Raw genomic sequence first — 140,160 nt, forward strand, 5'->3', positions numbered from 1 at the left:
CTCCTGCCTCAGCCTCCCAAGTAGCTGGGACAACAGGCGTGCACCACCATGCCCAGCTAATTTTTGTATTTTTAGTAGAGACGGGGTTTCACCATGTTGATCCGGATGGTCTCCATCTCTTGACCTTGTGATAAACCTGCCTCGGCCTCCCAAAGTGCTGGAATTACAGGCATGAGCCACTGCGCCCGGCCTTTTCTATTTTTTTTTTTTTTTTGAGATGGAGTTTCAATCAATTATATTTTAATATATTAGCATTTTTCTTTTTCTTTTTCTTTTTTGAGATGGAGTTTTGCTCTTGTTACCCAGGCTGGAGTGCGATGGTGCAATCTCAGCTCACTGCAAACTCTGCCTCTCGGGTTCAAGCGATTCTCCTGCCTCAGCCTCCCAAGTAGTTGGGATTACAGGCATGTGCCACCATGCCCAACTAATTTTTGTATTTTTAGTAGAGACGGGGTTTTGCCATGTTGACCAGGCCTGTATCCAACTCCTGACCTCAGGTGATCCGCCTGCCTCAGCCTCCCAAAGTGCTAGGATTACAGGCATAAGCACCAGATCAGCCAGCATTTTTCTTGAAAAATGAACAAAGTGAGCCTGTCACTTCAAGGAAAATAACTGACAGTATTTGTTGCCAAGAAGAAAATTTAAGCTTTCAGCCAGAGGCAGCGGCTCACTCTCAGAGGCATGTGAACCAGAGCAACTCTACCTTAAATAGGAGCTGGGTAAAATGAGGCTGAAACATATTGGGCTGCATCCCCAGACAGTTAAGGCATTCTAAGTCACAGGATGAGATAGGTACGAACAAAATAAAGCTCATAAAGACCTTGCTGATACAACAGGTTGCAGTAAAGGAGCCCGCCAAAACCCACAAAAACCAAAACAGTGACAAGAGCACCCTCTCATTATCCTCACAGCTATACTACCACCAGCACCATGACAGTTTACAAATGCCATGGCAATGTTAGGAAGTTACCCTATGTGGTCTAAAAAGGGGAGGCACAAATAACCCACCCCTTGTTTAGTATATCATCAATAAATAACCATAAAATTGGCAACGAGCAGCCCTTGGGGCTGGTCTATCTATGGAATATCCATTCTTTTATTCTTTTACTTTATTTATTTTCTTTCTCTTTCTCTCTCTCTTTCCTTCCTTCCTTCCTTCATTCCTTCCTTCCTTTTCTTTCTTTCTCTTTCTCTCTTTCTCTCTCTCTCTTTTTTTTTTTTTTTTTTTTTTTTTTGAGATGGAGTCTCACTCTGTTGCCCAGGCTGGAGTGCAGTGGCCTGGGCTATTGTTTTACTTTCTTAATAAACTTGCTTTCACTTTGCACTGGGACTCGCCCTAAATTCTTTCTTGGACGAGATCCTTCTTGGATCTCTCTGCCTTCTGATCTCCCTGCCTCACTCCTACACACTCTGATAATCGATTGTTTAATGATCATTTAAAAAAACAGTTTCTGGGCTGGGCGCAGTGGCTCACACTAGTAATCCCAGCACTTTGGGAGGCCGAGGTGGGCGGATCACGAGATCAGGAGTTCAAGACCAGTCTGACCAATATGATGAAACCCTCTACTAAAAATACAAAAATTAGCTGAGCGAGGTGGTGCATGCTTGTAGTCTCAGCTACTTGGGAGGCTGAGGCAAGAGAATCGCTTGAACCCGCGAGGTGGAGGTTGCAGTAAGCAGAGATCGCGCCACTGTACTACGGCCTGGGCGACAGAGGGAGTCTCTGTTTCAAAGAAGAAACAACAACAACAACAACAAAAATCAGTTTCTGATCATGTCCCTCCTCTCCACTGGATCCCTACTGGTGATGTCAAGTGTTGTGGGTCTTCCACAATTTGAGAGGGTATATTTAAGAAAAATAATACAAAACTTCAGCAGGGTGCGGCTCATGCCTGTAATCCCAGCACTTTGGGAGGCTGAGGTGGGTGATCACTTGAGGTCAGGAGTTCGAGACCAACATGGCCAACATGGTGAAACCCCCGTCTCTACTGAAAATACAAAAATTAGTGGGTGTTGTGGTGCGCACCTGTAATCCCAGCTCCTTGGGAGGCTAAAGCAGGAGAATCGCTTGAACCCAGGAGGCGAAGGTTGCAGTGAGCTGTGATCGTGTCACTGCACCCCAGCCTGGGCAACAGAGCAAGACTCCGTTTCAAGGATCAAAAAAAAAAAAAAAAAGTAGGTACAGGTCCTTGAAAGGGGGCATGCAAATGATAGGTCCTGAAACTTAAGCTTCTTTCGTTTCACTGCAAATCTGCTTCTGCCTTCCAGTCTGGTCTCATTTTCCTCTACCTAAGAATCTTTCTCCATACAATTTCGGCCTAAGAGGCCCTTCCCGTCCCTTTTCGCCTAGCTAACTCTTTCGGTACTCAATCATCTGCTCCTAATCCTCCCTGATCCCCTAAGTAGGCTAGGGGCTTCTTCGGAGTCCCTCGCACTGCTCTAAGCATCCAGGCAGAATTATCATTGCGGGTGCCAGGTTGCTCTTTTTCCAGCAGCCTTCAGTGGATCCCTGGAGGGGCGGAGTCTGTAGGAGCGCGCGGAGTCCTGGGAGAGCGTCGGGTGGCATTCCCTCCTCTTTTCTCGCTTCAGTCCCGCCGGGTGGCGCTCACCACCTCCCCGGAACACGCGAGGTTTCTGCTGTGGTTCCGGTCGGAATTACACAGCGGCGCACGCCGACATGGCTGCGCTGACACTCAGGAGCGTCCGGGAGCTGCTGAAGCGTGTGGGCTTCGCGACGGCCCCGCGGAGACATCGACATAAGAAGAAATGGGTAAGGTCCAGCTGGGGGCGCAGGAGGGAACAGTGAGGCGGAGACTTCTCCAGTCCTTTCATTTCCCGGCCCTCTAGAACGCCTAGGCCTCTTTCCCAACTGCTTTACGGAACGTCCCCGGCACCTCCCTCTCACGTCTGTTCCGTCACAGCCTCTGTCCGCACCCCTTTTTTGTCCAGAACGTTCGTCTCTTCCACTTGTTACGTCCGCAGCCTCCTGTCTCTGCCCCTCTAAGTGGCGTCATCACCTCCGCCTTCATTATTTTAGTGATGTCACCGCCTCTTGTTCCCCAGCTGTGTCCACCTATCTTTCTGTCCCCCAGCACCCCCTTTTACTTCCCTCCCTCCCTCTCCCATTTCCCTCTCCCCCCTTTCCCTTTCCCATTCATTCTTCCCCTACATGACTTCTCCTCCTTTCCTCATTGATCTTCCAGCTGGGTCGCCCTCACCCCTCGGAAAATACCATAGCGACCTCCCCTTCCCTCCTGGGTCTCCGCCGCCCTGCAGGAAAGGATTCAGCCCCTTCCTCAACCTCCAGCTGCCTCTGGCGACCGGGAAAGGTTACAGCGACCACCCTGTCCATACTGCCGGCCTTTCCCCAAACGCAGACAAAAGGTGCAACGAATCCTCTCATCCTCTGGAATCTCCCTGCTTCTCCAGAGACCCTTTTTCTTGCCTCACTGGCAGCCCTGGAATTTCTTCTACGACCAACACGCCCCCCTGCCCACCCCAGCTGATTCCCTCTCCGCCTCCACGGTCTCGTCTTCCACAGCCACAACCTCCCTCGCACTCAGGGAGATGTTATTTTGAGTCCTCTTCCCCACTCCTGGAAAAGACCTACTGCCGCGAGCCCTGCCACTCAGGTTCCCCACCTTCCAGCCCCTATTTTGAGCAGTTCAGCATAACGGGGTCACCCCCTGTCTGTCAGCGGACCCCTTATTGCACCTGGATCCGTCCCTCGAGAATGCGGCGTCCCTGTCTTCAAGGCACGTACTTTGACCAGAACACTAACCTCTGTTACTACAGCGGATGCCCTTCGGCTTTTGGAACCAGCCCTGCAATCTCCTCTCCCCTTGCCCAGCGGTCCCCGGGAAGGAGCCCGTTGACCTCCCCTCAGCTCACTCATATACCCTTGGAAACTGGACTCATGATTTCGCCTCCTCCTACTCATAGGACCCCGGGAACTTGCCTCAAGATTTCACCTCCCCTTGCTGGCCGACCAGTGGAAACTAGTCCTGTGGCCTCCCCAACCCTTTCTCACAGAGTTCTGGAAACTGGGCTGGTGATCTCTCTGCCCTCTCACTGGTCCTCAGGGAGACGTTATAATGACCCCCTTCCTTCCCCAGCATCTTCACCACCTACTGGCAGCTTTTACTGTGGCAGCCCTAAGCCTCCAGACTCTTGTGAACCCAAACCACAGCTTGACCTACCCCTTGAGAAAAATTGTTGTGGCTCCCCACTCTCTTCTCAGGCAGGCATGCCTGGCTCTCCCAGCTCACCTCGGGAGGGCTCTTATCATTATTCCCATCTTTCCTCAGAGGCCTACGTGCCTACCCCTGGGAGTCCTTGCTGTGCCACCCACCTGTGCTCTGGGAGTACTGATTCTCCTTGCTCACCCCAGTTCCAGGCTCCCAGGAAGGCTTGCTTTGAGTCCCTTCTCTCCTGGGAGGCAGGTGGGAACTCTTACCTCATCCTCACCCCGGACGCCACAATTTCTGGTCCTCCCTGTTCCCAGGAACCATCTCTTCCCCACTGTCCTCATTCTGGCCTTTCCTCCTTCCCTTCACCCCCGGGCAATCAGTTTATATCTCCACCCCAGCCACTCCCCCACAGAAGCTACAATGAACCCCCTCTTCCCACCCCAGCTTCCCCCCAAGTGAAGTCCCCTAAATCCTTAGAGTTAAGACAGTCACATACTCCCCACAGGTGTCACTCCCTAGTCAGCACTCCCCAGCACACCCCTTCTGGCCAGCCCAAGCCTGCTAAGGCCAGCACCTCTCCCCCACCTCCCTCCCACCTCTCTGGTCCTTCTTGTATGGAGCCATCCATCACAACTCCTTCAAATTCCAGCCCCAAAGAACTTCCCCCAGGGACTGCCTTACCAACTGCGGTCCCTAGAACCCTCAAAACTATTAGCCCCAGTTCTCTTCCCTTCTGCCTTCCTTGTGATCCTGTCTCGCCCAATAGTTATGCTCAGAGCAGCCCCCATGGGCCCCCCTGCAAAACCCATATATACTCTGTGGTTCCCTCCCCTGCCCATCCCTGCCCACTGTCTGGCTCCCTCAATCACTCGACAGGCCCGCCTCCCATTGTGCCTCTGTGTGACACCTATAGCACTCCCAGGGGCCCACCCCAACCTCGTTGCCAGCCTGTGGTGCCTCCTTGTTCTACTCACATCTATTCTTTTATCCCTTTGAGAACATCCTTTGATCCTCAAAGTTTACCCATTGTCCCCCGAGTCCGGGCCTACCCTGACACTGTCCCTTGTGGCCTCCATATCTACCCTGTGGCCTCTCAAGGCCCTTGCAAAGAGCCCCTGCAGATCCCCTACAGCTGCCCTTTGCCTTCATCCAAGGATTCCAGCTGTAGCACTAATCCCAGCTGTAGTTCAACTGTTATTAGCGAATGCCAGAGTAGTGACAGCCAGAGCAGGAGTTCCTACCAAAGCCAAATTCAGAGCCAAAGCAAGAGTCCGCATCATGGCACAAGTCAGAGCCGGAGCAAGAGCCATCATTTGAGCAGAAGTCCGAGCCAGAAAAGGAGTCCCTATCCTAGCAGAAGCCGGAGCGGGAGCCGTAGTCCTCAACAAAACACAAGTCAGGGCCAGAGTGAGAGTCCCCACCTTAGCATAAATGAGCGCCAGGGTGAGAGTCCCCAAATTAGCAGAGGTCAGGGCAAGAGCAAGAGTCTCCACCATCGGAAAAGTCGGAACCGGAGCAAGAGTACCCAACGTGGCAAAGGTCAAGGCCAGAGCAAGAGTCCCCAACATAGCAGGAGCCAGAGCAAGAGTCCCAGCAGGGGCAAAAGTCATAGTCAGAGCAAGAGTCCTCACCATAACAAGAAATGAGGGCCAGAGCAAAAGTTCTGACCAGACCAGAAATCTAGGCCAGAGCAAGGCATAGATAGTAACAAGATTGCCAGCAATAGCAAGCATCCCAGCTGCAGCAACCAGGACCAACTTGTGGACTCCCCATCTGAAGTCTTCATTTCTCTTTTACTCTACCTCCTTGCTCTTATCCTTTTGTCCTTCTCTGCTACCCTCATAGCAGTCATCCTACAAGTCCCTGTTTTAGTTCACACCTCAAGATTCTGTGGGCCCTCCTTATGCTACCTTTCTGGGGTCTGGAAACTCTCCCAACATGACCCTCAACTGTCTGATTCTGAGCATTGTGCTATAGTCACTGCATAACGGTAGGTAAGTTACCCACATCTTTCCATCAAACTGAAATGTTGTTAATTTTTTTTGTATGCTACTGAGCTGTCAGTTAGTAGTGCTCACATAATCTAGTAGACGTCAAAGTGCTTTGGAACATAGAAGGACTGTTCAGAGGAAAAGGGCCTTTTGCTTTTAAGCTCAAAGCTTCCCAGAGCCTCCATAGTTTCTCCTAACCTTCTGCAGGCTCTCCTCAAGAGTCCTCTCCTGAGCTGCCATTCTCCTAAGTTCCTCTTACTCCAAGGTTCCCCTTCTTGATGACCCCTGCACAGTACTGTGAGAGTTATGTCTTTATCTGACAACCCTGGGATGGGAAGACCTACTCTCCATTACTTTTCTCTCTCATACTTCTCTGGCAGGTAGGCAGGATGCAAAAGCAGGAGTAGGCACTAGCTGGATCCAAGTTTGCCCTCTGGCTCTTAGGTGGGGTCAGGTAGTAGGGAGTAGAGGCAAGACTGGGAAAACCAATAAGCCTGTCCTTTGTCTTTTAGGCTGCCACAGAGCCCAAATTCCCTGCTGTTCGACTGGCTCTGCAGAATTTTGACATGACTTACAGTGTGCAGTTTGGAAATCTTTGGCCGTCAATCCGTGTCAGTCTCCTCTCAGAGCAGAAGTATGGTGCACTGGTCAATAACTTTGCTGCCTGGGATCATGTGAGTGCTAAGCTGGAGCAGCTGAATGCCAAGGACTTTGTGAAGGAAGCCATCTCCCACTGGGAACTGCAGTCTGAGGGTAGCCAATCTACAGCCCCATCCCCTCCTTCTTGGGCCTGCAGTCCAAATCTTCGATGCTTCACTTTTGCCAAAGGAGATGTCAGTCGCTTCCCTCCTGCCAGGTAGGATCTGGAGCCATGACTGGAGCAGACTGAGTGCAGGCTGGACGTGGATATGACGAGACCCAGCATGTACCCTCTGTAATAAAGACCATAGTATTGCTAATACTTAACGGCATGTTTATACAGGCTAGGCATTTTTTTGAGGTGCTGTATATATGTTATCTCTTTTTGTTCTGTCAACAGCCTTATGAAGTAGGTAATATTATTGTTCCTCTTTTACACTTGGGGAAATTGAGGTACAGAGAAGTTAAGATTCTTCCTTGCTTTAGGTCCCTCAGATGGTAAGAGGTGTGGATAGTATTTAGACCCGGAACCCACTCTGCTCTATGTCTCTGGTAGAAAACAGCCACCTTTCACATGAGCACTCACAAGGCGCTCTCAAGTTGAAATGTGTGTCATTCACAGTAACTTCTCATTTCGCCCTCACAGCCACCCATCAAAGTGAATAGGAAAAGTAACTTCGCCGGGCGCAGTGGCTCACGCCTCTAATCCCAGCACTTTGGGAGGCTGAGGCGGGTGGATCACGAGGTCAAGAGATCGAGACCATCCTGGTCAACATGGTGAAACCCCGTCTCTACTAAAAAAAATACAAAAAATTAGCTGGGCATGGTGGCGTGTGCCTGTAATCCCAGCTACTCAGGACGCTGAGGCAGGAGAATCGCCTGAACCCAGGAGGCAGCGGTTGCGGTGAGCCGAGATCGCACCGTTGCACTCTAGCCTGGGTAACAAGAGCGAAACTCTGTCTCGGAAAAAAAAAAGAAAAAAAAAAGAAAAGTAACTTCATGGTAGCAAAGAGGTAGTGGGACTTTCCTAGGAAATAGGGCTGGCCTAGGGGCACAAAGCTGGTACTAGACTGGGAAAAAGAAAGGAGAACTTCCAGTTTCTTAATCCAATGCTAATTTATATGAACTTGAGTGAGAAAGGACTCCAGAATCAAATGCTGAATTGCGGTTTAACAATTGGCCGGGCGCGGTGGCTCAAGCCTGTAATCCCAGCACTTTGGGAGGCCGAGGTGGGCGGATCACGAGGTCAAGAGATCGAGACCATCCTGGTCAACATGGTGAAACCCCGTCTCTACTAAAAAATACAAAAAATTAGCTGGGCATGGTGGCGCGTGCCTGTAATCCCAGCTACTCAGGAGGCTGAGGCAGGAGCATTGCCTGAACCCAGGAGGCGGAGGTTGCGGTGAGCCGAGATCGCGCCATTGCACTCCAGCCTGGGTAACAAGAGCGAAACTCCGTCTCAAAAAAAAAAAAAAAAAAAAAAAAAAAAAACAATTAAGGAGCGCTCAATATTAGTTGTAGGGTATGGGTATTGATTTTTGAAAGACTGATTGATTTTTTTTTTTTTTTTGAGCTGGAGTCTCATCCTGTCACCCAGGCTGAAGTGCAATGGTGTGATCTCAGCTGACTGCAACCTCCGCCTCCTGAGTTCAAGCGATTCTCCTGCCTAAGCCTCCCAAGTAACTGGGATTACAGGCACACGCCACCATGCCTGGCTAATTTTTTGTATCTTTAGTAGAGATGGGGTTTTACCATGCTGGCCAGGCTGGTCTCAAACTCCTGACCTCATGGTCTGCCGGCCTCGGCCTCCTGAAGTGCTGGGATTATAGGTGTGAGCCACTGCGCCTGGCTTTTTTTTTGAGATGGAGCCTCTCGACTAGCTGGGATTACAGGCGTGTGCCACCACACCTGGCTAATTTTTGTATTTTTAGTAGAAATGGGGTTTCACCATGTTGGTCAGGCTGATCTCAAACTCCTGAACTTGTATCCACCCACCTTGGCCTCCCAAAGTGCTGGAATTACAGGTGTGAGCCACCGTGCCAGGCCTGACTGATTGATTTATTTAAAAATACTGTCTACCAAATGCTTGGCATTTAAGTGCCTGGAAGCACAAGCCCTCATAGAGCTTCCAGTTTAGTGAGGAAGACAGCTATTAATAAACTGTAATTGGCTCGGCACGGTGGCTCACACCTGTAATCCCAGCACTTTTCGAGGCTGAGATGGTCAGATCACCTGAGGTGAAGAGTTCAAAACCAGTCTGGGCAACATGGTCAAACCTCATCTCTACTAAATATACAAAAATTAGCCAGGCGTGGTGGCTGACACCTGTAGTCCCAGCTACTCAGGAAACTGAGGCAGGAAAATTGCTTGAACCCAGGAGACGGAAACAGATTGCGCCACTGCACTCTAGCCAGGGTGGCAGAGCAAGACTCCATCTCAAAAAAAATAAAACACTGTAATTGTCGACTGTGCATGGCAACTCATGCCTATAATCCATGCTCTGTGAAAGGCCAAGGCAGGAAGAAAGATAGTTGAGCTCAGGAGTTCAAGACCAGCCTGGGAAACATACTGAGACCCTGGCTCTACAGAAAAATACAAAAATTAGCTGAGTGTGTTGGTGGATCCCTGAAGTCCCAGCTACGGAGGAGAGTGAGGCAGGAGGATTGCTTGAACCTGGGAGGTCGAGGCCATATTGAGCCAATATTGCACCACTCCACTCCAGCCTGGGTGACACAGCGAGACCCTGTCTCCAAAAAAAAGAAAAAACAAACAGACAAAACCAAAAAAACTCCATCAAAACTATAATGGTGATAAGTGCCATAGAGGAAAAATACAAGATGCTAAGGTCTTTTTTTTTTTTTTTTTTTTTTTTGAGATGGAGTCTTGCTCTGTCACCCGAGTTGGAGTACAATGACGTGATCTCGGCTCACTGTAGCCTCTGCCTCCCGGGTTCAACTGATTCTCCTGCCTTGGCCTCCCTAGTAGCTGGGAGTACAGGTGCCCGCCTGTAATTTTTTGTATTTTTAGAAGAGATGAGGTTTTTTAGAAGAGATGGCTAATTTTTTGTATTTTTAAAAGAGACAGGTTTTCACTGTGTTGGTTAGGCTAGTCTCAAACTCCTGACCTCATGATCCACCTGCCTCAGCCTCCCAAAGTGCTGGGATTATAGGTGTGAGCCACCACACCTGGCCTAAGGTCTTCTAATTAGGAAATCTAACCCTGTCTTTTCTGAGGAAGTGAAATTTAAGCTAAGATGTGAAAAGTAGAAATTAAAGCTGATGGCATGGAGGTGGGGATCAGGGATCATGCTTGAGAGGCCAAGCATGAAGCTATAGAAGCAAGCAGGGGCCTGATTATGAAGGTCTTATAGGCCCTATGGTTTTGGATACTTTCTTTTTTTTTTTTTTGAGACGGAGTTTCGCTCTTGTTACCCAGGCTGGAGTGCAATGGCGCTATCTCGGCTCACCGCAACCTCCGCCTCCTGGGTTCAAGCAATTCTCCTGCCTCAGCCTCCTGAGTAGCTGGGATTACAGGCACGTGCCACCATGTCCAGCTAATTTTCTGTATTTTTAGTAGAGACGGGATTTCACCATGTTGACCAGGATGGTCTTGATCTCTTGACCTCGTGATCCACCCGCCTCAGCCTCCCAAAGTGCTGAGATTACAGGCGTGAGCCACCGCGCCTGGCCTTTTTTTTTTTTTTTTTTTTGAGATAGAGTTTCACTCTGTCAGCCAGGCTGGAATGCAGGGGGGTGATCTCGGCTCACTGCAAACTCTGCCTCCTGGGTTCAATTGATTCTCCTGCCTCAGCCTTCAGAGTAGCTGGGACTGCAGGCGCCCACCACCATGCCTGGCTAATTTTTTTTTTTTTTTTTTGAGATGGAGTCTCACCCTGTTGCCTAGGCTGGAGTGCAATGGCGCGATCTTGGCTCACTGCAACCTCTACCTCCTGGGTTCAAGTGATTCTCCCGCCTAAGCCTCCCGAGTAGCTGGGATTACAGGTGTCTACCACCATGCCTAACTAATTTTTTTTATTTTTAGTAGAGATAGGGTTTCACTATGTTGGCCAGGCTGGTCTTGAACTCCTGACCTCAGGTGATCCACTCACCTTGACCTCCCAAATTGCTGGGATTACAGGTGTGAACCACTGTGCCTGGCCGGATTTTTGTATTTTTAGTAGAGACAGGGTTTCACCATGTTGGCCAGGCTGGTCTCAAACTCCTGACCTCAAGTGATCTGCCCGCCTTGGCCTCCCAAAGTGCTGGGATAACAGGGTGCCACTGCACCCAGCCTAAATATGAATTTTTAAATTATGATTCTGGGCACTGCATGAAATACAGATTGGAGGGGGTCAAGGCTGGAAATGGGCATATAAATTAGGAGACTTGCAATAGTCCTAGCCTCTGGCTTGGAGGAATACTGTATGCTTATGAAGATTGAGAGATGAGGAGAGAGAGAGAGAGAGAGAGAGCGAGCGAGAGAGAGCGAGCGCGAGCGTGAGCAAGCTGGAAAAGTATATGGACGTGCCATATGTGGGAATCTTGAATGCCAGGAGCTTGCAGATTTGGGGAAGAGGATTTTTCTGGTGGCCATGAGTGGCTTGCAAATGATTGGAATTGCCAGGGCTGCATGGCTTTGGGCCTTGTGCCCTTTAGTACATATTGCTGTGAATGTCCAAGATCAGTTAGGCAGCTGAAGGGCAGTGATGTACAGTGGTTATAAGCCTGAGCTTTTGAGTCAGGCAAACCTGGATTTGGACCCTGCTTCACCACTTATTAGACATATGGCATTGGATAACTGAGCCTTGATTTCCTTATCTGGAAAGCAATAATAGCTAACTCTATAGCTCATTATGTGCCAGCCACTATTCCAAGCACTTGACATATTAATTCCTTCAATCCTCACAGTAACCCTATCTGGGAGGTACTCTTGCAGATGAAGAAATTGAGGCACAAAAAAGAAAAAAAAAAAAAAAAACAAAGAAAAAGAAAAGAAACTGAGGCACAAAGAATTTGAGAAATTTGCTGAAAGTCACACAACTAATGAGCAACTGTGCTGGGTTTGAGGTTTAGTTAGTCTGGCTCTAGAATTCAGGTTCACCTCCCTTATAGAGTTGTAGCGAGGATTAAATCAAATTACGCATATTAAACATATTAAACACCTAGCACAGTGCCTGCAATATAGCACTTATCAGTAGTACCACCAGTGTTGGTTCTCTTTGTATTTTTTGTAGAGAAGGGGTTTTGCCATGTTACCCTGGCTGGTCTCACATTCCTGGACTCAAGCTATCTGCCTGCCTCAGCCTCCCAAAGTGCTGGGATTACAGATGTTAAGCCACTCTGCCCAGCCTTCAGTATTGATTCTCATTAAAGTTATGCTCAGGAAGATAATTTTAGTCACTGTATAGTGGGTGATCGATTGGGCCAGAGTTAATGTCAATTTGGAAGCATTGACATTAAGCAGAACCATGGGGTAAGAACCATGTTGATTGAGGAACTCCTGAGATCGGTAAGGGAGCAGGCCACGGCACATTTCTGGAGGTTTTTTGTCCTTTCACCAAAACCCCTATAAGTTTGTTTTGTTTTTTTCCCCTTCTGATTCTGATGGGTTCCCTATGAAATCAAAAGGATCCCAGGAGTTCAATGATCTATTCAGGAAGTACAGAAATTGTCTGCAAAATTGTAGTTTTTTTTTTTTTTGAGACGGAGTTTCGCTCGTTACCCAGGCTGGAGTGCAATGGCGCGATCTCGGCTCACCGCAACCTCCGCCTCCTGGGTTCAGGCAATTCTCCTGCCTCAGCCTCCTGAGTACCTGGGACTACAGGCACGTGCCACCATGCCCAGCTAATTTTTTGTATTTTTAGTAGAGACGGGGTTTCACCATGTTGACCAGGATGGTCTCAATCTCTTGACCTCGTGATCCACCCGCCTCAGCCTCCCAAAGTGCTGGGATTACATGCTTGAGCCACTGCACCCGGCTTGTGCTTTTCTTAGATTTCTCAGTCTTTTGGTTATTCTCTTTTGTGAGGGCTGAGGTACACAGTTTCACCAACAACCCAAGCATGATTTGTCTTTGAAAATATCAAATATCAAGCATGAGCCTATTTGTGAATGCTGGAGGCTGGAGGTGTTAGAGTCTTAGGACTGGGGATTGTAGCTCTTGTAGCTGACCCTCAGTGGTGCTATACTTTGTCTTATGCCTTGTCTCCCAGACCTATCCTGTGAGGGTTTCTGTCTCCTTGAGTCTGTCCCCAAGCCTGTCCTTGCTGAGCTACCTCTCAGGCAGGGGAATGACTGCTCACCACCAACTTCTCTTGTGACAACTGGCCTGGGAGTAGGGAGTCCTGTGACATGAGCCTGCTGATCCATCCCTCCCGCTCTATTCATGCTGTTGCTGCCTCTGGTATCTCTGTCTCTAATTGTGTTTCTTCTAGCCTACCTAGCTTTCTAAAACTTGGGTCTATTTGATCATGTCGTTTTTCTTAAAATGTTTTGGTAACTGCTTATAGATTGTAGTTCACACTCCTTAGCATAGAGTTTAAGACCTTTCACAATCTGGCCTCAATCTATTTTCCAACCTCAATCGCATGTATTTTGTGTTTCTGTCATGTCAGATTTCTCACTATTTCTGAAAGAAGCTATGAGTTTGTATGCTTCTGTGCCTGTGCTCATTCTTTTTTCTTTTGTTTGGACTGCTTCTCTTCCATTATTACCTAATGAAGGCCTTCTATTCGTCCATCAGGCCCAGCTCAAGTAACTCAGACAAGCACAATTGATGGCACTTCTCTCTGAATCCATGAAGCCCTTTGTATCTCAATATGTAACCCAATAAAACTAACTTCCTACTATGTGCCAGGTCCTTTTCCAGGTGCTGGGGGATAGTACAATGGACAAAGCAGATGAAATCTCTGCACTTATGGAGCTAACATTCTAATGGGGGGAAATAGGGAAAAATGCATACATGCCTACACACATGCACACACACCTCTGTACATATTGTTGTAGAATATTCAGGAGACTGGAGAGACCAATGGGTAAAACAGGAGGATTTTATTAGGGTGATCATCGGATTAGTATCCCAAGGCTGAGCAAAGGAGAAAGAAAATGGGATATTTTTATTCATCCAGGATAAGGTAGCAGCTAACAAGTTTACAGAAGCCAGAACAAAGAACAATTAATTTGTAACATGTCTTGTGATGCACGTTACATTTGAAAAACAGCATTTTGAGAAGTGGCATTGAACATTCTTTGGGTGTTATCTTGCCCTGTGACCTTGCAGCTGGTCAGCAAGAAAAACAGGAGTCTTGAGATGTCTGGGAACTTTGCTGAGAATGTGGGGAGAATAGATAAAGTAGGTTTTACAGGGAGTTAGTTAATTTTAAGCAGAACTGGGGGTTAGGTTTTATATCAAACAACACACAACACAGCAAAATTTACTTATTAAATAGCAAATACAAATTATAGGTTTTTACTATTATTGCTATTATTTAATTCCCTTCTTCAATATAAAGTGAATAATAAGTGCTTTAAAGAAAAATAATGCAAGGTAGGGAGGTGGAAGGTGATGACAATTAGGGTCTGTGATTTTAGAACACTTATTTTTGAGATGGGATCTCACTATCTTGCCCAGACTGGCTTTGAACTCCTGGGCTTAAGTGAGCCTCCTTCATCAGACTCCCAGGTAGCTGGGATTACAGGTGTATATCATCATGCCCAGCTTTGGTGGCTGTTACTTTATATAGAGTAGTGAGTAGTCAAGGAATGCCAGTCTTTTTGATGTAACTTTTGAGGAGAGACCTGAAAGAAGTGAGGAAGCAAATCAGGGATACTTGAGGGAGGAGTGTTGCAGGTAGAAGGTGTAGCAACTGCAGAAGCCTTAAACAGGAGCATGTGTGGCTTAATTAAGGAACAGCAAGGTGGCTAGTCTGTCTATATTGGAGTGATTTTTTTTTTTAGATGGAGTTTTGGTCTTTTTTGCACAGCCTGGGGTGCAATGGCATGATTTGATCTGGAACTCCTGACCTCAGATGATCGCCTGCCTCAGCCTCCCAAAGTGCTGGGATTACAGGCATGTGCCTGGACTGATCTGTGTTTTTAAAGGATCATTCGAGGCTGGGTACTCCTATAATCCCAGCACCTTCGGAGGCTGAGGTGAGTGGATCACCTGAGGTCAGGCATTCCATACCAGCCTGGTCAACGTAGTGAAACCCTGTCTCTACTAAAAATACAAAAAATTAGCCGGGTGTGGTGGCAGGTGCCTGTAATTTCAGCTACTCAGGAGGCTGAGAGGATAATCACTTGAACCCGGGAGGCAGAGGTTGCAGTGAGCCGAGATCGTGCCACCGAACTCCAGCCTGGGCAACGAAAGTGAAACTCCGTCTCAAAATAAATAAATAAAGGATCATTCTGGCTCCTGTATAGATGAATGATTAAGTGTCTAAGTATGGGTCTGAGAAATGAGTTTTTACTGTTTGGAGTTCAGGCCCCAGAGGGCATGGACTTGGTAGCCTTGACTCCCAGTGGGTGTCCTGACCTGGAATTTGACAATGAAGTGGTCTCCTCTTTTCCAGACCTGGCAACCTGGGTGTCATGGACTACTACCTGATGGATGCTGCCTCCTTGCTGCCTGTCCTGGCCCTTGGCCTGCAGCCCAGGGACATCGTGCTTGACCTATGTGCAGCTCCTGGGGGAAAGACGCTAGCGTTGCTTCAGACTGGCTGTTGCCGTAAGTCAGGGTGCTGGTGTTTTTTGTTTTTTCTTTTAATTTAATTTTTTTTAGAGTGCTGGTGTTTTGGGCAGAGAGAGCTCCCCACATCACCTAGTCCCAGGTACATTGAATATGGTAGGTTTGGCTGGGTGCGGTGGCTCATGCCTGTAATCCCAGCGCTTTGGGAGGCTGAGGCAGGTGGATCACCTGAGGTCAGGAGTTCCAGACCTGCCTGGTCAACATGGTGAAATATAAAAATTAGCCAGGTGTAGTGGCACACTCCTGTAATATAAGCTACTCAGGAGGCTGAGGCAGAAGAATTGCTTGAACCTGGGAGGTGGAGGTTACAGTGAGCCGAGACTGTGCCACTGCACTCCAGCCTTGGTGACGGAGTGAAATCCTGTCTCACCAAAAAAAAAAAAAAAAAAAAAAGGGATAGGTTCTCTGGTCCCAAAGTCAGAGTGGAGAGTAATACTTACTTGCTAAGCTTGTGTATTTTTTCTTCTTGCCATTAATTCCTCTCTTTCTCTGTCAGTTGGTCAAGAAAGATTGCTGAGCAAGTTGTCTGAAGGCAGATTAAAGTAAGGCTCTGATCAGTTGATCACATGACACTCACCTCTCTTCATCTGTTTACTTTTCCTCTAAGGTTAAGCCTACCAGCTAAAATGGTAAGACCTGCCTGCAGCCACCATTTATATGTTTTATGTGCCAGGCCTGCTGGCTCCTGTCTTAATCACAGAACTTTGGGAGGCTGAGGCAGGTGGATCACCTGAGGTCAGGAGTTCAAAACCAGCCTGACCAATATGGTGAAACCCCGTCTCTACTAAAAATACAAAAAATTAGATGGCCGTGGTGGCAGTCACCTGTAATCCCAGCTACTTGTGAGGCTGAGGCAGGATAATTGCTTGAATCTGGGAGGCAGAGTTTGCAGTGAGCCAAGAACATGCCATTGCATTCCAGCCTGGCCAAAAAGAGCAAAACTCCATCTCATTAAAAAAAAAAAAAAAAAAAAATTATATATATATATATATATATATATATATACACACACACACACACACACACACACACCATATATATACACCTACATACATACATAGATATATATATATGTATATATATATATATATATATACATAGATATATATATATATATATAACATAAGCTTTATATATCACTCTTCCAGGCTTTATGTGCTTCAACCTTACTCTGCTACTCTCTGTTGCCTTTGCTTTTGTTCAGTTTTCTCTGGAATTCCCTCATCCTGGCTGTTTAATTCCTTTTGACTTTCAAGCCTCAGCTCAAGTGTGCCATACCCTGGATGTCTTTCCTTATTACCTCTGCTGGCCAGTTCAGAAATGATTGCCTGTCTCCTATGCTCCCACAGCATGGGCATCGCCCTTGCAACATTAGCCTTGCTTTAGAGCTTTACTAGTTATATATCTTCTTCCTCTTAAAGATGATGGATTCCTTGGGAATAAGCCTGTGTCTTACTTGTCTCAGTAGAGTAGCCGAGCCCAGGCCTTGTGCACTGTTAATTACTCACTTCAGCCATCTACTGGCCAATATCCTGCCTTAAAATAGATTGTATTCTTTCCTTTGGACTCCCGAGGAATACCCACAAGGGGCTGTGATTTACACACCTAACCTAGAGCTCAGTCAAGCTTCTCTTGCCCTGTGCCCAAGCCATTCTGTTGGGCCTAGACCCTTCTTTTCCAGCCCTTGTCAGCCAGCTTGCACGGTTTGAGTTAGCATCCAGCCTTATGATAGGCAATGGTTGATTCAGAGAGGAATCACATTTGGTCATAGCCTTCTGGAAGTCCAGAGGGAGAGAAGAAAAGATGGGGTCATAGGCTTAATTAATCCAATGCAAGAGAGCCCAGCCTGTGTGCTGGACAATTCTGATCTGACTGAATGCTGTGGGAATCCATTAGAAGGGAGATGAGTGAGGGTAGGGTTACTTGGAGGAGGAGGAAGGGCAAAGAAGAAATAATTGAGAGTTGTTTTTCTAAGGCGTGCTGAACTATCAGCACCTCACCTTCATCCCAGCTCCTCACTCAAGTGACTGGCTCTTGATCCCAAGAAGACAGGATAACAGAATTTGTATAGGAAGGGAAATTAGGGTTTGCTTAGTCTAGCCTTCGTGTTTTATGGAGGGAGAAACTGAGATCTGTGGAGATTAAATAAATCCTACAGGAGTTGGAGGTAGAGCCAGAACTGGAACGCATCTTCCTTTTTCTTGGTTCATATCATTCTGCAAATTCCTCTAGAGAGAAGGGAATCCAATTTTTACTTCTTTTTTTTAAAAAAAAAAAAAATAAAGACAGGGTTTCACTATGTTGGTCAGGCTGGTCTTGAACTCCTGACCTCAGGTGATCCGCTTGCCTCAGCCTCCCAGGGTGCTTGGATTACAGGCGTGAACCACCGTGCCGGCTGCTTTTTTTTTTTTTTTTTTTTGAAATGAGTTCTTTTTCTGTTGCCAGGCTGGAATGCAGTGGCACGATCTTGGCTCACTGCAACCTCTGCCTCCCGGGTTCAAGCAATTCCCCTGCCTCAGCCTCCTGAGTAGCTGGTACTACAGGTGTGTGCCACTGTTCCTGGCTAATTTTTTGTATTTTAGTAGAGACAAGTTTTACCATTTTGGCCAGGGTGATCTCAACTCCTGATCTTGTAATCTGCCTGCCTCAGCCTCCCAACGTGCTGGGCTTACAGGCATGAGCCACCATACCCAGCCAATTTTTACTTCTTTGAGTGCACTAAAAAAAATGGAAACATTGGCCAGGCACGGTGGCTCATGGCTGTAATCTTAATACTTTGGGAGGCCGAGGCAGGCAGATCACCTGAGGTTGGGAGTTTGAGACCAGCCTGACCAACATGGAAAAACCCCATCTCTACTAAAAATACAAAATTAACCAGGCGTGGTGGCACATGCCTGTAATCCCAGCTACTCGGGAGGCTGAGGCAGGAGAATTGCTTGAACCTGGGAGGTGGAGGTTGTGGTGAGCCGAGATCGAATCATTGCACCAGCCTGGGCAACAAGAGCGAAACTCCATCTCAAAAACAAAACAAACAAACAAACAAACAAACAAAAACAGAAAAACGGAGACATTGGCTGGTGGCAGCTGGCGGGCAGTAACTCACACCTGTAATCTCAGCAGAGACAGGCTAGGAGGCCGAGGCAGGTGAAATACTTGAGTCCAGTAGTAGTTCGAGACTAGCCTGGGCAACGTAGTGAGACCTTGTCTGCGTTAAAATTTAAAAAAAGAAGACATTTCTTTGTGGGAATACTAAGCTGGTTCATAGTATGACCACTCCCATTAGATAAGGTGGACACTCTGATTCTTTACCATTCCTGCCCTACTTTGTTGCTCTTTGACTCAGAGGCCAGGTACCAACTGTCATTTATCATAAAACTTGCAGTTTTTTCTCATAGTAGCACTAAGAGCAAAGTGAGATATTTCTTGAAATCATGTTTCTTGAAATCAAAATGAAACATAGATGGTAAATCAGAATTAGGCTTGGTTGCATACGAAAGAACACCCAACTAATTGGCCTAAAGAGGAAATATTAATTTATCTCTTACGTAAGAGAAGCTGAGATATAGGCAGTTCAGGTATGGAGGTGTCACAATCATCTTGAGCTCCCTTTTTCCTTCTGCAGTGTATTTTGATCTTGAACTCCCAACCTCAGGTGATCCGCCCGCCTTGGCCTCCAAAGTGCTTGGATTACAGGCATGAGCCACCACGCCCAGCCTTCTGCAGTGTATTTTGTTGCTAGTGTCAGCCTTAGCCTCCGTCCCTTTAAGAGGGAGAAGATATGGCTGGGTGGGGTGGCTCACATCTGTAATACCAACACTTTGGGAGGCCAAAGCAGGCAGATCACAAGGTCAGGAGTTCAAGACCAGCCTGGCCAATATAGTAAAACCCGTCTCTACTAAAAATACAAGAAGACCAGGCATGGGAGGGCATGCCTGTAGTCCCAGTTACTCAGGAGGGTGAGGCAGAAGAATCGCTTGAACTTGGAAAGTGGAGGTTGCAGTGAGCCGAGATCATGCCACTGCACTGGGCAATATAGGGAGACTCCGTCTCAAAAAAAAATAAAAATAAAAAAGGGAGAAGATATATAACTAGTAAAGCTGTAAGGCAAAGCCTCGTGGTCCAAGATGACTGCCGGAAGTCCAGCCATCATATTTGAATCAGGAAGAAAGGATTGGGCAGAAGAGACTTATTTCATCTCCCAATATGTCAGCTTTTAAAAAATATCTTCCGAGAATTCCCATCCAATACTTCTGCCTACAACTATGACCAAAAGTTAGTTTTATATATATATTTTGAGACAGAGTCTCGCTCTGTCACCAGGCATCAGGCTGGAGTACAGTGGTGCGATCTCGGCTCACTGCAACAGTCCGCCTCCCAGGTTCAAGCAATTCTCCTGCCTCAGCCTTCTGGGTAGCTGGGGCTACAGGTGCATGCCACTACACCCAGCTAATTTTTTTTTTTTTTTTTGTATTTTTAGTAGAGATGGGGTTTCACCATGTTGGCCAGGATGGTCTCGATCTCTTGACCTCATGATCAGGTCGCCTCAGCCTCCCAAAGTGCTGGAATTACAGGCTTCAGCCACCGCACCCGGCCCAAAAAATAGTTTTATACTCATACTTAGTTGTAAAAGAAAGGCTGAGAAATGTAGTCTTTTGGGGCACATTTTCTCCTTCCAAAAAATTGGGGTTATATTCCAAAGGAGTAAGAGAAGAATAATTTTGGGTAAATAACCTGTAGTATCTACCAAAGATGAAGAGAGACACAAGTTTCCAGAATAGTGGGAGAGCATATGTTTTTAGAAATAAATATTCTTGGCTGGGCATGATGGCTCACACCTGTCATCCCAGCACTTTGGGAGGCTAAAGTGGGAGAATTGCGTGAGGCCAGGAATTCAAGACCCACCTGGGCAACATAGTGAGACCCAGTGTCTTTTTTTTTTGAGACAGAGTCTTACTCTATTGCCTAGGTTGGAGTGCGGTGGTACAATCTTGGCTCACTGCAGCCTCCACCTCCCAGGTTCAAGCAATTCTCCTGTCTCAGCGTCCTGAGTACTAGGGCTACAGGCACTTGCCACCATGCCTGGCTAATTTTTGTATTTTTAATAGAAACGGGGTTTCACCTTATTGGTCAGGCTGGTCTCGAACTCCTGACCTCAGGTGATCCACCCACCTTGGCCTCCCAAAGTGCTGGGATTACAGCCATGAGCTACCACACCCAGTCATTTTTTTTTTTTTTTTGAGATGGAGTCTCACTCTGCTGCCCAGGCTGGAGTGCAGTGGCTTGATCTTGACTCACTGCAACCTCTGCCTCCCAGATTCAAGCAATTCTCCTGCTTCAGCCTCCTGAGTAGCTGGGATTACAGGTAGGTGCTACCACGCCTGGCTAATTTTTGTATTTTTAGTAGAGACGGGGTTTCACCATGTTGATCAGGCTGGTCTTGAACTCTTGACCTTGTTATCTGCCTGCCTCAGCCTCCTAAAGTGCTGGGATTACAGGCGTGAACCACTGCGCCTGGCCTCTTTTTAAAAAATTATTTTTATTTTTTATTTTCGTAGAAATGAGGTATTGCTATGTTGCCCAAGCTGATCTTGAACTCCTGGGCTCGAGCAATCCACTCTGGCCTCCTCCCAAAGTGCTGGGATGACAGGCGGGAGCACCTGAGGTCAGGATTTCAAGACCAGCCTGGCCAACATGGCGAAACCCTGTCTCTACTAAAAATGCAAAAATTAGCCAGGTGTAGTGGTGCACACCTGTAATCCCAGGTATTTGGGAGGCTGAGGCATGAGAATTGCTTGAACCCAGTAGGTGCAGGTTGCAGTGAGCCGAGATTGTGCCACTGCATTCTAGCTTGGGTGACAGAGCGAGATTCTGTCTCAAAAAAATAAAAAGAAGAAAGAGAAAAAAAAGGAAGGAAAGGAAAGGGAGGAGAGGGTAAGGGGAAAGGGGAGAAGAAAAGAAAGGAAAAGGCGAAAGGAGAGGGGAAAGGAAAGGAAATTGAGAAAGGGAAAAGGGGAAAGAGATGGAGAGAAAGGGAAGGGGGGAGAGGAAACAGGAAAGGAAAGGAGTCTTACCTGATCTGCTTTATTCATTTACTTAAACAACTTTCTGCCGGGCGCGGTGGCTCACGCCTGTTATCCCAGCACTTTGGGAGGCTGAGGCGGGTGGATCACGAGGTCAAGAGATCGAGATCATCCTGGTCAACATGGTGAAACCCCGTCTCTACTAAAAATACAAAAAATTAGCTGGGCATGGTGGCGCGTGCCTGTAATTCCAGCTACTCAGGAGGCTGAGGCAGGAGACTTGCCTGAAACCAGGAGGCGGAGGTTGCGGTGAGCTGAGATCGCGCCATTGCACTCCAGCCTGGGTAACAAGAGCGAAACTCCGTCTCAAAAAAAAAAAAAAAACAACTTTCTGGCCTATGTAGGTGTTTGCCTTTGTAACCCCATTCCAGAATGACTGATGCTCTGCCGTCCACATAATAAATGTTCCTGATGCTGGAGTTTGCGTTGGCTGGGACTGCCTGAGAATTGGTCTGACTCCATCAGTGCCATTGCTGGTGGAATGTTTCACTGGTATATGGACTCTGAAGTATCTTTATTTCCACAGGCAGTCTTGCAGCTAATGATCTCTCCACTTCTCGAATAGCCAGACTACAGAAGATCCTTCACAGCTATGTGCCTCAAGAGATCAGGGATGGAAATCAAGTTCGAGTTACCTCATGGGATGGCAGGAAATGGGGAGAACTAGAGGGGGACACCTTTGACCGGGTGAGTGATTCTTGACTTAGGGCATGCATCCAGCTTAATATGGCCTCCCCATCCTGGCCCTAGGGCCAGAGGGGTAGGATCTAGCCCTTGTGTTTGAGCATGTAGGACTATTTCTGGACCTGGCCAACTCTCCATTGGTGATTTGACCAAAAAAGAAAGAAAGAAAGAAAGAAAGAAAAATCAGCTTAGATAACTGATTATTATCTTTATTAAAGACAGTTGGCAGCAAAAAATAATTTTAACCTATCTGAGTGGGGAAAGAAGTTATTAGGCTTACTTTATTTCTCAAGTTACTTGGCTGCTCAGAAAGCCTCATGAAGATAAGTATGAATATTTATTTTATTAATATTTTATTTAAATAATTAGAGATGGGGTTTCACCATGTTGGTCAGGCTGGACTCGAACTTCTGACCTCAGGTGATCCACCCCCCTCGGCCTCCCAAAGTGCTGGGGTTACAGGTGTGAGCCACTGTGCCCGGCCCATTTATTTATTTTTGAATGTTAGTGCAGCACATGTACAAAATTCAGAAGGCACAAAAGAGTGTCCAGGGAAAAGTGAGTTTCTCTCTTCTGGCCTGTAGCCCTCTACTTCCCTATAGATAACCATTGTTTCTACTTTTTTTCTGTATCTTTAAAAATATGTTATTTGGCCGGGTGCGGTGGCTCGAGACCATCCTGGTCAACATGGTGAAACCCCGTCTCTACTAAAAATACAAAAAATTAGCTGGGCATGGTAGCACGTGCCTGTAATCCCAGCTACTCAGGAGGCTGAGGCAGGAGAATTGCCTGAACCCAGGAGGCGGAGGTTGCGGTGAGCCGAGATCGCGCCATTGCACTCCAGCCTGGGTAACAAGAGCGAAACTCTGTCTCAAAAAAAAAAAAAAAAAAAAAAAAATGTGTTATTTGTATATATGAATGTAAATGTGTGTGTGTGTGTGTTTTAAAATAGTGTTAGTATATTATACTCACTATTCTGAACTTTGTATTTTTTTTTTTTTTTAAAGATGGGGTTTCACCATGATGGCCAGGCTGGTCTTGAACTCTTGACCTCAGATGATCCACCCACCTTGGCCTCCCAAAGTGCTAGGATTACAGGCGTGAGCCACAGCGCCCGACCTGAACTTTGTATTTTTTTCATTTACTAATGTGTACTGGGGTTAAGATTGTTTATATTTTTGTTTTTTTATATTTTAAGTTTTTTTTTTAAGTTTATATTTTTGAAGTATAGTTGCTGTATAGCAGTTTATATGCATTTTAGATTTTGATAGAGATTGCTAAGTCTCCATATTTATTTATTTATTTATTTTTTGAGTGACAGGTTCTCACTTTGTCACCCAGGCTGGAGTACAGTGGTGTGAACACAGCTCAATGCACCTTCAGCCTCCTGGGCTCAAGGGGTCCTCCTGCCTCAGTTTCCCTAGTAGCTGAGACTAGAGGAGTGCACCACCATGCCCAGCTGCTAATTATTTTTGTAGACTCCATCTCACTGTGTTGCCCAGGCTGGCCTTGAAATCTTGGGCTTAAGCAGTCCTCCCACCTCAGCCTCCCAGAGTGCTGGGATTATAGTTGCAAGCCATTGTGCTCGGCCAGTCTCTTCATGTTTTTAAGTTATTTCTTTTAAATGGCATACTCTAAAAATATTTGTTTAGAACACATATTTTTAAAAATATATAAAATAGGCCAGGCATGGTGGCTCACGCCTATAATCGTAGTACTTTGGGAGGCTGAGGCGGGTGGATCACGAGGTCAAGAGATCAAGACCATCCTGGTCAACATGGTGAAACCCATCTCTACTAAAAGTACAAAAATTAGCTGGGCATGGTGGCACACACCTGTAGTCCCTGCTACTCGGGAGACTGAGGCAGGAGAATTGCTTGAACCCAGGAGGCGGAGGTTGTGGTTAGCCTAGATCGTGCCATTGCACTCCAGCCTGAGTAACAAGAGCGAAACTCTGTCTCAAAAAAAAAAAAAAAAAATATATATATATATATATACATATTTTATATATATATATATATATATATATATATATATGGATGTTGTCTCTGTGTTGTCATCTGATTTACCTAACCTGTCTAATTCTCACCATTCTGCCTCAACCACTCTAAGAAACTGAAAGAAAAACCAAGGCTTATGGAATCTTGGATAGACTTGAGACTTGCTTTCTGCCTGTGTAGGAATCCCCTATTCATTAAAAAAAAAATTTTTTTTGAGACAGAGTTTTGCTCTTGTTGTCCAGGCTGGAGTGCAGTGGCGCAATCTTGGCTCATTGAAACTTCCGCCTCCCAGGTTCAAGCGATTCTCCTGCCTCAGCCCCGCAAGTATGGGATTACAGGTGTGCGCCACCATGACTGGCTAATTTTTTTTTAAGTAGAGACGGAGTTTTACCGTGTTTGTCAGGCTGGTCTTGAATTCCTGACCTCAAATGATCCACTCGCCTCGGCCTCCCAAAGTGCTGGGATTATAGGTGTGAGTCACTGCGCCTGGCCTATTCGTTTTTCTTGATACGAGAGCCGCAGATCATGGTGGCGAGAGCATGACCTCTGCTGTCAGTCTAACCAGTTTCTACATTACAGGGGTGCTACCTAAGGCAAGCTGTTGATCTTGCTGAACTTCAACTTCTTCATTTGTGAAATAGGGTAAACCTACCACTTAGGATTATTGTGAGGATTCAGTGAGAGTACCTGGCGGTGAAGGTCAGGCAAGCAGGAGCCATCATCATTATTCAGCCTATGCTTACACACATCTGTTGATGGGTGCTCACTGAGATTCTGTTGTTGAACACTTAAAATGTTAGAAAGTTCTGCCTCTTACTGAATTAAAGTCTGTAGATTGCATGGTATGTGGGTGAGTGCAAGGATTCTGGAGTTAGACTGCTTGGATTAGTCCTGGTTCCATTACTTGTTAGCTAGAGAAGTTTGGGTGAATTACTTAACTTTTCACTTAAGTTTCAGCCTTTTCATCTGTAAAATGAGGTAATAGTATAGTGCCTATCCTGTAGGTCATAATTAAATAACAATGCATTTGACACAAAGTCTGGAATATAGAAAACATTCAATAGTATTATAACATCACAACCCTTACCATTATTATTATTATTTTTTTTTGAGATGGAAAAAAAAAAAATCACTGCACTCCAGTCACCCAGGCTGGAGTGTAGTGATCTCAGCTCACTGCAACCTCTGCCTCCTGGGTTCAAGCAATTCTTCTGTCTCAGCCTCCTGAGTAGCTGGAACTACATGCATGTGCTACTATGCCTGGCTAATTTTGTATTTTTAGTGGAGATGGGGGGCGGTCCTCACCATATTGGTTAGGCTGGTCTCGAACTCCTGACCTCATGATCCACCCACCTTGGCCTCCCAGAGTGCTGGGATTATAGGTGTGAGCCACCGCATCCGGCCACCATTATTATTATTATTTCTTTTCATTGATCCTAGCTACGTATTTTAGAATAATATAGAATGGGTGACCTCCTATTTCACTTGACAGCTTTGATGTTTGAAGATATCTTTGTTAATTTGCTTGTTGAAAAACTAGTTGTATACAATATACTCTGTGGTAGGCAAGTGTTAAGCACTTTATTTATTTGAGACAAGGTCTTGCTCTGTTGCCCAGGCTGGAGTGCAGTGGCACAATCATGGCTCACTGCATTCTTGGCTTTCTGGGCTTAAGTGATCCTCCTACCTCAAAATCCCAAGTAGTTGGGACTACAGGCATGTGCACTATGCCCAGCTAGTTTTTTAAGTTTCTGTAGAGATGAGGTCTCACTATGTTGTCCAGGCTGGTCTTGAATTTCTGAGCTCAGATGATCCTCCTGTCTCAGCCTCCCAAAGCACTGGGATTATGGGAGTGAGCTACCGTGCCCAGCCATGTTAGGCACTTTAGATGCAAAGAAGAATGCTATCTCAGGGCTCTACACACTCTTGGTAACTCCATCCCTCTCCCGGCTTCACTTGTCTATCAGCTGGAGAAGGGACAGGACCTCAGAGATCTGCATGTTCATGGAAGACACCCTTCCCCCAACTCACAACTTTATTTTTTTTGTGTGAGCTCAAGTTTATTTCAAATGATACAATGTTTGTTTGAACACATTTCTATCTTCCCTTATAATACAATATTATGCAAATTAATATTAATAGAAATATTTGTTAGATACTTGCCCAGGGCTGAGATTAAGCAGGAGCACGATCCTGGCAGGATTGATTATTTATGACTGACATCCATGCCAGTGCCTGATGTGAAGATGCACATGCCATGTCTGACGTGGAATGATTTGGCTACCCTCCCTAAATGTTTCCTAAGGGTAGTACAACTTCCTTTTCTTTCTGATGTGACTGAGTGAGATCAACATGTTTTTAAATTTTTGAGACAGGGTTTTACTCCCATCACCCAGGCTGGAGTCAGTGGCACAATCTTGACTCACTGCAACCTCTGCCTCCTGGGCTCAAGCAATTCTCCTGTCTCATCCTTTCAAGTACCTGGGACTGCCATACCCAGTTAATTTTTTTAAAAATTTTTTATAGAGATGGGGTTTCATCATGTTGCCCAGCCTGGTCTTGAACTCCTGGGCTCAAGTGATCCACGGGCCTTGGCCTCCCAAAATGAGCATTTTCCACAGTTGACACTAGTGAAGCAATATTTGAAATATATTAGAACCAAGATATTCAGATATATTGCCATTGATTTATAGTCCCCTTACAATTACATAGCTCTGTTCTTTCTATGCATTAGGGGCTCAGGAGTTCAGCGTTCCTAAGTATACTTTGCAGCCATCTTCCCAAGAGTTCTGGCCACTCCTCAGGACACTGAGAAGGAGTAAGGAAATAATCTATAGACATTTCCTCCTTTTGGGGTTGGGGAAACTTCCACAGCTTGCTTGCTTTTTTTTTTTCTTTGAGATGGAGTCTCACTCTGTCACCCGGGCTGGAGTGCAATGGCATGATCTCAGCTCACTACAGCCTCTACCTCCTGGGTTCAAGTGATTCTCCTACCTCAGCCTCCTGAGTAGCTGGAATTATAGGCGTCCACCACTATGCCTGGCTAATTTTTATATTTTTAGTAGAGACAGGCTTTCACCATGTTGGTCAGGCTGGTCTCAAACTCCTGACCTCAGGTGATCCACCCACTTTAGCCTCCCAAAGTGCTGGGATTACAGGCGTGAGCCACCACGCCTAACCAATTTTCTTTCTTTCTTTCTTTCTTTCTTTTTTTTTTTTTGAGGCAAAGTCTCACTTTGTCACCCAGGCTGGAGTATAGTGGCATGATCTTGGCTTACCGCAACCTCTGCCTCCCAGGTTCAAGCAGTTCTTCCACCTCAGCCTCCTGAGTAGCTGGGACTACAGGAGTGCTGCTACCACACCCAGCTAATTTTTTATTTTTTTATTTTTTTATTTTTTTAGTAGAGTTGGAGTTTCACCATGTTGGTCAGGCTGGTCTTGAACTCCTGACCTTCAAGAGCTCTGCCCACCTCGGCCTCCCAAAGTGCTGGGATTGCAGATGTGAGCCACTGCACCCAGCCTCCTGTCATAATTTTCTAATAACTTTATTTTATTTATTTATCTTTTTGAGACAAAGTTTCACTGTATCTCAAGTACAGTGGCACAATCTTGACTTACTTCAGCCTCAACCTCCTGGGCTCAAGTGTTCCTTCCATTTCAGTCACCATGCCCAGCTAATTAAAAAAAATTTTTTGTACAGATAGGGGTCTCACTTTGTTGCCCAGACTGTAATAACTTTCCTATTAGAGTGTAACACAGAAGTGACCAAATCATAAGTGCACTGTTTAAAGAATTATCTTATAGTTAGCCTGGGCAACATAGCGAGATGCTGTCCCTCAAACAATACAAAAATTAGGCAGGAGTGGTGGTTTGCACCTGTGGTTCCAGCTACACAGGAGTTGAGGTGCGAGGATTGCTTGATCCCAGGGAGTGTGAGGCTGCAGTGACCTATGATCATACCACTGTACTCCAGTCTGGGCAAATGAGCAAGATTTGTCTCTAAAAATTAAAAAAAAAAATTATAATTATTTGCATGTTGGTTTTGGCTTTTTGACCAGCCATGAATATTCCCAAATATGCTATTTCCCCACTCATTATTTCATAATTGTCTACCAAGTTAAAATGAGGAAGGTACTCTGCAAATGAATGATGGGCAGAGGGAGTATTTCACAAACCTCCTAGGCCAGGGACCTAAAACAGCTCCGGCCTAAGGAAGGGAAGCCTGTAAGGAGCTTTAATACTTTACCTTTTAACACTCTGGGTAGGTGCTGGTGGATGTGCCCTGTACCACAGACCGCCACTCCCTTCATGAGGAGGAGAACAACATCTTTAAGCGGTCAAGGAAGAAGGAACGACAGATGTTGCCTCTGCTTCAAGTGCAGCTTCTTGCGTGAGTGACAGATTTTTAAGAACTCAGGACTTTGTGCCAGGGTGCTCTGGGAGTCTGGTCACCTGGGAGACTCAGGGACTGGAAGCTTTTGCCAAGACCATCACCCACACAGGAGTCTTAGGGCTGGAGATCTGCCTAGAGGAGACAGAAATCATGGGATTATCTCTGGAACATAAAAACTCTTATCTGAATTAGCTGGGTGTGGTGATGCACACCTGTAGTCCCAGCTACTCAGGGAGCTGAGGGAGGAGAATCACCTGAACCTAGGAGGTGGCGGCTGCAGTGTGCCAAGATCGTGCCGCTGCACTCCAGCCTGGGTAACAGAGCAAGACTCTGTCTCAAAAAAAAAAAAAAAATCCTATCTGCCTATCTGGTAGGACATGCATACTAGAGTGGGCTGTACAGATTCATTATGCTTTTTCACCCTCAGTACCAGTTAGTAGCACATGTTTGAAAAATAGCTACTGGGGTAAAAACTCAATCCATAGCCAGCATAGCAATTTGGTCCATAAACAGAGTCAGACCTCAGGGAGTCATTGTAAGAAGACTTCCTAGTGAGGAACTCATGGTAAGGTTGGGTTGCTTTCTGCCTTGAGAATGACTTTTTCAGGCAGTGTCATTATGGAAGGGACTTGAGAGGCTGTCTAATCCAGCGACCTATCCCGTAGTAGCCTTCCCTTATCCATGTTTCAAGCTCCTTATGTTGCTCTTCTACTTCTGGGAAGCCCACTAGTCATGCTTCTGTCTCTTTCTGGTTTCAGGGCTGGACTCCTTGCCACCAAACCAGGAGGCCACGTTGTCTATTCCACCTGCTCACTCTCACACTTACAGAACGAGTATGTGGTGCAAGGTGCCATTGAGCTCCTGGCCAATCAATACAGCATCCAGGTGCAGGTGGAAGATCTGAGTCACTTCCGAAGGCTCTTCACGGATACATTTTGTTTCTTCTCATCCTGCCAGGTTGGGGAGCTGGTAATACCAAACCTCATGGCCAATTTTGGCCCTATGTACTTCTGCAAAATGCGTAGGCTGACATAGCATCACCCAATCCCTGAAGCGAGAAGACAAAGGTATACTCTGTTGGAGGCACCAGAAACTGAGACCAGTGGTAGAGATGCACTCTGGGTCCTGTCTCCATCTTATCTGTGTCTTTCTGCAGTTTTCGACAATAAGAAGTAGAAGATTTTCTGTCCTCCTGTCCAATTGTGCAGCATCAGCAGGTTTCTAACTCACTCATTACCCACCACCCCATTGCAGGCTTGTACTAAAGTTCACTGCCCACTTAGGGCCTTAGAAGGAGGAGCCAGTGAGCAGGCTCACGCTTTAAGTTGTAAACATGGGAAGAAGCATTTGGCCAATAAAGTTGTTGAAGCTCCATAGACCTGGGGCTGCAGTTGGGGACTTCATGTCAGTTTAAGTACCATTAGTTCCATTTTTTCTTTCTTTTTTTTGAGATGGAGTCTCACTCTTGTTGCCCAGGCTGGAGTGCAATGGCGGGATCTCAGCTCACCGAAACCTCCGCCTCCTGGGTTCAAGCAGTTCTCCTGCCTCAGCCTCCCGAGTAGCTAGGATTACAGGCATGTGCCACCTCGCCTGGCTAATTTTGTATTTTTAGGAGAGACAGGGTTTCTCTGTGTTGGTCAGGCTGGTCCTGAATTCCTGACCTCAGGTGATCCGCCCACCTCAGTCTCCCAAAGTGCTGGGATTACAGGTGTGAGTAATAGCCAGTTATTGAGCCCCTGTCACCCTTGAAGTGAGTTCCACCTGATCAGTCTTGAGCAGCCAACAGGCCCAAATAAACCTGCCTATTTTCTCCTTATGGCCCATGATCTAATTTAAGGAACAAGTAAATAATCTGCTTACTACTCATTGGAAAAGCCCTCCTGAGCTGAATAATTCTGGCCACTCCTGCTGGCAACAATACTGCTGCCCAAATGTGGCTTGGGAGGCTGCTTCTGCCACAAAACTATTATACTCTTGTGCGTGCCTTGTTCTTTATTCATTCATCTAGCAGGTATTCCCAGACCTTGTGTATGACAGGTAGCTAGAGAGCTCTCGGAGATGTAGCAGTTGGGATTGTGGGAAATTACCGGGCTCCCTCATCCTTGGGAATGGTAACTCTCCTTTTTCTTTCTGAACACCTAGGAATCTCTTGATGTTTTGTTTTATATTCCAGATTTTTTGTTGTTTCTAATCTGCAGCTGAGCTCTGGCACCTGTTCTATGGCCCACACCCAAATCCCTCACTCTTCTCTTGGCACCACAGGGCTTCACTGCACACACTATGTTCAGGGTGAGATTATATTATTTACTGACTGCATGCTTGATATGTTATTTTTGTAACTTTAGCCAAAAGAAAGTAACCTTTAAGTGGCAGGGATATAAAAAATTGCCCAGGGTCACTTGCAGATATTTTCTTCTTAAACTTTTTTTTTTTTCTGGAAAACTGTTCCTTGTGCAGAAAAGGGTATGTAACTATATTGTATGCAAAGAATAACTCCATAGAAAATAACTCCATAACTTCCATACCTGAAGGCTTCTTGGCTCTTTTCACTTTGGTTATTTCTCCTCTTCCTGCCACTCTTTTTGTCCTTTCTGCCATTCCTGCTTATCCTTATTTGGGTATTAGAGGTGTCAGCTGAGGAAGGACTTTAGCTGAGGTTAAGTCTTCTTTTGGGATTTGCATTGTAATTGAGGGCCCTGGAATCTCTCTCAGACTCAAAATCAGGTGAAGCTAGGAAGACGGAGCTTCAAGGAGGATGGCTGGTTTTCTGAGTAGGACCCTAACCAGCCTTCATGTGTGGTATATGGTCCCTGCATGCTGTTCACTCTGTATAGTACTTAGTATTTGTTGAGGCTAAGAGGCCTCAGGTGCCTGGGCTTCTGCCCTTAGACTCCTCAATATCCAGCCTGGTGCTAATTGAATGCTAAGCAGTGGTAATTCAAGATGGGAGGGTCGTCTTCCTCTATAGTCTTAATCTAATTGGGACAGAGAGATTCAGAGAACTACTTTGGAAAACAGTTTATCTGCTGTAATTGAACATTCAGCTACCCTATAACCCAGTTAATCTGATACCTGGAATGAATCCTAGAGAAACTCATACATGTACACCAGGAGACATGTACAAGAATATTCACAGCAGCCCTCTTCATAAAAGCAAAAGCCTAGAAATAACTCAGATGCCCGTAAGCAAGAGAGTGGAAAAGTAAATTAGAATATTCACATAATAGAATATTATACAATTGTCAAAATAAATGAACTATAATGATACCTAACCATATGGACGACTCTGAGCAATAAAATAATTGAGTGAAAAAAGTTTAATCCCAGAAGAGTAAATGTAGCATGATGCCCTTTCTGGATGAAAGGTTTTTTCTTTTCTATGGAGTTATTCTTTACATACAATATAGTTCATAAATTTTATTTCTCAAGTTCATAAATTTTAAATGTATTATTTAATAAATTTTGATAATTGCATATAATAGTATAGTCACCGTCACCATCAAGATGTAGAAAATAGGCTAGGCACAGTGGCTCATGCCTATAATCCCAGCACTTTGGGAAGTTGAGGTGGGAGGATCACTTGAGCCCAGGAGTTCTAGATCAACCTGGACAATATAGCAAGACCTGGTCTCTACCAAAAAAAAAAAAAAAAAAAATTAACTGGATGTGCTGGCATGTGCCTATGATCCCAGCTACTCAGGAGGCTGTGGCAGGAGGATCACTTGAGTCCAGGAGTTTGAGGCTGCAATGAGCTATGATTGTGCCACTGCACTCCAGCCTGGGCAACAGAGTGAGACTCTGTCTCAAAAAATAATAATAAATAAAGGCATTGGGATTTATTTATTTTTTTTTTTTTTTTTTTTTTTTTTTTTTTGAGACGGAGTTTCGCTCTTGTTGCCCAGGCTGGAGTGCAATGGCGCGATCTCGGCTCACGGCAACCTCCGCCTCCTGGGTTCAGGCAATTCTCCTGCCTCAGCCTCCCGAGTAGCTGGGATTACAGGCACGCACCACCATGCCCAGCTAATTTTTTTGTATTTTTAGTAGAGACGGGGTTTCACCATGTTGACCAGGATGGTCTCGATCTCTCGACCTCGTGATCCACCCGCCTCGGCCTCCCAAAGTGCTGGGATTACAAGCTTGAGCCACCGCGCCCGGCCAAGGCATTGGGATTTATAATGTGCTGTTTAAAGTCTGAAGCTCGGCCAGGTGCGGTGGCTCACGCCTGTAATCCCAACACTTTGGGATGCTGAGACAGATCGATCACCTGAGGCCAGGAGTTCAAGACCAGCCTGGCCAACATGGTGAAACCCCATCTCTAAAAAAATACAAAAACTAGCTGGGCATGATGGCAGGTGCCTATAATCTCAGCTACTTGGTAGATTGGGGTGGCAGAATTGCTTGAACATGGGAGGCAGAGGTTGCAGTGAGCCGAGATCCTGCCATTGAATTCCAGCCTGGGTGACAGACTCTATTTCAAAAAAAAGTTTTTTTTTAAATAAAGTCTGAAGCTCCATTGGTCACTCCCTTTACAGATTATTTGTAGCTGGTCTAACCAGTTACACATGTTTGGCTTGATTACATGGCCAGAGCAACATAAAAGCCCTGCTGGGAACTTCTGATTTGAGCTCTTCCAAACCAGGATGGATTCCTCACATGGATCATGATGATTCAATCCAAAGGCACTTCTGAGTGCAGTCTACATATGCATAAGGACCATGGAGAGCTTGTATTTGGGAAGCTCTGAGATTCCTAATGTTTACCTACCCTGTCTTTCTCTTGGTGCGTTGTGTCCTTTGCCTTTAAATAGAAATCTTGGGTGATTATGCCCTGTGAAGCTTGGATAATCCTTTCAAATATCTGGTCTTGGGAAATTTTTGCATACGTACATGGAATCATACAATATGTAGTCTTTTGCGTTTGACTTCTTTGACTTAGTATAATGTTTTTGAGATTCATTTTGTTGTATTAATGTTTTGTTCCTTTTTATTGCCGAATTGTATTCCATGGTGGAGACATACCACCATTTTGTTTATTCACCAGTTGATGGACATTTGAGTTGCTTCCAGTTTGTGGCTATTATTAATAATGCCGCTAAGACCATTTGGGTGTATAATTTTGTGAGTACATGTTTTCTTCTTTTCTTTCTTTTTTTCTTTTTTTTGAGACATAGTCTCATTCTCTTTCCCAGGCTGGAGTTCAACGGCTTGATCTCAGCTAACTGCAACCTCCCGGGTTCAAGTGATTCTCATGCCTCAGCCTCTTGAATAACTGGGATTACAGGTGCCTGCCACCACACCTGGCTAATTTTTGTATTTTTAGTAGAGATGGGGTTTCACCATATTGGCCAGACTGGTCTTGAACTCCTGACCTCAGATGATCCATCCACCTTGGCGTCCCAAAGTACTGGGATTACAGGTGTGAATCACTGTGCCTGGCCCATGTTTTCTTTTGAGTAAATACTTAGGAATGGAATTGCTAGGTCATATAGTAAATATATGTTTAACTTTATAAGGTTCTACCATACTGTTTTCCAAAGTGGAGCTACTGTTTTGCATTACGATCAGCAATGTATGAGATGTCCAGTTGCTCCACATCTTTGCTAACACTCAGGATGATCAACCTTAAACTTTATTCTAGTGGGCCAGGCATGGTGGCTCACATCTGTAATCCCAGTACTTTGGGAAGCTAACGCAGGCTGATCACTTAAGGTTAGGAGTTCAAGACCAGCCTGGCCAACATGGTGAAACACCATCTCTACTAAAAATGCAAAAATTAGCTGGGTGTGGTGGCACATGCCTGTGATTCCAACTGCTTGGGAGACTGAGGCACAAGAATCACTTGCACCCAGGAGGCGTAAGTTGCAGTGAGCCGAGATCACACCTTTGCACTCTGGTCTGGGCAACAGAAGGCGATTCTGTCTCAAAAATAAAAATAAATAAATAAATAAACTTTATTCTAGTGGGTATGTCTCGATACCTCTTTGTGATCCCAATTTGCATTTCTCTAATGACTAGTGGTGCTATAAAATTAAATACGGCCGGGCGCGGTGGCTCATGCCTGTAATCCCAGCACTTTGGGAGGCTGAGGCGGGTGGATCACGAGGTCAACAGATCGAAACCATCCTGGTCAACATGGTGAAACCCTGTCTCTACTAAAAATACAAAAAAATTAGCTGGGCATGGTGGCACGTGCCTGTAATCCCAGCTACTCAGGAGGCTGAGGCAGGAGAATTGCCTGAACCCAGGAGGTGGGGGTTGCGGTGAGCCGAGATCGCGCCATTGCACTCCAGCCTGGGTAACAAGAGCGAAACTCCGTCTCAAAAACAACAACAACAACAACAAAAAATTAAATACAACTAAGAATTTAAAAACATGTAAAAAGAACATGTATGCAGTAAAACCATGTAAGGAGGAAAGAATGGTTATCACTGGGGGGAAAGAACAGTTCTCACTATGGGATTCAGTATAACTGTTCTTACAGATAGGGGGATAGGATGGGGCTAGAGGGAACATAAAGTTAGGTTATTGTTTAAGGTGCTTTTTTATTTTTTATTTCTTGAGATGGAGTCTTGCTCTGTCACCCAGGCTGGAGTGCAATGGCATGATCTCAGCTCATTGCAACCTCTGCTTCCCAAATTCAAGTGATTCTCCTGCCTCAGCCTCCCAAGTAGCTGGGATTACAGGCATGTGCCACCACACCCAGCCAATTTTTGTATCTTTAGTAGAGATGGGGTTTCACCATGTTGGCCAGGCTGGTCTCGAACTCCTGACCTAATGATCCACCCACCTCAGCCTCCCAAAGTGCTGGTATTACAAGCTTGAGCCACTGCGCCTGGCTGAGATTGAGCAATTTATAAATAAATGAAATTTATTTCTTATAATTCTGGAAGCTGAGAAATCCAAGGTTGAGGGTCCCCATCTGGTGAGGGCCTTCTTGCTTGTGGAGACTTTTTGCAGAGTTCCAAGGTGGTATAGGGAATCATGTGGTGAGGTGGCTAGAGAATGAGCCAAACTAGCTTGTATAAGAGACCCATTCTTATAAGTAACGCGCTCCCATGATAACGCATTAATTTGCCAACCCGCTATTTTTCTATTTTTTTTGTACATGTTATCCTTTGGTTTATTTTGATGACAAAGACTAACCCACTATTAATGGATTAATCCATTCCTGAGGGCAGACCCCTCATGATCCAATAATCTCTTAAAGGCCCCACCCCTTTTATTTATTTTTTTGTTTTTTATTTCTTTTTATTTTTTACTTTGTTTTTTATTCTGTGGCCCCACCCCTTAATACTTTGGAGACTAAGTTTCTTTCTTTTTTTTTGTGATGGGGTTTCTCTCTTATTGCCCAAGCTGGAGTGCCATGGTGCTATCTCAGCTCACCGCAGCCTCCACTTCCCGGCCTCAAGCGATACTCCTACCTCAGCCTCCTTACTAGCTGGGATTACAGGCATGCATCACCATGCCTAGCAAATTTTTGTATTTTTAGTAGAGACGCAGTTTCTCCATGTTGGTCAGGCTGGTCTTGAACTCCCGACCTCAGGTGATCTGCCCGCCCTGGCCTCCCAAAGTGCTGGGATCACAGGCGTGAGCCATTGCACCCAGTGGAGACTAAGTTTCGGAGACAAACATTCAAACCATAACATTCCATCCTTGGCCCGTCAAAACTCATATCCTTCTCGTATACATTCTAATAACTCCAAAGTCTTAACTTGGTCCAGCATCAAAAGCCCAAAGTTTCAAGATAAATACCGGATATGCGTGAGACTCAAGGCACAGATTTACCTTGAAACAAATTCCTTCCAGCTGCCAGCTTGTGAGAATAAGTTATCTTCTTCCAAAATACAATAGTGGGACAGACCCAAGACTGACAGTCTCATTTCAAAAGGGAGAAATAAAAAGAAAGGAGTAACAGACCCCAAATAAGTAGAGAACAAAAAAGGGGAAACATTAACCCTTCAGAGTGACCTTTTACTCCATGTGCCACTTCTTAGACACACTGCAGGGTTTGGGCCCCCAAAACCTTGGGAAGCCCCACTCTTACGGTTTTGTAGGTTGCAGTCCTTGCAGCAGTTCTCTCTGGTTCTCTTGGGCCTGTACTATGCCATACTGGTGTTGCACACTGGTGGTCCCACAATTTTGGGGTCTCAGTAGCAGCCCTGCTCCTATGACTCCCCTAGGCATTTCCCTAGTGGAGACTTGGTGGCAGCCCCAGCTCCACGTTTCCATTCAGCATTACCATAATGGGGGCTCTTTGTGGTGCCTCTGCCTCTGTGGCAGGTTTCTGCCTGGGGCCCCAGACTGTCCGATACCTCATTTGAAATCTAGGTAAAGGCCACCATTGCTTCACAACTCATGCGTTCTGCACACCAGAGAGTCAGCACCATGTGAATGCAGTCAAGGCTTAAGGCTCATACCTTCTGGAGCAACAGGTTGAGCTGCACCTGGGCCCACTTCAGTCATGACTGGGGCTGCCAAGGAGCAGTGCACTGGAGTGCAGGAAGCAGAGACCCAAGGGGACCCTGGGCAGCAAGCCAGTGGTGGGGGCCCCAGGCCAGTCTCCCTGAACCATTCTTCCCTTCTAGTCCTCTGGGCCTGTGATGGGAGGGGCAGCCTGGAAGATCTCTGATATGCTTTTGAGGTATTAGGCCATTCTTGCGTTGCTATGAAGAAATACCTGAGACTGGATAAAGAAAGGAGATTTAATTGGCTTGTAGTTCTGAAGCTTTACAAGAAGCATGGTGCTGGCATGTGCTCAGCTTCTGTTTTTTTTTTTTTTTTTTTTTTTTTTTTTGAGATGGAGTCTCACTCTGTTGCTCAAGCTGGAGTGCAGTGGCATGATCTTGGTTCACTGCAACCTCTGTCTCCTGAGTTTAAGCAATTTCTGCCTCTGCCTCTCCCTCCTGAGTAGCTGGGATTACAGGCGCTCACGCCACGTCCGGCTAAAATTTTTTGTGTTTTTCGTAGAGATAGGCTGGTCTCTAAGTGCTGGGATTATCCAAACTATATCAGAGTCCTTCTTTCCTTGTCTTGATAATCCCTTCTTTCTGTCCTAATCTCTTTAGCAAACTGGTTGCTGGGCCATATCTTTGGTTTTCTCTCCCAGATATGCCTTTTTTTTTTTTTTCTTTTTTGAGATGAAGTTTAGCTCTCGTTTCCCAGGCTGGAGTGCAGTGGCACCATCTCAACCCTATAGAGCATGTGTGTCTGAGTGTACACAATCGGATATATCTAGATATATCTGCAATTTATCAAGACCTAAGAGTTTTCTTTTTTCTTTTTTTTTTTTTGTTTGAGATGCAGTCTCACTGTTACTCCAGTCACCCAGGCTGGAGTGCAGTGGTGCGATCTTGTCTCGTTCCACCTCCTGGGCTCAAGTGATTCTCGTGCCTCAGCCTCCCAAGTAGCTGGATTATAGATGTGTGCCACCACACCTGGCTAATCTTTGCATTTTTGGAAGAGATGGGGTCTCACCATGTTGGCCAGGCCGGTCTCAAACTCCTGACCTCAAGTGATCAGCCTGCCTCAGTTTCCCAAGGTGCTGGGATTATAGGAGTGAGCCACCATGCCTGATCCCCTAAGAGTTTTCTATAATGACAAAGCCAGAAGAAGGCAGTCTGAGGAGGCTCTGTTTGACCATTCTGTCTTCCCTTAGAGGAAGAAGATACTGTGTTTACTTTGGGGCACCTGCTCCTGATCTAGCAGGTTGCGGGCTGCCAGCACTTAACATAGGAGAAGGGTTTTTAGCAATTTACCAACCCTAGGGTTTGACCAGAGAGCACTAGTAGTTTATCATTAGCTGTGTTAAGGAAGGACAGCAGCTATTTTAATGAGACAGAGTCTCATTCTTGTTGCCCAGGCTAGAGTGCAATGGCCTGATCTCAGCTACTGCAACCTCTACCTCCTGGGTTCAAGTGATTCTTCTGCCTCAGCCTCCTAAGTAGCTGGATTACAGGCACCCACCACCATGCCTGGCGCATTTTTGTATTTTTAGTAGAGACAGGGTTTCACCATGTTGGCCAGGCTGGCCTCGAACTCCTGACCTCAGGTGATCCTCTTGCCTCAGCCTCCAAAAGTGCTGGGATTACAGGCATGAGCCACCGTGCCCAGCCCCAATTTAATATACTAGGCACTGGGATGTAAACAAAGATGTCAACACAACACAGTACAATACAATTGCATGCATACATTCATACAATCCATACAACAAGTGTTCACTGCGTGTGCATGGTGTGAAAAATAAGATGGTATAGGACCCAGTGCTTGCTCTGAGGAGAGTCCAGACAGACACAAGAACAGATGATTCAATGCTGTGTAATAAATCCTTGCACCAGGGAACGCAGAGAGCTTTGAGAGCATAGAGAAGTAGCCCTGATCCAGATGAGGGAATTCTGGGAAGTCTTTCCAGAGAAAAGAATACTTCTGACAGGAAGGACAAGTAAACCAAGACACAATGATGAAATAGCAGAAAGGCAAAAAACAAAAAAGAAAAAAAATCAACTATAGTGTTTTTTTTTTTTTTTAGATGGAGTTTCGTTTTTGTTGCCCAGGCTGGGGTGCAGTGGCACAATCTTGGTTCACTGCAACCTCCACTTCCCGGATTCTAGTGATTATTGTGCCTCAGCCTCCCGAGTAGCTGGGATTACAGGCACACACTACCGTCCCTGGTTTATTTTTTGTATTTTTAGTAGAGATGGAGTTTCACCATGTTGGCCAGGCTGGTCTTGAACTCCTGACCTGAAGTGGATCTACACGCCTTGGCCTCCCAAAGTGCTGGGATTACAGGTATGAGCCACTGTGCCCAACCAGAGCTCTTTAAATAATAATAGACTTACATTAGGATTTGATTTGCTCACAACCTACCAAGAATATATTCTCTGTGAAATATGACATAAATGTGTGATAATGACCCATTGGTGGTTCTCAAGAAGAGAGAGGTGCTTTTCTGCATGTTTGGTTTTCAAAACTGGTTTGCCACCCACAAGATGTTTCTCCCCTACCAACTTGGATAGAAGAGCTTATTATGGTAGACAAGCTGACTCAACACTCAGACTGATGTCACCAGATCAAAGTGAAAAATATGTAGCTCTCATGATCAAAATAAAAATGTTTCCCTAATAAAATTGCCATTGCTGTAGATCAGTTTTAGTCACACGTTGATTGTATTTAGTGATATAGTCCTTGCTAGATGATATCTAATGGCACTGTTCTAAGCACTTTCCTTACTTGAAGTTATTTAATTCCCACAGCAGCCGGGCGCGGGGGCGCACGCCTGTAGTCCCAGCTATTTGGGAGGCTGAGGTGGGAGGATTGCTTGAGTCCAGAAGTTCTGGGCTGTAGTGCTCTATGCCGACTGGGTGTCCGCACTGTTCGGCATCAGCATGGTAACCTCCTAGGAGCGGGGAACCACCAGGTTGCCTAAGGAGGGGTGAACCGGCCCAGGTCGGAAATGGAGCAAGTCAAAACTCCTGTGCTGATCAGTAGTGGGATCGTGCCTGTGAATAGCCACTGCACTCCAGCCTGGGCAATGTAGCAAGACCCCGTCTCTTGAAATAAATAAATAAATTCCCACAGCAACCAATGTGGTAGTACAACATCCCCATTTCACAGATGAGAAATTTCAGAGAATTAGAGAAATTTCAGAGAGAAACTAACCCACAGTTTCAAATAAATTATAGGAGGGAGACAGCAGGTATTTCATGTGTATCCAAAGAAGGCATGGGTGAAAACAGGTTGAGGAAAACAGATTTAAAGTGAGGTATGGCTGGTGGGTTTCTAAGCTAATGACTGGGAACCTTTAATAGTAGTTCTACAGTCTAGATGTGGGCGTCTATGTCACAGAGGCAGCAGGGCTTTTAAAAAATTTTTATTTTTTTTAAGACAGAGTTTCACTCTTGTTACCCAGGCTGGAGTGCAATGGCACAATCTCGGCTCACCGCAGCCTCCGCCTCCTGGGTTCAGGCAATTCTGCCTCAGTCTCCTGAGTAGCTGGGATCACAGGCACGCACCACCATGCCCAGCTAATTTTTTGTATTTTTAGTAGAGAGGACGGGGTTTCACCATGTTGACCGGGATGGTCTCGATCTCTTGACCTTGTGATCCATCCGCCTCGGCCTCCCAAAGTGCTGGGATTATAGGCGTGAACCACTGCGCCTGTTCAAGGGATTTTGAGTCTTGAAGATCTGGGTTTGATTCACAGTTGGGCCCTCCCCTGGCTGTGTCGAATTCAGCAAATGACTGGTTGTCTGTAAGGCCTTGGTTGCTTATCTGGGCAATGAAGATCAGGAGGTGTATCAGTTAGCTATTGTTTTATAATGAACCAACCCCCAAAGTGGTGATTTAAACAACCATTTTTTATTCTCTGAGTCTATGGTTTGGCAGGTGGCTTTGCTGAGCTAAGCTGGGCTTGGCAAATCTCATTTATGTGTCTGCAGTCAAGTGGCTCTGCTCATCTTGGCTGTCTCACCTGTGCAAGGGCCTGAGCAAGGACTACTGGGCTGAGCAGGCTTTTCTCCACATGGTTTCTAGTCCTCCAGCAGGCCAGGTTGGGCTTGTTCTCCTGGTATCATTCCAGGAGTGAGAGACAAAACAGTTTTCTCACAGCCTGGGCTAGGAAGTAGCACATTGCTTCCACTACTTTCCATTAGTTAAAGCAAGTTCCAAAGATTTACATGGGTAGGGAAATAGATTCTACTCCTGGGGAGAGGAGTTGCAAAGTCACTTTGCAGAGAGCACAGATACAAAGGTTCCTGGATTATTGGGGTCATTTATGTAATCAACTTAGCACAGGAGACAAATTCTCCCCAAACTCAGAGGAGGGTGTAGAGGTGGTAGGGGGTTCAGACAGCTGCATCTGAAGTCCTGACAGTGCTTTGTAAATTGTCAGCACCCCAGGCAGCGCTTCTGAGTGTGGAATCCTTCCTCCTATGTGGGGCTGTGAGTTCCTGTCTTAGTCCAGTCATGGGGCTATGTCAAAAATACCTGCGAATGAATAATTTATAAAGAGCAGAGGCCAGGCTCGGTTGCTCACGCCTGTAATCCCAGCACTTTGGGAGGCCAAGGCGGGCGGATCACAAGGTCAGGAGATCAAGACCATCCTGGCGAACATGGTAAAACCCTGTCTCTACTAAAATACAAAAAATTAGCCGGGTGTCATGGTGCGCACCTGTAGTCCCAGCTACTTGGGAGGCCGAGGCAGGAGAATCGCTTGAACTCAGGAGGCAGAGTTTGCAGTGAGCCGAGATCATACCACTGCACTCCAGCCGGGCAACAGAGCAAGACTCCATTAAAAAAAAAAAAAAAAAAAAAAGAGCAGAACATTTATTTCTTACAGTTCTAGAGGCTGGGAGGTCTAAGATCAAGGCACTGGCAGATTTGGTGTCTGGCGAAGGCTTGCTCTTTGCTTTATAGGTGGTGCCTTATGGCTGAGTCCTCCCATTGCAGAAGAAAAGAAGGGCAAAAGGGGCTGTCAACAGCTATCTCACACCTCTTTTATAAGATCTTTAATCCTATTCAGGAGGCCAGGGCCCTTTTGACCTAATCACCGCCCCCAAAAGCTCCACCTTCTAATACCATTACCTTGGTGATTAGGTTTCAGAATGAATTTGAAGGGACACATACACTCAAACCATAGCAGTTCCTTAGAGCAGGACTATATCCTCCCCTTTAGCAGGCCCCTGGGAAAGGCTCACAGAAGAAAAAGGAAATGGAGAAGGAGGGCACTTACTGCTCCCATTCCTGAAACAAGTACAGACTTCACACCCTCTGGAATCTGAGAAGCTCCCCTCCCTTCTTCTCTCCCTCCAGCAGCCCTGCCCCCACCTCAGAGAAGGTATTACCTGTCTTCTCACTGAACAGCTGAAAACAAAAGAATGACTTACCATCACTAGCTGACTGGGGATGCTGGCAAGGAAACTTACCAGGGCCTGCTAGAGGAGCTGTGAGCGACAGTAACCTGCATGAACAACCTGACAGCAGGTTATGATTCACAGAATGGTGTGGTGTTACCTTCCCGATAACACAGGTGGAGCCCTGGAAACCCACCTCCATTGGATCTTTGCATCTACCTGCTTTTCTAGTCCGTGACCTCAGCTTCCACCTTGCCTCTCCTAACCCTCCTCCACACTGCCTTCCCAAAATACTGGTTGGATTGCATAAATTTCTGCTTAAAGTGAGCTAACATTTATTGAACCTTACAGTGGGTAGGGTGCTGTTCCAAGCTCTTTGCTTGGATTAACTTAATGTTCACAATAATTCTGTGAGATAGTCACCAGTGTTATCCTCATTTTACAGATAAGGAAACTGAGGCACAAGAGGTTAACATGGCTTACTCCCATGTTGGAAACAGATGCTCGGTGCCACAAAGAAAAATCAGCACTGAGACAAAGGCTCTCTCGGCAAGGCAATTTTACTTTCTGCAGAAAAGGTGTGCTTGTTAGCCATCTTGCTATGAGAGTACAAGGAACAAAGAAAAAGCAGACATATTTACTCTTACACATTTGGGATTGTCCTTACTGCTGTGCCTGATGTTGGTTGGTGTCAGGTCTCCATATGAAAGCCTGGAGCCTGAAAGTTTGCAGTCCTGCTTGCCTGGGCTGATGTCTCCCACCCTGTGCCTGTGTTTGCCATTGTTCTGGACAAGCCCCTCACCCAACCCTGCCATCTTAATTGTTCTTATGATAATATAAATACCTGTCACCCAACCCTGCCATCTTAACTGTTCTTATGATAATGTAAATACCTCTCACTCAACCCTGCCATTGTAACTGAACTTGTGGTCATGTATACTCCTTGCCCCTATCCACCACTACTGTAACTGAACTAACTCTGCAACTCCTCCACCCCCCAAAAAACTACCCAAACCTATAAAACCAACTCCTATCCTACTGCCCTTTGCTAATGCCCTTTTCCGCCTTAGTCCACCTGCACCCAGGTGAATAACAGCCATGTTGCTCACACAAAGCCTGTTTGGAAGGTCTCTTCATTCAAAGCGCACGTTTTTCAACAGTTGGAGCCAGACTTCATAATCTAAAACTGAACCTGATTAGTTAATAACTTAAAACTTTCTTGAATAGGTAAAGGCAATGGAGAACACAAGGAAAAGAGGAAGTCCAAATAAGGAAAGGACAGGAATTTGCTTGTGAAAGGACTTAGAAAAGTAACAGCATAAATATCTTGGTTAAAGTACAAGGACATAGAATGTACTACGTGCCTGTGAGCATGTCTAACAGCTCTATAGGATAGGGCTTAACAAAGAGTTATTAGCAAAAAGCAAGGAGACTTTGAAGAAAGTCTTTAAAACAAACTATTATTTCTAACTCATATGATTTATTCTTGAACAAGAAAGGAAACTTTGAAGAGGAACTTTTCTACTTCCTATATCCAGGTTATACAGTAAGTGGCAGAGTTCAGATCTGAACTCAGGTAGTCTGTTTCCTGAGCTTGGGATTCTCAGGTCATAAAACCCCTCTCTGTAGGCCTCAATTTTTCTAATAATAGTTAATAACAACAATAATAATGATTAATATGCATGGATTGCTTGCTATGCATATGCTAGGTCCTGTTCTGGTTGTGTTGCATGTATTAACTCATTTGATACTGATAATAGTACTAGAGTATTTGGTGTGGGGGGGTACTATTATTACCCTTATTTGATGGGTAAGGAAATGGAGACACAGAGAGTCACACAACGAGAATGGGTTACTAGACAGTCCTACTCCAGAGCCAAGCTCTAAAACACTTGCTCTACACCGTGTGTGATCTTGCTTCCCGCAGACTGTTCAGTCCAAGGGCCCAGAATCCAAGGCCCTCTAGGTTATGCAGCATGATCTCACAGGCATTTCCACTAAAGCCTGTGTTGATCTATGCACATCTTTTTTCTTACCAATCAGACCTGAGCTCCACAGGCCAGATTTTCGGTCTAGTATTCGTTTAAGTTTCTCTGGCGCACAGCATATAGTAGCAGGCATCAGTGGATGTCTGCTGAGTTGAACCACAGGATGTCAGAAGGGTCTCTGGATCCTCTCTCACAGGAACGAAGTGGCCACTCACTGTGACTAAAACATTAGACTCAGTCCAGGACTTGCTGCACTGGCCTCCAAACCCACTCCTAATCCCTAGACCCTTTTTGCAAACTAAAGCCTATTTAATATGCCCCCAGGGAGCTTTCTGCTTAGAGAAGCCATCATTTCAGCAAACACAAGTGAATGCTTTGTAATTGGAGTCCCTAAAGTGGCAAATCTTGGCTCTACTCACAACAGGTTACAAACTTGGTGATTAAGCCTCAGGAATGGCCAGTGTTTCCCTAGGACTATAATGTTATTTTCCCTTTGAGAGGGAGAGAGGGTCTGGAAAAATGCTTCTCATTTTGCAAAAGGAAGATTGAGTTACCCAAGGTCACCCAACAAATGAAGGGTGAGTTGAAGGCTAGAATCCCATTCTCTCTTTTTTTGAGACAGAGTCTTGCTTTGTCACCCAGGCTGGAGTGCAGTGGCGTGATCTCGGCTCACTGCAACCTCCACCTCCCATGTTCAAGTGATTCTCCTGCTTCAGCCTCCCAAGTAGCTGGGATTACAGGCGCACACCACTATGCCCAGCTAATATTTGTATTTTTTGTAGAGACAGGTTTCGCTAGGTTGGACAGGCTGGTCTTGGACTCCTGACCTCAGGTGATCCACTCACTTCGGCCTTTTAAAGTGCTGGATTTACAGGTGTGAGCCACTGCGCCCAGCCAAAAATGCTTTTTTCAAAGTTGTTGGGAGAACAACTGAGATAAAGCAGGTAAAGTTCTGTGAGAGAAGCCAGGACAGCAGTAAGGAGCCTGTGTGTGTGTGTCTGTGTCCGTGAAATTCATCCCGCTCCGAAGGCGCCAGGTCCCCAGACTCCCCCTGGTCTGGCGTTCCTTCTGCTTCTTGGATGTACAATCCAGAAGCGCCCAGGACTGGGACAGGGTGACCCTGGGGAGGCCAGTCTGCAGGAAGTGGCTGTGCCAAAGGACAAATAATGGGCGGATTAGGCAGTGAAGAAGAGCCCAGGGCGAGAGACCCGGGGTCCCAGGTTGGGGAAAGAGGAGGGGCTGGGGTGGACGCCCCAGAGACTCTCCCTGTGTCTGTCCGGGGCTAGCGCCCCGGAAAGCCCCACGATGGGGGGAGGCAGGCGCCCTGCGGTGCACAATCAGTCTCCTGGTTCTCCAGGAAAGATGCTGCGACAGGGTTTCCCGAGGTTAAATAGTCCGCGTGCCCAATCCGTCGCTGCTCCAGATCTTGTTGGCTGGCGTGTGTCGCACAGGGCTCGGGCTGGGGCGCCCCTTCAGGAGTTGGGGCTCTGGTGTGCGCCGGGAAGAGGCCGGGCCGGGGGCTGTGGCTCCGAACCCGGGCTAAACTCAAGCTCGGGAGATCGCCCATGCGAAACAGGCGCCCTTCCCGACTCTCCTGCTGGGCTTGGCGGGGTGCGGGAGGTCGCTGGGCGGGCCAGGCGGGCCGCCTCTGGTGGCCGCTGAGCTTGGCGCTCTACCCCGCCCCTCCCGCGCAGGCGGGCCAGGGATCCCGGCCGATCCAGGCCGGGTTTTGCGGCGGAGCGGGCTGAGTGTGTGCGGCCGCTTCATCTGTCGCCGCTAGCAGCGGCAGGCTGCGGGGATCATGGTGCAGCACGAGCTGTGGGCCGCGCTGTCTGGCGCCTCCGGGGCCGCTCTGGCCTGCTGCTTCGTGGCGGCGGCCGTGGCCCTGCGCTGGTCCGGACGCCGGACGGCTCGGGGCGCGGTGGCCCGGGCGAGGCAGAGGCAGCGAGCGGGCCTGGAGAGCATGGACAGGGCGGCGCAGCGCTTCCGGCTCCAGGTGACTGCCCGGGTGGGGTGGGGTGGGGTGGGGTGGGGTGAGGGTGGGCGCAGGCCGAGGGTACCCGCAGCGGCACTTTCAGCCGCAGGACCCGCGGAGGGACAGGCGTGGAGGGTCGGGGCAGGCAGAGCGGATGTGTAACTTTCCAGAATCTCTCCTCGCCCTAAGACATTCTGCACTTTCTGAGCCAGGTAGAGCCAGTGGGAGGAAATGAAACGATAGTGTCAGGGCAGGTCGTGGGAGGCCTTTGCCTCATGGGGTCAAAGAGGAGTTTTGCTTCGTGCCGAAGAATCTCAGCTTACTGCCTATTGGAATGCGAAAATGCAAGCGTGACAACCAATAGGATGCTAGTGTTGAGGACTTTGGAATCGCAGAACTGGCCAAAGGAATCCGCAAAGCTTAGAGTTAAAGGTTTTTTTTTTTTTTTTTCTTTTGAGACGGTCTGGCTCTGTCGCCCAGGCTGGAGTGTAGTGTCACTGCAACCTCCACCTCACTGTCAAGCGATTCTCCTGCCTCAGCATCCCGAGTAGCTGGGATTACAGGTGCATGCCACCACGGCTGGCTAATTTTTGCATTTTTAGTAGAGAAGGGGTTTCATCATGTTGGCCAGGCTGGTCTCAAACTCCTGACCTCAGGTCATCCGCCTGCTTGGCCTCCCAAACTGCTGGGATTACAGGCGTGAGCCACCCCGCCCGGCTGAGTTCAAGCTTCTTGATTTGTGCACTTGGATCTTAAGAGGGAGCTGGAAAGAAACCTGCCAAGTGCACAGGGAGTTCTTGGCAAAGCCAGGCTAGAGGGGAAGTCTCTCCAGCTCCTGCTGCTGGCCTGTGGTGTCTAACCCCCAGCAGTATGAGCAGGTTTAGTTCCAGCCCTCCCTGGGTGATCTGTCAACAAGCTTTTCTCTCCCTGAGCTGCCTCTGGATCACCTCAGTGTGTGGGTTTGGGAGCGTGAAAGGGCCTGGCTGAAGGTTTGGAAGAGGTGGTTTGAAGAGGGGTTTTTCTTCCGAGTGTGTGAAACACTGACCGCAGTTAAAGCCAACATGCTGAACTCTGGGAAGTGTTCTTACATGCTGAGAGAGGGAGGGCTTGCTGTGTCTGTGGGACCGGACAGATGGCAAGGATTTCCAGGTGGGGAACAGCAGGATTCAGGAGGCAGAAAACTGTGTTAAATGCTCGGCAAGTGATTTTTGAGTTGGGGCAGAGCTGGAACTAGAACCTAGGTACCCATCTGCACTCTTCAGCCACACTCCCATGGAGAGGAGCAGAAGATAACTATTAGGAAGGCATGCCAGCCCAGAGTGTAGCCCTGCAAATTTTGCAGTTTTGGCTGGCTGTAATGTATGAATTTACTCCAAACCTCCCTGGGGCCAGGATATCTCATATTTACTTAGTAAATAAGAAATACATCTTGTTCCAGCCTGTACTCACCAAGCTGAAAAGTCCACCATCAGTCAATTTTTAGGGTTTCTTCCTCCCAGAGTGGGAAGGCCCTGGTGGTCAGCCCAAATTGGCCATCTCCCCTACACAAGCACAGGTTACTCACTGCCTAGTTGCCCTCTCTGGCTGGGCTCTGGAGGTCCTCCTTAGAGATCCTCCTGTTTATCCTTGGCTCTGTGCAGCCAGCTGAGTTCTGCCAGCTCCAAGAGCAGCGTGGGCAGCAGGAGCGGGGATCTGCTCACAGTTCTTGCCTGCAGAACTCCCCTCCTAGTTGCAAGGAATCCACCTGGCTGGCAGGGGTGTGGGATGGTAGCCGGATGGGTCTCCCAGCGCTTCAACTCCCAACAGCAGCATCTGTATGGTTTTCCTCTGGAGCAACTGCTCATTATTTTTAAGAACGGATTATTCCTGCACAGAAGTTTTGGCTCTGATGAAAGCTTGGCTCTTTGAGGAGGAGAAGCGGGAAATTACCTTAGGGTTTCCAGTGACTGTGGTTATGAGAAATCAGCAAAGGGATAGGGTCCTGACTGACCATAGCTTTGTAGGCTTTGGGGAGGAGTAGGAGATTTTTTTGAGACAAGCCTTGCTCTGTCACCCAGGCTGAGTGCAGTGGTGGCACAATCTTGGCTCTGCCTTCTGGACTCAAGCCATCCTCCCACCTCAGCCTTTCGAGTAGCAGGGACTACAGGTGCACGCCACCATGCCTGGCTAGTTTTTGTATTTTTAGCACAGACGGTTTTGTCACATTGGCCAGGCTGGTCTCATACTCTTTTTTTTTTTTTTTTTGAGATGAAATATCGCTCTGTCGCTCAGGCTGGAGTGCAGTGGTGAAATCTCTGCTCACTGCAACCACCACCTCCCGGGTTCAAGCAATTTCTTGCCTCATCCTCCTGAGTAGCTGGGATTATAGGCACCCGCCACCACGCTCGGCTATTTTTTGTATTTTTTAGTAGAGATGAGATTTTGCCATATTGGCCAGGCTGGTCTTGAACTCCTCACCTCAATGGATTTGTCCGCCTCAGCTCCCAAAGTGCTGGGATTACAGGCGTGAGCCACTATGCCCCACCAGGAGATGCGAGTTTTAGCTGAATTCAGCCCAGGCTTGGGAACAGCTCCTTCCCCTGCTTCCCCTCCCTTCTGCCCCAAACTCCAAAGGCACCCTTCTGTTTGGCTCTGGAGTCCTTGAATGATGGGGAGGTAGGATTTGGGACTGTCAGGCTGCCTTTCTTCTGGGGCTCTCTTAGCCTAGCCCTGAATCACAACAAGGCACGAGATAGGCAGGGCTCCAGCAGGCCCTGGGAGAACACAGCGGTTTGTAGTAAAGCTCCTGTCTGATAGATTTTGGACAAAGAAAGTCGGAAACTCAGATTTTTTTTTTTTTTTTTTTTTGAGACAGAGTCTTGCTCTGTTGCCCAGGCTGGAGTGCAGTGGTGCAATCTCGGCTCACTGCAACCTCCACCTCCCGGGTTCAAGTGATTCTCCTGCCTCAGCCTCCCACAGTAGGTGGGACTACAGATGCCCACTACCATGTCCAGCTAATTTTTGCATTTTTAGTAGATATGGGGTTTTGCCATGTTGGCCAGGCTGGTCTTGAATTCCTGACCTCAGATGATCCACCTGCCTCAGCCTCCCAGTATCCTGCGATTACGGGCATGAGCCACCACGTCAGATTCTAGGTCCAAGGAGGACACAGCTGGATGAGGGGATACCTAAACACCTTCTGAATTTTTACAAAATAGTTCACCTCTCTCTAAATACTTGAGCAACTCTAGAGAAAAGTGTGTTTCTGGTAACTGTCGACCCTTCACCCATTTTTTTTTCCTCGCCCTGACCCCTGAATGAATTTTGATATCTTTTCTAGACTGAAGAGAAGGACCACCATTTTTAGAATAGTATAGCTGGGAGATACATCACAGAACACCTGTTTATGCCTTTATTCTTTTGTTCAGGCAGTTTTGTTTTACCCTGAATGGTTTTTCCCACATCTCTTACAAGCTGCTTATCAGTCCCATTGGCATTGCGGTTCAGAAGGAGAAAACTAAACAGATGGAGGAGGGACAATGCCCCCTAAGTGACCGGTAGAGTATCTGTCTCTTGAAAAATTGTGCATGCAGGTGGCCACGGGGTTAGACTTTACCTGTATACTATACTTCCCTGCATTCTCCACAAAATCAGGTTTCCACATGGTCACTGATTGGCTTCCTGGAGGTACAGACTTACTGTGGTGTCTGGGAGAAAATGTCTCAGCTGCCTGACACTAGTTGAAGGTTTAAAAATAGCTGTTAGCAACTGTGTCGTTAACTGTCAACAGGGAAGAACATAGAAAATAATGAAAATATGTGCTGAGCAGAGGGGAGCATGTTGTTACCTTCTAGCTGCCGTGTGCAGGGACACTGTGGATGCCTCGTAGTGAGGTCCGGGAGATGGTGACTGGACTGTTGGGTGGCAATGATCCCAGTGTGGTGAATGCTCTGCTGATTTCGATGTTCTTCTCCATACTATTAGGCATTTTAAAAAATACAATGAACCTATATTCATATAATGAGCACAAAAATAAAGCAAAGGAGTGCAGTGGCATGAACTCGGCTCACTGCTATCTGCACCTCCTGGCTTCAAGCTGTTCTCCTGCTTCAGCCTCCTGAGTAGCTGGGATTATAGGCGCACGCCACCACAGCCAACTAATTTGTTTGTATTTTTTTAGTAGATATGGGATTTTACCATATTGGCCAGGCTGGTCTCTAATGTCTGACCTTGTGATCCACCGGTCTTAGCCTGCCAAAGTGCTGGGATTACAGGTCTGAGCCACAGCGCCTGGCCGCAAAGTTTTAATTTTCATCATGAGGTGGGAAAGGCAAGATGCAAAAAAAGAACTTAGATAGACAACTGTTGACATGGTGGGTTTTCATAAATACTTTTTTTTCTTCTTTTCTTTTTTTGAGACAGAGTTTCACTCTGTCACCCAGGCTGGAGTGCAATGGCACGATCTTGGCTCACTGCAACCTACACCTCCCAGGTTCAAGCGATTCTCTTGCTTCAGCCTTCCGAGTAGCTGGGATTACAGGTGCCCGCCACCAAGCCCAGCTAATTTTTGTATTTTTAGTAGAGAAAGGGTTTCATCATATTGGCCAGGCTGGTCTCGAACTCCCGACTTTGTGATCTGTCTGCCTTGGCCTCCCAAAGTGCTGTGATTACAGGCATGAGCCACTGTGCCTGACCTACATAAATATTTTCTTTTCCTGTAAGAGTACATCAGAATTTTTTTTTTTTTTTTTTTTTTTTTTGAGACGGAGTTTCACTCTTGTTACCCAGGCTGGAGTGCAATGGAGCGATCTTGGCTCACTGCAACCTCTGCCTCCTGGGTTCAGGCAATTCTCCTGCCTCAGCCTCCTGAGTAGCTAGAATTACAGGCACGTGCCACCATGCCCAGCTAATGTTTTATATTTTTTAGTAGAGACAGGGTTTCACCATGTTGACCAGGATGGTCTCGATCTTTTGACCTCGTGATCCACCCGCCGCGGCCTCCCAAAGTGCTGGGATTACTGGCTTGAGCCACCGCGCCCGGCAAAAACTGTTAAGTATAGTTTTCCTTTATAGAGGAGGGACTGTGCAAGGGTTGCCAGGGGTGGAGGATAAGGTCACTTTTCATTTTGTGTACTTTAAAAAAATATATATCAACAGATTGCTTGGAATATTCGCAGGAAAAAAATAAAAAAGTAAAAAAGTTAAAAAAGTTAAAAATATATATATATCTCAACAGGGATTATCTGCTGTGTTTGGGGAGAAATCATGAACCCATTTTTTTCTTCTTTGTAGCTCCTGTGTTAGGAAAAAACAAATCCAAAGTAAGTGTATATCAGTTCACTGAATTCAGGAAAGTGCTCCTGATGCTGAAAACATCAGGTGCAGAGGCTGTGGACTACAGGCATGAGCTACTGCACCGGCTTAGTGTTTACTCACTACCCCAATACCTTTGAGGAGGGACTGGGTGTGGTGGCTCACATCTATAATCCTAGCACTTTGGGAGGTCATGGTGGGGGCAGATCACTTGAGGTCAGTACTTTGAGACCAGCCTGGCCAACATGGCTAAACACGTCTCTACTAAAAATACAAAAAATTATCATGGCATGGCGTCCAGGTGCTATTCCGGAGGCTGAGGCAGGAGAATTGCTTGAATATGGGAGGCGGAGGTTGCAGTGAGCTGAAATCGCACCACTGCACTCCAGCCTGGGTGATGGAGCCAGACTCTGTCTCAAAAAAAAAAAAAATACATTAATTGAAAAAACAAATAAAAACAAAGCAACACCCTGGGGAAAGAGGAAGGAGGAAGCGGATGGGTATTTGCAGGCAGGGGCTGACTCCAGAGACTCTGGGAGCCCTTTTTCTTTCCCCACTCCACTCCCCTCAGTCAACAAGACAGGCCTCTGCCTGGGTCTGCCAAATGCCCCTCCTCCTGCGGAAAGCTCTTCCCTCTCCATCCTTCCCATGTGACACCCACTCACCACACTCTGTTTTATTGTCTTTATTTCTCATTGTCTAAAATCTCATCTTTTCGCCTGTAGTCTGCTCACCCTGCCCCTGCCCTGTGTAAGCTCACCTGGGCATACCTTCTTGTTCACGGCTCAACTTCAGCCTAGTGTGGTGCTGGGTACAGAGCAGGCACTTGATACACATCTGTGGAATGAATGTGTGAACCCTTCCTTTTGGGTGTGGCCTTCAGTCACAGACCAAGCCTCCCCCAAGATGGGGTCTTCTTGTTTTTGCCCCTCCCTGCCAGGGGTTGGCAACCCCCCGGCAGTGTTCAGAGTTGCTCTGTGGGCATGGGGATGGCATGGAGTCAGGTGCAGGCAGATGGCCAGCGGGCAAGAATGGCAGTAAGACTGAATCAAAACATGGATGACATCAGCGTGGTGCTTGGCACACAGAAGGCAGCTGCTGCTGGTGTTTACTTGTAGTGGTTTAATCATCAGTCTGGAGCCCAGCACAGTAGTGTGTGCCTGTAGTCCCAGCTAGTCAGGAGGCTGAAGTGCGAGGATCGCTTGAGCCCAGGAGTTCAAGTCTAGCCTGGGCAACACAGCCAGACCCTGTCTTTAAGGAAAAGAAAAAAACCTGCCTGGGCATGTCGGCCAGCTGGGCATCTCTTCAGCAGGCTTGTAGAGGAGACAGAGCTGCACTCTCTAGGGATGGCATGGGCCTGCCCAGGCTGGGCCATGTTGGAGCTGCTGGTGGCCATGTCTGGTTTGGCATATGACAGTAAGCATCTGCTTGGGTGCATGTGGAGACTGAGGAGCATGGGCTACCGGTGTCTGCAGCAGGCTCGTGAGCCTTCGGGGGAGTAGGGGACTGATCCGACTTTGTTCCCCACAGAACCCAGACCTGGACTCAGAGGCCCTGCTAGCCCTGCCCCTGCCTCAGCTGGTGCAGAAGTTACACCAGGGAGAGCTGTCCCCTGAGGCGGTGCTCTTCACCTACCTGGGAAAGGTAAGGCCAGCAAAGGCCAGCCACTTCCTTCCCCCGACACTCTGCACAGGCTGTGGGAAAAAGCTGGCCTGGAGTCAGTCCTGCTGGGGGCCATGGTGGGACCCACAGTACCAGGGACAGCCAGGGAGGGAGGGAGCCAGAGCGTGCGTGCGTGTGTGTGTGTGCGTGTGTGTGCGCGTGTGCGTGCGTGTGTGTGTGTGTATGTGTGTGACACTGAGCATGCTGTCTTAGCTAGTAACCTGGCTTTTAGCCCAGATTTCCTTCTCTTTCCCCACTCCACTCCCCTCAGTCAACAAGTCTGGTCTGTTCCCTTCTTTTTTTTAGAGATTTGCTCTTGTCGCCCAGGCTGGAGTGCAATGGCACAGTCTTGGCTCACTGCAACCTCTGCCTCCTGGGTTCAAGCGATTCTCCTGTCTCTGCCTCCCAAGTAGTTGGGATTACAGGCATGTGCTACCATGCCCAGCTAATTAAAAATATTTTTTTTTGTTTGAGATGAAGTCTCATTCTGTTGTCCAGGCTGGAGTGCAGTGGTGAGATCTCGGCTCACTGCAGCCTGAGAGTCTGAGTAGCTGGGATTACAGGCGCCTGGCACCACACCCAGCTAATTTTTGTATTTTTAGTAGAGTCACCATGTTGGCCAGGCTGTCTTGAACTCCTGACCTCAAGTGATCCACCTGCCTTGGCCTCCCAAAGTGTTGAGATTACAGCTGTGAGCCACGGTGCCTGGCCCCCAGCTAATTTTTTGTATTTAGTAGAGATGGGGTTTCACCACGTTGATCAGGCTGGTCTTGAACTCCTGACCACAGGTGATCCACTCGTCTTGGCTTCCTGAAGTGCTGGGATTACAGGCATGAGCCACCATGCCCAACCCCTTCCCTTCCCTTCCCCGCTTTTTTTTTTTTTTGAGACAGAGTCTTGCTCTGTTGCCTAGGCTGGAGTGCAGTGGCATGATCTTGGCTCACTGCAACCGCTGCCTCCCAGGTTCAAGAGATTGTTGTGTCTTTTGAGTAGCTGGGTTTACAGCTACTCAGCCTTCTGAGTAGCTGGGTTTACAGGCGCCTGCCACCACGGCCGGCTAATTTTTATCTTTTTAGTAGAGATGAGGTTTTCCCATGTTGGCCAGGCTGGTCTGGAACTCCTGACCTCAGGTGATCAACCCACCTCAGCCTTCAAAAGTGCTGGGATTATAGGTGTGAGGCTGTTCCCTTCTTTTACCCAGCCCTCCCCTGTCTCCATCACCTTTGGCCCACCACCACCATCTCCCTCCATGCACAAGCACCAGCTCCTGGTCAGGTGCCTTCTTGTGTCCCTAGCTCTTCAGACTGTCTCTGGAACTTCTCCTCTGTGTCCCGCATCACCTCTGGCCAAGGCCTTCTGGAGCTTGGGGTGTCCCATCCAAACTCTGCACTGGCTTGGATGGGGCTCCTTTACCTCAAAGGCTCTTTCCCTCTTTGTCCCTCTCCATGCCACAGACTCCCCTGACTGAGCCTTCTGGGCTCAGAGCAGGAAGCACCATCTTCCCTTCCCAGCCCGAGGCAGGATTTCCTCTTCGGGGCCTACTCTCATTCTAACAGCACATTTTTCATCGCAGTGTCAGGCTTGTCTTCTCTTTCCCATGTGTCCTTCATGAATTGAGCTTATCTTATTTGTCTTTGAAGCTTAGTGCTCAAAGACACTAAGTGTTGCATTTCACATAATAAGTGCTCAAGAAATACGTTTGAAAAGAAAGGGAGGGAGGGAGGAAAGAAGGAAGGAGAGAGAAATTGTGCTTTGTGAGTGTGGCCTGCATGATTTTTTGAAAGGGCGTGTGACAGAGAATGTGACCCCTAGACAGTTGAACTTGTCCGGGTGTGGTGTATGTGACAGTGCTGTCGAGGCTGCAGCTGGGGAGCGAGAGCATGCTGGGCTGGCGTCACCCAGAGGGCACATATGCAGTCTCAGCAGATGGTGCTGCTTCTTCCCCATAAATGTCCCTAAAAAGGCTCCTGCCCTTCCTGGTTAACCTAGTCAATCTGGTTATAGATTGGCCTTTCTCCCTTCCTGCCTCGGGTACCCCAGGGACAGATTTTACATATGCCTGAGTATGGCCACAGAGCTCACCCTGTTTCCCTCCGGTGCCCCCCAGGACAGGAGTGTTTCCAGAAAACTACATCTCACTCCGCTCTCACCTTTCCCTCTGTAGGACCCTGCATGGTGCCGCTTGAGCGCTCTAGGCAGATTTCCATTATTAGCATGTTATTCCCTTTAGTCAAGCTCTTACTCCATGTGACTTGATTATCAAATTAAAGAGTTCTTGGGTAAGGGGAGGCTTGACTGGGCTGGGTGTGGGAAAGGAGTTGGGTAGAGGAGAGAGTGCTGGGCTCCGGGAGGCAGGAGTCTGGTCTAGCCCTGCTCTGTCGCTGCCCTTCTGTGACCAGAGATGGGGGTCTGCCCTTGCCTGGTTTCTATCTGTCTCACTGGGCGGAGATGTGGGTTGGAGGAGTTGGAGGAGGTGGGGGAGTGGCCAGTGGTCATCTTCCTCCCAGCCCACCCTCTGCTGAGGCCAGTATCTTGCCCCCTTGAGTGTCCTGGTTGTGCCCTGGTCCTGGCTGAAGGCCAGAGACAGCCAGGAATGAGGCCTGGGCCAAATGTTCCCAGTGAGGCAGCTGCGGGCCCTAGGCCATCCTCTGTGTCCCAGGCTCTGGCCCATGTTGCTGGTTACCCCCTCCCTGGGCATACTTTAAAAGGCTGGTTCTACATGATGTATATTTCACCAGAGTTTTTGGAAAAGGCCAGTCTCCTTCTCCCTTATGTCTTATTTCCCCTTCCTCAGGCCTGGGAAGTGAACAAAGGGACCAACTGTGTGACCTCCTACCTGGCTGACTGTGAGACTCAGCTGTCCCAGGCTCCAAGGCAGGGCCTGCTCTATGGCGTCCCTGTGAGCCTCAAGGAGTGCTTCACCTACAAGGTATGCTCCGCCTCAGTGCCGGGCCTCCGCTGGCCGCTCCGTCCCTGCCAGCCTGCTGTGGGTCCTGGGTCATTTTGGGCCCAGGTCCAGTGGCCTTGCAAGGGGACGCTGTTGTGCCTGTCTTGGCCTGTGTGACAGTTGTTGGAGTGGACCCTGGGCTGCCCATGGGCTCTGACTCATCAGCCATACCCCTTTTTGTGCCCACCATCCCTCGTCCCAGGACCAGGACTCCACGCTGGGCTTGAGCCTGAATGAAGGGGTGCCGGCGGAGTGTGACAGCGTGGTGGTGCGCGTGCTGAAGCTGCAGGGCGCCGTGCCCTTCGTGCACACCAATGTTCCCCAGTCCATGCTCAGGTTGGGTCTCTGGGTGGGGTGGGGCAGGGGCACCGATGCCAGCGTGATACAGGCTGACACATTCTGGCCTCCTCCAGCTATGACTGCAGTAACCCCCTCTTCGGCCAGACCTTGAACCCATGGAAGTCCTCCAAAAGCCCAGGGGGCTCCTCAGGGGGTGAAGGGGCCCTCATCGCGGCTGGAGGCTCCCCCCTGGGCTTAGGCACTGATATCGGAGGCAGCATCCGCTTCCCCTCCTCCTTCTGCGGCATTTGCGGCCTCAAGCCCACAGGGAATCGCCTCAGGTAGGGTGGGTGGAGGGCGCGCCTGGGCCTCTCGCTGTGTGACCTTGGCCTAGCTTCCGACCTCTCTGGGCTCCAGGCGGGGATTTGGTCACCGGGGCTTTGCTGGGAGGAAGCATTAGTCCCACTGGCCGGGCGTGGGTCCTAGTTTCCAAAGTGGTGAGTGTTCAGAGCTGCTCTGCGGGCGGGGAAATGGCGGCGGGTGGCCATTTCCTGTTTCCAGCGTCTTGTGTTTCTCATCCAGCAAGAGTGGCCTGAAGGGCTGTGTCTATGGACAGGAGGCAGGTGAGGTCGGTGGTGCCCTCAGTGCCCCAGGGGGGTGGGGGTCGGCCTGCTTCTGCCCTCAGGTGCTTCTCAGGTGGCAGGGCAGCGTCTGGCTCCCAGGCTGCTCTGGGTCTCTGGGTTCCTCCCTCCTTGTCTGCTCACCTCCCTCCCGTCTCTGTCCCAGTGCGCCTCTCTGTGGGCCCCATGGCCCGGGACGTGGAGAGCCTGGCACTGTGCCTGCGAGCCCTGCTGTGTGAGGACATGTTCCGCCTGGACCCCACCGTGCCTCCCCTGCCCTTCCGAGAAGAGGTGAGCAGGGCTGAGTGGGCATGGGTGTGGACTGCTGAACCCACACAGTCGCCCCAGGCCCGTGGGCAGGCTTCGGAGGCCCTGTCTCCGGAGAAACGTCCCCTGGGGCTCTGAGACTAGGGTGGGCTGCTCCTCCACAGACGGCCACCAGATGGAGCCCTTGCCTGCATTTAACCCACAGGCTTTCCAAGGTGCCTGGCCTCTGCTGCTGGCACCAGGGATGCAGGAATCACTTCCCAGCCCGCTGACCTTCGGCAAACAGCAGTCTTTCTAACAGTATTCCTGTCCACATTTTGGGGAGCAGCACGCCACGCTGCCTGCAGACCCCAGCTCGCGCAGCTTGTTCTTGCCAGATGTAGGCTGCGTGAGCTGGAGTCTGCAGGCAGCGTGGCGTGCTGCTCCTTAAATTATCACTGCAACAGCGGGGCGCAGTGGCTCACGCCTGTAGTCTCAGCACTTTGGGAGGCCGAGGCGGGTGGATCACGAGGTCAGGAGTTCGAGACCAGCCTGACCAAAATGGTAAAACCCCGTCTCTATTAGAAATATGAAAATTAGCTGGGCATGATGGAGCATGCCTGTAATCCCAGCTACTCAGGAGGCTGAGGCAGAAGAATTGCTTAAACCCTGGAGGTGGAGATTTCGGTAAGCCGAGGTCTCGTCATTGCACTCCAGCCTGGGTAACAGAGTGAGACTCAGCCTTAAAAAAAAAAAAAAAATCACTGCAACAGTCTGATGTGGAGACAGGCTGGGCTTGTTGCTTTCTGTGGCAAGGGAGCACTGCCTTGCAAAGCCTTAGTAGCATCTCAGAGGGCAGGCAGAATGGGGAGATTTGCTGAGATTTTGAAGTCTGATTTAAGGTAGGTCTTTCAACATGGGGGTTGGTTAGGATTGGGTAAGGGTTATGATATGACTCCCCCACCATGTTAGTTAAGGATTGGTGGGCACAGCAGGGTGTGAATTTTAAGGTAAGAAGTTAAGAGGGTCATGGAGTGTAAACTGCCAACGGATGCTTCCTGTTGAAGAGTTGATGGGTGTTTCCAGAATGAGTGGGAAGGTTATTTGTGCTTATGTGTGTTATTTGGAGGAGGTGGGGGAGTGGCCAGTGGTCATCTCTCTCCCAACTCATGCCCTGCTGCAGGGCATCTGAGGCCAGTATCTTGCTCTCTTGAGTGTCCTGGTTGTGCCCTGGTCCTGGGGTACTCTCTCTCTCTCTCTCTCTGTGTGTTAGGGTTGAAGGCCAGAAACAGCCAGGTTGAGGCTGGAGCCAAATGTCCCCAGTGAGGCAGATGCTGGGTCCTAGGTCATCCTCTGTGCCCACTCCAACAGAGTGTTCAGGAGCTCTAAAATTAGATCTGTGCAGATGGAGAAGAGTGAAGTCACATTAATGTAGACAGTAAGCTGTGTGATGTAAGCCCCATTTCTCAGCAGTCCAGCGACTATTCTGTACACACCCCAGCCAAGGTTGCCTTGGAAAGGCTGAGGGTTTCTGGACAGGAAGGACAGTGGGCCTTGGGGTGTCTCGGGTGTTGGGCAGCAGGGCAGATCTGGGCTGAGGCAGAACCCACGGGGATAGGCAGCCGTGAAGTCCTTCCTCAGAGGAGAGGGGGAGATGAGGTCCCTATCTGGAAGTCTGGAACAGTTTCTCATGAGAGCCAGGACAGTTGGTGGAAAGCCTCAGCTTAGAAGGCAGGGTGCCTGTGTTCCAGACCTGTCTTGTTGCTCTGCATTGGTTAGCTTTGGGAAAGTCCCGATCCCACCCAATCTCCCTATCTAGACCTCAAGCCTCAGTCTCCTCCTGTGACCAGTAGGAATCCTCATCCTTGCTCTGCCCACCTCTGAGTCACTGTGAAGGTGTTTTGTGAAAGGGTCAGATGCAGAAGGGGCTGGCCTCACTGACTGCAGCTGTGTCTGGGGTTGAGTATTTCTCTCTCTCTCTCTCTCTCTCTCTCTCTCTCTCTCTCTCTCTTTTTAAATAGAGATGGGGTTTCACCATGTTGGTCAGGCTGGTTTCAAACTCCTGACTTCATGATCTGCCTGCCTTGGCCTCCCAAAGTGCTGGGATTACGAACTCCTGACCTCATGAGCTGCCTGCCTCAGTCTCCCAAAGTGCTGGGATTACAGGCATGAACCACCACACCCGGCCAGTTCCTTTGATCTCTAGGGGTCCTGCCTAGGGCTGTCTTCTCCTGACCTGCCCCTGTCCCCTGTGTTTTCCCTCCAGGTCTACACCAGCTCTCGGCCGCTGCGTGTAGGGTACTATGAGACTGACAACTATACCATGCCCACCCCGGCCATGAGGAGGGCCGTGCTGGAGACTAGGCAGAGCCTTGAGGCTGCGGGGCACACGGTATGACTGCAGGGTCCTGGAGGTGCTGGCATCTCCTCCTGTCCAGGGAAGCCTTCCTGGTACCCATGGCTACTCCATCCCTGGCATCCTGGCATTCTGATTGTGTTGTCGTGGGGGTGATCTGTGGCCCTGTGGGATGAGTATCTAGAGGGCTGATAAAGGGTACAGGGCTGCACAGCTGTCCAGAGGTTCCCAGGGCCAGTGGGTTTTGGTCTGGTTATTTATACAACTTTATGTGTGGCTCCAGACTTCTCTCATGCTGTGCATTCTACAGTGAGTTTTCTTGGCTCAGTTAGGCTGCCTTTGTGGCTCTAGTGAGAGCTACCATGTGGGCAGGTTGGTCTAATCAAGCTCAGGGCTGCCCAGACAGCGTGGGGGTCATGGAGCCAGTTGTTAGTTCAGGAGTGCTTACACTCCTCAATCTCTGCAGCTGGTGCCCTTCTTGCCAAGCAACATACCCTATGCTCTGGAGACCCTGTCAACAGGTGGGCTCTTCAGTGATGGTGGCCAAACCTACCTACAGAATTTGTGAGTGATAGTGGGCTTTGGGGTCTTGGTGGGATCAGACCTAGCGGGAGCAGCAGGTGGCGGTGATGGCTGGATGGGCCTTAGCTGAATCTGACAAAGGCCTTAGTGCTCTGGGCAGGGACCTCGCTGTCCTTCTACCTGGTGAGCCTGGAGATCCCTTGCCAGGGCACCAGCCCAGGGGGAGGCTACACTGAGTATCATGGCCTGTGTCTGATCTGAGCTTGTTGTGAGGTAGGAGGTGGGCAGGTGGTTGCCTCGCTGTCTGGGAAAGATTTAAGGCAAGGGCAGGATCCAGACAGGAAGGTGGGTGTTCGGACTTCACGCTGTGACTCCAGGCTCTCCAGACTTGAGCCAAGTCTTCCTTTTGAGTAAGACCTCAGATTTCTCTCCTGTAAAGTGGGTGGGTTGGACCAGACTCCCTTTAAGGGACTTTGCAGAACTCATTTTTAGAGAAGTTGGTTCTTCTGGGCTGTTTTTAGTCCTTAAAGGTTGTCAGGGGCAGAGAGCAGGCGCTTCCTGGTGACATGCCTCTGCTGGATGGGCTGTGGCCCTTCAGAACACAGTCCCACTTCCTCCGCTTTACCTATGGAGAACTCGGCCCTGCAGCTTTACTCAGTCAAGGCCCAGCCTGTCATGTTCCTTTCCTTCATCTAGCAGCCAAGTGTGGTCCAGGCTTCAGTGGAAGGGGCCACTCCTCACTCTGGCCCTGGGAATGAGTCTCCAGGATCAGCTCTCTAAGACCTTTCCCTGAGATCTTGAGCCAGAGATAGCCTCAGAGCCATGCTCCATGGGCAGTCCCCACCATGACTGACCTAGCTGTGCCTCCAGGCTGGCCTCCCTGTCAAAGGGGAGGTGGTCACAGGGTGGCCTCATCAGGGAGACATTGCCCTCAGTTCTTAGAGTTCTGAGCTGGGTTTGCTGGAGAGGGAGACCCTGAGTCCTGCCTTGGGGAGCTCCCGTCGGTGTGGGTTGGAGTCCAGGCTTCTTAAAGGACCAGCAGAATCAAACGGCATTTTGGAAGGAGGCAGCTGAGTCTGGTGAGGACAAGGTGGACAGGACCCCTGAGTAGAGAATGGCATTGCTGTGGGCCGGGCGAGCAGGCTGGGAAGGATGCAGGGATGGGAGTGCCTGGACTCTGCCTTTTGTTTCCCAGCAAAGGTGATTTCGTGGACCCCTGCCTGGAGGACCTGGTCTTCACTCTGAAGGTTCCCAACTGGCTTAAAGGACTGCTGGCCTTCCTGGTGAAGCCTCTGGTGAGGGCACAAGGAGTGGAGGGGCTAGGACGGCTAGTGGGGAGCATGGGGCCTCCTATCCTGTTCCTCTGGCTTCCCTCAGCCTCTCTTGGTTTGGGCATGCATGGCCTCCTCTCCAGTCCCCACCCAGACTGCCCTCCTCCCCTGTCCCCTGCGATTTTCAGCCAATGTGCATGCTAAAAGGGGTGCCGATCTGGGCCCCAGGGGCAGGCATGGAGGGAGGGTCCCCAGTGGCTTGCCACCTGCCATGGCTCAGAGTGGAGTCACCAACCCTGCGTCTGTCCCTTGCAGCTCCCAAGGCTGTCGGCCTTCCTCAGCAGCATGAAGCCTCGGTGAGGGCTCCTCCGCACCCAGCTGCTTGCCCCTGCCTGTCCTGATCCGAGTCCGGATCTGGGTAGTTTCTGACAGGAGAGGACTCTAGGGAAGTAACCTCTGAGGCTGGAAGTGGCCCAGGCAGGGGGGCAACCTTCGTGGCTTTCAAGTGGGACTTTGAAGTCGTTTGGGCCAGGTCCAGGTCTGGCTGGAGAGCAAAGGCCTGAGGGGACAAGCGGATCGGGGAGTTGGAGAGGAGGAGGTTGACCTGGCTGGGGTGTGGATGGAAAGGAGCAGGAAGTGAGGGGTTGGCCTGGGCCAGGGCGGGGGTACCCGGGGGATGCTGCTGCTAGAGACCTGAGCTGATCTGAGCTGCGCCAGGTGCACCTGCCCCTTAGTGACTTGGGCTGGAACCCCCCACCCACCGTTTCAGGACCTGACGTTCCTAGACTCACTCATTCCCTTACCACAAGGCTTCAGGACTGGCGGCAGCTATGGCCTGTCCTGTGTCCTGAGCAGTCAGGCCTGGGCTAGTCCTGGCTCTGCTGTGGAGTCACTAAGTGACCCAGCCTGTGCCCCTCTGGGGCTTGATTTTCTCATCCAGACAGTAGGGATTTGAACGTCCCTCTCAGAGCTCCCATGGGGTTGTGAAGGATCCATGGAGGAGTGAGACCTGGGAGGCTGGCAGTAGGGGTCTGATGTTGCTGATCTCTTTGGCTGTGACCATCATGGCTGGTGATCTCACTCCTTCTGCTCAGGTCGGCTGGAAAACTCTGGGAACTGCAGCATGAGATCGAGGTGAGGCCAGAGCCTTTGGACTGAAGCAGGGTGGTGGGGGGAGGATGGAGTTGGACAGGGCACTTGCTGCCAGGGTCTTGTGGCCAGTGCCCCCACGGAGCTCCTAGACTGGCCTGTCAACCCCCTTCCACTTCCTGGACCACTACCTGGGCCCTGCTGTCTGACCCTTACTTGCCCAGATGCTCATCCTTTGGGGCTGGGTCAACCCAAGGCTCTCGTCCGGGCTGCCTTTTCTCCCCTGTGGAGCTGCCTGTGTGTGGTGGCTCTGCCCCGGCAGGAAGAGACATGTCCACAATTCATTGGGAAGGTGGAACGACTGATGCCCTCTGAGAGGCAGCACTGCCTGCCTGCCCGGAGGACCTGTGTCCCCTTATGGCCCAGTTCAGATCCAGGGCTAGGTGCTGGGGCCAGAGCCACCCCAGCCACAGTCCCTGAGTTAGAGAGCCTGGGGCGGGCTGAGTCTGAGTGCTTCACCCAGTGTGCTGTGTCCCCCAGGGGTACCGCAACACCGTGATTGCCCAGTGGAAGGCGCTGGACCTGGATGTGCTGCTGACCCCCATGCTGGGCCCTGCTCTGGACTTGAATGCCGCACGCAGGGCCACAGGTGAGACCAGACACACTGCCTGTCCGTTTTTTTTTTTTTTTTTTTTTTTTTTGAGATGAAGTTTTGATCTGTCACCCAGGCTGGAGAGCAATGGTGTGATCTTGGTTCACTGCAACCTCTGCATCCGGTTCAAGTGATTCTCCTGCCTCAGCCTCCCCAGAAGCTGGGATTACAGGCGCCCACTACCACACCCAGCTAATTTTGTATTTTTATTAGAGACAGGGTTTCTCTATGTTGGTCAGGCTGGTCTCGAATCCCTGACCTCAGATGGTCCACCTACCCCGGCCTCCCAAAGTGCTGGGATTACAGGTGTGAGCCATCGCGCCCAGCCCCCTGTCTGTCCTTTCTATGAATCTGACCATATGCCCTGCAGGGCTGCTAGGTACTGGAAGAAGAGGAGCCCTCAGGGAGGACCCTGCCCCTGCGGGGCCCACAGTCGGGCTGGCTGGAGACATGAGAGTTGTGTGGGATGCCCTGGCCGGGATTGATATTCCTGTCATCAGCACTATTCAAGTTGGGAATCTTGAGTTAGAGTCTAGTCTGGGGAGGTGGTGGTTTGAATTCCAGGTGGGATTTAGATAAATTAAGAAAATAGGGTGGTGGCTTACACCTATAATCCCTGCACTTTGGGAGGCTGAGGCTGGAGGATAACTTGAGCCCAGGAACTCAAGACCAGTGTGGGCAACATAGTGAGGCCCCTGTCACTACAAAAAAATAGAAAAACTAGCCAGATGTGGTTGCATGTGCCTGTAGTCCTGACTCCTCGGGGAGCTGAGGCGGGAGGATCACTGGAGCCCAGGAGGTTGAGGCTGCAGTGAGTTATGATCACACCACTGCACTCCAGCCTGGGTGGCAGAGTGAGACTCTGTCTCAAAAAAAAAAAAAAAAGGAAAAGGAAAAGAAAACAGGAACAACATTCCCAGTGGGAAAAGTACCTGAGCAAAGGCATGGGGCAAGCATCAGTGAGATGTACAGCCTAGCCCTGAAATCTGAAGTCGTGGGCTTTGTCACTCAGACCTCAGTCCTGGGAGAGAGCCTTTCTCTGGCTGTAGACACAGAGTACCATTTCATAGGGGGTTTGCCTCAGGCCCGCAGTCGGCCCTGAAGGTTCTCAGGCCCTGCTGCAGCCAACTGTGATATGTTCCAGGGGCCGTCAGCTACACTCTGCTCTACAACTGCCTGGACTTCCCTGCGGGGGTGGTGCCTGTCACCACGGTGACTGCTGAGGACGAGGCCCAGATGGAACATTACAGGGGCTACTTTGGGGACATCTGGGACAAGACGCTGCAGAAGGTGAGGTCTGGCCTGCCCCTCACCTGAACTCACTCCCCACCCCGACTCTGGCCGCTACGGAGGAAACAGTACAAGCACTGTGGGTGTGCCAGCCTTTCTTAAGCAAGATCTGAAAGACTGTGGCCTGACCCTGCTTTTCCAGCTGGGATGCTGGAGAGAGGCCTGGGCTTGGTGGGGAGTCCTGCCTCGCTAACCCCGTCCTGATGCCTGTGTCCCCTTGTAGGCCATGAAGAAGAGCGTGGGGCTGCCTGTGGCTGTGCAGTGCGTGGCCCTGCCCTGGCAGGAAGAGTTGTGTCTGCGGTTCATGCGAGAGGTGGAGCGACTGATGACCCCCGAAAAGCAGCCATCCTGATGGCTCCAGCTCCGGAGGACCTGAGACTCACACTCTGCAGCTCAGCCCAGCCGGGGCACAGCTGCCCTGCTGCCACAGCAAGGAAGTATCCAGCATGGGGCAAAGGCTTCCGTGTCCTCTCCCCCAACCCCCTACAAGAAGCACAGATCCCCAGAGTCTGGACCTCGCTCCCTGTTCTGGTTTCCCTCTCTTCATCCTGGTCCCTCCACCCTATGACATGGGCCAAGACCCAATTAACAGTCAAGAAACAGCTCCTTGTCTGTGTGCTTTCTGGGCGTCATCGTGAGGGTGCTGGGGGCTGGAGCCTGTTGAGAGCAGGGCTGGCTTGACTGTGCAGACCCAGGCTCCAGCTATGCCAGTCTCCTGCTCCACAACTTCCCCTGGTGCCCTTCACCCACAGGAGGCGTGCAGGCTTGTGTCCCCAGCACTTCACCCCTGCCCGTCATCTCTCACCTACATGGAGCCCTGCTGTGCCGGACACTGCCCTTGGTCTCCTTCCTTCCTCTGCTCCTTTCCCTGCTTATAAAGCTCTTCCTGCTCCTCTGCCTTACATCCTTTGAGACCTGGCTCAGATCTTTCTCTCTCCAGGAGGCCTTTCCTCCTTCCTCTGGGCCCTGGAGTATATGGGCTGTTTCTTACCAGTCGGCCCCCTGTGGTGGGCATTGGTGGGTGTATCTGCCTCCCTTAGCACACTGGCTTTCCTCGACGGCAGGGACCCCACTGCTACATCTCTGTCTTCTGTGGCCAGCACAGGGTAGCAGGGGAAGAACTGAGATGGGCTGCAGAGGGTCTGAAGTGCTGGCCCTGAGCTGGTGCTGTTTGGGAGAGGAGCCCATGGGCCTGGGGAGGTGGGCATGAGACAAGGTGAACTGGTAGAGTGAGCTCTCAGGGCTGGCCGAGGCCCAGATTGCCCTGGAAAGTCTTACTGAAGGAGGTGGACCTGTGTTGATTCTAGTTTTCCAGAGTCTGAGCTAAGGGATGAGGACATCTCAGAGGAAAGGGACAGTATGCCCAAAGATCAGGGTGGGTTTGGTAAATGGCAGGCATGTTGAGTGGGCCTGACGAAGCAGAGATGTAGGTGAGACTAGATCAAGGTGGACTTGGGCAGCCACGTCAGGAACTTGAATTCTGTCTCAAGGGCAGTGGGACCCTGGAAAGATAGATCTGCCTGAAGAGTCGACTTGGGCAAAATCTGTAGAAGGGTAAGGAAGCTGCTCCATGATCCCTAATTTGGGGAGAGGGGTCTAAGGCCTGAACCTTGGCCCAGGGGTAGAGAGGGGCCCTTTGGGAATTGACAGTTGAGATGGAGGTAAGCTGTCTCAGCTCAGGGTCTTACCCTACCTTGTCTGCCATCTACTTCTTATTGGACTGCGTCACCTGGCTGGAAGAAAAGTGGCATCTGTAGCCGATCCTAGCAGTTTTTTTTTTTTTTTTTTTTTTAAACGGAGTTTTGCTCTTGTTGTCCAGGCTGGAGGGCAATGGCACAGTATTGTCTCACCGCAACCTTTGCCTCCCGGGTTCAAGTGATTCTCCTTCGTCAGCCTCCCAAGTAGCTGGGATTACAGGCGTGTGCCTCCATGCCTGGCTGATTTTATATTTTTAGTAGAGACAGTTTCTCCATGCTGGTCAGGCTAGTCTCAAACTCCCGACCTGAGGTGATCCGCCCGCCTCGGCCTCCTGAAGTGCTGGGATTACAGGCATGAGTCACTGTGCCCGGCCGATCCTAAGAGTTTCTTAACCCCATTAGCCCAGTTGCTTTGCTCTTCCCTGGCCCCAGACCTAACTCTCCAGCTGGCCAGAGATGTTTCAGAGCCTGAGCCCTCTGGGTAGCGTAGGTCCACAGCTCCTACCTGCTTATTTCAAATTCTTTCTAGATTTGCCGGGTGCGTTGGCTCATGCATGTAATCCCAGCACTTTGGGAGGCTGAGGTGGGTGGATCACGAGGTCAAGAGATCGAGACCATCCTGGTCAACATGGTGAAACCCTGTCTCTACTAAAAATACAAAAAATTAGCTGGGCATGGTGGTGCGTGCCTGTAATCCCAGCTACCCAGGAGGCTGAGGCAGGAGAATTGCCTGAACCCAGGAGGCGGAGGTTGTGGTGAGCCGAGATTGCGCCATTGCACTCCAGCCTGGATAACAAGAGTGAAACTCTGTCTCAAAAAAAAAAAACAAAAACAAATTCTAGATTTGTTTTCCCAAGACTTCCTTCACCCTATACTCCTCCAGAAGGGCTTTGCCCTCCAGGTTGCCATCACCCAGTAATGGCACCATCTCCCAGTGCCATCTCTGCCTCTGTGGGGCCATTTTCAGGGCAGATGTGAGGTCTCAGCCTACATGGGGACACCCACGTAGATGCTGCACTTTGCCCTGATTTCTTGTAACCCCTGCTGTAGTTTTGCTTCTTTCATAAAACCGCCACCATCTGCCCCAGCTTCCTCCTCCTGCCCCATTTCTCCCTTTTAGTTACTAATATCCTTGTGCTTTCAGACACAAGGCTGTGGAGTGGAGTTGCCCTCACAGGTTCATTGATTCAGTCCTTGGAGCCTTGGCATGGCCATGTCCAGGCCTCAGCTGACCTGAGTCAAGCCTGGGCTTCTGGGGGAGGTGGACATTGACACAAACACATCTGTTCTGCCTGCAATTAGGGCTGGGGGACAGGATAGACAAGGGGCCAAATGCTGCCAAGGGGAGGGGGACGTGGTCACCGAGGCTAGTACGTGACCACTGTGTTTCATCACCACCATGCTCTATTCCAAGCCACCTCCCTCATCTGGATGCTGCAGTAACTTCCCTTCTGGGCTCTTCACGTCCAACTCTGTCTTCCCCTTAGTCCATTCTCCACACAGTAGCTGGAGTGACTTTTAAAAAATATAAATTAGGCCAAGCAGGGTGGCTCACACTGGTAATCTCAGCACTTTGGGAGGCCGAAACAGGTGGATCACCTGAGGTCAGGAGTTCGAGACCAGTCTGGCCAACATGGCAAAACCCCACCTCCACTAAAAATACAAAAAAATTAGCCGGGTGTGGTGGTACATACCTGTAGTCCCAGCTACTCAGGAGGCTGGGGCAGAAGAATCTCTTGAACCTGAGAGGTGAAGGTTGCAGTGAGCTGAGATCACACCACTGCACTCCATCCTGGGTGACAGAGTGAGACTCTATCTCAATAAATAAAATAAAATAAAATAAAATAAAATAAAATAAAATAAATAAAATAGGCCAGTCGTGGCTCACACCTGTAATCCCAACACTTTGGGAGGCTAAGGTAGGCGGATCACTTGAGGTGAGTTCGAGACCAGCTTGGCCAACATGGTGAAACCTCATCTCTACTAAAAATGCAAAATTTAGCCAGGCATAGTGGCAGGTGCCTGTAATCCCAGCTACTTGGGAGGCTGAGGCAGGAAAATTGCTTGAACCCAGGAGGCGGAGGTTGCAGTGAGCCGAGATTGCGCCACTGCTCTTTTGCCTGGGCAACAGAGTGAGACTCTGTCTCAAAAATAAATAAATTTAAAAAAATTAAAATAAAATAAAAGCATAAATCAGAATGGGTCATTTCTCTGCTTTAGGCCTTCCAGTGGCTTCCTGTTCCTCCTAGAATAAAATTCAGTCTCTTGTGTCTTCCAAGGCCCTGTGTGACGTATTGTTTCCACCTCTCCAGCCTCATCTTGTTTGTCTCCTCTCTTCCTCTGCTTCACTGTGCAGCTACGTGAGCACCTTTTGGTTTCTTCTCTCTCTCTCTTTTTTTTTAGAGTCTCACTCTGTCACCCAGGCTGGAGTGCAGTAGCATGATGTCAGCTCACTGAAACCTCCGCCTCCCAGGTTCAAGCAATTCTGCCTCAGTCTCCCGAGTAGCTGGGATTACAGGCACCTGCCACCACACCTGGCTAATTGTTGTATTTTTAGTAGGGATGGGGTTTCACCACGTTGGCCAGGCTGGTCTTGAACTCCTGACCTCATGATCTGCCCGCCTTGGTCTCCCAAAGTGCTGGGATTATAGGTGTGAGCCATCGAGCCCGGCCTTGGTTTCCTGATCATCTCAAACTGGGCCCTGCTTCAGAGCTTTCATGTTAGCTGTTCCCTCTCTGGGAACATTCGGCTCCCATGTTGCCTTCCCTGATCACCCATTTATAAAATGGCTTCCCCTGTTTCATTTTTTTGAGAGGGAGTACTAGCTCTGTCCCTAGGCTGGATAGGCTGGAGGCAGTGGCTCAATCTTGGCTCATTGCAACCTCTGCCTCCTGGGTTTAAGTGATTCTCCTGCCTCAGCTTCCCGAGTAGCTAGGATTACAGGCATGTGCTGCCATGCCTAGTTAATTTTTGTATTTTTAGTAGAGACAGGATTTCACCATGTAGGCCAGGATGGTCTGTATCTCTTGATCTTGTGGTACTCCTACTTCGGCTTCCCAAAGTGCTGAGATTACAGGAGACACCGCCCTTGGCCTTTTCCTTGTTACTTTCTAACAGGCTACTGTTCTTCATAGCATTATCACTGTCTGAAATCCTTTATGTTTTTTTGTCTCCTCCACTAAACCGTAAGCTTCCTGAGAGCCGTGACTTGTCTTGTTCATCACTTGTTCTTGGCTTGGAGGATGGTGCTCTATTAATTCTGGGATGATAAAGTGTGCCTGTGTGAGGGGCCCAGCACTGTGCTGGGTGCCGGGTGTGCAGTGACAAATGAAGAAGCAGCCTTGGTACCTGTTCTCATGGAACTCATCCTCTGGACGGATTTGTTGAATGAAGGGAAGAAGGGGGCCAGAGAGTTGTTCTGATGAAGACCCCTAAATATTTAATGCATGGAGTGATAACATGACTGTTGATGAGGAAAAAAGGGGAAGGGAATTCTAGACCACATTTACTGGGTATTTACTATGAGCCATCTACCTTCTGGGCACTTTACATCATGTCACTTAATCCTCTATTAACTCTATGATAGGCATTTTTGCTCCTATTTTACAGAAAGGTTACATATCTTGCCGGGCGTGGTGGTTCACGCCTGTAATTCCAGCATTTTGGAAGTTCGAGATGGGTGGATCACCTGAGGTCAGGAGTTCAAGACCAGCCTGACCAACATGGAGAAACCCCATCTCTACTAAAAAATACAAAGCTAGCCAGGCATGGTGGCACATGCCTGTAATCCCAGCTACTTGGGAGACTGAGGCAGGAGAATTGCTTGAACCTGGGAGGCAGAGGTTGTGGTGAGCCGAGATCGCGCCATTGCATTCTAGCCCGGGCAACGAGAGTGAAACTCCATCTCAAAAAAGAAAGGGAAAAAAAAGAAAGTTTACGTATCTTGCCCAGGGTCTCATAGCTAGAAGTCAGGGGCTTGGAACCGAAACCTAGGCCAGTCTATGTCAGCACCTGCATGAGGTCTTTCTGTTGATGCTGAGGCCCAGTGAGTACAATGGTCAGAAGAGTGAGAGCACAAGTCGGCCTCCTCGCACCTCCCTGACCACCGGTGTGCTGGCTTCATGACCTGAGTCATGTGGCCACTGCCTGTTTTCACCACCTTTCCCCTTCTCACTGGGTTCACTGCTACAGCTTCTTGCCTGGCTTCCCCAGGGTCCAGACTGGTCATCCCCAGCAATCCTTCATGTGGCGGTTAGGCAACCTTCCTATTGCAAATTTCCTATTGCAAACTTCCTATTGCAAATCTGGACTTGGCACGAGTCCTTGTTATGACCTGCAAGGCCATGCTTCACCTGACCCTGAAGCTGGCCCCTGTGGCATCACCTCCTCCCCTTCCCAAATGCTCACATTCTGGCCACATGGCCTGCAGGTAATGTTCAGAACACCGAGTCATCTCCCACCTCTGCTCACAGTATTGCTGTGTCTGGAGTGTTGTTCCTGGGGCATACGCACTCACTTGGATGAGTAGGCATCCAATGTGAGAGCAATTGCCCTACTCTTCCAGCTCTGTCAGGCTGTGTTGAAAGAGCTTCTTTGTGCTTCACGTCTACACCATGTGTAGACATGGTGGGAAGCAAGGTCTGTGTCTTAATAGAATCCAACATCTATTAGGCTGTGGAACTGAATATCCATTATCTCATTTTGAAAATGGGCATTATTATTACTATTTAAAAATTTTTTTTTTAAATTTAAAAATATTTTGAGATGAAGTCTCTCTCTGTTGCCCTGGCTGGAGTGCAGTGGCACGATCTTGGCTCACTGCAACCTCCACCTCCTGGGTTCAAGCGATTCTCCTGCCTCAGCCTCCCTAGTAGATGGGATTACAGGTAGCTGCCACCATGCCTAATTTTTGTATTTTTAGCAGAGATGGGGTTGCATCATGTTGGTCAGTCTGGTCTCGAACTCCTGATCTAGGTGATCCACCTGCCTCTGCCTCCCAAAGTGCTGGGATTATTATAGGTGTGAGCCATGGCACCTGGCCTTTTTTTTTTTTTTCTTTTTTTTTTCTGTATTTTTTGAGATGGAGTCTTACTGTGTCACCCAGGCAAGAGGGCATGGTGCAATGTCACCTCACTTCAGCCGATTTCAGCTCACTTCAGCCTTTACCTCCTGGGTTCAAGCGATTCTCCTGCCTCAGCCTCCTGAGTACCTGGGCCTACAGGTGCGTGCTGTGATGCCTGGCTATGTTTTGTATTTGCAGTACAGACGGGGTTTCAGTTTGTTGGCCAGGCCAGTCTTGAACTCCTGACTTCAAGTGATCTGCCTGCCTTGGCTTCCCAAAGTGCTGATATTACAGGTGCGAACCAGTGCGCCTGGCCCTATTATTCCATTTAATACATAAAGAAACTGAAGTTCAGAAGAGGTTGCTGATTTGTTGAAGGCCGATCATTATGGGTTACGAGAAGACTTGAAACCCACATGCTCAACTCCAAACTTACTGTACCTTCCTCACTTGTACAATCATCACAAGAACGTGCATTCAGCATTCCCTGGGCACCAGCCTCTGTGCTAGGTGACCATAACACTTTGAAGACAGAAGCAACCCCGTGTACTGTGCACCTCTGCCAGTATCTGTTTACAGGAGATGTCTGTCACGTCCCTGTCCACCCTCCGTTTTCTCTCCCTGTGGTTGTGATATTGGAGTTTCAGGACACAGCCAGAGCACTTGCCATTTGTTCCTGTTAGACACCATTTTTGGGATTTATTTTTTATTTTTTTTGTTTTTCAAAGACAGGGTTTTACCATGTTGGCCAGGCTCGTCTTGAACTCCTGACCTCAGGTGATCTGCCCGCCTCGGCCTCCCAAAGTGCTGAGATTACAGGCGTGACCACCACTCCCGGCCCATTTTTAGGATTATTTAAAGGGCTCTGGCTATTTCTGTTCTTCCCAACTTATTCTTATGCATCCACAAGTCTGAGCACTGGACCTCCGCCACTTCATCCAAGTCACCCATAAACCTATTGATCAGAGGAGGACCAAGGAAAGGGTGTGACCTGCACCCCTAAGAGACAAACACATAACCAAGTCATGAGTTTCCCAGTCAGATCTATCTTTACTTCACATTTCTCTAGCTGGGCTTGGCTGGGCCTTCCCAAGTTTCCTACATATAGATTTGGGTTAGCGACCCTGGACACCTCAGGAAGGTGAAGCCATTTGGGGTCAGGGCTGTATATGCTCAGCACCCAGCACAGTACCTGGCACTCAGTGGGTACCCAGAGAAGGCTTGCTGGATGGGGCAATGCATGACTTGTTATTAGGGAACCGATTTTGGTCCACACGGATTACTTCTTCCTCTCATCTGCAAAAGGGAATTTTTGAGTCAGTCCTTTCACATTTATCTTATCTACTACCGTGATCTTGAGTAGTGCCCATGAGGACAAATAACTCCCAGTCTACATTCAACCTATAGCTTTCTCATGGTCTGCAGGTCCTTATCCAGCCATTTCTCCCGTCCTCTTAACTCCTCCAGCTCTCTCAGGCTGGGTTGAAAGAGCGTCTTTGCACTTCTGCACCTGGTAGAAAGCAAGGACTCTGTCTTAATAGAGTCCAACATCCATCAGGCTGTAAAGTTGAACCCATTATCTCATTTGGAAAATGGGCATTATTATTTCCATTTTACACATAAGGAAATTCAAATTCAGAGAGAGTTGCTCTCTGAAGAACAATGGAGGGTTGCTCCCTCCCTCCATCCTTCTATCCGTCCAATAAAAATGTTGAATTCTCCCCACAGTATGTTCAGGGTAACCAATCAGAAATAGTCCCTGCCTAAATAGAGCTTCCCTTTTTCCAGAAAACAGACATCAAATGTATAATTACCCAGAAACACTTGTTAGAAGTGCAGTAAAGCAGAAGCCTGGGTATTATGAGAATAAACCACATGGGACTTGATCTGGCCTGAGATGTGTGTGTGTGTGTATCAGGGAATGCTTCCTGGAGGAAGCAACATTGAAGCTGAAAACTGCATTAGCACCTGAGCCAAGGAATGAGTGTGTTTCGAGAAAGGTGAAGTTGGCAACTTTCAGTGGTGCTGATTTACATTCAAGGAGATCACTGGGATGAGACAGGCATGAGCCAGACTTTGTTGGGTGGAAGAGTGAGTGAAAGGTGGAGAAGTAAAGGCAGCTCGTGTAGAGAAATGGAAAAGCTCAGGAGGGGGACAAAAGACAGGGTGGTAGTTAGGGAAGGTGTAGATCTGAGGGAATTCTCCCTCATCCCCCAAGATAGGAGAGACTTAAGCATGTTAAATGCTGGTAGGAAAGGGCCAGCAGCAACACACAGAGGGGGCAAGTCAAGGTAGGAATGGAGGACTCAACTGCCATCATTTCTTCACTGAAGAGAGATCACTGAGCACACACCACGTGCCAGGCGTTTTGAAAAGGGCTGACAAGGCCTATGTTCCCCTCTGCCTCCCAGCTAATTTTTTTTCTTTTTTTTCTTTTTTTTTTTTTTTTTTGCATTTTCTGTAGAGACAGGGTCTTGCCGTGTTGTCCAGGTTAGGCTCAAACTCCTGAGCTCAAGTGATCCACCCACCTTGGCCTCCCAAAGTGCTGGGATTACAGACAAGTCACGATGCCTGGCCTGGTCTGTGCTTTTTTATGGAACTTATTTTCTAGGGAGTGAGGCAGTAGATAACTGATCAGCAAGATAATTTCAGCTAATGATAGCATATTGAAGACATAAAATGAGGTATGTGGTATCGGAAGGGTGTAACCCAGGAAAAGGTGAGATCACAAGGCCTAGAGTACCATGGGGTGTAGTGTGGATGCCGAGTGGTCTGCGGGAGCTGAGGATAGGGGAGAGAGCTGGAGTTCATGATGGTAGAGTGGAGGGTATGGAAGAAAATTGTCAGAAAAGAGGCAGAAGGGCAGAGGAGGGCTGGTCTGGAGGCCCCATGGAGATGACAGAGTGTTACAGGGTGGGCAACTTCAGGGTCATCCCTTAGTCAATTGCTGGCCTCGAATCTGTTCCTTTGGCCCCTCGGGTACTCAGACTCAACATTAGCATCCACAAACTTGGTTCCTTTCCACCCTGACCTGCTGCTGCCCTGCCTTCCTGGTCTGGAGGGAGAGGCACCATTCTCCTGGGTACAGTGACTCGAAGCCTCAGTGATGGCCATTGAGGTGGAGACTGGACGGAGGCTCCTGAGGAGAGCAGAATGGTTCCCATGTTAGGGACCCTCAGCTCTACTTTTCCAGTCTCCTCGTGACTTCTCTGTTCCTCCTCCGGGAAATCACCTCCCTCAGCCCTACAACTCCCCTCCACCAGCAGGGAGAGCCAATAGCCTGGGGAGGCTGGAACCCCAGATCAGAGTCATGGTCTTGCTTGGAGCCCAGCTGGGCTGTCCAGTCTCATGTCCCGGCATCATCTCACCGGAGGTGGATGACTGATGAGCCCTGCCCGCTCCCCTGGGTGGTCCTTTCTTCTCTGCCTGTCTCCCAGAACCTCCACTCTGGGCAAACATGGTCTGTTCAGTCCACCTCCATGTGTCTGTTTATGTGGAACAAAGGGGCTTCAGCAGAATCTTGAAGGCAATGGGAACCCCAGGAGCGACCCCATCCGTAACTCCTGAGGGTCGGAGTGGGGTGTTTGAGGGGTGGGATCTGAGAGGTAGGATGGATGGGAGTAGGATGTGACAGAGGTGAGGTCAGCTGCCCAGCTGGAGGCTTGGGCCCCTCTTTAGGCTCATCTGCCAAAGCTTCTTCCTCTGTGTGGCCTGAGAGATAGGGGTTTTGTTCCTAGGAAGTCCAGATGTGGTAAGAAATAGGAAGAAGGTTGCTCACTGCCACACCCAGGACTCCAGATGTGAGTGGGTGCCCTGGCAGCATTGCTGACAGATAAACGGGATGTGTTCCTGAGGAAAGAGCAGCTGCATCCACACAGGTCATACAATACCTAGGGTGGCTTGGCTGCCTGACTCCCTGGTGATGCTACTCCTGCTGACCCTGCTGGGGGCTGCCCTGCTGGGGGCTGCCCTGCTGGGGGCTGCCCTGCTCACCTGGCGGCATGCTCCAGCCCAGAACAAGATCCCCAGGGCCCAGAAGCGGAGGGAGGAAGCACTGCAGAAGATGGAGGCCCTGGCCCAGCGGCTCCGGCAGCAGGTGAGTTGACATGGGTCCCGGTGGTCCCCAGCTCCAGGGGGCCTTGGCCCTCAAACCCAGCAGGAGGTTTATACCTCAGGATGCCCCTCCTGTCCATGGCCCCAGCCCCTGCAGACACAGGGAGCAGGTGGGCACTTCCCTGCCTCTGGCTCTCCCCATGGCAGCGCTGCGTGTGGTTGTCACTTTTCCTCCATCTCCAGCCTTTGATACCCTGGAGGTTAGGGGCAGTGTCTTCTTTCTCTGTTCTCCCAGCTCTTGGCACATGGCTCAGTAACATGAGGTGTGCTCACTTGGGATATTTGTTGAAATAAAATGAACTGATGGAGGAAATTGGAGGAGGGAGGCCAGATCTCTCTCGGCCCCTTAGCACTCCAAAATCCCACCAAGACAGGAGCCCTAGTCTAAAGGCTCCCTCCTACCCCCCATCCCATCCAGCTCTGAAAGTGCTTGCTGAGCCCTGAGAAGTGCAAAGCACAGGGGGCTGAGGACGGGGTCTCCCAGGAAGCTGAGTGTCTTAAAAGGCAGCTTTGGCAGCTCAGAGTGGGGGTATTGCACTGGGATAGCCTCTGTGGCTGGCCAGGCTGGGACTGGCAGGTGAAGTGGCTGAGCCATAGGTGTATTAGCAAAGCCTGCCCCAGGTGGCAGAGAGAAGGGTGGGAAGGAGGGACATGGAGACAAATGTAGACCGAGCCTGGGATTTGCTGTGTGGCTTAGAGGATGTCACAACCCATCTCTGGCCTTGGGCTCCCCAGCTGCCTGAAGGGATGGGCTCATGGTCTCTTGGGGTCCCCAGCTTTGGTTGATGATAGTGGACTCCGTCTGGGAGCCTGGGGGTGGGGGCTGGGGATAGTGCCTGAGGTGCTGTTCCCATGCTCTGGAGTTCCTGAGTGCCCTCTGCCGTCCCCTGGAGCATGATTGATGGCCCCAATGGGCAGCTTCTCTGTCTGAGCTGCTGCAGTTGCTGAGTATGTGTATTAATATTAATTGGGGCTAATTAGTTGGATAAATCAATCTGCCCCCAGAGAGCAGCTGCCCCTCCCTGGCTGACGAGGAGAAGTCTGGGCTAATGGTTGCAGTGGCAAACGGGCATGATGGAGGTGTCCTGTGTGCATGCGGAGGCCCCATCTGTGCGCGGTGGTGGGTGTAGCTTCCTTTGCTACAGACGATGGCCTGCTTTTGCGTGCCTCCTGCTGGCGTTTCATTGTGTCGGGGTGGGTGTATGTCTGGTCTGGCTGTGTGGTTATGTGCCTGGCTGGGTGTGCATGTGTTGGGTTACTGGTTCAAGTGTGTATCTCTAACTACATGTGGCTGGTGTGGGTCTGAATGTCTGGTAGAGTGTTCACGTGTGGTTGTGTGTCTGATGTGCAGGGGCAGCTGGTTCAGCATGTGTCTGGGCATCTAGTTGGTGAATGTGTGGATGCCTGGGCTGTTGGGCTGGGGACCTGGAGCGGGTAGATGTCTGTTTGGCGGGAGGAGAGGAAGAGGTTTGGGGTGAGGTCATTCATGGTGTCTCTAGCTTCCCATCGTGGCTTCAGGCTTCTTGGCTCTCAGCACCTTGCTCTCTCCCCAACAGGCTATGCTGGTCTGTCTGAGGCATTCCCCCAATTGTGTCACCCTCTCTCTGCCAGCAATATCCTCAAGACCTCAGGTGTCCACCTTTATGTCCCAGGGGAGGTGCAAGGCTGGGACACAGGTCAAGCCCTCACAGGCAAACAAGTCCAATTCAGCTGAGTTTAGTGCAATTTCCCAAGGGATTTCTCCAGGTCTTGCCCTGTGCTGAACTATGAATCTGATGCTTGACTCACACTTGTGCTAAAAACGTTCCCAACCTGGGTGGGACGTGGTGGAGGCAGAGCTGTGCAGGCTATGCCAGGTGACAGCTCAGTAGAATGTGGTGAGGCCGGATGCCCATAGAGCTGGGGACTTGGGAGGGGGGTGGCTGGTCTGTCTGGAGAGGGTCATGTGGGAAGGGCTCCCCAGAGAGGTGGTGTGTGAGCTGAACCTCACCGCACCTGCAGGAGTTTTCTGAAGGGAGAAAGGAGAAAGGAAGTACCAGGGTGGGAGAAGCCCCAGATGAGGCAGTGTTTCTGTAGAATGTATAGAAAATAATATTCCTGGCCGGGCATGGTGGCTCACGCCTTTAATCCCAGCACTTTGGGAGGCCAAGGCAGGTGGATCACCTGAGATCAGGAGTTCGAGACCAGCCTGGTCAACATAGTAAAACCCCATCTCTACTAAAAATACAAAAATTAGCCGGGTATGGTGGTGGGCACCTGTAGTCCCTACTACTCAGGAGGTTGAAACAGGAGCATTGGTTGAACCCGGGAGGCCGGGAGGCGGAGGTTGCAGTGAGCAGAGATTGCGCCATTGCATTCCAGCCTGGGTCACAGGGTGAGACTCTATTTCAAAAAGCAAGTCACTGTTTCAAGAAACAACAACAACAAAAAAAGAAAATAATATTCCTGGACACATTGGGTAAACGGACCAGCTGCTCTTGGCCAGGAAGCTCTGCTCATCTCAGGCAGAGCCTAACCACCTTGAGAGTTGAGGGTTTTATGATACTAAATATTTAACCACCACATTGGAAACATCAATAATACATCAATTCACTAAAAACTTTAAATTACATCAGGGCACAGTGGCTCACACCTGTAATCCCAGCACTTTGAGGGACCGAGGCAGGCGGATCATGAGGTCAGGAGTTTGAGATCAGCCTAACCAAAATGGTGAAACCCCATCCCTACTAAAAATACAAAAATTAGCTGGACGTGGTGGCAGATGCCTGTAATCCCAGTTACTCAGGAGGCTGAGGCAGGAGAGTTGCTTGAACCCAGGAGGCGGAGGTTGCAGTGAGCTGAGATAGTGCCATTGCACTCCAGCCTGGGCAACAGAACGAGACTCCATCTCAAAAAAAAGAAAAAACAACTTGAAGTTACATATTTTTTGTTTTTCAAACTAGGCTGGAGACAGTAACCTACGTACAGAGAAGGCCGAATGTCCACGGGGCTGTGGGATGGAGCAGGAGGGGATGGTTAGATCCACACTAAATTATACATTAAAATGACCAAAAAGTGATACAACTTGAGGCTTAATTTTTCATCCAATTATTCTAATAATTTCCAAATAATTTGTTGATTTTTAGAATTTGCTGTGAGGCTCTTTTGATGTGGCTATCATCTTTTGAAAGATGACCCTGTCTTTCAAAGTGCTCCTGATAAATTGAGTCATTAGATCACTTGAAGTCTGATTAAGGCGAGTCTTTCTCTTAACGTTAATGATATTTTCCTTGGGTGGAGTCCTCTCTCAGCTTTTGCTGAATCAGTAGCAATTACACTTACAGACTGCTGTTAACTAAGTCATAAACATTGTTATTAGAATGTCATGAACACTAATTAGAAGTTGTCTAGTATGACAGCTAAGAGTGTGGCCTCTGTTGCTGGGCTGGCTGTTTGAATCTTGACTCTGACACTTTTTATTTATTTAGAGAGGGAGTCTTGCTCTTGTTGCCCAGGCTGGAATGCAGTGGTGTGATCTCGGCTCACTGCAACCTCCTCCTCCCTGGTTCAAGCAATTCTCCTGCCTCAGCCTCTCGAGTAGCTGGGACTATAGGCATGTGCCACCGCACCCAGCTAATTTTGTATTTTTAGTAGAGATGAGGTTTCTCCATGTTGGTTAGGCTGGTCTCAAACTCCCAACCTCAGGTGATATGCCCATTTCAGCCTCCCAAAGTTCTGGAATTATAGGTATGAGCCACTGCGCCTGGCCTTTTACTTTACTGCTTTCTGATGAATGTATATCAATCGCTTTTGCAGTAAAGTCGAAAATGGTAAGTTGAACCATGGTAAGTTGGCACTGTCTGTATGAGTGATAGTTCTCACTTTAGGAACAAAGCTAATGTTGTTGTTCATGATGAGTGGGTATTCTGGGTGAGCTGAACATGTTATATTAGATGGAAGTGACATTCTGTCCCCCCAGGTCACTGGAGGGCCTGCTGTGGTCTCAGCATCCTCCTGCAGAGGTCACATTAGCCCCACCACCATCCCCGCCCATGCCTGCTCTTTCTACCTCTCCCCAGCTCCCTGAGAGTCAAAGTCCCCAGAGGTTGCCATTCCCACAAGTGGGCATGCAAGGACAGCTGCAGGGGAGGACTAGCCTCAGGGGCCCAAAGGGACACACTGGGTACTTGCCCATGGGGATGCTACCAGCGGTGTCATCTCTCCAGGTAGAAATATAGAAATGGGGCTGATATGCAGCTGCCAACATCTCCGGGGTGCATCCATGGACCCATGAGTGCAGGGAGGTCCCTGGCAGGGCCCGCCATGGCTTCTTAGGGTTGGAGGGCACAGGGCAAGGGATGAACCCAGGCTGGCCCTCCACAGTCCCTGTGCCTAGAGGGTCCCTGCTGGGCTGGGCATTAACTTTACTTGCTGGATTGTGTAGACAGGGTGGAGTGTTGGGGAGGGGCTAGGACAACTATGGTGGTGGGGTGCCCAGCAGAGCGGCTTTTTGCCAAGTGATTCACAAGTGTTCCAGTAGTCTAGCCACTGGCCTGGCTGTAGCGGTGCATCCTGGCCGAATGCTAGCCCTGTCCAAGGCATCTGTGTCTGGATCCTCCTGAGAGTGTCTGTGGCCCACCAGCTGGGGAGCTCTGATCTGAGGCACAGCGGGGAGAGGGACTGGGCAGTGTGGCTGGAGCACTGTGTATGGGAGAGGCCGAGAGAGACAGGCCCACCAGACCCAAGCAGGGAAAGAGCCTTGTCTAGTGCCTGGACCCTCAAAAAGCCTCCCTTCTGTAAGACGCCCCAGGAGCCATGAGAGGATAGTGGTTAAGGTTTGGACGGCCTGGGTTTAAGCCCAGGCTCCCCTGTCCTCTGACCTTAGACAAGAGAGTTAGTCTCTCCAGGTCTCAGTTGCATTCATTGGGGAGATGGAAACGGTAATAACAGCCCTTAGCGAAGGGTTTTGTGAAGATTTAATGAAACAGTGCAGTAAAGGGCTTCACAGGGTTCCCAGCCCCACAGTGATACTTTGAGTACTTGGTCAATGGGAATTGCTTGCATCAAAGCAGGAACGCGCTTTACACATTTCCAAAGAAGGCTTTGCAAGTGGTGCTGGTGAGAATGGTGTTGCAATGTTATCCTGAGGGCCAGTGTTATCCTTGGGACCTATTATCAGATGGGGTCTTATGAGATCTTAAAAGGATTGCCCAGGCTGTAGTGAAGAGGTTGAGCTGGAGGAGTGGAGGCCAAGGCAAGGAGGCCAGAGAGGACGCTGATGAGCTAACAGAGAGACAGAGAGGTCCTTAGGCAGGCAGGAGGCCCGAGGGTCCAAGGTGGGAGATATGAAGGAGCAGAACCACCTGCAGGCTGCATGTGATCACTGGTGCTGGGCTGCCATTTACTGGCTGTGTATCCTTGGGCAAACAGGAGCTCTCTATGTCTCAGTGTCGTCTTCCACTGTGAAATGAGAAAATGATGTGACCTACCTCTTAGGGTTGTTGCAAGGGGTAATATGAGTTATATATTTTAAATTTTTAGAATATACTTTTTTTTTTTGAGATGGAGTTTTGCTCTTGTTGCCCAGGCTGGAGTGCAATGGCACAATCTCGGCTCACTGAAATCCCGCTTTCAAGTGATTCTCCTGCCTCAGCCTCCCAAGTAGCTGGGATTACAGGCATGCGCCACCACGCCTGGCTAATTTTGTATTTTTAGTAGAGACAGGGTTTCTCCATGTTGGTCAGACTGGTCTCAAACTCCCGACCTCAGATGTTCCACCCGCCTTGGCCTCCTAAAGTGCTAAGATTATAGGCGTGAGTCACCGTGCCCAGCCTATATTTAAAATTCATAATTTAAAATTTTCTTGGAGACAAGGTCTCACTTCTGCCATCTAGGCTGGAGTGCAGTGGTGCGATCATAGCTCACTGCAGCCTCAAACTCCTGGCCTTAAGTAATCCTCCCACCTTAGCCTCCCAAAACTCATTATAGGCAATGAGTTATTCTACGTAAAGTGCTTGGAATAGCGCCTGGTACATATTAAGTGTTAGAACACATCCTACGTGTGCTTATGTGTCAGCTAGTATAACTATGATTAGAACTTGGATGTAAGAGATGAGCTAGGATAATTCCGAGGTTGGTTGCTTGGTGACATGCACGCCACGGATTGGGAATTTTAAGAAGAACAGATTTGGCTGAAAAAAGGTGAGTCCTGGGGAGTCTGTATGTATGTGGGTAGGTAAAAGAGTCTGAGTCCTAGCTGGAGAGAGACCTGGGTTAGAGAAACAGGTGGCCCGCATATGCTTGGGGTACACGTGGCTGCCGACGTCCCCATGGAGAGTAGACAGGCAGGAAGAGAAAATGTCACGCCTTGAGGAACACCAACATTTCAGGAAACTGAAAAGAAGCCACCTGAGGGTGGGAGGAGGCCAGCAGAATCAGGGGCATAGAGAGCTTTGGGAGGGAGAGTGTCCAACGCTGCTGAGGAGAGTGAGATGAAGACTAACCTGAATCTATAAGATTTAGTAACTGAGAAGACTTGGTGCCCTTGGTGAGAAGAGGCCCAGTGCCGAGGGGAGGGCGGATGCCAGACTGGGTGCTCTGAGGAATGAAGGAAAACAGACTGATTAACTGGGCGCGGTGGCTCACACCTGTAATCCCAGCACTTTGGGAGGCTGAGGCGGGTGGATCAGGAGGTCAAGAGATGGAGACCATCCTGGCCAACATGGTGAAACCCTGTCTCTATTAAAAATACAAAAGTTAGCTGGGTGTGGTGGTGTGCGTCTGTAGTCCCAGCTACTAGGGAGGCTGAGGCAGGAGAATTGCTTGAACCTGGGAGGTGGAGGTTGCAGTGAGCTGAGATTGTGTCACTACACTCCAGTCTGGTGACCGAGCAAGACTCCATCTCAAAAAAAAAAAAAAAAAAGAAGAGAGACTGGAGCCAGGGGATCCTACCCTCCCAAGGAAATTTCTTTGTCTCCACCATCCCCCTGTCGAGGACCAAGAAAAGCCCACTATGCCGTCTTCCTGCCCAACCCGTACTCCAGCTTGGAGGCATCAGGGTTCAACCAGAGCTGAAGAGGGCAAGAGGCAGAGAACTTTGCCTCCCTGAGTGCCTGGTGTGTGCTAGACCCTTGTCATGTCACACTTGCCAGGACAGCAGTTCTGAGGGGCTGGTATCAGGCCTCCCACATACCCTGAAAGACCAGGCTCAGAGCAGCTGAGGGGCTTGTCTGTCTGTGGTCCCCCAGCATGGCTGACTCAGGATTCACTGCTAGTCCTTCCCTCTCTGAGGAGACCTAGGCCATGGGAGGGGCAGGGCCCTCTCCAGTTACCCAGCTGACCAAGGGTGCGGCCAAGATGGTGCCAACTCTGTTGCCATCCATGCTGGACTCTTGCCTCCCTAAGGTCAGCTCAGTAGGGGGAGGACTGGGTAGGGCGGAGAGGGGGGATGCCTGGGATGCCCGCTGACGGCAGGCTGTCCAGGGCTGAACTTCACTTCCATAACCCCCAGTCTCATGATGTCATGTGTGGAGTCACCCCCACTCCAGTTGTGACCCTGCTGACAGGCAACATGAATGGGCAAGCCCTTCTCCATGCCAGGCCCTGGGCTGGACTCTGGGGACAGAGGCAGAGGAGAATACCCTTGGAGGGTTTTCCTGACAACCTGGAGCCACAGCAGATGTTTTTAGTGCTAAGCATGAGGGTGGGAACATGTACCAGGAAACATGAACATATGTGCAACTGTGTGTGTAGGGGCATACGGGGTGTGATGGGGAGTGTGTGGAAGTGGGCCTCAGCGGGTCAGTCTTTGACATCTGCCTACTCCATCTTATCTCTGCAGGATCCGGACCTAGACCCCAAGCCAATCCTGGAGCTGCCCCTGGCAGAGCTGGCGCAGAAGCTTCGGACTGAAGAGCTGAGTCTGGAGAGCGTCCTCTGCAGCTACTTAGAGCAGGTGGTGGCCAGGGCACAGGGTCCAAGCTGGGGGCTCTGGGCTGGAATGGGGGATGTCACCTGCCATCATTCTACTCAGAGGAGCTGAGGGGCAGAGCTAACTCTGTGGTGCTGCCACTGACTTGGGAGGTGGCACAGTCACCTCAGGGTGGTAGGAGGGGCCAGGGCAGCCGAGTGCCCTGCTTTGGCCCTGGCCTCACCCGGGGCTGTTTCCTGGCGTCTTCACTGTTGCTCAGGCACTGAAGGTGCACCAGGAGGTGAACTGCCTGACGGATTTCCTGGGGGAATGTGAGGAGCAACTGCAGGCGTTGAAGAAGCTTAGGAAGAGTGAGAGAGGCCTTCTTTATGGGGTCCCCATGAGCCTCAAGGACACCTATGACTGCAAGGTGAGCCTGGGGTGTACATGCACATGAGTGTGTATATGCACGCTTGTGCCACCAAGCCTGGAGATCGGCATGTGACACTGGGAGGCTCGGTGTGTGACTCTGGGCAAGGGATGTAAAACCACACAGCTACAAAGTGGCAAACTGAGGTTTGAACCCAGGAGTCTGGCTCTAAACCCCAAACTCTCAGCCACCACACTCTTCTGCCACCCGTGAAGTGCCACGCTTGTCTCTCCAAGGGTGTGAGAGTGTGTATGAGTCAGGGGTGGGATGAGGTTGAAAATTAGCCAGCTGAGTGGCTCCGCCCTGTCCCCCACCCACGGCTGGAGGTAACGTTCCTCCTCTCCAGGGCCATGACTCTACGTGCGGCCTGGCCCAGTTCCTGGAGAAGCCTGCGACCAAGGACGGGGTCATTGTGAAAGTGCTCAAGGCCCAAGGAGCCATCCCCTTTGTTAAGACCAACGTCCCACAGACGCTGCTCAGGTCTCTGAAGCGGGCTGGCTGGGGTCTGGGGCTGGGCTGAGCCCAGAGCTGAAACAGCTCTTTAAAGTTCTGATTCAGGGCAGAGGGTGCAGACTTCAAAGACCGGGCTTCTTGGGCAGGCCCTGTCTGTCCTCTGGGCTTCTTGGTCTTAGAACATGTGTGTGGACTCCACAGTCTGTAAGGGCCCTTCGGGCTCCACGGTTCTGTGAAGCTACATTCTGTTTCTCTCCCAGTTTCTCTCTCAAATTGTTCTATTTCTACCCAGGCTTCTCTCTTTGATTGTTCTCCCCATCGCTTCTTCTCTCCCTTCCCTACTCAGTCTGTAGTGCATCTATGTTTTGTGAGGAACCTGTTCTCAGTTCTGATGGCAGAGCTGTGGGCTCTTTGGTTCTGATATTAGGAGTCATGGCTAGTGTCTGATCTTGATCTTTCTTGCAGCGGCAGCCCCTCACCCCAGCTGGAAGGGAGACCAGGAGGCCTCAGCCTTAGGGAAGAGCTCATGGAGCAAAGAAGCCCTGGGGTTAACCCTGGAGGGTAGTTGGCCCCCATATGGGGAGGGGTCTGCCCAGTGAGGTTTTCACCCTTAGCTCGTTTTCTTCTGCTTCCCTTAGCTTTGACTGCAGCAACCCCATCTATGGCCAGACCTTGAACCCACTGAACTTAAAGAAGACATGTGGTGGCTCCTCAGGGGGTGAGGCAGCTCTGCTGGCAGAAAGGGGGTCCATCCTAGGCATGGGTACTGACACAGGCGGCAGCATCCGCGTACCAGCCAGCTTCTGTGGTGTCTACGGCCTCCGCACCACAGCTTCCCGCCTCAGGTACTCATTGATGGTGGTGGTGGGGTGGGCTCAGCCCAGCCTAGAGGAACTAGGGGCTGGGGAAGTAGAGGGGTCTGCTCCTCCCGTCAACTGTCCTCTACCCAGCTTAGTACTAGGGGACGTGGGTAGGAGGCCTTCAAATAATTCCTGCACTAGCCATGCTAAACATACCATGCTTTGTCCAGGTGGCAGTAGAATAAACTTTCCACTCGTGAATTCATCAGTTCATTAATTCAACAATCTATACAGCTATCCATCCACATACCCCTTCTCTTACTTATCAATCTGTCCATTTATCCATCTACCCGTCCTTCATCCATTCAACCACCTACATGGTCATCATCTCAATCTATATTCATCAATTTCACCATTCATCCACTATTTGTTTAACAGATTTTTATGGAGTATTTACTGTGTCAGACATACAGCTCCTTGGGTACCAGCTACTTGGGTTACTCCAGTGAACAAAATAGACAAGTATCTCAGCCCTTGAAAAACTTACACATACCTCTCCTTCCAACCATTTATTTATCCATTCATCTTTCCATCCATCCATTTGGGTATCCATCTGTCTATCAATCCACATTTGTATCTCTCCATCCATCCATCCATCCATCCATCCATCCATCCATCCACCCACCCAACCACCCATCCAACCACCCCTCCATCCAACCATCCATGTGTTCCTATGTATGTATGCATGCATCCATCCATTCCTAAACCCCACTCTGTGTACCCACACCATGGCCCCTACTAGGGACACAGACCACTCTTGGACCCAGCCCTTGCCCCTGCTGTGCCCTTAGACATGCAAATGACTTAGTCAGAAGTGATCAGGGCTCTAAGAAAGGGTGAAAACTTCTGAGAATGCATAAGAGAAAGCTGACATTTCTTCAACAGAGATTTATTAAAAGCTTATACTCTTGACTTTCAGAGGCAGGGCAAGGGAAGGGAGGGATTCCTGGAGGAGGCAGCATTTGAGCTTGGTTTTGAGGGCCAGACATGCAGAGATGATGTGGCGTCTAGAAGGCTGTAAGACTGTGTGTAAGCGGCTGACTTTGCTTACAGCAATGTGCACGTGTGGAAAGGCTAGAAGGGGAAGCCATGGAGAGTTAGAGCCGTGAAAGGCAGTCGAAGAGATCAGACTTGATGCTGTGGGCAGTAGAGAGTCACGGAAGGTTGAAGCAGCTCCTATTTTTGTGGGCTGGGCCCAGGGGAGCACATTGCCTGAGCGCTCAAGCCTCCTGACACCCAGGCCCCTCCCTTCACACGCTGAGCTGGGCTCTGGGTGGGGGTGTTTTGCAGCTACACTGGAGTTGCCTCTGCCATCAAGGGGAAGAAATCGGGTAAGTCCCTGTCTGTGCCTGTGGCCACACCTATTTAAAGACAAATCTGCCAGTCTTTAAACCTGCCAAGAACACTTTGCTCAACCTGTATCTCCAGACAGATCAGCCCCACAGATGACTGGGAGAGGGGACTGCACGGTTCCCACCTGGCCTCCCCTTGTCAAGTGACTCTTGCCCCTCTGAGAAGGGTTTCCGACCTGCTACCTAGCTTTAATCTCTTCCTTCATCCTGACCATGACCCTGGGACCCACCCTCTGGGGCCAGGCAGTTGGGATCCCCAGAGCAGAACAAATGTGAGGTGTTGGTTGGGCACGGTGGCTCACGCCTGTAATCCCAGCACTTTGGGAAGCTGAGGTGTGTGGATCACTTGAGGTCAGGAGTTTGAGACCAGCCTGGCCAATATGGTGAAACCCTGTCTCTACTAAAAATACAAAAATTAGCCAGGCATGGATGGGCACCTGTAATCCTAGTTACTCAGGAGGCTGAGGCAGGAGAATAGCTTGAACCTTGGAGGCGGTGGTTGCGGTGAGCCAAAATCATGCCACTGCACTCCAGCCTGGGTGACAGAGGGAGACTTTGTCCCAAAAAACAAAAACAAAAACAAACAAACAAGAACAAAAAATCTAAGAGGTGCCTGCCTCTCTCCCCTCCTCTCTGTGCAGTGAGCACGGTGGCTGGCCCCATGGCCCGGGACGTGGAGAGCCTGGCACTGTGCCTGCGAGCCCTGCTGAGTGAAGACATGCACCAACTGGACCCCACTGTGCCCTGGATGCCCTTCAGGGAGGAGGTAAGCCAGGTGGGAGAGCAGACCTGGGGAGCTCCTTGACCCCCACCATCATTCCTTCCTGACCTGTCTGCCATCTTACCTTCCCAGGTGAAGACCCCCTTTCCCACCCCAGGCTGCAGTGAGTGACAAGCCCACATGTTTAGTCCAGTTTGTTTCCTGTCCCTGCTGGACACCAGCTGCTTTGGCCTCTTGGCTATCTGGAGCTATAGCTGTAATTGCCCCCAAAGAGGGCCTCCAGTGTCATATACCCAACCCATGCCAGCAGAATACTCAGCAGCTGTGGTTCAGAGAGTGTGGCATCCAGTTAAGCTGGACTTTTAACCCTCTACGTAGCCTGGCTAAGTCATATCTCTTTTCTCGGCCTTAGCCTCCCCATCAGTACAATAAAGAGGTTAGGCTTGAAAGCCGGGTGTGGAGGTTCACACCTATAATCCCAGCACTTTGGGAGGCCAAGGTGGGTGGAGCATGAAGTCAGGAGTTCGAAACCAGCCTGATCAATATGGTGAAACCCGTCTCTACTAAAAATACAAAATTAGCTGGGCATGGTGGTGTGCGCCTGTAATCCCAGGTACTCAGGAGGCTGAGGCAGGAGAATTGCTTGAGCCCGCGAGGCAGAGGTTGCAGTGAGCCAAGATCATATCATTGCACTCCAGGCTGGGTGACAGAGAGACTTCATCTCAAAAAAAAAAAAAAAAAGTTAGGTTGCAAGATCATCCCACACCCTTCTGTCTACAGCAGCTTTCATTTATTCATTCCTAACACTCTATAGAATGAGCAGGGCTCCCCCTGTTTACAGCTGGGGAGACTGAGGGGAAGCGAAATGCCTTGCCTGTGATCATGTAGTTAGTAACCGGCAGAGCTGAGTTTTGAAACCAGCCCTAGCTGACTGCAGAACCTTCTCCATAGGGCAGTCTCTATCTATCTCCCGGCAGTGTCTGTCCCTCGGATTCCCTTCACCCCTCCTAGCATTATCAACCTGAGATCATTGCATATCATCCATGATTTGCCCCTACAAACATGCGTGTGTGACAGGTAAGGGGCAGCCACCTTTCTGGCAGCACCCCACTTTCCAGGACTAGGGGCCCCTCCTCCGCAGACCCTGGTCTGGGTATTTGCACCTATTGAGCTCCATCCTCATCTTCTCTTAACATCTCTCTAGCTTAAAGGTGTTTGTGTCTGTGCATGACTTACTCACTGCCCACCTGCTCAACTCCAACCATCCATTCATCCACTCACCCACATACGCATTCAAGTCTCTGCCCACCCAACTACCCACTATCTCATCCATCCACCCACCCACCCAGGAGTCTGTCTACGATCTATCTACTATCCATCACATCTACCTACATCACCCATCTCCTCATCCGTTTCTCCTTCTCCCAGGGGCTTCCCCAGAGCACCTAGAGCCTGCAGAGTATATAGGGACGCTGCCAGGAGGTCTTGGGGTATCCATGTGGATTCCTCCCTTGGTGAGGACAGCTGTGGACCAAGGCCCTGCCCTAAAAGTCTGGCTCCTGGAGAGAGTGGGGCCACCTTGTCCCCAGTCCAATCTCTCCTCTGAGCTCCACCCAGCCCCTTGTGCCTGCAGGTTTACACCAGTAACCGGCCCCTTCGAATCGGCTACTATGAATCAGATGGTTACACGCAGCCTTCGCCTAGCATGGCCAGGGCTGTGCAGCTCACCTGCCGGCTACTCCAGGATGCAGGACACCAGGTAGGCTCACTTGGCCCTGGGTGGAGAGAGGCCAGACCAGTGTGAGGATGCTGGACGGGCCATCCTTGGAGACAAAGGTGGTTACGTCTGAGTCTGAGTTTGAGCTGCTGAGATAATTGTGTTCCCCCTAAGCTTCCTGGAGAAGACTGATGGGGTAGAGGTGGGGATAGGGTGAGCCCTACCCTATAAGGGGGCATCAAGTTTTTGTACCTTCCTCCCTCAGTGATGGAGATTCAGAGACTCACTCTTATAATTCCTTTAGCTTGGGTCTCTGTTGCCTCCATCAAGTGGCCATCAGGAGCTTTCTGTCTTCAAAATCCCCACTCTCAGCCCTACCCCCACCTCCCCTGTCCCCAGGGGCTTGTTCTGGCCTCAATTCCCCTTTGAGATTCTACGATGTGATCTTGATCTTGGGCTAGACTTCTAACTTCCCTGGGCTTGTTTTCTATTCAATGGGATGGCCGTGAAGATCAAATGCGGTTCCATAGACAAAGCACTTGTCCTGCTGGCTGGATCCCAGTGAAGCATGCAGGAAATGCGGGCTGCTCTAGTTCTGTTCTGTTGCATCTGTGTGTAAGGGTGAGGGAGGAGGTATGGCAGGAGAGCGACCAGTGACACAAGCCTCCTATGCAATGCTGAGGCGCTGAGGTGGATGGAGATGAATGGGGTGATGTGGCATCCCTCTTGAAATCTTGGGGGATGCAGAGACAGAGAATAAGGCCGGGTTGGGGGCACTCCGGACCCTGACTCTACCTCTGCCTCCCCAGGTCACCCCCTTCTCCATCCCCCGGCCAGCATACGCCATCAAACACCTTTTCACAGGGGGGCTGACTGCTGATGGAGGGGCCACTCTTCTAGAGAAACTGTACGTTACCTGCTGGGACTCAGGTGTGGGGCATGGTGGAAACAGGGTAGGGGAGCAGGGCTGGAGGCCACCTGAGTCCCAGGAGGGAACCTGGGGCCCTGGGCAGGGATGCCTCTGGCTAATCGTGTGACCTTATGCCGCAAGTCACCAACTGGGCCTGTCTTTAGGGTACCCCTGTTCCAGGCATGGCGCTGAGAGCAGAAGTGCATCTTTGGGTTTGGCCTCCCTTGTCTATGGAGTGGGAGTTGGGTGGCTGTGGGGCAGGCCATTGGCTAAAGGCTGTGACTGACCCATCTGTGACTGGTTCCTCAGAGAGGGGGACATTGTGGATCCCATCATCAAGGGTCTAGTCAACCAGCTCCGCCTGCCAGACCCCATCAAGGGTTTCTTGTCCTGGATCCTGAAGTACATAGTAAGTGCGGGCCCCGGTCAGAGAGAGCTTTGGAAGGGCAGGAAGCACAGGGAGGAGGATGGGCTCAGAAAGCAGAGGCCCACGGAAGGAGTAGAAGTGGGGTCAGAGAGGAGAATGAGGCCCAGAGAATGGTGGTACCTCGGGGAAGCGTTCAAAACCGGGAAGAAGAATGAAGGGCTGCATGCGTGGTGGCTTATGTCTGTAATCCCAGCACTTTGGGGGGCCAAGGTAGGAGGATCGCTTTAGCCCAGGAGTTTGAGACCAGCCTGGGGAACATAGTGACACTCCATTCTTTAAAAATAATGAAAAAAAAAAAAAAAAAGATTAGCTGGGTGTGGTGGTGCATGCCTGTGGTCCTAGCTGCTCTGGAGGCTGTGGTGGGAGGATTGCTTGAGGCCAGAAGGTCAAGGCTGCAGTGAGCTGAGATCGCGCACCGCACTCCAGCTTGGGTGACAAGTAAGACTCTGTCTCAAAACAAAACAAAATAAAATTAATTTTAAAAAAATAGTAAAAGAAGAGGATAGGGCTAAAAGAGTGGGGTGCTCACAGAGAGGGGAAGGGGTTTCAGAGAGGAGGCTCAGAAAGGGGAAAGAGGTGTGGTGGTTCACACCTGTAATCCCAGCACCTTGGGAGGCCGAGGCGGATTGATCCCGGGGTTAGGAGTTCGAGACCAGCCTGACAAACATGGTGAAACCCCGCCACTACTAAAAAAAAAAATACAAAAATTAGTTGCATGTGGTGGCACGGACCTGTAATCCCAGCTACTCAGGAGGTTGAGGCAGGAGAATCGCTTGAACCTGGGAGGTGGAGGTTGCAGTGAGCTGAGATTGTGCCATTGTGTTCCAGTCTGGGTGACAGAGCGAGACTTCATCTCAAAAAAAAAAAAAAAAAAAAAAAGAAAGGGAGGAGGGGACTTGGAGGGCTAGAGGGAGGGTGTGAGCTTGGAGGGGCTCAGGGCTTGGTGAAGTGGTGTAGGCTTGTTGAGAATTAGAGGGTTCTGTGTCAGCGTGCTGAGCAATGCCACCCTTCTTGGACCCCCTCCTGGGCAGGCTGGCTGCTTTGTGTGGGTTCTGAAGCTGAACTCCCCCTCTCATCCCCTCTCTAGTATCCCCGAACTAGCCAGCAATTTGAACAGATACGTGGAGCGGGGTGAGTCTCCCCAGGACCAGCTCCTGCTCACAACGGTTGCCCATGGGGTGGTGGGAATTGAGGAAGGGCACGTGGCTACAGTTGGTGTCCACTTAGAGGGGAGCTATTTAGATTTTGAACTCTAATTAGGTTTTGGGATCATGCCTGACATTAGCGTTAGATTGAGACTTTTGATTGGTATTGGGACTTGATTTGGAGCTAAGATCTGAATTAAGGCCTGGCATGGTGGCATGTGCCTGTATCCCAACTACTCAGGAGGCTGAGGCATGAGAATCGCTTGAACTTAGAAGGCAGAGGTTGCAGTGAGCCAAGATGATGCCACTGCACTCCAACCTGGGCGACAGAGAGACTCTGTCTCAAGGAAAAAAAAAAAAAGATCTGAATTAACAGTTAGGTTGAGGTAAGTGTGGGGCCGAAGTTGAGATTAGGTTTTATTTGGGGATGGGCTTAAGACTGAGGCTGGGGTTGGAGTTGGTTTGAGTTGGAGTTGGGGCGAAGATAGATTTGGAGGTGGGTTGTGACTGAGGCTGGAGTTGGGTGGGGCTAGAGTTAGGGATAGAGATAAGGTTGGGAGAGGACTCTGGTATGGGCTTGGGTTTGCTGTTGGGCTTGGCCTGGTGAGGGTTGGAGTTGAGATGCTGGGCAGAGTTGGGTTGGCCTGGCTTGAGGGCTAACTGGGTGTCTCACAGATTAGGGTAAGGAGCCTGTGGCCTTTGAGGCGGCCCATGAGTTCCTGTGCCTGGTAGAATGAGGAGTAGACTGACCAGAAGATGTGTGCTCTTGGGGACCTTGGGCCGGCAAGATGTCTTGGCCAGGGGACAAGACACAGGGTCACTCCCAGCCCATCAGCTGATTTGTAGCCTGCACTGAGGCCTTGGGTGTCATGTCCCCATTTGTATAAAAGGGGTCCCTCCCATGCTGACCTTTGAACTTCTCAGACTCTTTCTCATTCTCTCAGGACACCCAAGAAACTGTGGGAGCAGCACACAGCAGTGGAGGTAATGCAAGCCTAGGAAGATCTTGAGGGCTGCTGAAGCCTGGGCTACAGAGACCTGGGCAGTGCCCTGAGTGGCCAGAGTTATGTCCTGGCCTGCAGGGGAGGCCCAGCTGGACCTGGGTGGGGAGGCCTGGTGACCTCAGAGGTTATTCTAGTCCATCTACCTGGAGCATTGTACCCAAATCTTTGTGACCTGAGATTCAGCTTCCCATCACTTCACCTTTGTCCCTGGGAAGACCCTGAACCTCCGCAGGTAGCTCAGGCCAAAGCTCATTGCCTGAGATTTTTTCCTGGTGTGCCACTCAATGCTGCCTGGCAGCATCTGACCTTGTCTGACAAATAGTAACCCCTGCCGGTCCTACCCCCCAACCCCTCACTGTCCCTGCAGGAATATCAGCAAGAGTTCATAGCCAAGTGGAGGTCCCTGGACTTGGATGTGCTGCTGGCGCCAGTTTTAGCCCCTGCCTTTTGCTTAGGTTGTTTCTCCCAATCACCAGGTGAGAGCACATTGGGTCCTCGTGGAGTTGAGATGGGGAGCCCAGGACTCCCGAGTCCTGCCCCAGCTTCTGCGGCCTTGCCCTCTGTCTCCATCCACTGTTTAAAAATATTTCTTAAATTGAGATAAAACAACACAAATTCATCATTTTAAAGCCTATAATTAAGTGGTTTTTAGTATTTCAAAATGCCATGCAACCACCACCATTATCTAATTTCTGAACATTTCTGTCACTCTGAAAAGAAAACTTGTACCTGTTAGCAATTTCCATTCACATTAGAAATGAACTTTATGGAAGTGCAACTTACACGCAATAAAATTCACTGATTTTAAGTGTAATTTGATGAATTTCATGTATACGGTTGTATAACCACCACTATAATCAGAAATACAGAATATATTTTTAGAATTTATAGGATATATATTCCATCACCCCAGAATTTCTCTCATTTTTAGTAGAGATGAGGTTGTACCATGTTGGCCAGGCTGGTCTCGAACTCCCAACCTCAGGTGGTCCACCCACCTCAGCCTCCCAAAGTGCTGGGATTACAGATGTGAGCCACCACACCAGGCTCATCCATTTACTCTTGCTCTCTGCTGCCCCATTTCAAAAGGCATCTTTAGCCCAGCCTGCCCGAAACATGGGCTGAGGACAGGGTAGTATCTGGGCCATTCCTGGGTCCCATGCACAGGTGATGGTCTCAAAGGTGCTGCCCAAGGCAGGATGAAACCCAGTTCCAAACCGGAGCCTGGACTCCTCTCCCTTGACCTTAAGAACATGTCTTCCTGGTTCCCCTCACTGTGGCCAGCCAAAGATGCATCCCACACCTGACTCTCTCTGCACACAAGTGGCTGCTGCAGAAAAGCTGTCCACTCCAGGTGGCACTGTACACCCCTGCTATCTTGAAGTCCTGTGCACAGGAGGGCATGGGCTGAATCCTCTGCCATTCACTAGCTATGTAGCCTTGGAAAAGACCCTAACCCTGCCACTCAATTTCCTCATTTGTACACAGGCAATAGTAATCCCCACTTCACAGAGTGGAGAGAACTCAAGGGATCGGCAATGTGATAAGGCCAGCACAGTGCCTGGCACTGAGTAAGGCTTCTACAGTGCGGATTCCCTCCTTCCCTCCACCCTGGGGAGAGCTTGAGGCCATTGTCAAGATGACGCAGGACGCTAACTGGCTAGTCCAAGCCCAGAGGGCTGAAGTTCCCAGAAGGAGCGGGAGAGGGCGCCCACCCACAGTCTTCTCCACCTGAGTCTCTGTGCTGACAATTTCCTGGGCTTATCTGGTTTTTCCTGCAGAATGCCAGTCCTATACGACCCTGTACAATGTCCTGGACTTTCCTGTAGGCACAGTGCCTGTTACTACTGTGACATCACAGGACGAGGAAGAACTGGCCTTCTACAAAGGGTACTATGGAGATAGTTCTGACAAACATTTCCCAAAGGTCAGTTTCCTTCTCTGAGCTTCTCCTGCAGGCGGACAAATCAAGGCTAGTTCCGTATGGGCTGGGGCCCCTAGTAGGTGGTAGTCGAGAGAGTAGGGCGGGGCTGGTCATTCCTGGTGTTTACCCTTTGTCACTTATGCTAGTTTACCCCAACCCTGAGGACACATCATTTGACCTCCACGTCAGCCCTATCCATGTCAGGGGAGAAAACCGCAAAACCAGTGGTCTTCTTCCCATTTATTCTCCTCCTCCTCCTCCTCCCTTTCTTCTTCTTTTCCTTTTTTTGAGATGGAGTGTTGCTCTATCACCCAGGCTGGAGTGCAGTGGCATGATCTTGGCTCACTGCAACCTCTGCCTCCTGGGTTCAAGTGATTCTTCTGCCTCAGCCTCCAGATAGCAGGGATTACAGGCACCTACCACCATGCTTGGCTATTTTTTTTTTTTTTTTTTTGAGACGGGGTCTTGCTCTTTCACCCAGGCTGGAGTGCAGTGGTGCCATCTTAGCTCACTTCAACCTCCACATCCCGAGTTTGAGCCATCCTCCTGCCTCAGCCTCCCAAGTGTAGCTGGGATTACAGGCATGAACCACCAAACCCAGCTAATTTTTCTTTCTTTCTTTTTTTTTTTTCAAAGGACATTTCAGTGCTAACGTCCAGCTAATTTTTGTAATTTTAGCAGAGACAGGGTTTTACCATGTTGGCCAGGCTGGTCTCAGACACCTGGCCTCAAATGGTCTGCCTGCCTTGGCTTCCCAAAGTGCTGAGATTACAGGTGTGAGTCATTGCGCTAGGCCTTCTTTGCATTTCTGTAGGTAAACTTGATCTTAGAGGCAGTGAGGGTGGAGCAGGGCAAAAGCTCCTGTTAGGAGCTCACTGGGTATCTGGTCTGGACGTGACCTCTCTTTGGACCTCTGTTTCTTCACCTGGAAAATGGGAATAAAAACATCTACTTTGCAAGGTTGTGCTAAAGGTTAATTAATTTGAAAAAGAGAATGAAGCAATTTGCATAAGGTCTTATGTATAGGAAGTGTTCAATAAATAGGATTATTAGTCATTCAGAGGTGGTTTCATAAATGGAAATATTACCGCATATTTAACTGCGGGGTCTATAATAACACACCTGACTTTGGTGAGAAAGAAGGAGCAGGAGGAAGAGAAAGAGGCCAACTCTGAAACGTATGCAGTTGTCTGAGTTGGACCTTAAGTGACTTACTTTTTCTGGAAATTGATTTTAGTGCTAGAGTTACCCAGTGGAACTACTGACCTGAATTCTGAGAAAATAACAATAATGACACTATCTCATGTGTCTTGAGCACTTACTGTGTTCCAGGAGCTGGTTAAAAATGCTGTGTATAAATATTAAATCATTAAATTCCAAAGCTCTCTTGTGAGGTTTTTTAAATGAGGAAAATGGAGGTATAGACAGATTAAGGGACTGGACCAAAGCCATACAGCCAATTGAAGTGGAGGAGCTAGGACCTGAAGCCAGGTGATCTGACTCCAGAGACAAAGGCAAATACGGCCTCAAATGATATCATCATAAAACGAAGAAAACAGATTTGAATTCCTGCAAGGATGTCTGAATTTCATGGCAGAGACTCAGGCTTAGCCCCCATGTTCCTGGGCCTGTTTTGGGCCAACGCAATGCTTTCACTGTGGAAGGGTAACCAGGCTCTGGATCAGGGATTAGCACACTCTTCTTTCTCTTGCCTGAACATTGGGTGGATGCTCGGCTTTTTACTTCATCATTATAATCAGCATTTTGCATAGGGATCAAGTTTTATATGCTAACCCTGGAGAACTACGGACAGTAAAATCAGAACAGTCTTTTCAGGTTTCACTGAGAGCCGAGGAAGCCTGTAATCCTGCGATCTAGGTCATCTTTACCTTAATATAGGTTGAGAAAGGAATGTTTGGACTAAAGCATCACCTAGACCAGCCCTTGGTACAGAGGCCCAGAACAGCATGGATGATGAACAGAGCCAGGCAAGGAGTCTGTGAGCAGGAAGCAGGCTCTGAGTTCCCGACCCTCTCTCCTGGCAGGTGGTGAGCGGATCCGTGGGACTTCCGGTGGCTGTGCAGTGCATTGCTTTGCCATGGGAAGAGGAGCTGTGTCTCCGGTTCATGAAGGAGGTTGACACCTTGGTCAAGAACCAGAGGGGGCCGAAGTGACAGGCTCCTGGAATGGAGTAACAGCTCAAGAAACATGGGGCTGGTTGTGGTGGCTTGTACCTGTAATCCCAGCACTTTGGGAGGCAGAGGCTTGCAGATTGCTTGAGGCCACGAGTTTGAGACCAACCTGGGCAACATAGCGAGACCTTGTTTCTAAAACATTTTCTTGGTGTTATTCTTGTAGACCTTCCTAGATCCTTACCCAAGCGTGCTCCTCTCATGAATACCATGTCCACCTATGTCTCCTCCTTCTGGAACCCCACCAGGTTCCTTTTCTTTGTGGTCCTTCTGTGTGGGTGCTCAGGACTCCTCAGATGGGCCCAAGATGGGGAGCAGGGTGAGGAGCTCAATAAATGTTTTCTGACTGGTCCTGGCCTCATGATCTCTGGTCTGGGTGGGGCTGTATCCTCTTGGTCTTCTGCCTCCAGCTGCTCTCCTCCAATTCAGTCCCCCTGACTCTCCTCCAGTCCAGCTACCCCAGACTGCAGTGGGGAAAGAGAGTCTGAAGATCTGGGTCCAGGTCCTGGCTCTGTCCCTGACTTGCTGTGTGATACTGGAAAGTCCCTTCATCTCTCTGCACCTGAGTCTTCTCATCTGCACATTGAAGGGGTTAGATTTAATAAGGTCTATGGTACCTGCCAGCTTGACCACTCTGTGAGCTGTGATTTCTGGGCACTGTCCTTATTAAGAACTTGCCACGATTCCCAGTGATGTCCAGAGAGGGCTCCAGAGAGCAAGGCCAAGACAGTGGAACTCAGTCAGAGTGGAGCTTGGGTTAGGACCCAGACCCCTGGCTCACAATTCAGTGCTTTTGCCACAAAACACCAATTCCTTGGTCTGACACAAGCCTGTCTCCAGGATCCTCCATAGCCTCTTTTCCTGTGGCTCCACCACAGCACCACCCCATTCCGTTCCCTCAAACTGGAGCCTTCTCACCATTACAAGCGCACCTTATGCTTCTGGCTTCGTGCTGCTGTGCAGACTTTTCCCTCCCCCTAAACACCATTGCTGTCTTCTCTGTCCTTCAAGCCCTGTGTCAAATGCCACTTCCTCCAGGAAGCCTTTCTTGATTCCTCCAGTACCCCTCCAGCATCATTTTCCCTTCATCTGAACTCTCTTGAGATCTTCCTCCCATCAAATCTCTCCCCTCCGCCATCCCATAGCTCTTTGTAGCCCTACTTCCTGCCAACTATGCCAATTAATGAACTCACTTTTCCCTGTGCTTGATAGCACAGACCTTCTGAAGACAATGCAAAGGAATAGAATCCATCCACCCTACATATTTTGAGTAACCCCTTTGAACACAAATGTGAAATTTCAGGCAGAAAAAAAGCCCGACTTAAAATCATTTAACTCATATGAAGACCCCAGGAATTGCACAGCAGAGGGGACAGACTTGCCTCTGCCTCCCATAGAAGGAACCGCTCAGGGTGTCCAGGTGCAGGCTGGACAGGGCTATTGCCGATGTCACCTGTCCCCACACACCAACTCTACCACAGAGTCTGAGATCTTTGCAGGAGAAGGAACCTCAGAGTTTCCCCTCAAATGGAATTAGTAGGGCTGGTGACCTGTCTTCCCTGCCGGGGTAGGAAGGTCTCAGCAGCTTGGAGAAAGTGGGAGACCTCAGGTGTCTCCTGCATTCTGGGCACCAGAGGGCAGCATTGAGCTTCACAAGGCCCAGACAGCCTTTGCCCTCTGCTCTCAGACCCACTGTCGCAGTGGGTGATCTTCAGCCCCATGTTACAGATGCTTCTCGCAGTGACTTCTCCAGTGAGATCTGTTGCGCTGATGGGGAAACTAGCAAGTGGAGGGACAGAGATAGAGGGATGCAGGAATTAGCCAGGCACTTTGGCTTTACATTAAATATTTGCAGATGTTAAGATGCAGGAGGTAGAATTCTATTTTGGCTGGAATTAGCCTGGGGAAAAGGGGAGGCAGATACCAGCTCAAGGGACTGAATATATGGAAAGCCCCTATCCTAGGTGCAGATTTCCCTTCCACCTGGGCTTTCTCTAGTATCTCCTGAGTTGATGTTTGGAGTCAACCACCTTCTTCCTCCCCATCTCCAGCGCCAGCTCCAGTGCTGACCCCTAACCTCTGACTCCTTACAACTATCTGCCAGCACCATCTTCATCTGAAATCACTCTGTGATCTGTCATTGTGAATGCCATTTGCTCTCCTGCTGTGGAGACCTCTCTGGGGTCCATGTGGGGGTACATATGGAACCTCCTGGACCCTATGTCTCCTCCTCCCCTTCCCACTCCTAGTCCTTCCACCATGGAGGGCTTGGTCTGGGTACACACATGGGTCCAGGTTCTGGCTCTGTTTCCCCTGAGATATTGTGCAAATCTTCAGCTTCTCTAAGCATCTGTAACATGGGGCTGAAGATCACGTCTTCCCAGGTGCAGAATGAGGCAGACCCTCCAGAAGCCAAGGGAGCAGGTGGGAGGGACTCGGGCTCCCGCTCCCCAGCCTGGGAGTCGCTCTGGGGTGAGGGGCCTGCTCAGATCTGGGTGTCTGTGTCCAGAATTCACGGGGAAGAGCCAGCCCCTCCTGCGGGTGCCTGTGAGAGAGCAACAGGGTGGGCCACTCCAGCGCAGGAATTTAGCTCAAAAACAGGAGCATTCCCAGGGTGAGGGGCTCTAGAAAAGTTGGGACTAAGGGCCCTGACTAGGATGTTCCGGGAAGGGGGTCTTGAATTCTGACCTCGGTCCTGCCTAAGACCTATTCCCTTTCTGAACCTCAGCGTCCCCTTTGGCTGACTGGGGAAGGGGTGCCCGCGTGCCGCCGCCCGCATTCAGTTCGAAGGCCCCGCTAGTCTGCCCCGCGCCGCCCAGGGACCGCCTGGCCTTTGTGTCCCACCCAGCGCGCGCGCCCCTCCCGCGGGGCGTGGGGAGCGCGGGGCAGGCAGTCCGGGTGGGAGCGCCCACGCCTCCCGCGAACATGGACGGACGGGCGGCCGCGCAGGCCAGCGTCCCGCTCCCGCCCCGCCTGCCGCGCCTCCCCGGGCGCCCGCATTAAAGCGCATATGCAAGCCATGAATTATCAACTGAAAGGAGTCAATTACCGGCTCTAAAAACGAGTGTCTGCGCCCGCAGCGCCCGGGGCCATCGGCCTATTTACTGAGCGATCTCCCCCGCCCGGCTGGGGAGGAGGCCTGGGGTGGAGGGGAGAGAAAGAGAGAGACAGGGAGGAACGGAGACGGAGGCGAGGAGAGAGCCGGAGAGGCAGGGACTGGAGAGGCTGAGACTGGAAGGAGATGCGGAGAGAGACCGAGAGCCGGCGAGACGCGCGGAGGACGGGACCGGGGCCAAGGCGGCTCAGTCCCTGTTCTCCGCGCAGGCGGGGAGAGGTGGGGTCTCAGGACCTCCAAGGCCCTGTTCTCCTTCCCTTGCCGTTTGTGTAAGGACGCAGGCCCTCCGCACTGCTGGCTGTGGCACTGGGCAAGGAGGCCCCTAGACTGGGGTTTTGGGGATAGATCTGGGGCTCAGGTAGCGCTGGCCTGGACGTAGTTTGCAGAGAGACCCGCCTTCCTGGCAGGAAACTGGGGAGGAGGCGGCGGCTTTGTCCGGGGTGGAGGTGAGAACGAAGGCTGGACAGCGTGACCACGAGTAAAGGGAGGAGGTGTTGGGGATAGGGGCAAAGTGATGTGGAGCTTCTGCAGGGGTGATGCGCAGCCTCTCAGCATTGAGAGAGAAACCGGGCGACCAGCGCCCCGGCCCAGTGGGCCCAGGAAGTCCCGCTTCCTCCCTACTAGCTCAAGCTGTTCCCTCCTGTGGAAATGCTTTTCCTGCCTTCCCCCTACACATTTTGTGATTCCAGGCCTCTCCAGCCTCTGTGCTGCCTTAGCCTCAACACAATACACTCCTTTTAAATATTATTATTATTAGTGACAGGGTCTCACTCTGTCACCCAGGCTGGAGTGCAGTAGTGCAGTCATAGCTCACTGCTGCCTCAACCTCCTGGGCTCAAGCGATCCTCCTGCCTCAGTCTCCCAAGTAGCTGGGGACTATAGGCTGCGTTGTCCAGCCTGGTCTGGAGCTCCTGGCCTCAAGCCATCCTCCCACCTCAACCTCCCAGTGTTGGGACTACAGGCATCACACCCCATTCGATCCCATGACCCAGACCTGACTTCACCATAGAGCCAGTCCTGGTCTGTGTTGCTCAGTATTGGGCCCTTGGAGGAAGGTTCTAGAATGTTTCCTGAAAGAATGAATGGAGGAGAAGGAGTAAGCTGAGCTAGAGGACATGTTGGCCTGGACAGAGACTGTGACAAGGACTGCAGGGCTGGTGAGCCCAGAGATGGGCCTCCCATACAGATCAGGTGGAAAGTGTTAGGTAACCATAGTACTGGGGTGAGTGAGCCCAGAGATGGGCCTCCCATACAGATCAGGTGGAAGGTGTTAGATAACCATAGTACTGGGGTGAGGTCACAGAAGTGAGTCCAGCCCTTGCTGCACAAGAGAGAGGGGGACAGGAAGTGGCAGGGGCAGGGAGAGAAGGGGTAGATGGAGAGCTGTCATCAGCACCAGCAAGTCACTGCCAGAGCCTTGGGGCTTTGACTTAAATGTTTCCCGCCCTGTGAAATCCTAGGTCTCTTCTGTCTCTTCTGGGGGAAGAGACAGGGAACTCCCAGTAACTCTGAAGAAGGACTGGGGCCTGCACTCGGGCAGTGAGAAGATTCCAGGTTTGGGAATCAAACAGAATCTTTCTTTTCTAGCTGTGGGATCCTGGGCAAGCCTCTTAACTCTGAGCCTCAGGTTCCTCATCTATGAAATGGGGATGGCCAGGGGAGGTACCTTACACCTGTAATCCCAGCACTTTGGAAAATCAAGGCAGGAGGATCTCCTGAGCTCAGGAGCAACAGGGCTAGACTTCGTCTCCATAAAAAAATTAAAAACTAGCTGGTCGTGGTGGTTCATACCTGTGGTCCCAGCTACTCAAGAGGCTGAGGTGCCATTTTTTGAGGCTACAAAATGCCAAGCATATGATAATGGATTATCTCCCTTCATAACAGCTTTCTAAGATGGCTAAATCATTTTGCAAACAAGGCGACTCTAAAACAGGCAGGGATTGGGAACTGGCAGATAAAGTCTTGAAGCCAGGTCTGACTCCAGAGCTTCTTTAACCTGCATACCATGGAGACTTCTAGACCTGGTCCATATTCTTTCAGCCCTTCCAGCCTGGCGGAATCCAGACTCAGGGAAGTGGAGGCGGCATAGCTGTCAGGGCAGCTCAGGTCCGGCAGAGGTGGCCCCTGGGGGCTTGTTCCCACCATGGCATGTCCAGCTTGATGAGTCTCCAGCCCCGCCATGCCATTAGCGGGCAGCCAGAGGGGGTGTCTGCAATCGCCAACACTGGGGTTCCCACTGCCGCTCGCCTATTAGTGGCTGGTGGCTTCATGGTGATTTATTGGGGCTTCTTCATTTCCCCTTGGTCCGCTATAAACATATTTATACCACCAGAGTGACCGATAAATTTCCCTTATGAATCCTGTTATCTCCCCTATTAACCATCCGTCACCTTTTATGTGGCCACAATGGGCCAGGCCAGGGCACCAGGGCTGGGTGGGAGGCCTGCAGCCCACAGCCCTGGAGCCCAGTGAACTCTTCACCTCCCCCACTGCCCCCCAGACAGGGCAGCTGCTACCTCCTTGGAGCTGCCTCTAGGATGAGGATATGCCTTGGAACAGATCAGATCAGGCAGGGCCTTTGAAATGTGGCTTCCTCCAGGGTCTCAGTAGGGGAAGTCCCTCTCAGGGCTAACCTACATCTCTCCTACTGTAGCTCAAGCTTCATCTCTTCTAAGTGAGCAGGAGCCTCCTGAAGCTGCTACTGCTGCTGCTCTTCCTTCTCTCCCCACCCTCAGCTCTCATCCTCATCCTCTAAGTACAGCAGAAAACTAAGACACAGTTAGGTGGCGTTTGCTGAGCAAGCATCTCCTCTGTGCCAGTCACTCCGCATGCATGACTTCATGTGATCTTCACACAATCCTAGACCCAGGTATATATGGCCCTACTTGCCAGATGAGGATGAGGAAATAAGGTTCAGAGACATTAAATGAAGAGCCCAAGATCACACAACCAAAGGGCAGAGCTGTGATTTGGGGCTTTTCTGGCCCCAAAGCTGGTGCTTTCAACGACTGCACCATACAGCCTCTTGGAATGCTCTTGGCTGGGAGAAGTTAATCAGAGAACGTTTTTCAGAGTGCTATGGAGCAGAAGAGGGAGGTAAAGAGGGGAAGAGATGGGGGCCCCTGTTGGAAGGCTGGTCGGGAGAAGTGGGCAGGGGTGCAGAGAAGGGAGTAACCTCTCCTGCTTTCCAGTCAGGGAAACTCAGGCCCCTGTACAGTCTGGCCCCAAGTTGCTAGGGGTAGGGGATAAGGTCTCCAAGAGCCAGAAGGCACCTGTCCTGCCAGAGCCTGGGCTAGAGGACTAGGGCTGGCTCAGAACTTCTCAGCTGTATGCCTAGGACAGGGACCCCTCGAATCTAGGACTCAACCTTCTCCTGCACCTGGCCATGGAGGGTTCTACCTTTTGACTACCTGATATACCAGCTTCCTTGGAAGATGGCTTAGTGTCCTGTTTCCTTCAACATCACCCACAAAATCGGCCACAACTACTGACAACTCCTCTGGAGTTAAGATGACCCCCGTAGTCCAATGAAGAAGAATTCTGAGACTTGAGGAGACTGAAGTCTGCCCTCTGAGTCCTGGCATTGCTTCTCCGGCTCCAGGATGACGGGCATAGAAAGGTATCCTTATTCCCACTTTATAGATAAGGCAACTGAGGCCCAGAAAGGGAGGGGATCTGAGCAAAGAATGGAGTCCTGGGGCAAGGGATGCGGACTGGGAGGGGACTCAGCAGCATGAGAGCCGAGAGGAAGCAGAGAAGGGGACTGAGGGGTGGAGTGTCGTCTGCAGGTCTGGGTGGCCACGGGTGGAGGTGAGGGGCTCAGCTCTCTGGAGGATGTCTAATTATTCATGACCTCAGCAACAGAGTCCCAGGTGGTCTGAGGGTGGCTAGGGAAGAGAGGATTATGGACTTAGCACCACAAGGAAATAGATTCTCTTCTGACTACAAGAGGATATGGAGAGGTCATTTGGGCTATTCCCCTGCCTCCCGTGGTCCAGACGGAAGAGCTGATGGAGGGGCAGGTGGCTACAAGATCTAGCTCCTCTACCTCCTCGCTCCACATACCCCGGCACTAAGCTGGGAGGAAGGAGTTCTGGGTTCAGGGCCCATGTGGTCACTGACCTGCAGTGCACCCTGGAACATGCCTGGCCTCCTCAGGGCCTCCTCCCTTAGAAAATTTCCAGCTCAGACTCCAGCCTCCGTGCTACCATATGCCACGGGGACACCCTCCCCTCAGAGCAGAGCTCCTGAGTGGGGGCCACGGCAGGGACAAGCCAGACACTCTGGGCGTCTCTCCACAGTGGTTCTCAGCCTTCCTCTGTGTCCTGGGCTCACCTGCTCCTCTCCCTCCCCTCCTTCCACTTGCCCTCTCTGTCCTACCATCTGTCTGTCTGTCTCCCTTTGTCTCTGGTCTGGCTGCCTCCTCCTGCTCCCCCATGTCCTCTCCTCTCCACAAGGTTGGTCTCCCTTGGAGGGAGGGGTAGGGCTGTGAGTGTGGTGAGAGCACGTGTGAGCTCCCTCCCTCTCCCTTCCCGCCCCTCCAGCCCTTGCCTCCTCCCACACTCACACACATTCTCTCTCTCTCTCTCTCTCTCAGTCATTTTCAATGTCATAAATTTCCACGTCTCTCTCCTCCATTTGGCTATTACCTGCGCCTCCGTCACCGGGCCGAGCTCTTGCTCCCAGATGGGCTAGGCCATCTCCGCTCTGCAAATGACTCAGGGAGAGAGAGGCAGGGAAGGAGGGAGAGAAAGGAGCAGAGACTCGAAGAGAGATTGAGAGAGATTGAGAGAGAAAGCAAGCGAGCAGAAAGAGACTGAAGCAGAGAGGGAGAGAGGCAGGCAGGGTAGGGCTCAGCGCCTCATCCTCCTCCAAACACAGAGGTCACTGCCAACAGGGAGCCTGCCTGCCCCCGGGCTCCAGGCAACCAGGCAGGATTGGGGGCTGGTGCTGAGCCTGGGGTGGAGTCAGGTTGCCCAGCTCTGCTTGCACCCAGTATGGGACTCAGTCCTCCTCTTCCACTCGCATTTCCTGCCCGACACCCTTGGGCCAGCACTGTGCTGGTGGTGGCCCCGACACCTGGTATTTCCTCCTTCCAGGAGGTCGGCCCTCTGCTGTACAGTGCGATAGCACTCCATGGGGACACTAACAGGTGTGTTCCGAGTTCCTGCAGCTGGGGCTGGGGCTGCCCTGGGAGCTGTGCCTCTTTCTCCAGAAATGGGCTCTGGAGAAGGGGCTCTTTGCTCAGACCAGGGCATCTCACCACCAGTGGGAAGCTCCCTTCTTGTTGCCTATCTTAATAGAAATGCCTAGTTTTTGCAGGACTGCTTCTCTGGCTGAGAGCAGGGCTTCTGGGAAGATCCAGGTTGTCTGGGTAGAGAGCATTTCCAGGCAACCCCATGGGATAGGAACTGTCACTCTCCCAGGCAGGAGTAAGGTGGCAGGACTGGGAGAAAAGGGACAGGGAACCCTAGGCCTCCGAGATGCGGCTGGGAAGCACCAGCTGGTGGTATTAGTGACAGCTGTGATGTGTGCATGCCGCTGCTATTGCTGGGAGGGTATGGAGCCTGGGCCTGGTGCAGATACCAGAACTTCCAGAAAGGTCTACTAGCTTGTGCTACCAGTACCTCCACATGTTCCTCCACCCAACAGAGTGATCTCCCTGAGGCAGCAAGATAGGTTGAGCCCAGGAGTTCCAGGCTGCAGTGAACTATGATTGCACTCATGAATAGCCACTGCACTCCGGCCTGGGCAACAGAGCAAGACCCCATCTCTAAATAAATAAATAAAAACAAAACAATGCAAATCTGATCATGATACCCTCTTGCTTAACCCCTCTAGTGGCTCTACCTTCCCTAGTGAACAAAACCGAAGCCCCTGCTGGCCCCAGCATCCTTCCTGTCTCTCTGCTGACTTCGGTCCTCTGACAAGACCGAGAATATGCCCAGTACTTCTGCTCGTTCCATGCCCCTCTTTCCACAGAGCTGGCTCCTCATCCCTCAGCTCAAATGTCACTGCACAAACGAGTCCACCATGATCAAATGCCAGGTCACCCCAGGAATCTCTAGCATGGTGTTCTGAACACCTGTTTTGTGACCCTTTTTGCACACTGCCGTTGTGTTTGCTGATCTGTGTGCTTGCTCAGTGTCAGATTCCTCCAGTGTGTTGTACCTCCCGTGGGGTCAGGAGCCGTGTTCATCCTGCTCACTAGAGATGGCACCTGCCACGTTATGAGCCTTTAAGGAGTGTTTGTTGACTGAATGAATGATGTTGATCTAGGTGCATCCTCTGACCTTGGTTTGGATGGGGACTGATGTCGGGATGGATGTTGAGGCTGGACTGGTGGTCTCAGGGCGGCTGTTCATCTGGGAAATTTGATAAAATTCCAGTGTGATAGAATCTATTCCAACAGGGATAGGCATTTTGGCCTGATGTTGGGAATTTAGTTTATGACCAGGATGAGGCCTCATAAAAGAGAGTTCTTCTTAACTAACGGCCACACACTGGAGTTCCTTCATCTGGTAAACATAGGACACACACTCATACACACAGACATACATGTATGCTCACCACAGGCATCTCCATGCACAGAGTGGCCTCAGGCAAGCCACACACACACACACCGTCCTCAGAGATGCTGTATATACACAAAGTGACAAACCCAGTTTTATGTACATTCCTGCACATGCCAGACACAACCTCACAGGGTTATTTGTGAGCAGATGAGCAGAAGCCCTGCTTCTTTGGCTGAGAGCAGGGCTTCTGGGAAGATCCAGGTTGTCTGGGTAGAGAGCATTTCCAGCATTCCAGAGAGCATTACCTACAAGTATGTACGTATGTGTGCAGACAGTCATACAAGCCAACATAAACACTTAGAACAACATTAATGGAGTCAGGCATGGTGGCTCACACCTGTAATCCCAGCACTTTGGGAGGCTGAGATGGATGGATCACAAGGTCAGGAGCTGGAGACCAGCCTGGTCAATATGGTGAAACCCTGTCTCTACAAAAAATTAGCCGGGCATGGTGGCATGTGCCTATAATCCTAGCTACTCAGGAGGCTGAAGCAGGAGAATTGCTTGAACCCAGGAGGCTGAGGTTGCAGTGAGCCAAGATCGTGCCATCCAGCCTGGGTGAGGGCAAGACTCCGTCTCAAAAAAAAAAAAAAAAAAAAAAAGGAACGACATCAATCAATGGAGAAGACACCTGTTCACCTGTTCGCCTGCTTGTTTGTTGGGGCGTCCGCACCGTGGAGTAACAGCCTGGGGCTTCCCTCTGGCAGTGGGATGCGTTACACTGAGGGGCCCATGTTCTCCAGTCTCACCTCTACAACCCCCCACTGCTGCCCCTGGCCCCACTCCTCTCACCCTCTCCGTGCCCCCCTGCCCTCATGGTCTGCCGAGAGACTCAAGCTTCTGCAAACTCAATCTGTGGCCAGAGGCAGGGCTAGGCTGGAACTGGGGTCAGGACTTGGTCTGTGGACAAGGCCAGGGTTCACTAGGTGACCGGGGTCAGGCTCATCTGGGACCAAGGTCAAAGGTGAGCTGGGGCTGAGGTTTTCCTCCTTTCTGTGTCTCTGCTTACAGGTGTACTGACCCCCATGTGTGTCTCTCCTAGGAGTCTCTGGCAGGACCAAGACTCGGGGTCCTCATCATGGCCCTCTGCAGCTGGTGGAAGGTGAGGGGGGGCAGGTGGGGGGGCCGGGCCTGGGCAGATAGCTGTGAGGTACGTTTCCATCTCTGCGGGTCGGGCGGGCGAAGCCATTTCCAATCTGCTCTCTATCATTTTCAATATCATTAATCCCAGACACTCTATTTTCCATGCCTGCGCAGCCAGGCCCCCGAGTGTGCGCCGTGTAAAGTGACACATATTCATCACCGGCTCGTGGCGCCGGCACCGACGCTGATACAATATTAGTGTTGCCCCCCCTTTTTGGGGCCCGCTCCGCCCGGCTCCCCGATGGCACGAATCCATCACCTGGAGCCCGTGTCACTTTCCCCAGCAGCCACATTTGTTTGGGCACTTAGGAGGTAATTGTGGCACATTAGCCGGGACGGGGAAAGACACTGGGCCCCTGGGAGGAGGGGGAGGCCAAGGCATCTTCTTCTACAGCCCCAGCCCATCCTGGTCTGGTCCAGCCCCTGGGTTCTGGATTCTTGCTCAGCCTTGAGGGAGAGGACCTTGAGGAGGAGCCCATGTGGAAGAGGTCATCTCAGGCCCCATTAGGAAGTCTCAAGAGTGGTTTCTCAGCTCTCCTGTGAGCCCCAACATTGGTAGTTGCTCCCCATAGGCCCTGACTTGGAGGTGATGGCTTCAAAACCTTTTCTTGCCAACCAGTCCCCATCCCACCACTGAAACTCAGAATGTGACAACACTAGCCCTGCTGGCTCCATTTCAAGTTCCATTTGATAGGGGGAGCGGGGAGTTGGAGGAAGCAGGAGGGAAGACACACCCCAGCCCTTGGGAGCCCAACTCTGAGGGAAAACCTGGTCCTGCCCTAGAAGCCTGGGCTGAGCGAGGAGGCCCCCTCCTCTGATGGGGATGACATGGCTCACCCCTCAGGAACCCTATCTGCATTCAGGTGGAGGGGACATCGACCAGCCTAACAGAGGTGGCCCAGGTCAGGTCCCTTTTGGGAAGGCTGCCTGGAGGTGGTGAGCCGGACACAGGGGCAGCCGCTGGATGCACGGAGGCCCAGAGTGGCTGCAGAGTGGGGAGGAGCAGCAGCTGGGGTCATTGATCTGAGCAGCGGCCAGACCATGCAGGGGCATGGGTTCCCCCTCCGTAGACCACAGGCCTAACACCCATTAACCTCGTCAGCAGACAAATTGCCCGTCTTGTCAAATTCCCATTTAAAATGCAAACTGGATTTGACAGAGTAAACAGAGCGGAGGTGGGAGCAGATAATCCAGTGGAGGCTCATTAGCGAGGCCCAATGAGAGGGCTCTGCTGGGATGGCCTAACGGACCTGCCATGATGAACCTCTCAGCCTCTTAGCATCCCACCATCCGCTCAATACCCTGACTCATGTGCCCTACTGCCCAACGCCTCACAGAGTCTGGGGACCCCAGCTGCCTATCACTACCTCTGGGAAGGTGCATCTGAGGGCTTTGGAAGCAGACAGAGCTGGGAGCCAGGCCCTGCTTCTATGCCTGTCCACTCAGTGGCCTGGGGCAGTGACAATAGCAACCATCCCCCCAGAGATCCTACTGGATCACAATGTGTCTGTTCTCCTACAAGGCCCATGCTGTAAGGGTCCCGTGAGTTGGCGTGATTAACTCATGAATGAGAAACTTGGGGGTCAGGGAGGTTGCCTGGCTAGAAAGAGGCAGGCAGAGTGGGGGCTTGAACCCCAATCCATCAGACTCTGCCAGCCACACTTGTGGCCACTGTACTGCTCTGGCTTCCTGGATTGTAAATGGTTGTCCTTCCTTCTCTGCCTCTCTGGTTTCAGTGTTGTCACTAGCTATGCGGGTCTAGAAAAAGTGACTTCCCTTTGAACCTCATTTATCTCGTCTATAAAAAGTGGGTGAACAACAGCTGCCCAGGTCAAGAGTTAGTGTAAGGAGAGTTTTAGTAAGTATTTGGTTTAATGAATACTTATAACTGCACCCGAAATATCTGCAGACAACTTAGCCTGAGGGCTGGGGGTAGGAAGGGGTGGGTCTGAAGGTGAGAGAAAGATGCCAGATTTCCCCAGCAAGCAGCTCACGAACAGACCACAGGCCCTTTCTGGCTTTTGGGACCTGGACACCTCTAGATGGGTACCTTCCCCTGCCTTCTCAGCTCCATGCCTGGACCCCTCTAATAGGGAAGAAGCCTATGGCCACTCTCAGGGCCTGGAGTGGGGCTGATGAGTCTGGGCAGGTAAAGGTCCCGCCTACCAGGCCATGCCTTCCTGTCCCGTACCGCAGCCAGTAGTAGTTGGAATAATAGACGATTACGAGGCTCTGGAGGGCAGCTGCCGATAGGTAAAGGGCTGTGCCCCACCTTGCCTTTCCTGGGGTGTCCCCCCGACTCTGCTCCCTCACAGGTGCATGTGGAGCCCCTACCAAGGCTCAGGCAGCACCTGTCCCTGCTGCCACACAGGGTGCTGTGCTGCTTGGCCACCTGGGAGCCGGTGCTGGCTGTTCTCTGAGGGTCCCACTGCCTGTTGCTGACATCACAGCAAGAGCCTCACTCCAGCCTCTGCCTGCCTCAGAGGACAGCTTGCCAGACAAGAGGTGGGGAGTGCCACCCACTCCTTTGCCCTTCCTCCTCTGCAGGCCACCCCAACCAGGCTTCACAGGCACCAAACCAGCTGCTCTGAATTCCGCCACTTTCCCGCCACGACTCCTCAGCATCCCTAGGAGACAGTCGAATCTCTCAGCTGGCATTCAAGGCTCTACACAGTCTGGCCTCAGTTTGCCTTCTGGTTTCTCTCTTGGCATAGTCTCCTGAGCTCCACTCTGTCTGCCTTTGCCAAGCTGTGGGTTACCCTTGTATCCTTGCCTAGCACCCTCTCAAGACTCAGCATTGACCTGAGGGGTGGGGAGCCTCTTCCTCATCAGCCCCGTCTGCCCCCATCCTCACCTGGCTCTAGCTGGGAGCTGGTGGGTATCCCTCTGAGACCCTGGTCCCTGGCTGACGGTGGGGTGAGCTGCAGGGGAGGAAAGGCTGAGGGTGGGTGGTGCTCTCAGCCTCCCTCCAGTTGCCTGGCAAGCCATCCTCTGAGGCTGGCCTAATTCCCTTCAGAGCCCGGCTCCCATCTTCAGGGTGGGGCTTAGGGAGCTGAGAGCCCAACGCTAATGCCTAAGAAAGTCGTGGGTGGATTAGAAATCGAGGGGGATTAGGGCCAGAGCTGGTGGCTGATGCAGGAGCGGAGCCCCTCCTTCTGAGGAAGAGGAGGCTAATCCTGCTTAGCGCCTGAGGAGCTGTCGTGCTGAGGGGGGCTTCTTCCCATCCACCCGAGCTGCCCAGACCCAATGGGAGCAGCATGAACACCCATCCACTCCCTCTGTCCTTCAAACTTTTTGTCTCGTGTCCTCCAAACCATCCTGCTCCACCTTGTCCCCCACAGAACCCCAGGCCTCCACACAACCTCAAAACTCCTCATCGTGCTGTGCCCGCCAGAACTGCCCCGTCTAGCCATGTCCACCAACCTTTATTACCACCTACATCTCCAAGCCATCTCTAGGGCGCATTCATCCCTCTGCCCAGAAAGTCTGTGGTAGATGCTGTGGTGCTGCCCACATTGGCCTTGAGGGCCGAGACATTCCTGCAGTGCTGGGAGTGTTGGCCACTGAGGGCTCACAGTTGAGTTCCTTCCTGGGGAAGTGTCCTCAGCTGCCTCACTCAGAGTGGGGGCAGTCCACAGGTAGCTGGTCAGTGTGGGAGTCTGGCCTCCCCACTTCAATCTGGGACAACTCCGAAAGGCCATCCCAGCAGCAGAATAGGATGTGAGAGTGGCTGAAGCCCAGTTCAACCAGTTTAACCTCTTCCTCTGGCCAGTGTGGTGTCCCCACTGCCTCCCCAGGACATTGTTCCCCAGAGCATTTCCAAAGACCCCACTGCACACTCCTTTCCTGATCTCTGCAAGAAATCTCACCTTTCACTTTCTTAAATCCCAGGCTTGAGGATGGAAGATTAGATTGCTCAGGGAAGGGCTCGGATTAGGAGCTCCTGACCTGGTTGTCAGGTGAGGACCAGCAGTCCCTTCCCTGGGGATTAATCCTCCTGGGGCCTCCGGTAGTTTCAGTGGTGTAGGTAGCAGCCCCACGGGGAGGGAGGTCCTGCCCTGGAGAGCAAGTCTGGGATTCTGGCCTGAAGAGGGAGGCAGATTCTGTCTGGGGAGCTGATTAAGGAATGAGAGAGAACCCAGGCCTGAGAGCTTCATCTCTCTGAGAGTGGAAACAAATTGTGTCTCCCTTCCAACTCCCCATGAGTCTGGCCTGAGAGGAGAGGCAGAAGTCTGACTTGGGAACCTGCTCTGAGCGGGGAGGAAGGACTCTCTACTGAGAGCTGAGTCTGAGGGTGCAGGCTGGCCTCTAGACTAAGAAAAGAGGCTGGCGCCAGCCCAAACTGCCTGCTCTACTGGGTCCCTGGCCCCACCATCAGCCGGGTCTTCGCTTGTCAGCCTTGGCTGGCAAGTGTGATGCCTGCATGTAGGGGGAATGGGTCTCTGTGTTAATAATGGGAGGGTGTTGGAGAATAACAGGAAGGACACCTGCTAGCTGGGTCCTTAGCACCATCAGGCTTGAAGCTCTGTGGGAATGGAGACCCTCCTGCATGCAGGGCCTCTGAAAAATGCTGGTCCCAGGGTAACTTGAGAGCAGGGGCAGGGAAGGGGATGGATTGACCTTTGAGAGTTAGTTTGGGATGTGGGGTCGGTGGATGGGGACCACTCCCACTCTGTTCTCTACCTTTGATGGACAAATGTTAATGATATTACCAGCAATTGACTAGAAACGAATAAATAATTCAGTCTGGTCTGAAAATGGGAGAAAAGTACTTAAATGCTATTGACAAGCCAGTCCCTGGTCTCATTACCCATGCAGACTCAGGCCTCCACATCGACCATGTCCCTGGATTCCTCTAAACCCCACTCTGGGCAGCCTCAGGCTTCCCTCCTACCAACCTGGCCCAAGTTGAGTGTGCACAGGGTTACCTGAGACCAGGTGGAAGGCGGAGGCTAGCGGCTCAGCCCAGAGGAGCCCTGCTGCCCAAAGGACAGCAGTCCTCAAGTTCTTCCCCTTTTCCCAGATGCTGGCAGTGTCTCCTCCCAGGCAGGGTGGTCCTGGGGCGTCCCTCTGCAGCCCCACTCCAGGCGCATGTGCATAGGGGCACAGGCGTGCACTCACAGGGACACACAGAGCCAGCCCTGCAGCTGCAGCATCCTCTTCCAGAACACAAGAAGAGGAATGACCCCCAAGGCGGCTGTCAGTCACTGTGCTCTCGGGGAATACAAACTCATTAAACGTTTCCCTGCCTTCTCCCAGGGGCCCTAGTCCCCGAGTCAGGCCTGAGGAGAAGGAGGAGGAGGAGGAGGAGGAAACAAATGTGCAGCTGATCCTTTAAAAGCACATCCTGTATTTCTGACCCTGGAGAAGAGACGAGGGGATTACTGAGGGTAAGGATTACCCCTGGAAGGCCCTGTTTGTGGGTTCCTAGGGAGCTGGCATTTCTAGCCCCTATCACACACACAGCTCCTCCAAGCAGCAACTCTACAAAACAAAACCTTCCATTTTCTTTAAGAGTTGTCTCTCTTCTTTAGCTGCCTGGGCCTGACACCCCTTCAGGGTGCCTCTGGTGTCAACATCTGGAAGCCAACAACACCTGCTGGTCAGAGATGGGGGAGCCTCAGAGACCCTTTAGCCCAAGGGATGGGTCCCAAACAAGTACTCAGTGGAGGGGAATTTGGGAGGGCAGGCTGTGGCCTCGGGCCTGGGGCACTGCATGGTGCTCCAGTGGATATGAAGGGGTCCACTCCAGCCCAGCCCAGGAAGCCATTCTAAAAGGGACCCTATCTCTTTGCAAATCAAATAACCTGCTCTCTTGGTGTGGGCAGAGGCCCTGGAAGCCCCCAGTGCCTATCATGGTAGCCAGACCCATCTCCTCACTCCCTTTGGAGACCAGACTCCTCACCTTGCCATCTGTAGGGCTTGGGCTGTGGTTGCCAGTACCTGCCTCCCTCCTGGTCTCCTCCCTGCTGCCTGCCAGAACTCTGCCCCTAGCAGGGCTTGGCCTCAGAATATCCCTGGACCAGCCCCTCCCTTTCACTGCCCCTGCCCCACCGAAGGTGAAGGGCTCCTCAGCTGTCCGTGCACAGCAATCTCCCCCACCCCACCTCTGGAGTGGGCTGAAAACTCTGTTGTCCTGCTCATCACCCAGAAGGCCCTTCTTGCTCCACGTTTCCTCCCTCTGTTGTGTCCCACGGGGAGTCATTTATCCAATCGACTGGCTCTCCTCAGTGCAAACATTCACAGGAGCATTAACAAGCCTAAAACCCAATTAGCCTTCAATTACTCAGGCCTTAGTCAGATTTTCTGTGGTGGGGACAGGGGTGAGGAATGTGTTTGGACACTGCCTGGGCAGTACTCCCGCCCTTTGGCCAACCCCCCTCACCAACCCATGCACCAGCACTCCTGTCGCAGCCAGCCTGCCCCACTCTGTGCTCCCTCCTGCCCTACACCACCTTTTCTTCCTCTTCTCTCCTGACCCCTTTCCTACACCTCTCTAAAAACAATCATTGTTCTTAAATGTACATACCCAATGCCTAAGGTTTGCAAAAACTTGTAAAAACATAATGCAAAAGAAAAGAAAATGAAAAGTTAAATCCCGTTCTGCCTCCTGCACTGTAAATTCTGCTCTCAGTAATTGGGGGTTCTCCTTCCTTCCCTATGTTCGATTCTATACATTTACACCCTCCCCCAACAGAGTTTTAAGTGTTTTCTAAACATCTGCAAGTTTGGACCATACTAGTCATAAAACTATTCATACCTACTCTTTTTTTTTTTTTTTTGAGACACAGTCTCCCTCTGTCACCTGGAGGTGCAGTGGCAGGATCGTGGCTCACTGTAGCCTCTGTCTCCAGGGTTCAAGCAATTCTCCTGCCTCAGCCTCCTGAGAAGCTGGGATGATAGGCATGCCTGCCATACCTGGCTAATTTTCGTATTTTTTGGTAGAGACAGGGTTTCACCATGTTGGCCAGGCTGGTCTCAAACTCCTGACCTCTAATGATCCGCCCGCCTTGGCCTCCCAAAGTGCTGGGATTACAAGCGTGAGCCACTGTGCCTGGCCCATATTTACTCCTTTCACCAACCAGTGACATCTTATTTAGTTTGTACTTCTCTGTTCCCTCATCTGCTTCCCCTCTGCACCTCTCCTGCATCTTTCTACATCTCCTCCTTTTTGGACACATAGCATTCCATGGTTTGGACACATCCTAATGTATTTAATCAATCCCTTCTTGATGGACGTTTAGTTGTTTCTAATGTTTGGCAATGACAAGCATCATTGCAGGGACCCTCCGTACTTACATTGCTGTGCAGAGGTCAGAGTTTCTGTGGGGCAGATTCCTAGAAGTGGAATTATTTGGCTACAGGAGATGCATATTTAAAATTTGATAATTATTGCCAAATAATTAATCAATAATTGACCTTTACCTCCAGAACCTCCAAGGTTTGCCGGTTTAAACTCCCAAGAGTCTCCATTTCAGCCTGCTTTCATCAGTATTGGGTATTACCATTTTAAAAATAATTGCCAGCCAGGTGCAATGGCCCACACCTGTCATCTCAGCACTTCGAGAGGCCGAGGTAGGTGGATCGCTTGAGCCCAGGAGTTCAAGACCAGCCTGGGCAACATGGTGAAACCCCCATCTGTACAAAAAATATAAAAACTAGTCAGGCATGATGGCTCACACCTGTAGTACTAGCTACTTGGGAGGCTGAGGTGGGAGGGCAGGAAGATGGCTTGAGCCATGTTTGTGTCACTGCACTCCAGCCTGGGCAATGAAGCAAGATGCTGTCTCAGAAAAAAAAAAAAAAAAAAAAAAAAAAGATGATTTTATTTTCATCTCATTTGATTTGTACTTCTTTTTCCTCTTCTCCTTTCCATCTTCACCTCTCCTTTACTTCCCTGCCTCACCCCTTCCTCAATTCCCTCCCACCTACCTTGCTCCTGTCTCTCCTTCAGCCGCCCTCTTTCCTCACCTCCTTTGTCCCTTCCACACCTTCTTCCCCACATCTTTTCATCCTTTCTTTCCCCCTCCTCTTCTCCCTCCTCCCCTGGGTGCTGCAGTCCTGGGGGGAGGGCAGCCAGAGAAGCTATTAGCTCTGCCCCCCTAATACTCTGAGTCCCACTCGCCTCTTAACACCTCCCTGAGCCTGGGCCTCTAAGCCCCATCTCACTCTCGTCTCCCTCTAATCACTAAGGCTTATTTCTGATTTTCTGAAGTGACAAGGAGCTGGGTTTGGGGGGAGGGAGAGCTGTCAGCCAGCATCTCCCAGGATTGAGGGAGGGAAGGATGCAGGGAGGGAGGCCTGGCCGGTGGGATGGAGTGGTGAAGACTCCAGCAAGGCCCTCCTCACTCTGAGCAGGGAGGCCAAGTTCTCCAGCCCCTTCCACTGTGGCTTACAGTGCATATACTTCCAACCTGAGGGTGTTCTTTAAGGCTAGATAGATTCTGTTTTCTCTGGTTTCCTCTGTGAAAAGGAAAGTGACTTTCTCCCCTTCACTCAAGGGAGCTTCTGTGGACAGAGCCTCTAATGCCCTTCTCCCTCCCTTGCCACCACCCTGCTAGGAGAATCCTGCCCTCATCTCTCCCTGTCTCACCACTGTCAACCTGCAAGTGGGAAAAGCCTCCAGGCTGCAAAGCCTGTGTCTTCTGCTTCCCACCTTACAGAAATCCGGGTCTCCCCTCCCCTGTCCCAAATCCATCCCGCCAAAAGCTCAGCGAATTGGCATAAATTTAATTAAGGACAGCAGCAAATCTCTTGTCGTTTTAAAGACATTTAAGGTTTAAAATATGTGCTGAGAGTAGAGGTCTCAAGAGAGGTGGGACAAAGGGGGCAGAACTAATTCCAGGGAGGTACAGTTGGGCCTCTGTTCTAGCCCTGCTGGGTGACCCTGGGTGCTCCCCCTGGTGTCTCTGAGCTTTGGTTTCCTCATCAGCCCCCTAAAAGTTCTGCAAGGCCCAGCAGGAGTACCGTGCTGTAGCCTGGAAGTGTTCTTGCTGTGCTAATTTAATTACGTGGCCTAACTGGGCCCAGGCTGGGGAGGTAGTTAATGGCAGCTGCAGAGACAGTGAGTAATCAAGAATTAATTAAGCGTTTCTGGGGATTCCCAAGTCTGGGCTAGGGATTCCTGGGAGCCTGGCTATGGCTGGGCAGGGAGTGGGGCCGCTCTAGCTCCCCCCTGCCCTGTTCCTGCCTCCTCAAGAGTTGGGGAAACAGCAGGCCCTAGGTGCAGGAAGGTTCTGAGTAAAGAGCTGTCCATCCATTAAGGCAACCTCTGATCAATGGATATGGAATCACACAGTGGGTGCCGGGCACAGCGGCTCCTGCCTGTAATCCTAGCACTTTGGGAGGCTGAGGTGGGAGGATTGCTTGAGCTCAGTATTTGAAGACCAGCCTGGGCAACATGATAAGACCTAGTTTCTACAAAAAATGAAAAGCAAAAAATTAGCTGGGCATGGTGGCAGCCACCTGTAGTCCCAGCTACTCAGGAGGCTGAGCGGGAAGGATTGCTTGAGCCTGGGTGGTTGAAGCTGCAGTGAGCTGTGATCACACCATTACTGCACTCCAGCCTGGGTGACGGAATGAGACCTTGTCTCAAAAAAAAAAAAAAAAAAAAAAAAAAAAAAAAAAAAAAAAAGACCCTCACCAGGGCCAGCAGTGGGGTGGGCTGTGTGAGACCGAGCAGGTGCCTGGGCCTGTGGGTCTGGGGCACTTCTGTGTCAGGCTGGGATCCGTCCAGGCTGGGCGGGTGAAAAAGGAAATGTGGCGTTTCAGCGTCTGGGCTTTGGAGTCAGGCAGCAAGAGTTTCAGTCTCTGCTTTACCATTTTCTAATGGTGTGCCCTTGGCTGAGGGCTCCGCCCAAAATACTTTACCCTCTGCCCCAAATGCTTGTCCTCCAGACATTCCCAAAGCGGGTTCCTTCATGGCCTGCAGGCTTCAGCCAAAACGCACCTCCTTAAGAAGCCTCCTTTGACCGCGCAGTCTCATTTACCTCCCCTTCCCCTTCCCCTGCAGTCACTACCGCATCACCTTGCCTTATTTTCTGTTCATTTATTTCTTGTTTCCTGTGCATCGCCTGTCTCCTTCACTAGTCAAGTTCCACGGAGGCAGAGACGGGGTCGCTGTGGCTCACAGGGGTATCTGCCGAACCCCAAACAGCGCTGGGTACAGAAAAGGCGCTGGGAGAAGGAAGGGGCCTCTCTGAAACTGTTCCCTCACCTGGAAAATGGGTCTAATCTCATACCCTGCAGGAGCCCCTGAGGTTGTTGTGAGGGGGATTCGCAGAGGGGACCCGGGGAGCTACGTGGTCACCGCCTCGTCACTTGCGCATTTCATGCTCGGGCCTCCCAGGCCGGGCGACGCGGCCGCGGGGATGCAGCCCCGGGTCACGCCCGCCAGGTCCCCGCCCCGCCAGCCACGGGCCCCGCTCCTTCCCAGGCGCCCCCGCGCCGCCGGCGCTTTGAAGTCCCAATCCGGCAAATAGAGTCAATCAATTATGAAGGGAACAATCTGGCGGCCCCTCGGGGAGCGGCGGCCGAGCGATCCCGGGGGATTAGGCCGCAAATCGCGCTGAGCCTCCCTAAGTGACAGCGAGAGAATCGCGCGCGGCGGCGACGGCGGCGGCGGGAGCGGGAGGGAGCGCGGCCGCTAACCCGATTATGCAGATCCGCGGGGGGCGCGGATTAGGCCCCGGGGGCGGCTTCGCCCTAAGCGGCTAGCGGATTTGGGAAAAGTTTACTCGGGCGGAGGGGGCGGAGACTCCCCCGGGCGGGCGGCCGGGGCTTCTCCCAGCCGGGTGAATGGAGGACCCGCCCGCAGAGGCAGCCGCGAAAGAGTGGGGCGGGCGCGCGGGCCGAGCCACAGCCACAGCCACAGCCACAGCCACACTTGCCAGGCGCGCACACTCACACGCACACCAGGGCCACAACAGCCGAGTCTGCACCAGCCCACGGGCGCACGCGCGCTGCCCACGATCACCCTCCCAAGCCGCAGGACATTCGCGAACGCGCGAGGCCGCGCCAGCACACAGAGCCAGGCTCACGCCGGCTCACACGCGCACGCAGCACTGCCTCAGGGTCACGCGAGGATCCACGCATTCACAGACACACAATTTGGTGTTCAGACGCCTGCCTCCTTGTGGTTCCAGCAGAATCTCTCAGTGAATAAGGTGTCCCTGCCAGCCTATGCAGCCGTGGGACTGACTGGTGCACAGCCCTGCACCTGAGCTCTCCCACGGACCTCCCCGCTGCTCCTCTCCTTGAAGGACCTTGAGGACAAGAGTGTGTTAGTGTCTGTGAGTGTATGTGTGCTTGAGTGTGGCCCATCTCTGGAGTCTGGGCCCAGTCTTGGCTTCTGAGACTGGGGCCTTCTCAGGGTAGGTGGAAGGAACTGAGGCGGGACGCTGGGATGAGAAACAGGCCGAGTCCTCTTGGTGACTCTGGCTAGGGGATACTCTGCAGGGCTGGGTGTCCAAGACATTCCTCACCGGACCTCTCAGCCTGTTGCTTCCCTGAGGTTCTCTCAGGGAGGAGGGTGGGGAGAGACAGTGGCTTCCTTTTACCCATCCGGGAAAAGGATACAGAACCAAGCTCCAAGCCCACCCAACGCCGGATGCTGGAAAGGCTCAGACTCGTTTCATTTGTAAAACGCTCATTGTGTGTGATCAGTGTGTGTCCATGGTCCACACATGTGTTCATGCTTAGTGTATGTCCATAGTAATATGTATGCTTTTATACAGCATGTGTTTGTGGTCAGTGGAATGTGTATCTCTAGCCTCACAACCCTCACACAAACATCACATCACACACCATGGCTGTGGACGCACACTGACCACAGACGGGCACTCATCATGGACACAGACAGTGACAATGGACACACTGTTCTCTCTCTGTCTCTCCCTCTGTCTCTCTCTCATACACATAACACGAACGCACACACACACACACACCCTCCTGATAGAGGCCAATCCTTTGCATGGACAGATGGTGGACACTGAATTGTTGCCAGAGTGGCACGGGGCCCCTGGGTGTGGTGGCTCACACCTATAATCTCAGCACTTTGGGAGGCCGATCAGGTGGATTGCTTGAGGCTAGGAATTCAAGATCAGCCTGGGCAACATAGTGTGACCCTGTCTCTATAAAATTTTTTTTTTATAAAAACCCAGAGTGGCAGAGGGTAATTGCTGTGGCATGGAGGGCACCCCATCCCATGCCCTAGGCAGTGATAGAGTGACCCTGTGGCTGACTGGATCAATGAGGAAAGGGAGGTCAAGGTCAATAAGTCTTTAGCAATCAGGCCGCCAGCTTTGCCTCCAGCCCCCATGCTGCATGTATGTATACGCCTGTGTGTCCATCACACCCACCACTGTTGCCACACACACACACAGAGGGGGTGTGTGTGTGTGTGTGTGTTATCCCCAGAATCTGGGTTCCACCTTGAGATGGCCTGGGCTGACCCCTGGGATGCTGGTCATGGTGGGATGGGGTGCTCTGTGGCAGGGTGAAGATGTGCTCTGGGTATTTTAGGCAGCTGGCGTCAGTGGGAGTGATGGGGGAATGGGACATGTTCCCCTCCCTGTGCAGCCATAGCTAAGCCCTGGCTCTGTCTGGGCCTGGTTCTCTCACCGGCTTTTCCTGCTCTAGCCTTTCTGGTTCTGAGTCCCTGGGAGATGAAGCCTGAAGAGTCAGACCCTTGAGAAGAAATCCCACTAAACCCTCTTCTCCGGGGCATCCCTGACCCACTGGCTAGGACCCGCCAGGCAGCCTCACCCCACATTAAGGTGTCTAGCCCCCTATGGGGCAATCAGGCCCGATTTCATGCTCAGGAAGGCTTCCACTGGCCAACAATGGGGCAGATCTGATTAGGCGGCCGCAGAAAGTGCTTGGTCACAATTAATCAGCAGCCAGGCTGCAGGCAGAGACCCGCCCAGGCAGAAGCCCCCGAGCCGGAGGTGAACAAGTCAGGGATGCTCCCAGGCTTTTGGGGCTCCAGGGAGTGATGATGGGAAACAGCAGGCCCGCACATAGCCAGGGATCCTCCAGGTGGGGTGGGCCATGGCCTCCTTCCCCAGAGCCTTGCCCCGTTCAGATCCTGCTGCACCCCTTAGAGGACGTATATCCCTGGGCAAGGTACTTAGCCCCTCTCTGCTTCATACATCATCTTAAAAAAAAAAAAAAAAAAAAAAGGAAGAAAACAATACCTTCCTCACAGGATCTAGAAAAGAAAATGTAAAGCAGGTAGCAGAGTGGCTGGCAGAGTAGGTGCTTAAGCTGTGGGAACTTCTACTATTGTTACTATTGTTTTTAGTTCAGAACAGGCAGAATGCAGAAAGAATCCAACAGCCAATGAGCTCTTAACAGCCTCTGTGCAAAGGAGGCCGGCTGGGGAGAAGGGAGAGCTTTGGGATCTACTGCAATTCCCCATTCAGGCACATCACCTAGGAGAGCACAGAGGGCATGGGGAGCCGGTCTGGGGCAGCCTGCCCTGTGGAGAGGGTAGCCCGAGCTCCCTCCCCTCCCTCCAGTCCCCAAATGTGTGTATAGGGGTGGGTGGGAAGAGGAGAGGCCGTATCTGAAATGGCTCAGTGGCTCAGTTGTTTCAGGCCAGAAGCCATTACCTTCCCGGAGAGAGAAGCCCGCAGCCCATCTGAGGCTGGGGCAGGGGCAAGCAGGGGTACAGATCAGAGTGAGACTCGGGGCCTGCCCTGGGGCCTCCTTGCCTACCCTGTTCCCCTTGTCTGTCCAGGTGAAGAGGCAAAGTCCCTGCTCTTCTCCAGTTTGGGCCTGCTTCACACTGGCCCTGGGGTTGAGGTGTGAAGGGGACCAGGAGAAGAGAGGGATCCCTGCTCGAAGTGCTTCTGTAATTGATTGTGCCTACTGTGTGCTAGGGCCCAGGGATCTCCTGTTTGTACCCTTGACACAGCTGGAAACCAGCAGGGACCTTTTCAAGAAAGTCATCCAATTATCTAGGCTGGGGGCGTGACTGGACAGTGGGAATGGGAAGATTTCCATATGAGGGATGCTGGAGTGTGGATTGGAGGGGCGGTGGAGGGTGCTTGAGACTCTGCCTGCTGGCTTTGCATAGTAAACATGCTGTCTTATGAAGACTGTCTGCCTATTTAGGGTAGCTCAGGACTGCTTGTGATTGAGGGGAGGGGTAGTGCTGCCTAAATCACCTGGACACAACCCCTGGGGTCAAGCTCAGGGAAAGCACTGGCCTATCAAAGTCCAGGCCCAGAAGCCACTTGAGCTCAAGATGACAGTCTGTTGGATCATCCCCAAGGTGGTTAAAGGGAGGCAGGGATGGGCTAAACTCCTGGGTGTGGGCTGTGTGCATGTTCTTACCCAGGAGTGGGACTGTAGGTTTTATTTTATTATTCTTATTTATTTATTTATTTATTTATTTAATATTTTTAGAGACGGGGGTCTCGCTATGTTGCCCAGGCTGGAGTGCAGTGGCTATTCACAGGCACCATCCCACTACTGATCAGCAGGGGAGTTTTGACCTGCTCTGTTTCCGACCTGGGCTGGTTACCCCTCAGTTACCCCTCCTTAGGCAACCTGGTGGTCCCCCGCTCTCAGGAGGTCACCATATTGATGCCAAACTTAGGGCGGATACCCAATCAGCATATTGCACTATATACAGTCCAGAACTCTTGGGCTCAAGACATCCTCCCACCTCAGCCTCCTGAGTAGCTGGGACTACCGGCACCTGCCACCGTGCTCGTTTGTGTGCAGCCCACGAGCACAGCATTGGAAAGGGTTTCTTTTGCCTCTTGAGAAAACACTTCCACAATCTCTGCTGGGTGCTTGGACACTCGGAGTGCAATGGCTGTCCCTGAGTCCTTTTCTACCTCATGCCCTCCTGGCTCCTATCCCCTTTGCCTCTCTGCTCTTGGCAGTTCTATGTCCCTGTTTCTAGCTCTCAGTGTCTCATCAAGGGCCTGTGAATGTGTGTCCCTGTCTCTGTCCCTGTCTGACTGTATCTCTGTCTGTCTCTGAATCTTGGTGTCTCTCCGTCTGTATTCCTCGGCAAGCCTCTGTGTGACTCGATGTGGTCTCTATGCTCAGGTTCTTTTTCTTTTTTTTTTTGGTATGAGACAGAATCTTGCTCTGTCACTCAGGCTGGAGTGCAGTGGCATAATCTCAGCTCACTGCAACCTTTGCCTCCTGGGTTTAAGTGATTCTCGTGCCTCAGCCTCCCGAGTAGCTAAGATTACAGGCATGTGTCATCATGCTTGACTGATTTTTTTTTTCTATTTTTAGTAGAGATGGGGTTACATCATGTTGACCAGGCTGGTTTTGAACTCCTGGCCTCAAGCAATCCACCCGCCTCAGCCTGGGCTGAGATGGCCTGGGCTGACCCCTGGGATCCCGGTCATGGTGGGATGGGGTGCTGGGATTACAGGCATATGCCACTGTGCCTGGCCTATGCTCAGGTTTTAAGGCTGCTGTAGGTCAGGAGCTGAATGGAGAGCAGAGGCTGGGAGACAGGGTGTCCTGGATGCCTAGTGTCCCCTTTGAGGGGCCTTATTCTCCAGAATCTGCACTTGGACTCAGCCTAGGTCAGGCCACAAACACTCTGAAGGTTCCAAAGAGCCTCCTGCTTTATACTGTCTTTCAAGGTAAAAGCCTTGCCTCCATTCAGACAGGCAGCCAATTGCTCTGCAATTTCCCCCTTTCTCCATTTTTCTTTTTCCAAAATGAGAAGGAAGTCAAACTCAAGTTCAAATTCTAGACTTGCTAATAATAAGCTCTGTGATACTGAGTAAGGTATTTGATTTCTCTCGGCCATGAACACCTCCTCATCTATAAAATGGGGATAGGAACAGTCCTTGTCTCTCTGAATTGTGGTGAAATAAAATGTTTAAAACATTTAGCACAGAGCCTGACTCAAGAACTGGAAGCCATATTTATTGCATTTCCCTGATTGTGTGTTTGCAGAGCCCAATGCATGCGTAGGCCCATAGGAAACTTATTGAATGAATGCAGAGTTCTCTGTGGTTCATTTCCTTATTTCCCTTCTAGCTCCCTTTCCTTCCACGTTTCTCTATCCCTAGGTTTTGGAAAGAATGGGTCAGGAGAACTTCTTGAGCACCCTTATGTACCCAGCCTTGAGCCTGGTTCTGCAAATGGTGACAGGCTCTATAAACAATAATGAGATCTACGTGTGGGGTTTGGCTCTGCAAATAGCGTCTTTGTAAAGTCTAGGGTTCTGACAATGGTAACATGTTCTGCAAATTATCACTGGATCTGTGACACTGACAGACTCAGAAATCAGTGATGGGATGTGCTCTGCAGATGGTAGTAGGCTCTGCAAATAATGACGAGCTTTGCATCTGATTTCAGGCTCTGCAAACAATAGCAGACTGCAAACTTGAAGGCTCTGCAAACAATGATGAACCTTATAAATAGGAAGAGACTCTGTGAAGGGTAATGGGCTTTGCAAATAGTGATGGCAAGCTGTGATAGACTCTGAAAAAACTGACTAATCATTCTTAAAGAACAGGCAAGCCTTCCTGTGGGTCCCTAAAGAATAAAGTTCTGTCTCAGTAACATGGAGAGCAAGACCCCTCCCCCCCCACCAACTCCACTCGCAATTCCACTGCCTCACAGGCCTAACTAAAGCACCTCTGCCCACTTATTCACTGGTGTTGGGTATGTGTTGTGTGGTGGAGGATGTAACTGAGAAGTGGGACAAGGAGAAGAACAAGCTGTGTTCCCACTCTCAAGGCTTTCAGTTGGTTGAGAAGACAGACTTCTAAGTAGACAAATGGGAGGATTGTGTCTGTGTTGACAAATCTGTTCTCAGCCTAGCTATTTGTGAGGTAGAAGGTGTCTTTCCACATCAGAGGCTCTCAGAATGCTAAAAGGGTGTTTAAACCACATTGGGCCTCCTGAGGGAACTGAGAAAGTCAGCTTTGCAAAGCACGTCTTGCAGGCTCCAGCCGACCTTAAATTCTAGCTGGCACCTGAATAGCTTTGTAGCAATTTAAATTTCTCTGCCTGTCCTTTCCAGGTCTGGCCACATTAGCAGGTCTGTATCACAGGGAACATGCATACGTCTCAGAGCACAGGGCCTAGGGAGGGCAAAATACGAATCTGTTTTAGATAGGCTGTGAGTAAGGCACTGAGGGTCTGATGGTTGAGAGTGGGATGGGGATGATGACATCATCGAGGTGGAGAGCTTGGTTAGCCATGGGGGGCGGGGGGCGCTAGCATGCTGATGGAGGTGGGGGAGGAGCTGGGAAGTTGTTAATGATGGAGGTGAAGGGAAGTGATGGATATCGTCAAAATACTGTGGGCAAAGTCAGCCCTAATGGGAGACTGGTTGACTTCTGGTTCTGCCATTAGCTGTGTGACCCCAGGCAACTTATTTAATTTTTCTGTACCTCAGTTTCCTCTCCATAAAATAGGGATACTAATAATGCCTACCTCATAGAGTTCTTGTGAGGGTTAAATGAGTTAATAAAATATGTACAATACTTAGACTAGTGGCGGGCCCATAGTAAATACTATGTAAGTGATAGCTGCCATTACTTTTTTTTTTTAGATGGAGTTTCACTCTGTTGCCCAGGCTGGAGAGCAGTGGCATGATCTTGGCTCACTGCAACCTCGCCTCCTGAGTTCAAGTGATTTTCCTGCCTCAGCCTCTCGAGTAGCTGGGATTACAGGTGCATACCACTATGCCCAGCTAATTTTTGTATTTTTAGTAGAGACAGGGTTTCATGTTGGCCAGCCATGTTGGCCAGGCTGGTCACAAACTTCTGACCTCATGTAATCCACCGACCTCAGCTTCCCAAAGTGCTGGGATTATGGGCATGAGCCACGGAGCCTGGCCTGCTATTACTGTCAAGGAGGGCAATGGAGGTGGTGATGATGAAGGTGGGGGTGGTGGCAATGAAGTTGATAATAGTGAGAATAGGGATAATAATAATGAGATTAAGACTTATTGACTACTATGCGCCTGCACTATCTAAGTACTTTATATGTAATAACTTGTTTAATCATGACAGCCCTCTGAGGGGCCTAATGTTACCCTCATTTAAAGACTGTGAAACGTAGACACAGAGGGCAAAATATGTGATCAAAGTCGACACAGCTAGTAAACGGAGGAGCTCCAGAGCCTGTGCTCATAACCGTTGCTAAGTGGGAAGTGATGGAGTTGGCGATAGCAGTGGTGAGTTCCATGTCCTTGTGGAAGCAGGGCTGGGGGCGGAGACCACGGTTGAGGTGGCCTGGGCAGCCGTGGCTGTGCCGATGACAGGAGGACGGGAAGTGGCGATGGAGGAGGTGAAGGCGAGGGGCCTGCAGGGCAGTGAAGGCCGGCTGCAAGAACACCCACTGCCCAGCTCTCAGCAGGAATTTGCAGCTGCTGCTATGAGGCTCTGCTCAGAGAGCAGGGAGGACAGCAAAGACCTCACTTTCTGTTCAGCAGTTGTGGGTTGGAGGTCCCAGACACTGAAGTCGAGTGGAAACAGGCAGACTGGGGGGGCAGTGCGTGGTAGAGGGGTGGGCAGCGTTTCCCATGGGCTCTCCACCTTTCCCTGCAATTTGGCATTCTCTGACCCCATAACTACCAAATCTGCATGCTCCATGCCAGGGCCTGATCTGCACTGCTGGAGCAGACAGCAGCAGAGGTAAGCCGCCCACCCCATCTGAGAACTTCCCCGCCTCGCAGGCCCAGTGCCAGCTCTGGCCTGCCTCTCGCTCGCTGCTGCGCTGAGGGGAAGCCTTAATAGAGAATCCGCCTCTGTGCCTCCGTCCCCCGCCCGCCAGCCCGTCCCTATTATCAACACCATCAACGGCGGCAAATGACACTCTCGGAATCTTGACTCCAATCTGATGCCTGGTCCCCGGAGCCGCGGAGAGGCGCAGGCCGGCCAGGCTGGGGGGCTGGGGAGGGTATGTGCAGTAATAGGATGTGGCCGAGGACGGTCTATTAGCAGCGGCGCAACCGCTGATGAGCCTCCTCCCCAGCCCCTTGGCGCCCCATCCCCGCTCAGCCAGGCACAGCATGAGGCCTGGGGGCTGCTGGGGTGGGGAGCAGGAAGGAGGGCAGCTGCGGGGGTGGGGCTAGGCTAAGCCGTCTTTAAGTTGAGACACTAGGCTCCCTTGGGGGGACATGGAGGTGGAAGGGGGAAACTGAAGAAATGAGGCTACTCAGACATTTCCTTCTGACCATGTGTCTGGGGAGGAAGATGAGTCAGGGAGCAAGTGGTCTGTCTGAAGGTGGGCGATTTCTCCCGTTGCTCCCTAGGAGCAGCCTGGGGCTCAAGGTCTAAGTGGCCCCAGGAGGATCCCATCCAGCCTCCCTTCCCCAGCCTCACCTGGAACTCTCTTGGGCAGGGGAAGCTCAGCACCTCCCTGGCCTGCCTGTCTCATTGCTAAGTGCCACCTCATTTGGAGTCCTGATTGGTCTTTCAGGGCTTACTTTACAGACCGAGACCCCTCCGAGGCCCTCACCCCACAACCAAGACAATCTCCCAGGATTTGGAGCCATGTCTGCTCACCTGGGCCCTCACCCCTCCTCCTGGCCACAGGTCTTCTTGTTGATGTGTGTGTGGAAAGGTTATAGGAGTTTGGGGGAAGGTGTCGGGACCCACTACAGGACCCTGGAGAGGCAGGGGAGATGGTGGAAGGACCTCTGGGTGTGTGTGGGACACCTGGGTTCCAACCCAGTTCATCTACTAGTGACCATGGGTGGGTACTCACATGGCTCACCCTAGCCTGACTCTCTGCAACACCCTCTCAACAAAGGCCTGCCAGGCATGGTGCTTCACGCCTGTAATCATAGCACTTTGGGAGGCTGAGGTGGGTGGATCCCTTGAGACCAGGAGTTCGAGACTAGCCTGGACAACATGGTGAAACCCCATCTCTACTACAAATACAAAAATTAGCTGGGCATGATGGTAGACGCCTGTAATCCCAGCTACTCGGGAGGCTGAGGCAGGAGAATCACTTGAACCTGAGAGGTGGAGGTTGTAGTGAGCTGAGATCACACCACTGCACTCCAGCCTGGGCGACAGAGCCAGACTTCATCCCAAAAACAACAACAATAACAAAAAACAAACAAAACAAAACAAAACAAAAACAAAAATAAAGGCCCTGGCTGAGAAAAGAGGATGATGAAGTCAGGTTTTCTCCCTCAAGGGCCTGGGTGGCTCAATGCTTTGGGGGGTAAAAGTTATGAATTTGGGGCAAGTTATGAATTTCTAGGCAAGGTCTAATTAATACTCCTTCCACCCACACACACACAGCACCATGTAGATGGAAGAAAATGAGGCAGAGTAGAAAGTGGGCTTGTGGCCAGGCACAGGGGCTCATACTTAGAATCCCAACACTTTAGAAGGCCAAGGCAGGCAGATCGCTTTAGCCTAGGAGTTCGAGACCAGCCTGGGCAACATGGTAAAACTCCATCTCTACTAAAAATAACAACAACAAAAAAAATTGACCAGTAGCTGGGATTATAGGTGGTGCACACCTGTCATCCCAGCTACTGGGGAGGCTGAGGTGGGAGAATTGCTTGAGCCGGGAAAGGGTAAGTGGGTGGGGGTTGAGACTGCCAGAGAGCTGTGATTGATTGCACCACTGCACTCCAGCCTGGGCAATAGAGTGAGACCCTGTCTTAAAAAAAAAAAAAAAAGAAGACTGGCCAGGCGCAGTGGCTCACGTCTATAATCCCAGCAGTTTGGGAGGCTGAGGTGGGTGGATCACGAGGTCAGGAGTTCAAGACCAGCCTGGCCAGCATGGTGGAACCCCAACTCTACTAAAAATACAAAAATTAGCCAGGTGTGGTGGTGGGCATCTGTAATCCCAGACTCAGGAGGCTCAGGCAGAGAATTGCTTGAGCCCAGGAGGTGGAGGTTGCAATGAGCCAAGATCATGTCACTGTACTCTAGCCTGGGCAACAGAGCAAGACTCCATCTGAAAAATAAAGAAAAAAGAAATATGGCTTTTGGGACTATGTGTGCTGGGGTGCACCATGGAGGGGCTGGAAGGCAGGGTTCTGTCCTGTCCTGTCCTAAAGGGTGCCTGGCAGGCTAGAAGCCTGGGCACTGAGGCCAGCTGGACAGAGCTCCCTTCTGGGCTTCACAACAAGACAGAAAGGCTGGGCCTGCCTGAGAGAGGACCCTTGGGACAGGCCAGAGAGGGAGGGAGAGGAGCCAAGCCTGGCTCACAAACCTCCCCTGACCCCTGCCAGGTCTGGTCCTCTGACCATGGCACTGAACTCAATCTGTTCTGCCTACTGCCCCCACCATGTCTCCTAGACCAGAGGCCACAGATGTCCAAGCTGTTTGCCTCTGCTGAGTGGCCACCCTCAGTGCCCCCAGCAGGGGCCTGGCCATTAGTCACAAGGCTGGCAGTCCTCAGGACTGGACATGCAGAGCTGGATGTGGACCAGTGGATGGCAGGCGGCAGGGGGCACTGACTGCTATGCATGGGCCACCTTGGAGGCCTCCATACAGCTTTCCTGCCCCCTTTTCTCTCCTCTAGCCCACCTGTGCCCTCACCTTTGCCCATATCTCCATTTCCCTATCACCTGTGTCTACTTCACCCGCCCTGTCCTTATGCCCTTCTCACCTGTGTGCCTCTGATCTGTCCCCCCTCTCTTCCTCCATCAGATCCCTCTCCCCTTCCCCTCCTTGGGGCCACTTTGCCCCAGACCGACTTCTCCTGTTTCCTGTGTTAGTCTCTTCATACCTTAGGGGTGGAAAAGAGATTCAGCCTTTGAAACTCCATCTTCCTAACCTTGCTGCCCCTACCTCAGCCTGGCCCTCTTTTTCTAGGCAGCTGCCAGTGGGGGAATTGGAACCTCAAAGCAGAATGGGTTTTTTGCCCAACCACGGGCATGTGGAGGTGAGAGGAGAAGACCTTGTGTGGTTGTGGGAGTACAAAAAGATCCTGGGAGGGGCACCCTGGGGAGAGGGTGCAGTTCTGAGAGCTAGACAGCAGGGGGCGGCCGATCCTTGGTGACGTCAGATTTGTTCCTATGCTTCAACTCCCTGGCTGGAATTACCCAAAGGTGTAAGTGTTGAGTACACTGTGGGTGGAACCCTAGGACCCTCAGTAGGGGCAAGCTTTGTCCCAATCTGAAGTTGGCCCTGGATTGTTAGCTTTTTAAAGAAAGTCTTGTCTGTTACCCCCCAAAACTTCTCTATTTGAAATCCTGCAAGGGATGAATGAGCTTGGGGTTTAGACCCTTGGAGGAGAGGAAGGGGAAAAAGGCATTTTGGGTCTCCTGGGGAGAGCTGCCTCTGCTGTTCTCAATCCTCAGGGAGGCTGGCACCTTCCCTCTTAAATGTTCCTATTCTGGGTTAGAGAAGGAGTCAGAGTCTCCCTCCCAGCCCCCAAAGGGTGCCCCTCTCTCATCTACAGGCAGCATCCTCGCTCTACTGAACTCTCATACCCATACCAGCTCCGGAAGGGAGCAAGCCCAGGGCATTCCCTACAGACCTCCTGTCCCGTGCTAGTTGGCACAGAGGAGGGAGAAGAGGCTTGGAGGAGTGGGCCCTTACTAGGTGACAGTGTGACAGCAGGTGCATTCAGTCTGTGCACAGGGATGTGTGTGTGAGAGAGAGACACCACAGTCTGGTCTGTTCTGTCAATGAATCCTGACACGGGTGTTCCAGTGCTCCACCCACCCCACCTTTCAGGAAGGAGCTGAGCCTGGGTGTGAGGTCACAGCAACTGTGTGTGACACTGACGCCAACTAGGTGGAGCAGCCCTCTGGGGCCCGTGCCACCACCCTCTTTGTCCTCAGTGCCTGAAAACTCACCATTAAAGTTTGTATCCTCAGGAAGGAAGGCACTGCCTCAGATTTGAATAATATAATTATTAGATTACATTAATAATGTGATGGGCAGCATGAGAGCCCAATGTCCTGGAGAGGACCCTGGCACCTGGACACAGGACAGCAAGGGAGACTTTCTGAAGAAGGCTAGACTTGATGGGGAGGGATCTTTCAGATATTCCTGTGACTGCAGGTGGGAGGGATGGCCTGGTGCAGTCATTTCAGGGCCCATAAACACCTTTCTGGGCCTCCCATGGTGCTGGGAACTGGAACTGAGATCTTGAGCGTAACACCCCACCCCTCCCAAACAGGCCATGGGAGGTTGGTAAATATTGTAATCAGATTAGTGGAGTGGAGACAGCAGAAGCTATGGTGGGAAAGTGCTCTGGGCTGGCCTGGCCCCCACCGCTCTCCTGGGAATCCACCTTCTTGCCCTGCCCACCTCCTCCTCTGTGGGTCCCACGGCCATCCTGGCTCCTCAGTGGCCCCTGCCAGCCTGGTGACCTGCCTGGCACCTGGCCCTCTCTGAGTCTGGTGGAGGTTTTTGCATCCTCGGTCTCCTCAGCTTAGGAAAGCAATAGGGCAGTAGAAAGCCCAGACCTATTAATATCCTCTTCCCCAAAAAACTAGCCCTTTGGGCTGCTTTTCTCAAACCACGGAGCCCAGCAGAGACCCCTGCCCGTTCCTCTGGCCATGATGCTGCTCACCTGTGAAACTGGAATGAAGCATCAGTTCAAGGTGGTCATGGGCGGAGACAGTGTCTGGTGCATGACGCAGGTTTAATCAGGGTTGAGTCAGAATCACTTCCCTCCTCTGTCTTCTCATGGCCAAGCTGAGTACAGGTCTGGACCCCTGGGGTACTGGGAAGCCTGGTCAGGTGGAATGGCATAGGGCTGAGCGACCCAGAGGGAGACCACGGAAGGGCAGGGGTGTCTGCCGAGCCCAGGAGGGGAAAGGCTGGGACAGCAGGGCTGGCATTCTGTGGAGCCTGGCCTGGGGAACTGGGGGAGAAGAGCTGAAGGGCTGTAAGATGGACAGTTAAAGACTGTGGGGTGAGAATCAGGAGAGGTGGAGGTTGGGTGGCCGAGGGGCTGGGAGTCTGGGGTACTAAGGAGTGGGGTGACATTGGGAGGGGCTGAGGATTTTGGCTATTGGGGAGCTTAGGGGCTGAGAGTTAAGAGCTGGGGTGCTGGGGGGACTAGTGTGGCAGGGCCTGAGGAGACGAGGGTAAGGTTTTTGGAGGCTAAGGAAGTAGAGGGCCAGTGGAGCTGCAACGGGAGAAAGGAAGTGGAGAGACATGCTCACGGACGGAGACGGGTGGCCATGGGTGGATGGGAGGATGTGCCCAACAGTCCCAGGCCAGGCTCCCTCAGCTTCTGTGGTCGTGCTGGGGCCATGGGGGCAAGCAGCAGGCCTTTCCTTGTCGGGCTGTCAGAGCGGGTTAGGCTCGGGGAATTGGTTCTCTGGATCATCTCCTGGGAGCCAGCCCCTCCTGGCAGCTTTGTTTGGCAAAAGCGCAGGGATTAGCAGGGCTGCCCCCACACCACCTCCCGGCTGCTAGCTCCTGGCGCTTTCATCCCTGAAGGTCGCTAAAGCCGAAGTGCTTTGAGATTAGGCCCCACAAAGGGGCCCCTTGTGCTTCAGCCAAGCCTTAGGGGCAGGGAGGGGAGGGGATCCCAAGAGCTCAGTGCCCGCTGAGCCCCTGAGATAAATCCTTCTCTCTGTCCCTGTTGCATCCAAAGGGTCCCCCAGGCCAAAGGCCAAGGACTTTTCTGACCCCTCTAACCCCAGCTCAGAGACTGTGTCCCCAGTGGAACCTGGTAAGGGAGCATCTCAGGCCCCAGCAGCCTGGCCCAGCATATCAGCATCCACCTGTGGTCATTTCAGGGTGGAAGTGGATGAGGGAGTAGAGCAAGGAGGGCTGCGGGGCTCAGGGTAGCAGTCAGAGTGGGTCTAGATCACAGAGAAGGAGCATCAGTCTGCACTGCTCACTGAGCAGATGGGTGATCGACCAGAACTCAGGAGAAGAAGGGGCTTGTCCCGGGTCACACCAAGTTGCTGGCTGAGCTGAGGCGGGAATGCAGTGAGCTCCCCCTTTTCACCAGGCATTTGAACCCAGGCTAGAGGTCAGCAGGTGTTCTTGATGAGGAAGAGGCAGTTTTGTGCTTTCTGTATAGAAGAGAATGGTGTTTCACATGTTTGCATTTCATGGGCCAGCAAAATATGTTTTAAATATGAGTTCCAGAATAAAATTGCCAGCTATTAATTTTGCCTTATAAGGGCACAGAGGGAAAACTACTAACTGCTGTCAGCATCTTTTATAAAAAAGAGGATATTTTAGCATCAAAAAAAGTAGAAAAGACATAATCCCAGAATAGAGAGGATAGACCTTCAAATTGAATAGCTGTAGCTTTATGAAAAATTTCCTACGAAAACCTTATTTTTCTTATTTATTGGTATTTGGATGAAAATGTCTTGGGAATTCTAGACCAAGCAACCTTGGATGGGGTCCCTGCCCCAAGGGGCTAAGGCTCCAGGGTCCTATGCATACAGGTCTCCTAGGTTGGAGTGCTGCCTACTCCTGTGTGCCGGGGGTGGAGGGGGTAGTTATTTCAGGTCTAGTGCTGGGAAGAGTGAGAAAGGGGCTCCTGAGATGGGGCTGCTGCTCTGGGGGCTCTGCTGAGAGGACAGCCTTGGCCTTGGCCCTCTCATTGCCAAGGAGACTTACGGAGAGGAGAGGGAGGGAGCAACCCTGACTGTGGGTCGATAGCGGAAAATTTATCCCTGTCCTCTTGCTCGTAAAATGTTTGTGGCAAACATATTGCACAACATTCCCAGAGAGGCCACAAAAGGCAGTGCTGGGCTGGCAGGGTCAAATGAAGCTCACAGAGCCCAGCCCCTCTGCTTAGCCCCCTGGCTGGGTTAGGCTGTGGGGCTGGTCATAGGGAGGGGCCCAGAGAAATTGGGGAGTTGGTGGTGGGTGTATGGGATGAGCCTGAAGAACATCCAAGGTGCTCAGGAAATCCCTTGTGAGAAAGTGTTCACAGGTAGGGTGTTGCCAATGACGGTGAAGAACTGACAGTATTAGCTGACACTTAGGTGGCATTTCCGTGCTACGTGGTAACTCGTTGAGCACAGTCCTTCCAACAACCCTAGTGGGTTAGCATGATTATTTCCCCCATTTTCCAGATAAGAACACTGAGGCACAGAGGTTGTCTTGCCCGAGGTCACAGCTAGTAAGTAGCAGAGCCTGGTGAGGGAGCATCCCTCCCTCATCCCCCTGAATTTGAACTCAGGCAGTCTGGCTCCAGAGTCCATGCATTCAAACCATACATGCTATAATGCTGTACTGTGTTTCTAAGCAAGGGATACTTCTGAGTTCCCACCATCCCTAGGCCATATCCTTCCAACTTCAAGATAGCTCCATGGTTTTCCTGGGATTTGGAGGAATCAAGGAATCTTGCTCGTCATCTTGCAGATACTGATTAAAATGGAAATGTCTCCTTGCCTAGTTGTGACTGTTTAAAAAAGTGTGTCTACAAAGTCTTTGATACTTCTTCCTTTAAGAGTTGGAGCTTAATTCTCTTCTTCTTGAATATGAGACGGACTTGGTGACTTGTTTATAATGAATAGAATATGACAAAGCGACAAGATGTCACTTTTGAGATTAGCTTATAAAAGACTACAGCTTCGCGCCGGGCGCGGTGGCTCAAGCCTGTAATCCCAGCACTTTGGGAGGCTGAGGCGGGTGGATCACGAGGTCGAGAGATCGAGACCATCCTGGTCAACATAGTGAAACCCCGTCTCTACTAAAAATACAAAAAATTAGCTGGGCATGGTGGTGTGTGCCTGTAATCCCAGCTACTCAGGAGGCTGAGGCAGGAGAATTGCCTGAATCCAGGAGGCAGAGGTTGCGGTGAGCCGAGATCGCGCCATTGCATTCCAGCCTGGGTAACGAGCGAAACTCCGTCTCAAAAAAAAAAAAAAAAAAAAAAGACTGCAGCTTCTGTCCCCCCACCTCTCTCTCTCTCTCTCTCTCTCTCTCTCTCTCTCTGATCCATCCCAGCCACCATATAAAGAAGTCCAAGCTATCCTCCTAGAGGCCACATGGAAGAGAACTGAGGGAACCCTAGCTGACAGCCAGCACCAACTGCCAGCCATGGGAGTGGGCTTTCCTAGAATAGCACTCTAGCTCCAGTCAATGAAGACTTAAGATGATATAGCCCTGGGCAGTGCAGCTGACTGCAGCCTCATGAGAATCCCAGAGCCAGACCACCCAGCTGAGCTGCTCCTGGATTCCTGGCCCTCAGAAACTATGATACCATAAATATTTGTTGCAAGCCACTAAGTTTGGGGGTAATTTATTATGCAGCAATGGATACCTGATACACCTCACCCATCTCACTATTGGGAATCTCATCATTAGAGCTTCACTCTGTGGGTGGGTTAAGTCACAAGCTCCCCCATGACTCTCCCAATCTGAGGTAAATAACAACTGGGGTAATGCAGATTTGCTGAATCAGATAATGGCTAGAGGACACCCCCAATCCAGTTATAGGGTGCTATGCTGAGAATGGCATGTGGCCGCTTAAATCATTCTTAGTTCTTTTTTTTTTTTTTTTTTTTTTTTGTGACGGAGCCTCGCTGTGTAACCCAGGCTGGAGTAGTGCAGTGGCGTGATTGTGGCTCACTACAACCTCTGCCTCCTGGGTTCGAGCAATTCTCCTGCCTCAGCCTCCCAAGTAGCTAGAACTACAGGCACACACCAGCATGCCCAGCTAATTTTTGTATTTTTAGTAGAGACGGGGTTTCACCATGCTGGCCAGGCTGGTCTCAAACTCCTGACTTTGTGATCCTTGGCCTCCCAAAGTACTGGGATTACAGGCGTGAGCCACTGCGCCTGGATATCATTCTTAATTCTTAATCTTAATCATTCTCAACTCACCCAGGGCTGGGCCAGGTGGCACAAGCAGGTGTGCAAGCAGCTTCGACGGAGCCATAATGTCACAGCTTTTCTATGTCTTCTTCCTTCCCAGGAAAATCATCCCTTGCTTTAGCTGACAGTGAGAGGAGCAGGGCTGTCTTGAAGATGAGGAATTGAGGAGAGCTGGGCTGTGGCCACAGTAGGACCCAGACTCTACAGATCCCATCTTTTGGGCTCTCTCCATTCTCTGCTTGCAGTGGCCACAGACACATTTGTGGGACTCCCTCAGCATCTTCCAACCTCCTTTCAGAGTCCCCACCCCTGGCTGGCCACTGACCCAGCGTCGGAAGTTAGCACAATGTGACTGTGCACATCTTGGTGTCATGGTGTGTATGTGTGAGTGTGTATGGACATGGAGTGGGAGGTATCTTTGTGTAGTGTGTGCCGGGGGTCTTCAGGTAGCATGCATTTGTCTGCAGGTACATTTGATTTGCGGGTTTCTGGGTGGGAAGGAGTATGTGTGCGGCTATATTTCTATGTGTACCCGGAAGAGTGTATACATGTATGAGAATATGTGTATTTGCATGATGGCTTTATCAGGGTGGGGACCCTGTGCACTTTGTGTTTGCATCTGTGTTTGCTGCATTCAAGATGTGTTATCTGTGTGTTTGGGTTTCCATGGCCAGCCACCAGCCTGAGGTGTGCCTGAGCTGTAGTCCTCAAAGGGTTAAGGGAAACAGGCGCCACCATAACTCTTAATCATAGCTTTGCAAGCTTAGCCAGTGCCCCTGTTGAAAAATGTTTCAAAAAGCAAAATAAATGATCTTTTAGTTACAGAAGTATTGATTTTGCCCACATCTAGTAATAAAGAGCAAGTCACCTGTAGCTAAAACTCTTGTAAAATATATTTTATACTCTAATAGTCTGCAGATAGAGTCACCCGCTGAGCACAGATGACAAATCTCCCCAGCGCGGCCTGCGCCCCCCATATTTCACGTCAGGGACGCGGTGGTGGCGCAGGCAGCGACAGAGCTGGGCCTCCCCTCTGGTGAAGATGTGGCCTGGTTGGCCGGAAAAGAAAAAAAGCAAATCCTGGCACATGGTCCATTCCCCTGCCTCTAACCTGAGCCCTCAGCACCACCCTGGGTCATGGTAGAGGTTTAAGACCAACCGCCCTGAAGATAGAGCTGGCCTCCTCTGTCCAGACCACTCAGGAGCTCCCCGCAGGCTCTCAGAGGGCCATGCCTCTCCAAGCACTCTGTGGAGGCTGACCATTTGGGAATGCTGAGGCTAGATTTGAGAGAATAGTGAACAAGAAGGTGGGGGCTCTTTCTTAGTTTGAAGGCCAGTTACCCCAGGTGTACACAGACATGTTCACACATGTGCCACACTCAAGCCTCTCCCAAGCCTCCTTGTACACACAAGGGACACACTTAGTCCTTAATGCACACATACACAAGGCAATCCCTTGGCACATATGTTGGGGGATGACACCCCTGCCACACGTGAATGACACTTGGCTTTACGCAGACAGACACACACTTGAGTGTTCCCCAAGTGAAGGGGTGCACACCCAGTCCCTTCACACAGACTTGCATAGTACATCTAAAACACCAGGCCACACCCTCTCTACCTGGAGAAGTCCTTCAAAAAATCAACTTCTGTCTGAGACCATCAAATAGTCACTCTGTTTTTGAGGATGAGAATGTGTACCATACTCATATGAGATATACAGATCCAGGCCAGGCACAGCGGCTTATGCCTGTAATCCCAGAACTTTGGGAGGCTGGGGCGGGTGGATCACTTGAGATCAGGAGTTTGAGACCGGCTTGGCCAACATGGTGAAACCCCGTCTCTACTAAAAATACAAAAATAAATTAGCTGGATGTGGTGGCAGACACCTGTAATCCCAGCTACTCGGGAGGCTGAGGCGGGAGAATAGTTTGAGCCCAGGAGGTGGAGGTTGCAGTGAGCTGAGATCCTGCCACTGCACTCCAGTCTGGGTGATGGAGCAAGGCTCCATCTCAAAAAAGAAAAAAAAAAAAAAAAAGAGGAGAGAGATACAGATCCAGCCAAAAGCCCTCTTACACATCTGCCTCTCTAGGTGGGAGGGGCGTTGCTTAGCGGGAATGCCTTGGTGTCTTGGTCTCCTTTACTTCCCAGAGCAGGTGCCGCCAGAGAGGAAGCCCAGGCCGGTGCCTTCCTGCAGGCAGCCTACCTACAGGGTTATGGGGCTAGAACTATGCTCAGGAGCACCTGAGCCATAGCCCCCTAGCTGGCACTGGTTAAGTGGGGTTGAAGGCCACCTTACCTGCCCCTCACAGTACAGTTACTTGAGGGCAAGAGTGGTCAGAAGAAACTTAGCATGCTCAAAGGCACTACAGGAGCCGCTCCAACTCCAAAGCTTCGAATAAGTAGGGGTTTCCAATCTCTGCTGGGGGTGGTGGGTGGGAGAAGGGTGGAGAGGGCAGAAATGGGGAGGCCCACTGGGTGTAAGGAAGTTCTCCAGGTGTGGAGGGGATGTGTCAGGTAGCACTGGGAAAGGCTGGGGGTGTTGGGGGAAAGGCTGGGAGCGCGTGGGGTATTTGAAGAACCAGGGCTGGAGGGAGGGAGTGGAGCAGGTAGCAGCTCCAGCAAGGGAAGGGAGGAACGTGCAGGCAACTAACAGGGTGTGTGTGTGTGTGTGTGTGTGGTGGGGGGCGGGTTACTTTTGGGTGGTCGGAGAGAGTCAGGAACACGCGGGGTATCTCTGAGCGGCGAGTGGCAGTAGCCGTCGGAGGGTGGGGACAGAACGGTAGCTGCCCTGCGCTGGGATGGGGGTGGGGGTGGGGACAGCTCTTTAAGCGGCGGCCGCGCTAATAACCTGTCCAGGAGATGGCTCGTGGCAAATTGCTTTGTTAGTCTTGTCAGCGCGGCCGGGGCCGCCGTCAGCTCGCGCCATGGATCAAGATGATGAATCGCCGCGGACGGCGCAGATGCGGGCGGCCAGCGGCCGGGCCCCCGGGTAGGGGTGGGAGGTGGAGGGGGCCGCGGGGGGCCCGGCCGCCGCCATTAACTCCCGAATTAGCTCTAAGCCGCCCACCACCCAGCCACTGCCCGGGGGAGCGCCAGCCGCGGGGTTGGGAGCGGGCCCAGGAGACCCGCGTCCCGCACCCGAACCTGGACCCAGCCTCCTCTGGACGCAGACTGCAGTGGCTGCTCGGGAGGGGCGGGGAGGGGCCCGGCCTCCAGTCTCGGGTGCGAGCCTGCTCCCTGCAGCCCAGTGTTCCCGCTCTTCGAAGACGTCCCGTGTCCGCCGGGAGGTGCTGGGAGGGCGGCCCCATGGGGCATTACCCGACCCTTAGCCGACCCCACCCACCCCGCCCCAAATCCTAGCTGTGAGCTGCTTGGGAGACTCCGAGTTTTACGGGGTTGGAGGCGGGAATGAAAAGAGAGAGAGAGAGAGAGGGACAGACAGAGTTGGGGTGAGTAGGGTGGTTGGGTTGGGTGTTGCTGCTCTAAACTGAGCTCAGAGACCCGCGATGGTGGGGCTGGGGCCTGATCTGGGACTTCAAGGGGACCTAGGCCCCTAAAGTGGCTCTGGGCAGACAGCGGGGGCCCTGTGTTCTTTGAGTTTCCAGGCCAATCGGGAACCCGTGAGCGCCTAGTTCTCCCAAGTTCCTGAATCAACCCACCCCTTCCCCACTTCCCCATTAGTCCAGTTTAGAAACCTCTCCCCCAACACACGCACACGCGAACACACACACACACGAACACCCAGGAATTTACAAACTCACACAATCCCCACAAGCACAGTCTCCATTCACATGTAAATGTGTATACGTATATATTACACACAAATATCGGAGTATACACTTATATGTATTCATATACTCATAGCACAGGAAAATGAATTCTAAGGATATAAAAGCACATCCAGAAATGCACTACTGACTGCAGCCCAGGGAAGTCTACCCGGGGCAGGTCCCCAGTTCCTTAGGGGACGCCTTTTTCTCTTAAGCCCTTTAAAGGTGTCAGCCACATCCCTGGGCAGGCAGGTGGGTCGGCTCCAGGAGGAAGGTCCTGAACCATTTCTGCTTCTTAATTCCTGTCTAGACGGTGGCACTTTCAAAATGGTTTTGTGAAGTCACTAAAACCCACCCACATTGTGGCACGTCAAGCATCCCACTGCTCGGGCCTCCCTAAAGGATGTGTTCACTTTCCCTGTCCTGTCCCGTTTTCCTCCAGACTTTCCATCCCAGCAAGGGAGCTTGCTAGGGATTTTTGTTTTCCCCCAACTTTGTCCCCACAACCATCCCCGAGCACAGCCCTTGGCTGCAATGTCTGTGAAGTGTGTGGGGATAGGAAGTGAGTGAGGGACCGCAGCTCTCTCTGTCCATGATGTGTGTCCCTGTGAAAGCGGGTCTGGCCTGTTAGTGTGGGCTTCTCCAGGTATCTGGGGTTCTGAGTTTGTCGGGGAATGGCTGTATTATGAGACTCAGGGCATACTGCCCACCCAGCCGCACACCACCTCCAGACCTCTGGAATGGGGACAGCTGGCACAGGTGGGAGCCTCGGTAGCCTGGGATAGGAGGCAAGCAAGGGTTTCCCCAGCTGGACTTAGAATCTGTGTGGTAGATGAGTTCCTTCCAGAGTGGGTGCCTGGCTGAGCCGCATGCCCCACTGCCTCGGTAGTCCTCAGCCAACCAACAAAGCTTGTGCCGTTCTCAAGCCGCCTTCCCCCAGCTCCGGCAGGTCTGGTGCACTCAGGCCAGACTGAGTTGAGGTCATCATTCCTCCAGCCTGCCCTTCAGCTCCTGTGCTGTCTGGGGTGGGGACTTAGGGAGGAGGTAAGTTGGAGTTGAGTCCCTGGGCAAAGAAAGATGATGCCCCCTCCTACTGGAAGGGGAGCCCCACTTGGGGATGGGGGCAGAGGGGACAAGGCCTACCTGAGCAAGCTTTCCTCGCTCCACCATTAGGGA

At 50.8% G+C, this 140,160-nt stretch overlaps 4 protein-coding genes across 5 annotated transcripts; all 4 read left to right on the top strand.

The window, feature by feature from the left end:
• The first annotated feature begins 2,598 nt into the window (after positions 1–2,598).
• NSUN4 (NOP2/Sun RNA methyltransferase 4) lies at positions 2,599–34,687 on the top strand. 2 transcript variants are annotated; one of them, XM_010347391.3, is made up of 7 exons: positions 2,599–2,770; positions 6,694–7,037; positions 15,390–15,544; positions 22,211–22,332; positions 28,595–28,719; positions 29,481–32,548; positions 32,883–34,687. In XM_010347391.3, the coding sequence occupies exons 1-6, from the start codon at positions 2,678–2,680 to the stop codon at positions 29,755–29,757; spliced, it is 1,116 nt and encodes a 371-aa protein (XP_010345693.1). In that variant the 5' UTR covers positions 2,599–2,677; the 3' UTR covers positions 29,758–32,548; positions 32,883–34,687. The 2 variants fall into 2 exon arrangements, with proteins under 2 accessions (XP_010345693.1, XP_010345692.1); XM_010347390.3 differs by having other exon boundaries at positions 2,601–2,770; positions 22,172–22,332.
• LOC141580397 (sperm head and tail associated protein-like) lies at positions 3,122–6,661 on the top strand. The gene has a single exon (XM_074381503.1). It carries the CDS (start codon positions 3,170–3,172, stop codon positions 5,834–5,836), a length of 2,667 nt encoding a protein of 888 aa, XP_074237604.1. The 5' UTR covers positions 3,122–3,169; the 3' UTR covers positions 5,837–6,661.
• An 11,566-nt stretch (positions 34,688–46,253) lies between the features above and the next one.
• LOC101047931 (fatty-acid amide hydrolase 1) lies at positions 46,254–65,359 on the top strand. Its single transcript, XM_039473978.2, has 15 exons — positions 46,254–46,552; positions 53,354–53,467; positions 56,280–56,414; positions 56,635–56,768; positions 56,846–57,052; positions 57,294–57,334; positions 57,498–57,622; positions 59,844–59,969; positions 60,400–60,497; positions 61,651–61,750; positions 62,042–62,082; positions 62,821–62,860; positions 63,356–63,464; positions 64,612–64,757; positions 64,981–65,359. Exons 1-15 carry the CDS (start codon positions 46,358–46,360, stop codon positions 65,107–65,109), a joined length of 1,740 nt encoding a protein of 579 aa, XP_039329912.1. The 5' UTR covers positions 46,254–46,357; the 3' UTR covers positions 65,110–65,359.
• Positions 65,360–75,344: 9,985 nt separating this feature from the next.
• LOC101051316 (vitamin D3 hydroxylase-associated protein-like) lies at positions 75,345–97,004 on the top strand. The gene is made up of 15 exons (XM_010347388.2): positions 75,345–75,613; positions 83,450–83,563; positions 83,799–83,948; positions 84,295–84,428; positions 85,040–85,246; positions 86,552–86,592; positions 87,255–87,379; positions 88,968–89,093; positions 89,861–89,958; positions 90,271–90,370; positions 91,476–91,519; positions 92,478–92,517; positions 92,905–93,013; positions 94,319–94,464; positions 96,507–97,004. Exons 1-15 carry the CDS (start codon positions 75,440–75,442, stop codon positions 96,633–96,635), a joined length of 1,737 nt encoding a protein of 578 aa, XP_010345690.1. The 5' UTR covers positions 75,345–75,439; the 3' UTR covers positions 96,636–97,004.
• Positions 97,005–140,160: the final 43,156 nt, after the last annotated feature.

The sequence above is a fragment of the Saimiri boliviensis genome, chromosome 11 (assembly GCF_048565385.1).
Source record: "Saimiri boliviensis isolate mSaiBol1 chromosome 11, mSaiBol1.pri, whole genome shotgun sequence".
NCBI classification, from domain to species: Eukaryota; Metazoa; Chordata; class Mammalia; order Primates; family Cebidae; genus Saimiri; species Saimiri boliviensis.

Coding starts and splice junctions, on each gene's coding strand:
- NSUN4 (XM_010347390.3), top strand. CDS start 2,678: ATGGCTGCGCTGACACTCAGGAGCGTCCGGGAGCTGCTGAAGCGTGTG. Junction 7,038..15,389: donor AGTCGCTTCCCTCCTGCCAG/GTAGGATCTGGA, acceptor CCTCTTTTCCAG/ACCTGGCAACCTGGGTGTCA. Junction 15,545..22,171: donor GCTTCAGACTGGCTGTTGCC/GTAAGTCAGGGT, acceptor TTATTTCCACAG/GCAGTCTTGCAGCTAATGAT.
- LOC141580397 (XM_074381503.1), top strand. CDS start 3,170: ATGACTTCTCCTCCTTTCCTCATTGATCTTCCAGCTGGGTCGCCCTCA.
- LOC101047931 (XM_039473978.2), top strand. CDS start 46,358: ATGGTGCAGCACGAGCTGTGGGCCGCGCTGTCTGGCGCCTCCGGGGCC. Junction 60,498..61,650: donor CAAACCTACCTACAGAATTT/GTGAGTGATAGT, acceptor TTTGTTTCCCAG/CAAAGGTGATTTCGTGGACC. Junction 64,758..64,980: donor GGGACAAGACGCTGCAGAAG/GTGAGGTCTGGC, acceptor GTCCCCTTGTAG/GCCATGAAGAAGAGCGTGGG.
- LOC101051316 (XM_010347388.2), top strand. CDS start 75,440: ATGCTACTCCTGCTGACCCTGCTGGGGGCTGCCCTGCTGGGGGCTGCC. Junction 91,520..92,477: donor GAACAGATACGTGGAGCGGG/GTGAGTCTCCCC, acceptor TCATTCTCTCAG/GACACCCAAGAAACTGTGGG. Junction 94,465..96,506: donor CTGACAAACATTTCCCAAAG/GTCAGTTTCCTT, acceptor CTCTCCTGGCAG/GTGGTGAGCGGATCCGTGGG.